The sequence below is a fragment of the Hibiscus syriacus genome, unplaced genomic scaffold (assembly GCF_006381635.1).
Source record: "Hibiscus syriacus cultivar Baekdansim isolate YM2019G1 unplaced genomic scaffold, ASM638163v2 tig00006613_pilon, whole genome shotgun sequence".
NCBI classification, from domain to species: Eukaryota; Viridiplantae; Streptophyta; class Magnoliopsida; order Malvales; family Malvaceae; genus Hibiscus; species Hibiscus syriacus.
In genome coordinates this window covers 181,755-325,933 of record NW_024062103.1, presented here as the reverse complement: position 1 = coordinate 325,933, position 144,179 = coordinate 181,755, and the positions used below count along the sequence as shown (strand labels likewise).

The following is a 144,179-nucleotide window of genomic DNA, read 5'->3' as shown; positions in this document are numbered from 1 at the left end:
CCCACTCGAATATGGCTTCGTTTGGATCGTTTCTGACAATTCTTGCGAATCACTGTGTATTAGAACACCACCGTCGACAAACTCGTATCGCCGACCGAATTTCACTATTCACGAAATTCACTATTCACATGAATAGTGATGAATAGTAACCTCGCAGAAAATTTGACAAAATTCACAACCAAAAGCTCTGATTACCAGTTGTTAGGAAAATAAACCGAGTACAAGTAATTTCCCTATAACCAGATTAGTGAGAATGCGAAATAAAAGCGGAAAAATAATACCCGAAAATTGATAACGGAGTTCAGCCAATTGTGCTTACGTCTCCGGGCTGCTGCAGATCTTTTACTAAGAGAGAAAATTTACATGTGTTTACAAAACACTCACTACTCACAAGAAAGCTCTCTAGTATAGGAAGAAAGAAATGTTTTGGGATGATTTTGAAGCTAAATGGGTAAGGGTATTTATAGTAGAAACTTAGGGACTAATCTTTGAAAATACCCTAAAGTGCAATGACTAAAGTGAATTTACCCATTCCTATTTTCAACAAACATCTACCAAAATTTTACCAAACTTTGAAAAACATTTTTCAAATAAACATTTACCAAACTTTGAAAAAAATATTTTCCAAAGTTGGTTGCCAAACTTTGAAACTTTTAACAAGTTCCTTGGTTTGAATTCTAGCCATATTAATTAGCATTTTTCTCCATCTTTACCTAAGCCTCGTTACAACCAATGAAAGACCCTTTGATTTATGTATCTTGTTCTTATTAGTAGTGGAGATTTGATTTATTTGTAGGCTTATGATAATATCGTGTCGGTTCTGACATTAAGCGTTTCTATACCCCAAACACATTGAGTGATTTGAATGAATCCCAATAATGTGTTGAGTTATAGGCATTGAGATTGATGAATGAATGGATGTTACAATTGCATTTGACTTATTCCAATTGCTGATGTTCAATTGGTTGATTTATTGACTTGAATAATTCTTATGGTATCTACCTTGCTTCCTTGAATGTGAAACTTGACAAATAACGATAAATGGATTTTTTTGGACTTATTTGATTATATCATACTTGAGGACAAACATGAGATAAGTGAGGAGGAATTTAATGAGTGTTTAGAATCGGTAGTATTTGCTCGTAAATTCTTTCATCTTACGGATTTATTATTGTTGATTTGATTGTGTTATTCTTATTTTCGTGCAAGGTCTTACTTTCCAGAATTAGCGATAAAACGGGCGCATTTTGCTTTTTTTTATTATTTGGTCACGGCTGGAGATATGAGCACGACTCTAGGCATGACACGGTCTGACGTGACAGTTTCTAGAAGGTCTAATCAACGACAGTTTCTAGAAGATCAACTCAGCACGCCTTCTGGACGATGGACGAGCAGAGTTGCATTAGAAGACCTGTTTAAAGTTTGAATTTAGGAAAAAAACAATTATCTTTAAGATTATTTTATTTTAATTTCTTTGTTTATCTTTAAGCTTTGAGAGGCTATAAATACCCTCTTGGGGTAAGCATAAACACACAACTCATATTACAATTTTCTTCTTCTTTCTAGTTTTATTAAAGTTTTCTCTTCTATTTATTTTTTTCTCACAAGTTTTCGATTTCTCTTTTTATTTAAAGCTTTGTTTTTAAATATGCTAAGTATAACTTTTTTTATGTTTAACTAAAATTTTCATAAGCCGAGAGATGAAGCGATGACTACATTTCAACAGGAGAATTGAAAAAAACCTTTAATAACTTTGGAATATCTCTCTCAATTTCTGCGCTTATTTTTCAAAATCAAAACAGTTTTCAAAATCAAAGATCGACTTTGATTAAGAGGTTGTTGTCATTAAATGTATGGGAGGAAGATTCGACTTATAGAAAGCACATTCGACTTCCTGGGAATACACTTGGCGAGATAGCTTCGCCAAGATGGAATTGAGATCGGAATTGACGTTTATAGAAGCAACAATCCGAGTCGGTCGCCACGAACTTAAATGTTAATTGATCTACGACAATTGATGTTGATTAGATCAATTTCCGAAGCCGGAATCAAAGATTGTCTTGGGTATTCGGTATACAAAATGGAATCACGGGGATTATCCTTGTAGACAAAGTAACCGACGTAAATTCCGAAAAGAAAATCTAATTCGATGATCTAAAGGAAATTGAGTCAGAGTGAAACTTGAGGATGTTTTTACCATATCCATTTTCAACTTTAAAATATTTTTCTTATTTTTACTTCAAATCGCTTTTATTATTATTTAAATATTTTTTTATCAAAACCCCTTTATTACTACTTTCACGCCTAATTTAACAATTCAAACAAAAATTTAAAAATTTTTAAGTACTTATGGAATCGACTTTTATTTCTATTTACTGTATATTTCTTTATTTATTAATTAAAAAAATATTTTCACATCAAAACAACCGTGGTCAGTTTTTTAGATATGAGACCCATTGAAGTAGTAAAGATGCCCCCATTTATGCAATCTGCCAAAACCCTGAAATAATTAGACAGGAGCTGTAGCCCCTCATAAACCGTGCTCGTCCTCTCTACGTGTCTCCATCAAAACATTCCACTTAATTACTAATTAATTATATATATATATATATATTTGCAACAGATATCGAATTGTCAAGGTTAAAAAAGGGCTGAATTTACGAGATAATGTTGTGAGAAAAAAAAATTTACTAGATAACGCGTTCCAACAATTAATTGTTGAGATAGGGTGTTTGCTACAGTTCGAATGAAGGTCGTCGGGTGGTCTGGGCGACCAATGAAGGTCGCCAGGTGATCCATGGGAGAAACAATCAAACAATAATTGTTTGGGTTAAATACAAATTTGGTCCTCACAACTTTACACTCTCATACGTGTGTTTTAATATTTAGGGGATAATAGCATTTTCGGTCCCCTATGCTTTGTAATCTATTTGTTTAATCATTTAGTGACATTTTTAATGTTTTGTTTCAGGCATGTATATTTTAATAATTATATTTTAGTCACTAGTTGTTTATTCTGTCAAGTTTGTGTATGCTTCATTTTGATCATAATATTTTTAGTTATTTCATTTTAATCACTGATTTCATGTGTTTTATATATTTTCCTTAATTTTTGAAATTGGCCATGAAATTTGTAAACATGTTATTTTAGCCACTGTTTAGTATTTATGTTTAATTATAATTTAGTCATACATGTTTCTTGTTTATCCTATTTTAGTATGTATTTATTTCTCCCTACCAACGATATTATTTCGCAAATTTTTCCAATATAAAATAAAACTAAATAAAACTAAAAAATAGTGAAAATACTCGAAATAAATAAACGTAGAACAAATAAAAATTATTGAATACAAAACAAGATATCCCAATAATCAATTTTAAAATAAATACATACTAAATACAAAACAAGATATCCCAATAATCAATTTTAAAATAAATACATACTAAATTAGGATAAACAAGAAACATGTATGACTAAATTATAATTGTTTGTGACTAAAATAAATACATGTATGAGAGTGTAAAGTTATGAGGATCAAATTTGCAATTAACCCAAACAATTATTGTTTGATTGTTTCTTCCATGGATCACCTGTCGACCTTCATTGGTCGCCCAGAACACCCGACGACCTTCATTGTTGGTCGCCCAGACCACCCGACGACCTTCATTGGTCGCCCAAACCACCCGACGACTTTCATTCGAACTGTAACAAACACCCTATCTCAACAATTAATTGTTCAAACGCGTTATCTCGTAAATTTTTTTTTCTCACAATATTATCTCGTAAATTCAGCTGTTAAAAAAGTGAGGGAAGGCAATGAACAGTGAAGGAACAAGTCCTGGGTGATGGAAGAGTACACTGATAAACAGTAAAGAATTTGGAATTTTCTGCTACAGAAAGTGTGGGAGGAGAATGAGTAGTGCAAACGTCAAATAAAGATTGGGAAAATTCTACAAAAGAAAGAATAAAAAAAGAGTAGTACGAGCTAAGCTTTCCTTTACTCGAGAAACGTACCCTTTGAGATGTTCCTTTCGTTGCAGAGAAAGGGAGAGATAAGCACTTTCAATGAGTGCGTTTTCCGTTTATCTGACTGATGATGACACCACTTTCAGAATATGCATGCATGGGTCATTCCAAAAATGAGACTGCCTTGTGATCAATTTTGTTACCAGATAGTACCGACAGTGCTATCTGAGGGGGGTTCTTTTAGCTTTTAATAAAACATCTTTGCTTTACAAATATGGCAAAACTAAGGAGTTGTTTGTAGGTAGGAACTGGAGATGGAGGCCAACAAGAGTGAAGATCATCACCAGGAGGAAGAAGCTGGAGATAGTGATGACGTTGAGCTTCTCAAGACCAGAATTTCTAGTCATCCTTTGTATGGGAGGCTCGTTCAGAATCACCTCAACTGCTTAAAGGTTCTTTCTCTCCCTCTTCCTTCATGTATATTTTTTCAGCAGGAGACTTATGGTGTTCAGTAGTATCCAGAGTTCAAAAGATTCTAAATGGATTTAGGGTTAACTTATCTGAATTGCTTCAAGGGTTATCTAGCATTGTTAACATTTCGCCACATCCCGTGATAATGATCTTCTCAAAGTACTCATTGTTAACTATATGATAAGATTAGGATTCGGGGTTTCAAACTTTTCTCCAACATTGCTCAAGTATAATTATAGCATGGTAGCTATGTGCATATGGTTTATGTTCTGTTGTATTGACCTATCCAGCTAGTCATTTCTGGTTAAGCTTAGAGCCAAATTTATATTTGCTACACCAACCCATTTCACCAGCATAACATTTTATATCTGCTAGAAAGTATACCATTGAGCCTCAAGCTCTTAGCCAATTGCTTATTATATAGGCCAGTGCATGCTTCTCGTGTTCGGCTTCATTGTTTCATAAAACTGTGTTTAATGGAGGGAAAATTTTAAAGGGTTTTAAGGGAGTAAGAATTAACCATGATGAAACATGGATTAAGGGACACGTGTGGGTTTCATGGACACTCCTCCCTCTGCGTGACCTTCCACTATAAATACTAAAGATCAGTAGCTCGTGAGAGAGTCTTCTTTAGGCGGATTCGTTCTCCTTACCTTCTTCGAACAGTACTGCTCGTTGAACCGCCGTGTAAACCATCATTCTCGTAGGCTATGCTTTAATATACAGTGGCACAGGCGTTAAGACTCCTTTTTCATATAGCAGGTAGCAAGTTGAGAATTTTTTATTTATATATCTTTCACTTTGATTAGGTTGGTGGCATTGACAACAGTGGCACAAGCAGCAAGGGAAATCAAAGGCAGACTGAGCTTTATAATAGTAGCAATAATATCAAGAAGAATCCGTGTTCAAGCAGCATGCACCTAAACCAATCAGACTTAGACCTATTCATGGTACATTCTTTCTTTTATTTCAAAATTCCTCTCATATATACTCATCCATTTGTCATATATTCTTTGTGTATTAGTTCATAATACGTAAAAGTTGGATTTTTTTTCTTTTCTTTTTTGAGGTTTCTATAAATGTTAAACTATGGAATCAAAGGTAGAGGAAGCAGTAAATTTGGATATTGTTAAACGTGCACGTTGGCATGCATGCAGGAAGGATATTGCTGGGCATTGGCCAAGCTAAAGGAAGCCATGGAAGAACCTCAGCTGGAAACGATAGCTTTCATCAATGGCATGCATTCTCAACTCAGGGACCTCACCGAAGCTAATCCCTTCTCCCCTGATGTCTTTCTGGTAATTTATTTTCATCCTTTTCTTGTGTTGTGTCGAAATATTCTAAGGTTTTGGCTTCAAATCTCATCGTGTGAGGGTTTAATCCATATCTATTCCGAATTCGTTTGAGCTTTATTCGAAACTTGTGCTGCAGGAAGCTGAAACCAATAGTTCAAAGTGAGGGATCAACAGAAACGAGAGTCATCGAATGCTGTGGATCATTAGATGCAGAAAAACTTGTGAACAACGTGGTTGATTGGCATTACCAATCAATCCCCCATGCTTCCAAAATCTCTCTAGCATCAATATCGAAGAGTTTGTAACCCAAGTTTATAATATATGATGTAAAATTGTGGTACCTCAGTTATCTCTTCTCTGGATGTATGATATGTTATGTTGCATTCAAAGATATTTAATACTTAAAATATATATACAAATTGAGTATCTTAATGATAAAAAAATTATCGTTATTTGTAAAGATACTAAACTCGAGCACAAGAAATATAAAAAATAAAGTATTCAATGTCAAATAGACTATTCAACTGGCTACCTACGGGACACAACAAATAGTCTTGTTCTTTAGATTTAACGAACCAAGTGGATTGGAAACGACAACATCCTTAAAAATAGTTTAGCAATTGACACGTGACAGGAAGTTGAGACGTCATTGATGAACAAATGAATGATGTGTATGGTTTGCTTGCAACCAAAATTTGATTGGGCAGTTGTTGCAGCTGGTACTCTACTACTAGACAGACGGCTTAGATTAGCTTGGCTTGGCTTGCTCTGGTTCATGCATCCTTCCACCTTTTCATCCACTTACCCTCACTCTTATTAATTATCAAAATATATGTGCTATGACTCATCCTTTCCCTTTATCCTTTTCTCAATATCGAAACTTTCAAGGACTATCCATATTTCATGTGCTAAATTCCACGCTTAGTCCTTGTATTATATGTAAATTACAGATTTAATCTCTGATAATTAATATATTTTGAATTTACTAAATATTTTCCTTTTGATTTATGTATTATATATTACCAAAATATATGTACCATAACTGTCGATTACCAAGTGGTCCAGCGAAATGAGTTGTATATGTGAGCCATATCATTGTAAATGAAATAAAATAAATCGAAAAGATTACTCATATAATAAATTTGTAATACATTGGTTCCAGATCAATCGACCTACAAATCGAATACCGATCACTCAACTAGAATATATATACGTGCCATTACTCATATTTCCCCTTGTATCTTTTTGCAAATGGAAACTCTCAAGAACCGATGATTATCATTTTCATTGTCAACTATTTATTTATTTTTCTTAAACTTAAATTCAAATGGTCCCCCTATTTTTGGGTTACAAAATGGTCCCCTTTTCCGTTTCATTATCATTGATGATATTTCTATTTATCCTTTCTTGGAAAAGGAATCTCCCTCCCACCATCCTTGTGTTTTTGTTTTTACTTTTCAGCAGCCAACGGGTCATGCATTATGACGGGCGCTCTACTCAGCTCTACTCAATGCCTAACACCTTCCACCATAATAACTTCACGTTGGAGATATCTAGAATAGCTCTTTGGTCTAATTATGCTCTTGGTCCTTTCACCCTTTGAATATTTCAAATTTAAGTCCTATTCTTTCTTTCTTTTTAGGGTAAATTACACCAATCATCACTAAACTTTATTCTTTCCTATTTCACTCACTATATTTTAAATCCGTTCATTTTCCTCATTGAATTTAATACAATTATCATTTATGGTCACTCAGCCGTTAAATATTTAACTGTGTTAAAACGACGCAGTTTTATAAAAACAAATTTTTTACCAAAATGACGTCGTTTTGCATCTATGTAACAACTCATTTATAACACCGTTTAGTGATAAAACGACTGAGGGACCAAAAATACAAATTGTGTTAAATTCAATGAGGAAATTGAATGAATATAAAGTAGAGTGAGTGAATGTGTGAGAGAGAGAGTAAATTTCAGTGATGATTGATGTAATTTACTTTCTTTTTAAAGTAGAGTGTCTCTTTAAAAAAAAACCCTGCCAGTATGATATTTCTCCAAAAACGTGACAACGGTCCGTAGTATCAGGAGGAAAGGAGTGTTCATAATATATTTTCAAAAAAAAAATTATAGGTAGTCATACAACGAGGGACGTCTTTTAACCCTATTCTTTTGATTTAATAATTGAATTGCAATTCATAATATTGTCAAAGGATTTATGATCAATTCAAAATGGAAATTGTGGGTTATTTTCTTGTAGAGAAAAATAGGTCAAATTATTGTTTTGGTCCCACTAATATATTCCTGTTTGATCAGTTACGTGGATTTTTGAAGAATAAAAATCTAACCATCAAAACCCTACAAGTGTTATCTCGAGGGTGACAAATAAGAGTACGTGCAGTAGGAGAGAAAGAGGGAGTGAAAGATACATTACAACTTACAAGTTAGTGGGTTATAATTGTCCTGAATTTTTTTCTTTTTGTATTTTTTTTGCATGTATATAATCTAAAATTGGTTTATATAATGTAATTAAATTTACATCTAACAAAATAATATATATATATATATATATATATATATTATTAACTTTCACCTCATAAACTAAGTATTATATGATAAAATCTAATAATACAAAAAGTTTACAAAAACTTTTAAAATATAAATATCTAAAAAAATAGGATATATTTTATAAAAAAAATATATTTGTGAATTTTAAAAAGTTATTTTGTTTGAAATTTTACTTCTAAAATAAGAAACCCTAAAAGTTATAAAAACTCAATTTTTCGTAAAATAATATAATATTTTATTACTTTTAAAAGGTTTTTAGTGTGACACTTTCTAATATTACAATAGTAACATGTCATTATTATTTTTATATAAATGTGTAGTAAGTAGAAGGTAGTATCTTGTTTAAATATAACTCTCAACCTCTCGACATTGAACGCTCACATTCTTAACATTTATGATGTTCGAACTCAAATCCTCAATGAATAATAACAATTTTTTTACCACAGAGACTACTGGGTTCGTGCAGTAACATGTGATAACTTCATAAAATGACTATATTTTGAGTTTTTTTTACTTAAGTTATTGATTGTCTAAAAGCTATTGTCATAAGCATCTTAGTTGCATGTAGTTGTATTTAGGGCATTTCATTGCATATGGTGGAAAGTTTTGTCGCAGCTAGTTTTTCTTGATAAAATTGGTGTTGCTGATAAAAGGGTTGTGTGTTGGTTGTGATTGTGCAGGTGATGGAAAATGATCGAGGAGAGAATTATTTGCCATGACAATTTTAAAGCGAGGGCCAAATGAACTGATGATGATGATCGTGAGGAATTTTTCGTTGGGGCAAGTTTTTTTTTCAAGTCTGGACGTAGTACAAGATAAAGTAGCTGACGTCGTGCGACCAACTGTCCAATGCACCTCACGTGAACCCACTGCCCCTGTTGATAATTTGGGATCACTGTCAACTACCATTATATCACATTTTGGGCATGAATTTAAGGGCATTTGAGGGAATTTAAAGGGCACAAAATCCTAGAAACTCTTCACTATAAATAGAAAACGATGCCCACGATTCCAAGGAGACACTTTTACCTACCCTAAAAGCTTTGGAAAGGCAACCACACCAACTTCTTATCCATTGTTCTCCTCTCTTCCTTTCTTGGTGTCCTCTATAGCCGGCTTCGCTAGAGTAGCTTTTAGGCCCTCAAGAGAGGCTATTCGACTGAAGCGGTCCATGGTGGTGGTCTGAAAGTCACGGTAGCAACCCTTTGTTGGGAGTTTTTCTTCTCTTTGTTTTTCATTTCTTATATTTTTTTAATGAGTTTGTACTTAATGACGATTTGGGATGATTTTAGCCACACCATGAACTGATCTATTTGGTGTTGGATTTGTTGGGATGATGCTTTTATATTGTGTTTAATGGATGATTAAGTATGTTTATGTTTTATGTTGTTTTGTTCAATATTTTAACTTTATGGCGTAACATTGTAAGAGCTTTTGAGAGATTGTCTGATGTCATAACATAAAATTCTTAGTCTTTGTAAGAGCTATTGAGAGATGGTCATTTTTCTAAGAGTAGATACCTAATATCGAGAGAGTTAGGTTAGATCTACGTGAACAAGTGAACTAATTCGGGATAGTGAGGTTATAATCTGCTTTAGAGATAAAGAGAGTTTCAAGCGACGAAAATGGATAACACTCTAAGACCACAGTTTACGCTGAGAGGTATTGCTGTGACAATAGTTTTATCAGTTCTTTATTAGAGATAACCTATGAATACTTCTAGTAAATTTTGTCGGACAACTTAGGCTTAACGTACTTAAATTATCCTAGACATAGAATAATTTATTACTTTAGCAAATTCAACCCAAGTACTTGATAAGAAATTTGTGTATATTTACCCAGATTTACGTGTCATAACACATACAATCAACATGTCATTCGTTTACGAAAATATACTCAAAAGTTAAAAAAGCAAACGTGCAAAAAAGTAAGTTAGGGAAATTATCTACCTTTGATTATTGATAATTTTCAATGTAATTAATCTAAACGGAAAGAATGTACAAAAAAAAAAGGATAAAGAAAAATCCGATTCCAGATTTAGTTATTGTCTATACAAAAAAGCTCAACCACCTAATCCCATATCCCTTAAAAAGTTTAACCGGGTATTAGGATTTACAATCCGTTTGCCGTCGGGTCTGTTCAACTGTCGGCGGTCGGATACTTGATTAAGAACGGATGCTCCGAGAGCTGGGAAGCTGTCCACCTCTTACTAGACTCCTTCTGCAAGCAACACTCCATGAAGTTTCGGAACTCATCGGAAGCACCCGGCGGCAGAGTAGGTGGTTCGCCGAAGCATATCGCGCACATCAACGTAGCCCAGTCGGGTCTTTGACCCGCCGGCAGGAACGGGAAGTGACCCACGTAAAGTTCCATCAAAGTAAGCCCCAAACTCCAGATATCGCCAAGGAACCCATCGTAGTTACCTCCGTTAGCGTCTGGGTCGAACCGCTCCGGACTCATGTAAGCGCATGTTCCGACGTAGGAGTTGCACGATTCCAAAGTCCGGGACATGATCTTGCTGACTCCGAAATCGGCGATCTTGACTTCCATCCTCTTGTTCACCAACAGATTCGAAGGCTTGAGATCTCGGTGAATTATCTTATGGCTATGTAAATAACTCAACCCTTTCAGAATCTGCCTTGTTATATGAGCAAGTTGAGGCTCCGAGAGAGTACCCTCGTTACGAAGAACAGTATCCAAAGTTCCCGCGTCCATGTACTCCATCAAAATCGCAACATCTCCGGAAGGCTTCTCGTACGTTTCGTAGCAGCGAACTATGTGAGGCGAATCCGTCTTCCGCAGAATATCCCTCTCTCTGAAAACCTGTCGACGTGCCGTCAGGTCGCCGTCACCGTAAACAACTTTCAGTGCATAAATCTTGGAAGTCCGTTTGTGTTGGACTTTGTAGACAGTGCCGCCGTTTCCATGGCCGAGTACACCGAGTCTCTTGAGCTCCACTGCAGGGATAGAAACCGAGGAAGCGGCTGTGACGTTTGAGGCGGCAGATGGAGGAAGAGGGAGAGGGAGAGGGAAGCGGGGGCCACAATCGGAAACGTCAGGCAGCGGGAGGCGGAGGTTAATCTGGCGTCGCTCACGAACTACTGCCATGTGAAGGAAAAAAGTAGGTACTTGGGGAGAAAAATAAATGATTTTGAAGGAAAAGGAAGCTTTGGATATATATATATATATATAAGTAAGAAAGTAAAGTGAAAGAGTCGGCTTAGAGAGGAAGGTGAGAGGATGGAGAGGTGAGGTGGGCTCCAATATTTTAAAATTTGATGGATTGTTTGGCGATTATATAACTTATTTGAAATTATATAATTTAATATATTCGTGGGAGCAGAAGGATTTAAATTTTTATATTTACATGATGCTTAAATGTTTAAAATATGGGTCAACTAGTATTTAGTACCTAAGCTATCACCTTTGATTCATTTAAGTATTTAAACTTTTAATTTTTTCAAAATCATATTTAATGTTCGTTTTTATTTCATTTTAGTATCATGATGTTAAAAGCTTAACAGACTGACTGACGGGCCATAGTTCCAGTAGACGAACGATCAGTCTGAATGGTGGATCATGAGAGAATGACGAGTCGACCAACAGAATCAAGTTTTAAGCCCATCAAACGATTGATGATGGAGATCATAGGATGAAGTAGTCGAAGAGTTCATTATCAATTTGGGAAGATTGATATTTTTTTGATGAAATGTAGGTTAAAATTACGTTTAAGGGGTTGAAAGGTGTAGGTTGAAAAAGTCTAGGCTTCATCGGCCAATGAATGCGACGATCGACGACTGTAAACGCAGCGATCGACAAGCTCGTCCGTTAAATTTTTAATGGTTACACACTAAAATGAAATAAAAACTACACATTAGGTATATATTTGAAAAAACTTGAAAGTTTAGATACTAAAACGGACAAAAACTGATAGTTTATGTACTAAATGTGTATGTTTCCCTTAAAATAGTTGTAAAAATATAAACTAATATTTAATTTTTTTTAAATAATATTAAGATAAAAATATTTATACTACAATATTCAAAATAATCTACAAATGAATCAAGTATTAATAATTATATCTAAAAAAATTATAATAATTTAAATTCTTCCCTAAATTATTATCATATGAGTCAATTACTTGTTAAAAAAAACTCAAATAAAACTAATGAATCAAATATTAACTTTCGATTGATAAGAGTTTTTATTCGAAATGGATTTTGTCGGCAACGATTTAATGTAGGAGAGAGAGTTTATTAGGGTTTTCGGTGGATTAGGGTGTATTTAAGTTTTGGATTAGGTTTTTTATTAATCTAGGGTAAGTATAAGGTAATATCTATTCAAAGATAATTCTCAATCGTTTAATGTTTGACATTAAACGTTTACACCTATGACGTTCTTAGTGCTCGAATCTAATACCTCAAGAAATAACAACAATTCTTTTACCACTGAAATTGATCGTTTTAGGTTTAGGTTTATAGAAAGAGAAAATAAAAAGAAAAGTTTGTATAATAAGTGTATTTTCTTTTAAAAATTAAATATATGTTAGAAGAAAATAATAATAAACAAAGTTATCTATCAAACAAACCTAAAATAATAATTAAAAACATGGGTTGCACGAGAATACGTCAATGGATACAGCTTTTATAGTTATAAATCTTGAAAACTACTCTCTAACTTCAAATTATTAATGATTTATAAAATAAATAATATCGTAGCAAATAGATTGATTCAAGTAGTAAGCAATTTTATTATGTTTAATTAGATTTCGAGTTTGAGTTATTGTAAATATAAATTGGGAGACTCACCCATCAAAATTAGATGTACGATCCGAATAGATTAAGATGAAACAAAGCAAAACCTAAGAACCAGAAATACAACAAATAAATAATAATATCGTACCGATGCCAGAACAATTTATTTTTATATATATCCAAAAACTTAAAAGAATATATATTACTTACAAGTGTAGAATGATAACAAATTTGTATAAAAAAAATAGTTAATTGTGCAGGCGTGTGTACTATTGACGGAGTATGAGAATAACAAATTATATATAATGAAGAAAAAAAATCAAAATTTATAAATAATATCAAGCGTAAGGCATTAGTTGATTAGTAGGAATATGAGGCCATAGATTTGCAGATTTGCAATAGCTTTTTAATTAATAATCTAATCAAAGTGCTCAACAGTGAAGATCCTTCGGGGATTCGTTTAAGCATACCAAAGGTATATTCTAAAGGGAAAAATACCTCAAGCTCATTCAACTATGTTCAAATGATTGTTTTACTCACTAAACTATAAAACGTTATAAAAATAATTATTAAATTTATCAATCCATTAACAAATTATCACTATGATAGTATAGCAATTATAGAAGTTTGATAAAATTTAATGATCATTTTGTAATAATTTGATAAAATTTAATGATTATATTATAATATTTTGATAAAATTTAATGATGATTTTATATTTTTTTAAAAATTTATTGAATAAAATAATCATTTAAGCATAGTTAAATAACAATTAGTGTACTTTATCCTATTTTAAATCATTTGGTATTCAATGTTCTCATAAATCAAAGAATGGTAAAGTACACTAGAGGTCACCAAAATTATACTCAAATGATCCTTTTGCTCAATAAATCTTTAGAAATTGTAAAATAATTATTAAATTTATTAAACTATATAAAATAATTATCAAATTTTATCAAAAAATTGATCGTTACATTTATAAAAAAAATATAATTTTTTTGAATTAATCACTGGTATCCGATCTATTGACCGACTAATCCAGATCGGGTATTTTAAAGGCAAGGGCAACCCTCCCAACCCAGTTTGCTCTATTCACAAACGCTAGGATTCGAACCTCTTACCTTACTTAAGAGACCTAGTGCCTCATCCCACTAGACCAACTGGTTGGTGGTTAAAAAAAATATAATTATTATAATATCAAAATGATCATTTCATAATAGGATAAATTACACCAATTATCATTTTCTCTCATATTTCACTCACTGTACTTTAAATTTGTCCAGATTCCTCACTGAATTTAACACGATTAGGATTTTTGGTCGCTCAGTCGTTATTTTTTTCACTAAACAACGTTATAAATGAGTTGTTGTATATATGCATAACGACGTCGTTTTGATGAAAATTTCGTGTTTCTCAAAAAACGTTGTTTCAACGCCGTCAAATATTTAACGACCGAGTAACCGAAAATGCTAAAACTTTTTTAACTTCGCAGCAGCCCCTTATAGAGTTGGTCCTTATGATTTTTGGATTAGATTAAATGTAGATGTGTGATAATGGCTAGATGTGCACATTTGTCGGATTTCAATCCGATCCGGATCGGTTTTTATCCGATCAAGTTTTTTCCCATAGAAAAAAAACCGGTTTATAAAATAACCGGTTCGGTTTCTAACCGGTTTGGAGGGCCGGATATCCTAACCGGTGTAATCGGTTTTGGTTTTAAAAAAACCGGTTTTTTTAAAAAACCGATTATAAAAAAACCGATTTTAATATTCCAGATTGCTCATAGGGAACCGATTCCCCCCCAAGGGGGTATCGATTCCTCACTGAATGGTTTGGCTCCGAGATTTCCAGAATGCTCGGAGGGAACCGATTCCCCCATAGGGGGTACCGATTCCCCCCTATTCAACGGTCGAAATATTTGAATTTTACACTTAGGGAACCGATTCCCTATGAGAGGAAACCGATTCCCTATGAGAGGGTACCGATTCCCCCACGCTCCAAACATTTTTATTAAATGTTTTCACACTTAAACGGCTATATTATCTTCATTAATTATCACTAACGTTCAGAAGTGATTCAAGGTGTATTTAAGCAAGCTTAGAAGCCATTGATAAAAGACAAGAAACATCAAGCAACTAGAATCAAGAGAGAATCAAAGAGAAAGCATCAAACCTCAAGTTCGATAAATTCAAATACTTAATTGAAATACTTAATTAACTCAACATAATTGAAATACTTAAATACTTCCAAGTTTGATAAATTCAAATACTTAAAAACTTTCAAGTTCGATAAATTCAAATACTTAAAAACTTCAAGTTCGATAATTGAAACAAAGTTTACGATAATTGAAATAAAGTTATAAAATAAACTACATTGCCATCTCTTCTTCATCATCTTCACCTTCTTCGTTTGGAGGGGATATTCCAAGTTCGACTTCTTCAATGTGTAAGTTTGCTTCCAAATCGGCATCAATTGCATCTTCTAGGGTGGTGATATGTTGCTTATGAGCCGCTCCATCCAAATAATCCTTTAAACAAATGCATACTTCCACCGACTCGGGACTTAGTCTTGATCTCCGTTGCGATATAACCCTGCCACTAACAAAAAGCGGATTCCGAAGCTACCGTAGAAGCTTGGACGGTTAGTAAATCACGGGCCATGGCGGCTAGAATCGGAAATTGTGCTTCCTTTTCTTTCCACCAAGTCAAAATATCTAAACTTTCAAACTCTTCAAATGTCATTTTTGATAGAAAATCGCATGACATGTAATTTCCCAACTCGCTACTTGGGGTGGTAGTACGTGATCGTTTGGATTGGGAATTTACAAGAGTGTTAAAAAGATTCAAATTTATGTTACTTGGACGTCTATTAGATGATTCCGCATTCATTCTCATTTGATCGTGTATTACACTACTTGATCCGTATTTAGTTAAATAAATTGCAAACATGTCTCGAAAACATTTGTTAAAATAATTTATTTGGTTTTGGACAAAGTTGGGTTCATCATCGGTTAGATTAAAAGCAAACGCAATTTGTTCAATTAGTGTTTCAACCCCACCAACATTTAACGGTGGGTTTAAAGCGGCGGCACAAGTAAAAATGGGGGGAATCTCTTTAAAATATTTTAAAAGTTTTTCCTTCATTGCAAAGCAATTTTCTTGAAAAACTTCGGTTTCAAATTCAAAGTCATTTAGTCGGGTAGCCAACAAAAATATTTGATTAAGAACCAACGGGCTAGTAGGGTAATAAACACCGGATAAAAAAGTTGTTGCATTTTTAAAAACCTCAAGTAAATCGGTTATTTTGGCTATAGTTTCCCAACTCGAATCCGGATAAATGTTTGGGACATGACCCCTCTCGAAAAGTCGATCGTGAAATGTTTGCAATGTTTCCCTTTGCCTTAAGGCAGTATGCATCATCATCCAAGTTGAGTTCCAACGAGTTGGACAATCCAAATTAGGACCCAAAGCTTTTTTATTAACGGACTTACAAAATCGTTTATAATCATTTAGTCTTTTGTTGTTGTTACAAAGAACCGATTTTATCATTGTTTTAAATTCTAATCTAATCGGCTCAATAACCTCTAAACCGGCTTGCACGGATAAATTAATTATGTGTGCAACGCAACGGGTATGAAAAAACGCACCGTCTAAAATCGGTGAAAGTAATATTTTCAATCTTGGAACCGCGTTTGTATTATTCGATGCATTATCAAAAGATATAGAAAAAACTTTATTTTCTAATTTATAAAGACAAATTACCCTTTTTAAAAGTGTAAATAAATTAGCACCGGTAGGCGGCTCACCGAATAATTCAAACGCGATTGTTCTTTTCATCATTTGCCAATTATCTTGATCTAACCAATGTGACGTAACGGCTAAAAAAGAATTTCCGGTATTATGAGGGGAACTCCAAACGTCACATGTAAGCGACACACCATAACGGTGTTCTTGGAATCCTAAAATCATTTTTTCCCTCGCCGTACGCCACATTTTTATAGCATCTCTTCTAAGGGTAGTACGACTTACTTGAGTATAACGTGGTTGCATTAGTTGTTGAATTGTTGTCGTGAAATCTTCATCATCAAAGTGGTCGAACGGTAATGCTTTTGTAATCACGAACTTTGTAAACGCTTCTCGTAATTTTTCGTGAAACCTTGTGGTGTAAGATTCGATTGACTAGGATCCGATCTTGAGCGAAGTGCCTTGCATGATTTTGTCAAATGGTTCTTCAACGTTGTGTTTCCTTCCGATGCAAGAAACTTTAGACAAAGTTTACAACGCGCCCTCCTCGAGCCATTTGACATCTCACATAAATCGTAGTGATCCCAAATGTCTTTGTTTCGAGTGTGTTCGATCACTCTCACGACTTCAAGGTTTCCCCCGACGGAAGATTCAGCCGTGTTACTCATGATGAACAAAAAATTACAAAAATAAAATTTGAGAGATGTTTAAGTGTTGTGTAATAAGATTTGAGAAATTTGTAATCAACCAAATACATCCCCAACCTATTTATACATGTTTAGGGTGATAAAATGGTAATTTTTTAAAGAAAAAACGATCAAAAACGGTCACAAAATCCCCCCCAACGGCTAATTTTTTAAACCCAAACCAATTTTTTTTTTCCGGATAAAAACTGATTTTTTAACCGATTTTTTTCAAACCGATTTTTTATCTGGTAAAAAAATCAGTCTAGATTTTTTTCTCCAAACCGGTTAAAATAACCGATTTAAAAAAAACCGATCCGGTTAAAAAAAACCAGTTTTTCCCAAATCCGGTTTCAGATATTTTTTTCGCAAAATCGGATATTCGAATTTTTTGTGCACCCCTAATAATGGCCATCGTGTTCAACTCCCAATGTAGAGGTTTGAGGTGAAGGTGGGTTCAGTCATTCCGAGTTTTGTGATTTGATTTTAAGAGTGATTTCAAAATCATAGACACCTCCCAATTCCAATTCAAACCATTAACATTTACTTAAGGAAATGTCCTCCAAAACAGATCACGAAGGAACAATACATGACCCCACTTTAGTAATAGGAATAGGATACACTACAAAATCTCCCATCAAACATGATACCAAAGGCCATAATGTATCAACCCAAAAACAGTGTAAACGGCAAGGCCTAAGTTGGTTTCCGCATGTTTCTGCCAGCGCGGATCACTTCATCGACCAACAGCAACTGTGAAGCGATTACAGGCCTGCAATACACGCAACCTCTTATGGTTTTATGTACTAAACGTGCTGACCTAATGAACATCTGATGCAGGAAATCGGTCAAAATGGAAATATACATGCAGAAAGCTTTTACATACCCAGAGTTTATAATTTGGCGTTTAACAGAGTAGTTATCGAATATACCCTCCATTTGGGGGTCCATAGGTTCTCCTGTTTGATGGTTTAGACCCACAACATTGCCTCTGTCATGCTCCCCCTGAATTGACAGTCAAAGACAATGCTCAACTCAACATTTTCTTCTCCTCATAGTTTCCAGATGAGGTCAAACGTAACAGTAAAACAGACAAAATTAGTCGTACCGTAAGACCAATTATGACATCCTGAGTATCGAGTCCAGCATTTTCAGCAAGTGTCTTTGGCACCACAAGAAGGGCATCTGCAAAAGCTTCAACACCTAATTGGGCACGCTGTTCCAAATTTATGAACATTAGAAATATTTCACGTCATTTCACCAATTGTAGATGGGAATATAACAGACTTACCCCTTGAACACTTTTCTTTACTTCATTAATTAGGTATTGTCTAGCTGCAACTTCAAAAGCTCCCGCACCCTGAAGCACAAGTACATCCATATATCATATGTCATAAAAAGTTGCACTGTGTAAAACCCGAACCAAATAATTCTGTCTCAACTTCTGCCTTTATAGTTCATAGTTAAATTACAGGGTTCAAGGGCTGCTTGCACCTGTCATTTTCTTAGACTGACGCTAACTTAAAGACAGACTATGAGCTCCATTTCAAATAAATGCTAAACAAGCAAAACTTACTAAAACAACTGCTTCATCTTCAATGGTATTCTTAACAGCTCTCAGCCCATCACGAACAGCATCCTTAATTTGGGCAATTGTGTGGTCATTTGGCCCTATATTATTAATGATAGCATGAATATTATATAAACTGCAATCTAACTGTTCTATAAGCAGCACTAACTGCATAGATATCAAATTAGTACAAATTAAATGGAAAACAGTTCTACATACCTTTTATCAAAATTGTACATGAATGTGGATGTCTTACATTTTCCACAAATGTATACTTATCTTCCCCAAGGACGTGCTCATAGACAAGACCTGCCCAGCCAAGACAGTCAGGGGTTAAATCATCAACAGAATTTATAGCTTCTCCTCCACAAGCCAAAACAAGCCTTTCCATATTTCTTCTCTTTGCTCTTCTGAGGGCAATGATCTACAAAACCATAAATCAGCAAATTGCAATAAAACACATGAGAGACAAACTTTAATAAAAACCATTAAAAAATAAAAATAGTTATGTATACAACACTTCAATGGAAGAAAAAAAATCATAATCATGTCAGCCTTGTGTCTGATGCTTCTTCTATATTGAAAGAAAATTGATAAATTGCAACACTTGTAAGAAAGCTATACACAACTACCGAAGAGTGAGACATTATGAAAATATATGAAGTTGGAATAGGGATTGAAAGAAAAAAAAATCCATAGCTTACCCCTTCTTGTTGAAGAAGATGCAAAGAGGGGGGATCAATGCCCTTTTGATTGATAACAACGAAGTTGTTTTCAGTGACCGCACAAACCTACGATGGCCAAGAGGAGTAGGAATATCATAAGTGTTTATATATATCTGCTACACCAATGCCACAATTACAATGGGTATACGAGGCATAACAAAAGCTACCTTATTTTTTAGCTCAATAATTTTTTTGACTCTTTCATCAACTGAGCGCCTTTCAGCTGCAACCATTGCCTCTCTCTGCTCAGCATTTGAGTAGAAGAAGCCTGCATTTATTTCACTGAGGGCTAAAAAATTAGTTACATGATATCTATCACAACAACATACATCCACATTGAGGATAATGGAAGGAATGCAGTGGCAGTCGCCAAATGAGAAGCTTAGCACAAGACTCTATTTCCATGAAAGAACATTTAATATCGGTGTTAACCACGGACACATAAAAGGATAATCAGACTAATTTTTCCAAACCAACTAGTTCCCCCTCCCCTTGCACCCCTCACATAGCAAACAAATAAAAAATGGAGCAAAAGGCATGCTTACGTAAGTACCTCTTCTCATACTCCAATGATACATTACATGTCAAGATGTAACAATTTTCTGCTCTTCGCTTCATATCTGGATGCCTAGAACCATGGTCCAATACTAGTCCCTCCACCTAGGGTAACCAGAAAAAGTAAACATACGAAGCTGCATAATATAGAAGCACACCAACACGTGCACACACATACAAAAAACAAAGTAGAAACAAAACAGAAGTATTCAAGCTTCATTAGACAAACAAAATTTGCTTCAATTAAGAGAATGGAAAGTGAGTAACATTTGGGGGGAAGTTAAATCTATCAAAGCTATATTAATAAATGCACAATACCAACAAATTTCATGATTTCTTATCAATATTATCTGTGATCAATTAAAAAAGGAAAAGAGAAGCTTTCTAGGTTCTATTTGATATGGCCAAATTTGCATATGTTCACTGAGGATAACATTATTTCATGAAATTAAAGATCAAAAGTACTTTAACTGTAGCTATTTTTAAGGGAAAATAATAATGCGCCTGACAACTATGGGCTAATTGACAGGTTAGAATCTAGGGAACTACTTTACCCCTCGGCGGGAGGGGGGTTCTCTAGAAAACAAGAAGCCTCATGATTCAAAGGAGTAACATCGATAAAAAAATTTCAAAATTGTCAATAAATGTATGATTAATAAGCAATATGAACTTGGCATCATACTGTAACAGCAACAACCACAAACAACATTGAATACTACAATCTTGAATAGTTTAAACAAGTGCACACGTATTGAGAAAGGTGGCATGAATACAGTGCATGATTAAAAGCACAAAATACAAACATACCAGCCGCGTGTCTACATCAAACTTATGTCGCATGTGCATTATTTCCACCATAAAGAGATCAATAGGCTCATCTGGTTTTCGGATGCCGAGTACCTGTGGAATCAAATAAAAGTTTATTTAACCAAAGTGATAAGAAGAAAAGGTAGAAGAAACAAACGATTCTCTCACTTACAGCATTAACAACTATGTCTGTCAATTGATCAGCCAATCCTTCATACAACTGTGTGAGAATACGAATAGTCAAGCATATAAAGCAGATGTCATCGAAAACGGATAATATAGTAAAGGAATAAAGCAGATGTCATTGAAAACAGATAGTATAGTAAAGGAGGGAGTGTAGAAAATTGGAACATACCTTAGTCCTTAGTGTGGTTCTGGCAACCATTTTCAGGATCTCCTTATCTGGTTCAGAACCCATCACCACAGGAGTCTTAAACTTCTCAAGGAACTGAAGGGTAGCCCTTTTAGCAATTTCAAAGCCATCAACAAGAACACGAGGATGCATCCCTAAACCAAAGCTTTATCATTAAGCGTATAATTGATAAAGAGAAAAGGAAATATATGTATGAATATGTTTGTGTTTGTATGTACATGCAGAAATGTTATGTCAAAATTGTTGATTACAACCATTTGGATTTTCAAATTAAAACTTTCCTTGATCATTTTCAGTGGGCAATATCATGAGCTTGACCTAAAGAATCTTACTAAAGTCTTCTTAAATTTTCCTTACAAAGACAAGCTTGCAGCCAGTAACATGACTGAAACAATTGCTCCAGTTATCCCAATGCCATCCAACTAAAAAAACCCTTAAATCTAATACAAAAGTGCAGAGTTTAGCAGTTCTTTAACATGGATTCAAATCAATCAAACGAGTCCTAACCTTCGTCAATGTAGCGCTCAGATTGCTTCATTAGCTCGCCAATGAAGAGCACAGTAGATGTAGTTCCATCGCCGCTAGTGTCATCTTGTGCAACAGCTGTCCTTGCTATCATAATAGCAGTCGGGTTTTGAATTTGCTGAAACATTTTCTCAATCAAACAACTAAGTAAATCGTACGAAATCAACCATTTCCGTTCTCAAACGTGAAAATTCCACACCTTTCCTAACTATTTAACAATCTTCCACTAATAGCAAAAGAAGCATTCAAAATCTGGTTAAGAGAAGGAAACCTCTTCCTATCAAACAAATAACAAGGCAAAAAGAGAGAGAGACAGGTATAAATTTTGCAGGGAAAAAAGGGAAAAAGGAAAGGACCATTTCTTTCAATAGAGTGTTTCCATCTTTAGTGAGCTTGATATCGCCAGCTCCACCAACAAGCATTTTGATGGTGCCTTTGGGACCCAGATTCGTTTTGAGAACGTCTTGCAACCCCTTAGCGGCGTTGATGTTCATGTGCAGCGCCGCCGATTTGTTGAGAACTTCGGCATTAGGGTTCAACACTCGAAGCGACATCTTCGATTAGCCCTTTCTTTTTCAAATAACAAAGGTGGAATCAAAATGGCGGAGAGAGCGAGTGTTTCTGCTAATGAAGAAATTGAAAGCTCGGAAGGGTTTTAGGGCTTTCTCGAACTTTTCTATAATATAATGTAAATATATATAAATAAAATAAATAAATAAATAAAAATAGAAATTATATGGTCTGACCCAAATTGAGTCCTGGGTCTAATAAACATGTAAAGAAACGCAAGCCCAAAAATAAAATAAACTTGGGTTAATTCCACTAAATGTCCCTAACTATCATTTATATTTTAAATTGATCCCTATACTTCAAATCAAAGTATTAGTATTGTACAAATAGATCCATTTTCAACTCACACATCAATTTAGTTTGAATTTTAAGCACTTTAAAATTTTACCTTTAAAATTTTACTTGAATAATTATATTACGTCCTTAATTTATGATTCTCATTTTAAATTAGTCCTTGAACTTTTAAATATTTCAATTTTATCCTTAACCTATTATTATCATTATAAATTAGTCCTCAAAATTTTTAACATTTCATTTTCATCCCCAAATTGTGATCTTCATTCTAAATTGGTCTCAAACTTTTTGAATATTTCAATTTTATCCTAAATTATACGTATATACTAATCACATCTCTTGTTGATAAAATCATTAGGTCAAGTTATATTATTATATATTTTAAAAAATAAATTTTAGGTTAAACTATTATTGAAATGGATTACATATTTGAATGAATTAAGGGATGAGCATGGAAGTTTTGAAAGTTTAGGGACCAATTTAGAATGAAATTTGTAGTTTGGGGATGAAATTGGAATGTTCAAATGCTTAAGGAGTAATTTAGAATGAGAGTCGTAATTTGAGGATAAAATTAAAATATTAAAAGTTTAAAGATTAATTTAAAATGAGGGTCATAGTTTGGAGACATAACGTACAATTAACTCAAATATGATATTATCATGTGTGTAAGTTAATGCAATTATTGATTGCACATAAACTTTAAATAATATATTTTTATTAATTTGTGCTAGTGGTAATATAAATTGTTCAATTAATTTTTACAAATTATTCGTGTGTCAAATTACTACAATAAAAAAAAAAATCTTTAGTCATTTTTCTATATTTTCTCACTTCGTTTGCGCTAAATTTTTTATATCACTTTCATAATATTAGTCTTGTATTAATCATCAATCATACAATTTTATTTCCTTTCTCTTTTATTATTTATTTTTTCTTTCTTTCTTTTCTTAGAGTTTATCGTATTTTAAAATAAACATAATTGATATTTATTTAATTATCTTAATAAATAATTTCTGCTTTATACTTTAATTTGATTCGCTTATATTGATAGATACTCATAACCACTTTAAACAATTCGTATTTAAATTGTAATGAATCTAATTTATCAATGTTTCATCATATATTTCGAATGTCCAATACAAACCCTAGCTCCAAAAAATGAAACAATCATAGTAGTACCTGATCTCCCTTGAAGCTTTTCGACTATGGCTTTCCAATTATGAGGACCGTAACGTACCACCAACCGGCGAAGTCTTTCATCTTCAGCAGGCCTCCATTGACCTCTGCTGCACATCTGATGAAGATTAATTAAAAGGGAATAGAAGTACTTAGATCAGAGGGTAGAGTGTGAAGGATAACATGACTATAACAGAAAGTAGATGAGATGGTATATGTGTATGTGTATATATATATATATGGAAAGGGAAGGACAGAAAGTAGAAAATGGGCAAGTGTTTTCCGTTAGAGAGTTGGAGCATAGCGGTGATTGATGCCAACGTTTTGGGAAACGAATGCTTTTAACATTAGGGTTTGAGTAAAGAATCAAGTTTTTCACACACAAATGGGAAAAAACAAGGGAAAGAGAGGTTGCTTGGTGGGCTGAATTTCGTTTACCTTTCAACGTCTTCTCAACTTTCTAACCTACAACCCTCTACTTATAACCCACCCATCTACCATTACATGATCTCTACCTTATCACAAATATACCCTTTCCCCTTCGTTTCCAAAACTATTTCATCCAACCTAACAATGGTCAAGTTTGAGTATATTGATTAATCTGGTTAAGTACAAGACAATATATGTTCAAAGATAATTTTTAATCTTTTGACATTGAACGTTCACATCCATGTGCTCGAAACCTAAATATGACATACACTATTTAAATATGTAAGACTAGAGTATAAATGTCATATAATATGTGTATCAAAAGAAATTTCATATAATTATTTAGACACATGTGTGATGGCATTGGCATGCTTTAATAAAAATGAAAAGGAGTTTGATATTGTTTTGGGTTGGGTGTACTTGTAAATTACGTGATGAGGTTGTAAAGTAATGCAATTATATCGGGGGGTTTTAGGTTATGGTTAACCTTTCAAACCTAACTAACATTAACAGCTTAATAGCTTGAAATTGGTACGTGTATGTATGATTAATAAACTAATCTGTTTCTTTTAACAGTCAAACACCTGCTGACCTGCCCCCTTTCGTTCTTACTTGTAAAATGTATTGAACAAAGGTTTTCATAACAAGAATCCCTCTTGTTTAATGGGCCCTAGAAAAGATCTCGCACTGTGCGACTCGAGTCAGTTAGATTGAAACTATAGAACATGTGATTTTTTTTACTCGGCGAAAGGAATTTATTCATTGAAGTCTAAATTAAGAGTCTAGTTAAAAACCTCACATCCACAAATATTTTCCCAACTACAACCAACACCCGACCTTACATCCACCCAACCACACACAGCAAAAAAGCTTCTATCAAATCCGCGCATCCTAAGAACCTCCCAATATCCAAAACAATCTAGAAATAATCCGCTAATCCATTCTTAAAAGGGCAACAGCCCTTCAACTAGCAGAATGTGAGGACATCCCACAACACAAATCTACCTAAAATAGCTGAAATAGCACCCAAAGACGAGTAAAGAACCACCACTCAGCAACCTGTGCCATCACTCTGGAGGAAGCAAAGGTCCTGCAACTTTCTTGATAGAGCTATCAGCCAACCTTTCCCTGTATCCTAACCAAAACGAATCGCCATGACAGGCGAGTTGACCGATGAATCATTTTGCTTGTTGGCCTAGCAATGTGCAAGTTGGAGAAATGTTTTTGCATGTTCAAAATCAATCTTCCATCTTTCGTCACCAACGTCTGCAGCGTAATTTATTTATATTATTTCAACCGAATGTTATTTGATGAAGTAATAGGATTACGTGGATCAACTACCTTGGATCCGATCACCTTAAACTGATCTATAAAGGTAGCATTAGGCGTAGAATTCATATTGTTGCAGGCTATAGACAAACCATAGCTCAGTAGTATCAGCTTATCTGCTAAAATTTTCATACAAATTCTGTGAAAAATATTTTTCATTTTGATCATTGGTGATGGTTATCTCTTTACAAGTTTGTCGAGGGGATACAAGAGCATCGAGCAAAACTGCACTGATAATAGACAGCCGTAAATACGGTGTTCATGATATCGGATAGTTTGAGCAAGTTCGGGTGGATTGTTCCAGCTACGAATACGATGCCTACAGGTGCCCAACACGTTGCCCTTCAGCGACTGGTTGTTGGGGCCGACAGACTTATCTCAATTCTCACATATCAGGGCGGTGGTGAAGCAACTGGACTCGCTTTCGTCGCCAAGAATTCCCATGTCGGTGCCGTTGCCGATTCAGTGGAAGAGGAGAAAATGATGAGGAAGCAATTAACAGGACTAATAAGAGAATGATTCAACAGAAGGTGCCTGAGCAATGGAGGCATTTTGCGGAAAGTAATCCCCGACCGATCCACAAATATTTTCAAGGGTGATACACACATTAATATTTTTATTATTAGGGAGACACAAATAAAATTTCAGGATGCAAATCCATAGTAAAATGAATAAATAATATAAAAAATTTAGATTTCAGGGTGACACGTATCCACTCTAGATATGCTTTGCATCCGCCAATAAGTTAAGGAGAAAATCGCCTCAGTGACCAAAAATGCCTTATAATATACGATTTTAACCAATTTTTTTTAGATTCGCCAAAATGACCAACAAAATCGCAAATTCGCGTTGCGATAGTTGAAAATCGCATTGTGATTTTCTATTTCGCGTTGCGATAGTTGGAAATCGCGTTGCGATTTTCTATTTCGCGTTGCGATAGTTGAAAATCGCGTTGCGATTTTCTATTTCGCGTTGCGATAGTTGGAAATCGCGTTGCGATTTTCTATTTCGCGTTGCGATAGTTGAAAATCGCATTGCGATTTTCTATTTCGCGTTGCGATAGTTGGAAATCGCGTTGCGATTTTCCTTTTCGCGTTGCGATAGTCTACAGTGTCGTTGCGATTTTCCATTTCGCGTTGCGATAGTCTACAGTGTCGTTGCGATAATTTTCTCTAAAAAGATAGTATCCGCGCGGACGTGTCGAAGACACGTATTACCACGACCACGACCACGACCACGACTAGACGAGACGAGACGAGACGAGACGACGAGACGGCGGCGGTGGCGGCGCGCGAGAGTCCCCCTTGTTCTCTTTCACTCAACAAGGAAATGGGAAATCCAAGCCTTAAATACACTTCCATATAGTGTTTCCAATACTATGTGGGATTGAGCATTACTCAACACTTCAAAGAAAATATAGTAATTTTTGTAGCATGTTTCCTACTTAATCCATATCTAAAAATATTAAAACATTTTATCATATTAAAACTATATGTATAAGTTTGAATTGAAATGTAGATATCTACAACTCTTTTAATTCTCTTGATAAAATGATAAAATGTTTTAGATATGTGGATTAAGTGGGAAACATGTTACAAAAATTGCTATATTTTCTTTGAAGTGTTGAGTAATGCTCAATCCCACATAGTATTGGAAACACTATTGGGAAGTGTATTTAAGGCTTGGATTTCCCATTTCCTTGTTGAGTAAAAGAGAACAAGGGGGACTCTCGTGCGCCGTCGCCGCCGCCGTCTCGTCTCGGGTCGTGGTCGTCACGTCCGCGCGGATACTATCTTTTTAGAGAAAATTCTTAAGAAACAAAATCTTTTTTTAATTTACTATAGACTATCGCGACGAATTTGGAAAATCGCAACGACACTGTAGACTATCTGTACACTATCGCAATGCGAGATGGAAAATCGCAATGACACTGTACACTATCGCAACGCGATTTTCAACTATCGCAACGCGAAATGGAAAATCGCAACGATCGCAATGACACTGTACACTATCGCAACGCGATTTTCAACTATCGCAACGCGAAATGGAAAATCGCAACGACACTGTAGACTATCGCAACGCGAAATGGAAAATCGCAACGACACTGTAGACTATCGCAACGACACTGTAGACTATCGCAACGCGATTTTCAACGCGAAATGCAACGCGAATTTGCGATACTGAAAATCGCGTTGCGAATTAGAGATCGCATTGCGATTTTGTTGGTCATTTTGGCAAATCCAAAAAAAATTGGTTAAAATCGTATATTATAAGACATTTTTGGTCACTGAGGCGATCAGTATATTAAGTAGACTACTCGATCTAGATTAATCGATTTGGTATATATATATATATATATATATATATATATATATATATATAAAGAGTACAAATCTATGTATCATTTGCAGCCGTAAATGGACTTGCTGGGGGCAAACGGCATCATGTTTTACTTCTTACATGGTATTAACAATATTGGGCTTCAACCCTCTCAAATCAAACGAGTGGCCAGGTTTTATTGGGTTTCCACCTTCTCAAATCCAAACTGATGAAATGTTTTACATCCTTTGAGCAAAGGCTCAGTTTCCTAGCTGTAATGTTTTAACCTTTTTTTTTGAAGTTTGATTCAACTCAAATTCAGAGATAAGTGATGTCAATGTGATTATTGGCAGCTTCAATTTTAGCGAAGGGGATGAGATTGATCACCTACGTAAAACCATGCATTTTCATTAAGCATATATATGTACGTAAACACGTACCCACCTGAAATATACATGCATCCACCACCGTATATAGTTGCATAAACACGTAAAGTCGCACATTTCAAATTACATACGGGTTGTATGTAAAGGACATAACAGTTGTGAGTAATTTACTCACACGAAAAAGTTTAGTTAATGATCTTAAATTTGGGCATTGAGGTGAAGGGTTTTGATGTCAAAATTACATCTACCTTTCTTAATGAAGACAACCATTTCCAGGCTAAGTAATGAATTTGTGCGATTCAAAAACAGGGCTGAGAATATTTGTGAAGCATTTAACATAACGGATAGACGTTCACGTTGGAGTGGGCAAAGCAATGATACCCAGGTGGGTTAGATCGACCAAACCACCCCGTTGGTCGTTGTAAATACATTAAAATATAATTAGTAATGTTGGATGCAACATTATCATTTGCCTATCTGCCTCTCTTCCCTCATTATTGCTCCATTGCATCAACGGATTTATATTTGACCTTCTCATTTATTAAAGGGTAACTTTTGTCCCTATAATATATACAATTTATCATTTTTGTTTCTATCATATTTTCGCATCAATTTATTCTTCGAAATTGTTCAATTGCATCAATGTTTAAAATATTTAATTACCACTTTTTAGGGTTTTAAGTTAGGATTTAGGATTTAAAATCAAGGGTTTTAAGTTAGGGATAGGTATAGAATGATGCAATTAAACAACTTTGAGGGTTAGATTGATGCGAAAATACAATAGTAGCAAAAATGATAAATTAGGTCTACTACAGGGACAAAGGTGATACTTAAACTTATTTTATATATTATTAGCAGATTTTATGATGGGATATAATTCCGAAATATAAACTTCTTTAAACTAATTATATTTTTTTATTAATTCGGGGTAAGTACAATGTAATATTTGTTCAAAGATAATTTAACCATTTGATATTGAATACTCATTCCATAACATTCTTGGTGCTCGAATTTGAAACCTCAATGAATAATTTAAAAGGATAAACTTATTTAAACTAATTATGTTATTACATTTTGTACTATATGCATAAATTATAAATCTAATTCATGTATTTTAATTTGATTAATCTTAGATCTTCTTTTTTAAATTTGAAATTTTAATTTTGATCTAAATAATATAGGGTAATGTACTTTTTTTATTGAAAATATAGAGCAATATAATTAAATTATATGTAAATGGTTGAATTCCTATAATTTAATTATAAATTCACGATTGAACAAGGATAATGTAAATACTCTCGTGTGGTTTGGCCGGACCACTCGAAAGTATTTACGTTCATTATATATCTTTATTTTTCTTTCGATTCTTTTATTCATCAAATGAGTTATTCCCATAAATTTTTAAAACCGAATCAAAAAAAAAATCAAATAACAAATCTAATCATATACATAAACCTAAAATACTAAAATAGCATCAAAGAAATTACAAACTGCTTCATATAAATTTGTTAGCTCGGGGATGTAAATATTCTCAGCTACTACCTCAACGTATAATATATATTTTGATTTCAACAATCTAGATCTATTATTATTATTGCTCACCGTCCATATTTAATTTTACGTCTGCATCTGCATGAAGCTGACGAGCGAAAGCACACCGACCCATCATATCATTTTCTTTTCTCATTAGAAGAAGCTAGAAGATCATGGTTTCATAGAAAATGATAAGATCTGTTTTGAATTTGAATTGAGAAAGAGAATCCAAGAGTGCCGTGGAGATGATGATAAGAACATGCAAAGATGAATTAATCTAAGTCGGTTTATAGCGATGGTAATGAATTAATTAGGCGTAGTAGAGCTGGACCATCTGCTTCATTAAGGTGTATTTAAAGTGGATGATCATCTCGAAGACACGCTCAGCTTTTTTCGATCATGACTTGCCTTCATGGTTAGGTTAACTATCCACTTTCTTAACCTACATTCTTTATGTTTCTGTATTTTCGTTTCAATTTTGGGGGCCCCTTAGCCCTACTCGTCTTTGAGAAAATGTTTAGGGTTTATCCTTATCGTCTGTATCAATTGATCCATTTCAAAAAGCTTAATTAGGGTTTCGTCAGATCACCGGCGGTGCAACTTGTAATGGAAAAAACAATGGCTGCAGCATGAAATATATGATAATTTATATATTGAATTCATTCTCTGAAAAGGCTCGCAGATTTATCTGTTTCTTCTGGGGTTCTCGAATCAATGAACAATGAAAAATATGGAATTGTTTTAATCATATAATCCGCTTGCATAATTTAGGCAGTGGTGATGACTGATACGGCTACCCCCTCTATTATTAAAATTGAAATTAATGTTGATAATCTCATTTCAACAAGCTCCGTCAGCCAAGTGGGGTTTGTTTGCTCCATTTTCATCTACATCTTCTTCCTTAAGCTACAACTCAAGACCTTTCTTTGGATTGCTTTACTGGTAATAAAACCCTTGAAATAAGCTACTTCTTTCTCTGTCTTCCTTAAACTGCATTGCCTAATTAAATCCATCCAACACTTCCCTTGCAGCAAGTAATTCAAATTTCTTATCGTCTATATTGACTATTTATTACAACATTTTCCCGATCGTTAAATCGCCACGTTGTGTTTTATTTTTTTCTTTGGAAAAATTACCACAAGTGAAAGTCAATGGTTGGTTTAGTTGACTGAGATTTATTAGTCTTAACAAGTATTACGCTTGCGGCATACGGTAGGTTTAGGTATTGGATTGGTTCAGTGGGTTGAAAGTTGAAACTCTTTAAACCATCGACAGACATTAAGGTTCCAGTGTCGTTGGTACTCCATTCAGTGGGTACTACTATTTGTCCTCTCTTAGGATATGTGATGTTCTTATAAATGTGATCTGAATTTTATTTTATTCGATTCGAAAAGTTTATGACGCGATCTATCTGGTGAAAAATCTTTTAAGAGAAATTAGAGACATGTGATGGACGTTGAGATTGTCTGGTTTTGTTAATGTATATACACACATGTATACAAAAGAATTTTTAGGGTGATGCGTTGATTTCATCTCGACCATAATGGTTGTTTCCATTGTGAAGGCTGGTCTCTGTTGTTACACTAAAATATACATTAAACAGACACAGAATTCAGAGTTCAATATTTATTGATTATAATTTTTTTTTTTAAAAAAATACACAATATATCATTAAAGTTCCCATTCATTAATGTACATCCTCATAGTGAATACATATATAATCGTGCTATTGTTTTCTCTCCAAGTGAAAGGTAGAGTGTATTTAATTGTGTAGAATATAATTTAAATGGAGTGTAATGAAAAACAAATAGGACATGTAGGATAAGTGCATAGTCTTGGGAAGTTCAATTTTGCTTCTTTAATATAGGATTAATTGATTCCAAAAACATTTACAACCCAGGGTGGTGTTCTCTAAAGTTATTGAAGTGAATATAAAATGACAAATTAAATTCGATAGTGAAGAGCCTATTTATTTAATTAATTATTACAAACATAAAATGACATTTGTGGCAAAACAAAGTGCACTTGACATTAACTTCTATCTTTATAAAGAATTGTGTCAATGGAGAACTCCTACATGTATAGGACGTTAAACCACTATTAATATCTATGTATAGTTTATATAAACTGAATGACTGAGGTAAGTGTCAAAATTAATAAATTTTGAATATTTTAACTATAATTGTTTTAAATTAATTATATTTTTCTACTAAATTTTATGTAACAACTTAAATGAAAATAATTTAATTGACAAAATTATAAAGAATGGTATTATTATATCTTAAGGTTATATTCAAAAACAATCATTTGTATGTCTCACATAATTTTTCGTATAGATATATCCGCTTATTAGAATTTCTAAAGAATCCATTTTTTTATTGATCACTATATATGAACATGACCTTTGATATATCCACATGATTTATCAAAACATAATCTGAAATATGACTATTAAATCTATATAGCATGTTAACTCACAAATATTCATAATGACTATATGTTTGATATCACCTACTATGGTCATTATTAATACCCTTCAATTTGGCTGAGAGGGGCATGACACACCTTTTAAAGAAACCTTCCTTGTAATGTATGCATGAAAAAAAAATCACCCACGTAAAAAGCGTTTAAGGGTCACATTTGCTCTTTTAGTAGACTTAATTTATTATTTTCGTCATTATCATATTTTGGCATCAATTTAACCATTAAAGTTGTTTAATTGCTTCGTTATATATCTTACTCCTAACTTAAAATCCTAAATTATAAGCTCCAATGTAAGATTTAGGGTTTAGAGATATATAGTTATGATATAGGGTTTAAGATTTATAATTTATGGTTTAAGTTAGAGGTAGGGTATAGAATGATACAATTGAGTAAATTCGAGGACTAAATTGATGCAAAAATACGATTGAGACAAAAATGATAAATTGAGTCTACTACAAAGGTAAAAGTTATCATTTTACCTTATATTTTCACCAGCTGTAATTTTCTACCCAAACTAGAAAGAATAAATTGTCAACAACGGACAAGACCAACTTTATTTTCACCAATAAATATAAATGAAAACATTAATAATTATATACGAAAATATAAAATAATGTAAACTACTAAATAAAAAATAAAAACTTTTGTAAAAAGATAAGGAAAAAAAGTACTACTTTGGTAGTTGATGTTAAGGAATAAAAGATAAAAAAATATATTGGAGATCGTTAAACTAGGCTTGAATAACCTTTTAGTCATTGAGGTTTTGAAAAATTAAAAACTTTCATTAAATTTATCAAAGAATTATAAAATAGTTATTAGATTTTATTATTTTGTTACAAAGTGATCATTAAAATTTATCGATTATTGTAGAATATTTATATATTTATTATAATTAATAATTTGATAAATTTATAATTTAGTTAAAATTATTATTTGGATATAAAAAAGAGATTTATGATGTAGTTGAGCAAAAAGAGAATGATTTGGGCACATGATGTTTTAGTAGATGGTAAGGGGTAGCGCGATTGGGAAAGGGCGGGGGAGGAGCAGAGAATAGCGCCCCTTCCCAAAAGGTGTAAAGCTTTGACTTTGTTCTCAGAGAGACTGTAAAGGTCTCAACTTGGGATTTGGGTCCATCCATTCTCATTACCGTACCAAAACAATTACTTTTCCACAATTCTCCACTACCACCAGCCGCTGGAAAATAAGAGTTCAAATAATAATAAATAAATAAAAAGGTTAGTTTGGTCATTATAGGATTCTAATCATTCATTTTTGCAAAACCTATGTTACACGTTTGAATTTTTAATTAATTAATTATTTTATTAAGGACGTTTACTCTAAATTCGAATTTTTTTTATTAATTATTTATTTTATAGATAGTTCTGAAATTTTATTTGTTTTAATCTTATTTAAGAATTTTATATTATTAATATATGTGTTTATTTTAAAAAATATTTTTAAATATGTCACTGTATTTGCTTAATATATTTTTATCTATATGATAATAGAAAGGTGTTATAAAAATTTTAAATAAAAAATAACGTCTTTAAAAGAAGAATCATATAAATTTTATTACAAAAAACACATGATTTATATGAAAAACACCAATACAAGCCTAATTTGATCTAATAATAATGGCGACATGTATCCGAATTTTATATTTAATCATTCAATAAAAATATTTAAAAGATTATATTTAAACACATGACAAAACTAAATGTGCAATATAATAACGCAAACACATATAATCTAATAAAATATCTTAGAATGAAAACATATTCTTATCCTGCAAAGTATGGAAAAGATGTATTTTATTATTTCAAAAAATAATTTTTTAAATACTGTTATTTAGGTAAATTATCCCGATATACGTGTAAATATTCTCAAAGTTCAATATAATTTTTGGATTGATTTTTAAATTTTAAAACATTTTAATTAAGTATTTAAATACTAAAAGTATATTAATTTTATCAAAATTTAGACTCGTGTACTTTATTGTATTTCTAAAATTTGATCCATGTTGTTCATGCAGTAAATGCATGCATGTCTTACACTTTATAGATGTGTTTGAAAAACGCTTCCCATTACATGTGAGTTCATATTTAAAGTCCAGATTGATACTTAGGCTAACGTAATGATCTAATCACTAAGATATAAATATTTGAAGAATTCAAGTAAAATATATTAAAATTTAGGGACCAATTTGAATTTTGAATAGAGTTTGAGGATTTCTTATGCCATTAACCCCATTACATAGTTGTTGTCTGTGTGAAAGACAACTGTTTTGGAAGTGGAACTTGAAGTTTGAAAAGTATGGAATGCATATGTTAAGGTATTGTTGTTTTGTGGTAATTGATCATTTAAATGTTTATTTTCGTTCTCCCCACCTCAACATTGGAACATGTTGAGTTTGTTGATGGTGATGATGCGATACTTTTTTTTTCATACTAATGAAAACCTAACCAAATTAAAAGTATTAGCGGTGGTTAGATGAATTGTTATTATTTTTAGAGATTATATGTTCGAGCGCCAGTAACTGTATCAGGGTTATTAATCGTCCATTGTCAAATGTTATAAATATTAATAAATTTCGATAAGTTTAATAATCATTTGTAATAGCTTGATAATTTTAATTACCATCTTGTAATCATCTAATAATTTTTTAATGATCATTTTATATTATTTAAAAGTTGACGGGCCAAGAAAGACTATTTTGTAATTGTTCGATTTGTTTGATTACCATTTCATAACGGTTTGATAAATTTTAAAAGACGATTTTATCATTATTTGAAAAATGTAATGACGATTTTATAATATTCGAAAGTTTATTAATGAAAAAATCATTTAAACATAATTGGATGAGTATTAGTGTAGTTTGGCCTTTTATTTTTTATAAAATAATTGGCCCATGTATGTATGATGTATGATGAACGTGTCTGAAAGAGGCAAATGCAAATGGAAATGGTCTTTTAAAACCCTTTACACACAATGACATAATATTGAAGAACAAGACAGAGAGGAAGGGAAGAGAGAGAGAGAGAGAGAGAGATTGATAATCATTCATTTTCATTTATACAAAAGTGAAAGAGCAAATGCATGAAGGTTTTAGAGCTTTAAGGAAGAAGCAGAAGTTGCCGAGTGTTTGGGGGCTTTGGTAGAAGTAAATAAGAGTTATTTGTGTGAGTTGCGAGAGCAGGCCAGGCAAGAGGACTCTCTGATTTGCTGCCTTTTGCCTGCTGTGCTGCTTCTCTCCTCCTACATTTACACCCCCTTAACCAAAACACATTTTCTGCCTAATCTCACTCTCACCCAAATTCATTTTCATTTCACCCGTTTTTCTCCTTCCCAAAGCTTGGTTCAATCCTTTTTTTTTCATTCAAAATCTATTTCTTTGTTCTTGCTCTTTACCTCTCAGTATATTAGCAACAAAAGTTTTTTTTCCTATTGTATTGATGGGTGGTGCTGAAATCAGAATGAGTGATCCTATGGTATAAAAGAGTGTTTTTCTTCTTCTTTTTGCTATTCATTTAAGGTGTTATTGGAAGAGAGACCGACGTGCAGTCCATATATGGATTACGGAAGCGGCGGCGGCGGAGGGAGTGGGTCCGGTGGGGACCACGACCCCTCCGACCCTTCTAGGCGGAAAAAGCCTTACCATCGCCACACTGCACATCAGATTCAGCGGCTTGAATCGTAAGAAAGCTGCCGTGACTTTCTTTGCTGCTTGTTAGTTTGGTTTTGTTTTTTCTTTTGAATAAAGGAATTGGTTTTGTTGGTTAAAACGTGCAGAATATTCAAGGAGTGCCCACACCCAGATGAGAAGCAAAGGTTACAGTTGAGTAGGGAGCTGGGACTGGCACCCAGGCAGATCAAGTTTTGGTTTCAAAACAGAAGGACCCAGATGAAGGTGGATTCAGCAGGGACTTTTGCTCTTTTTCTCTTCCTTCTCCTTCATTCCTTCATTCATTCACGTGTGGTCATGGTGTTTCCTTAGGCACAACACGAAAGAGACGATAACTGTGCTCTTCGTGCTGAGAATGATAAGATCCGATGTGAGAACATAGCCATCCGAGAAGCGCTGAAAAATGTCATCTGCCCTTCCTGCGGTGGCCCTCCTGTCTCCGAGGATTCCTATTTCGATGACCAGAAATTGAGGATGGAAAATGCCCAATTAAAGGAGGAGGTCTTTCCCATGTTTGCCTTTTTCTTTTTTTACTTCTCCATTAATGATAATATGAGATAATTTTTTTTTTTTTAAGTTTTGTTGCACTTTTGCAGCTTGATAGAGTATCTAGCATTGCGGCCAAGTACATAGGGAGGCCAATCTCCCAACTCCCACCCGTACAGCCCATTCATATCTCTTCATTGGATTTCAGGATGGCGAGTTTCGACGGCTATGGTGTTTCGGGTCCATCACTTGATCTAGAACTTCTCCCCGGAAGCTCATCAGCAATGCCAAATTTACCTTTCCAGCCCGTCGTTTTTTCGGACATGGACAAGTCCCTCATGTCCGATATTGCCGCCAGTGCAATGGAAGAAATGCTCAGGCTCTTGCAGAGCAACGAGCCTTTATGGATTAAGTCCAATGATGGCAGAGATGTTCTTAATCTCGAAACCTATGAAAGAATTTTCCCTAGGCCTAATACCCACTTCAAATCTCCCAATGTTAGGATTGAAGCTTCGAGAGACTCTGGCGTTGTAATCATGAATGGTTTAGCTTTGGTTGACATGTTTATGGATTCTGTAAGTTCGCTATGTTGTCCTTTACATTTAATCCCTCCTTTTGGTATTGATCAGAATTCAAAACTTTAACATCGAAAAACGAATACTTCTGCAGAACAAATGGGTGGATCTATTCCCTACCATTATGTTGTTTGCCAAGACAATCGAAGTGATTTCAAATGGGATGTGGGGTACTCACAGTGGTTCTTTGCAATTGGTAATGGTGCTTTGGTTTTTTGTATATTCAGGTCTTGTTCTCTATTTTATTTTGTTCCTATTGCTAATTCTCGTCTTGTTTTGCAGATGTATGAAGAGTTGCAGGTGCTCTCCCCGCTGGTATCCACACGCGAATTTTATATCCTTCGATACTGTCAGCAAATTGAGCAAGGGTTATGGGCTATAGTAAATGTTTCTTATGATTTGCCACAATTTGCTGCTCAATGTCGATCTCATAGGCTTCCTTCTGGGTGCTTGATTCAAGACATGCCTAATGGCTACTCCAAGGTTTGCTCTAATTTATTCTCTGAATCTTTGCATGCTCGGTTCTGCTAGACTTTAATTTCAAACATACATAAAAAATGCTTACAGGTTACATGGTTGGAGCACGTGGAGATTGAAGATAAGACTTCAATTCATAGACTCTACAGGGATCTTGTGCATAGTGGTTTGGCATTTGGTGCGGAACGGTGGCTTGCAACTCTTCAGAGAATGTGCGAGAGGATTGCTTGCCTGATGGTATCAAACACGTCAACCCAGGATCTTGGGGGAGGTAATATTTTCAGTATTTTATATACGGGCTCATCTATTACTTCTCTTGAGCTTTAAATGAAATTTCCAAACGTTTCAGTCATTCCATCTCCTGATGGCAAGAGAAGCATGATGAAGCTTGCTCAAAGAATGGTCACCAATTTTTGCACAAGCATCAGCACATCAAATAGTCATCGGTGGACAACAGTTTCCGGTTTGAATGAAGTTGGTGTCCGGGTAACTGTTCATAAGGGTTCTGATCCTGGACAACCCAACGGTATAGTTCTTAGTGCAGCTACCACCTTCTGGCTTCCTGTCAGTCCACAAAATGTATTTAGTTTCTTCAAGGATGAAAGAACCCGACCTCAGGTATATTCTGATTTAACAATGTCAAGGATATGCATATTATATTTATATTTATTCAACTTAATAGTTTGTTCCTGTTACATTGCTTTCCTTGCCTTTAGTGGGATGTTTTATCCAACGGCAATGCTGTGCAAGAAGTTGCTCATATCGCAAATGGATCGCATCCGGGCAATTGCATATCTGTTTTACGAGTAAGATCCCGGAGACCGAATTTTTTTGCTTAGGGTTATTCACTTAAAAACTTTGGTTTAATAAGAATTTATTGTTGTCTGAATAGGCCTTTAATACAAGTCACAACAACATGCTAATACTTCAAGAGAGCTGCATAGACAGTTCAGGTTCACTAGTAGTTTACTGCCCAGTAGAGTTGCCAGCCATTAATGTGGCAATGAGTGGTGAAGATCCATCATACATCCCATTACTCCCATCCGGTTTCACAATCTCACCGGACGGCCATCCGGACCAAGGGGGGGATGGAGCATCAACGAGCTCCAGCACCGAACACAGAAGCATGGGAAGATCCGGGGGTTCACTAATTACAGTAGCTTTTCAGATCCTAGTGAGCAGCTTGCCATCTGCTAAACTGAACATGGACTCGGTGACAACGGTTAGTAACCTTATCGGCACCACGGTCCAGCACATCAAGGCTGTTTTGAATTGTCCGAGTTCCTGAGAACTTGCATCCTTAAATTCAAAAGAGGAGATAAATTGAATGGGATGTGTTTGAGGTTAGTTGGGGATGTTGAACGCCCCTTCGTACTGGCACTGCACTCTCTCGTCAAGGAGCAGAAGCCTGCTTATTTTCTTGTTGTTGTTGCTGCTGCTGCTGTTGTCCCGTTGTTTGCTCTGCCAATCCATCTACACCACCAACTAATGTTTTGTTTACTTTGGGGGCTTTTCTTTTACAAAGGCATTTTGGGTTTTTTTTTTTTTTTTGCAATTTTACCTTGGATGAAGAGTGGCTGCTAGTTTCTAGTATTAAAAGAGAAGTCAAGAACGCACCATATCCTTATTATTTGCTATCATTGCTGGCTGCTGGACCTCACCTCACTTGTATGGTTCGGGTATTGACTTCTGTTCATCAACTTGGCAGCTTTCAAATTTATCCTTTATGAATTATTGATTTAACCAATCGACAAGGATATACATTTTGGGGGGCATGCGGGTCCAAATCGGCTGACAATTGCTGTCCCGTGCCGTGCGTATGCAATGCTGTTTGCAAAACGTAACCAAGTTCACTAGTATGGATAAAATGTAGGAAAAAACCCTCAACTTTATTGTTTTATATAGACAAGTCCTTAGATTTTTTTCATAACTGAGTAAACACAATTCTAATTTACGTAAATGACAAGAGTAATCATTTATGATATTCATTGTTACAATTTAGTCACAAATTGTTGTTTTATATTACTTAGGTCATGAGAACATGAGAAAAGTTCGACGTCTAATCATTAAATCAAGTTAAAAAAATATTATACTGTCGATAAAAATGATATTCAAGTTAAATTATGATTAAAATTAATTATAATTATTTTATGAAAATATATAAAATATGATAAGAATGTATTTATATCATAGGTAAACTACACAAATGGTCTCCCGATTATAGGGCACTGCATTATTAAGACCCTCAACTATTAAAAGTTATAAAATGATAATCTAACTATAGAGTGTCGTTTTATTGAGTTCCTTTCTTTGATATTAAAAGTTACAAAATGGTCACCCGACTACACATTATATTCCAAACTTCTCATTTTTCGTTAAAAAATTAGTGGTTGTCAAAGTGGGACGTTAACATGATGATTAGGATGTGATAATTATATGAGATTTTGAGATCATATTTTTTTCATATCACAATTAGTAGGTTAACATTCACCTCATAATATCGTTAAGCTTTTAACGAAAAATGACGAGTTTGAAACATAATGAATAATCGGGTGATCTTTTTGTAACTTTTAATAGTCAAAGGACTTAATAAAACAACACTCTATAGTTGAAGGATTATTTTGTAACTTTTAATAATCGATAGACTTAATAAAGTAGTATCCTATAGTCGAGAGATCATTTGTGTACTTTACCCTTATATCATTTACTAAAATAAATTATTCTCCGGTCGTAGACCTTATACAACTGTTGAGTTGAGACGATATGGGATGAGGAGTGGCTATCGTTTTCTTTCTGGGAACCACTAATCTATATAACCATAGCTTCCTTATGTAGAGGATCCACCCCAAGGAATAAGAAAACTTTTTATCTACAAGATTCAAATTCGATAATTTTTATAAGGACTAACGGCTCAAAAAAATGGTGGTGACACCGAGTTTTGATGATGAAGAAATGCAGAAAACAAACCTCTAAATGTCCATCATTATTCACCTTTTTGCCTTGAACACACAACTTGTCTATTCACAATTCACAGCTTATAATAATGTATGTAAACAAATCTTATACATGATCAATGTATAAGATTTATAGCAAAACTTATACAAGATCAATGTATTTGAAGAATTTTCCATATACATGTCTGCCTTATTAGCAGACTTTGCTCTTTTTCTGGATCGTGCTGGGAATCTGCAACCATCGAAGATGACATTTCAACCTCTAAAAAGTTTGATGTTTTATTTCACGTTAGATCTTACTGAAACAGAAGTAACTATACTATGTATGAACCCTGCTACAGTCCTGGTGCTCGAACCCGTGACCTCTAGGAACAACAACGATTCCTTTAACCGATAGAGGTAAATTGGTTCGTTTTTATGGTTGAGAAAGTCAGCTACAATTCAAAGTAGAGTTTATTTGGGTTAATGAGGAGGAGGATGCTGAGGTATGAATGACTGGGGTTTTGGCTGTTATTGTCAACCTATCTTTTCCTAGTGTTTGGTCCTTGTCCTTTTTGAGGAATACAAATTTCTTTTTTTTATTTTTTTTTTGAGGGGGGCAGGAAACGGCCATGTTTAATGCTTGGTATCAAGTGTTGCATCTGATGGCGAAGTTATCATTGTCACAAGCCAACTTACTGCTTCTTCCAAGGACTTGTGACACTCATCAACCAAAAGTATCACAAGGTAAGTAGTTTTGAAGGGGGGAATAGAAAATTCCGATGCTGATTGTTCTTTCTGGACTTTTGATACTCGTCTGAATGTTGCTGTATCAATCCACGGATGAAGTTAGTACCTACCCTAATGCTTTAAGGGCTATTTTGTATATATAATATACAAATACAGGGGTGGGTTTGATCCTTGATGAGGGAAATACAGAGGTATGGTTGCAGCTCATCCTTTGTCTAGGTAATTGATATAGTAATTTTCTTACCAACATGATTTCATTTGGAACTGATATAGTAATTTTCTTTGGGGGACCATATCCGAGAAAATAACAAGACAATGTTGCGGAAGACGGCTATCGGATAGAGCAAAATCGCAACTGATAATTTGAGAAAATAAAAATGAAGATAAAAGAGACACAAAATTTACGTGGAAAACCCCTAAAAATTTAGGGTAAAAACCACGGGCAACGGTAGAAGAATTTCACTATGAGAAAATAGGAATTACAACCTCTCTCGATCTACCAAGGAAAAAACAATGATAATTCTATCTTGATAAAAAGGAGAAAAACAACTCTCAAGAAACTCTCTAAATTCTCTCTAGTATTGGAAGAAAGCTAGAATGCTTTGGGATGGTTTTGAAGCTAAATGAGCTAGGGTATTTATAGTTGAAGCTTTAAGGACTAATTTGTAAATACTCTAAATTTTAGTGACTAGAGTTTGTAATTTGCCCATATAAAAATCAACAATTTCTACACCTAATTTTCGGTGCCTACAATTGTTGACAAAATTCAATATTTTTTTCTCTTCAAACCATGCACTTTCGGTGCATTGATTTTCAACAATCTACCACTTGAAGATTTGATTGGAACAATCATATCTTCACATCATTCTTTATACCATGTACCATCATGTTGCTTACGTCTCTGACAGGCCACAAGAGGATCGACACCAAGTAAATTTATCAGTATTGATCGCCTTCGTCATGAAATCTGCTATGTTGTCTTTGGTATGGATCTTCTGTATATCTACCGTCACTTCTTCCACCTTTTCACGAATGAAATGGTATTGAACTCGTATGTGCTTTGTCCTTGAATGAAATGCTGGATTCCTTGCTAGATGCAAGGCGCTTTGACTGTCACAAAATAGAGAGACATACTCTTGATTGTGCCCAAGCTCCTCTAATAGCATCTTCAACCAAATTACTTCTTTACTGGCTTGTGTAGCTGCTACATATTCTGCTTCTGTTGTTGACGTAGCCACAACTGACTGCAATTTTGAAACCCAGCTTACAGCTCCACCAGCAACTTTGAACACATATCCTGTAGTAGATTTTCTTTTATCCAAATCCCCTGCATAGTCAGAATCTACATACCCATTGATTAGTAAGTTTGATCTTCCGTAACATAATGCAACATTTGAGGTCCCTTTTATGTATCTTAGGATTCTCTTTACAATATTCCATTTCTCTTTGTCTGGATTCGTCATGTACCGACTAACCACTCCCACTGCTTGTGCAATGTCTGGTCTTGTGCATATCATAGCGAACATTAAACTTCCCACTGCTGATGCATACGGTACTCGAGACATCTCCATCCTTTCTTCTTCACTGCTAGGACTCATACTGGAGGATAATTTGAAGTTAATAGGAAGAGGGGTAGAAATTGGCTTACAATCTTGCATGCTAAATCGTGACAAGATTTTCTTCAAGTAATTCTTTTGTGAAAGCCAAATCTTCCTATTACTTCTGTCTCGGTGAATTTGCATCCCTATAATCTTGTTTGCTGATCCCAAGTCCTTCATTTCAAATTCCCTAGCCAGTTGTGTCTTCAATTCTTCAATATGATCTTTGTTGGGTCCTACAACCAACATGTCATCCACATACAACAACAATATAACAAAATCGTTATCACCAGACCTCTTGAAATAATCACAAGGGTCTACATTAAGTCTGTTGTATCCAAGGCACATAATGAAGGAATCAAATCTCTTATACCAATACCTCGGCGCCTGCTTTAGACCGTACAAAGATTTGTTCAACCTGCAAACCAAGTTCTTCTTTTCGTCTTCTTCAAAACCTTCAGGCTGGAGCATATAAATCTCTTCTTATAGATTTCCATGAAGAAAAGCTGTTTTAACATCTAGCTGTTCCAAATGTAAATTCAATGTAGCACACATTGCCAAGACTACTCGAACTGTTGTTAGTCGAACCACAGGAGAAAAAATTTCATTGAAATCAATACCTTCTTTCTGAGCATATCCTTTGACCACCAGTCTTGCACGATACCTCTCCACTTGATCGTCACTATTTCGCTTGATTTTGAAAACCCATTTGTTACCAATTGGCTTCCTTCCTTGTGGTAGTGGCACAAGGTCCCATGTATTATTTTTATGAAGGGCTTCGATTTCTTCTTGCATCGTCATCATCCACAGTGAAGCATCTGAGCTGTTTATTGCCTCCTGGTATGTTGATGGCTCACCGTCCTCTGTTAAAAGGCAGTATGCAATATTACCTTCTATAACATAATCTGAGTGCCAATTGGGACGTCTTCTCACACGATCTGATTGACGAGTTGTTGGAGCTTCAGAACTCTCTGGTTCTTGTTCATCATGTGCTGGTTCTGCTTCAGAAGAATCTCCTTCTTCAAACTCTTTTTCCACATGTATATGAGTAGTCTCTGACTTTTCAGCGCTATCATCGTCTTCTTTTCTTTGTAGTTTATCTTCTACAAAGATAACATCCCTGCTAATGATCACTTTGCGGGCAGTGGGATCCCACAAGCGATACCCCTGTACTCCATCAGCATACCCCAAGAATTTGCATTTCCTGGATTTTGGATCCAACTTTGAAATTTCTTGGGCGTTGTACATCACGTACACAATACTTCCAAATACATGGAGGTTTGAATAATCAACTGGTTTACCAGTCCACATCTCCATTGGTGTCTTCAGCTCTATTGCAATTGATGGAGCTCGATTCACCAAATAATAGGCGGTATTGACTGCTTCTGCCCAGAATGATTTTTCTAGGCCTGCGTCCCTCAACATTGCTCTTGTTCTTTCTAACAAGGTTTTGATCATCCGCTCTGCCACTCCATTTTGTTGAGGAGTGTTCGCCACTGTGAACTGTCTTTTGATGCATTCTTTCTTGCAAAAGTCATCAAATTCTTCGCTTGTGTATTCTCCTCCATTATCTGTTCTGAAACACTTGATCTTATTTCCAGAATCAAGTTCCACCCGTGCTTTGAAGTTTTTGAAAGTTGAAAACACGTATGACTTCTTCTTAATAGGGTGCACCCAACATCTCCTGGAGTAGTCAGCAATAAATGAGACAAAGTATTTTGCTCCGCCTAGGGATGTAACTGGTGCTTGCTATACGTCAGAGTGAACCAATTCTAGAACACTTTTGCCTCTAGAATTTGACTTGTTGAATTTCAACCGGTGCTGCTTACTTGTTATACAATGCTCACACAAAAGAAGTGATACCTTTGTTAAGCCGGGAAGTAACTTTTGCTCCACAAGGAATTTCATTCCTTGTTCTGACATGTGTCCAAGTTTCTGATGCCATAGCATTGTAGAATCTGAACTACATGAGGCAATAGAGGCTTCTGATTCTAGCAAAGTCTCTCCCTTCAACATGTACAAGTTTGCTGCTATCTTTTCGCCTTTCAGCACCACAAGCGCTCCACGGAACACCTTCATGATTCATTTCCGTGTTTCAATCTTGCTTGCATTATTATCCAACAATCCGTAGGATAATAAATTTTTCTTTAGGCCTTTCACGTGCCGCACATCTCGAACAACTTTAATTGTTCCATCATACATCTTCAATTTGATGGTTACCACTCCAACGATCTCTAAGGCATGATCATTGCAACTATACACAGATCCTCCTGAGACAGGTTCATAATGATGGAACCATTCTCTTCTTGAGGTCATGTGATATGTCGTTCCCGAATCAATAAGCCATATATCTGCAAATCTTTTTCTGCCTTCCACGGTGGTTGACGCTTCACAGCATAGAGCATCTCCATCATCTGAAGTGTTTGCGGTATTGCCTTGTGGATTGGAGTTTTTATTTAGACTCCAACAATCATTCATCAAGTGACCCTTCTTTCCACAGTTGTAGCACTTTAAATTCTTCTTGCTCCTCGACTTCGATCTACCATGTTTGTGACTGCTGCTTTGGCCACGTTCTGTTGATCTCCCTCTCATCGTTATCAATGCCTCTGCTTGTTGCAGATTTACTTGTCTGTCTTCCTTTTTCTTGCGCCGATTTTTTTCTTGGAGAACAGCAGTTGCAACGTCATCGAAGACTAGACTGGTGACATTACTGTTTGTCAAGTTGATGATGAGTTGATCATACGAATCGGGTAGACTTTGAAGTATAAGTTCATCACGTTCTTGTTCTCCTATTTTACAGCTTAAGGATGTAAGCTGAGAAAATAAGGTGTTCAGTGTATTTAAGTGCTCCGTCACTGAAGTAGATTCTGGCATACGGAGAGTGTACAATTTCCTCTTAAGGAAAATTTTATTGTGCAGCTATGTGGCCTCGTACAATTTGATGAGATGATCCCATATCTCCTTAGCTGTCTTCTTCTCCTCGATGCTTGACAATACTTCATCTACTAATGCTAGATGAAAGTTTGTCATAGCATTCCCGTCCATATCGTTCCATTTGATGTCATCTGCGAAATCCACCGGCCTTTCATTGATAGCCGCTAGACACCCGTCTTTCCTTAAGATGTCCTCCATCTTTAATTTTCACAATGAGAAATTTCTCCCATTGAATTTTTCAATATCAAATTTCGTTGCCATAGCTTCTTCTACGGATAGCTCCCACTATTTCACTATCGTGAATAGTTCTTTGGAACCTTCAAAGAATGGGTAATAACTTCTTATTTTCTTATGTTGGAGGATCCACCTTTTGGTGGCAACCACAAAGACAATAAGCATATATTACACACTCTAATCTAGCTCGGATACCAATTGTTGCGGAAGACGACTATCGGATAAAGCAAAATCGCAACTGATAATTTGAGAAAATAAAAATGAAGATAAAAGAGACACAAAATTTACGTGGAAAACCCCTAAAATTTTAGGGTAAAAACCACGGGCAACGGTAGAAGAATTTCACTATGAGAAAATAGGAATTACAACCTCTCTCGATCTACCAATGAGAAAACAATGATAATTCTCTCTTGATAAAAAGGAGAAAACAACTCTCAAGAAACTATCTAAATTCTCTCTAGTATTGGAAGAAAGCTAGAATGCTTTGGGATGGTTTTGAAGCTAAATGAGCTAGAGTATTTATAGTTGAAGCTTTAAGGACTAATTTGTAAATATCCTAAATTTTAGTGACTAGAGTTTGTAATTTGCCCATATAAAAAATCAACAATTTCTACACCTAATTTTCGGTGCCTACAATTGTTGATAAAATTCAATATATTTTTTTCTTCAAACCATGCACTTTCAGTGCATTGATTTTCAACAGACAAGAGGATAGAAAGGCCCATGTTGAGTAATTGGTAACGAGGATTTGATTTTAGACTCAATTAAATTAGGCCCAAAGCAAGCGCTATAGGGTGGGTGATTAGAGAGCCACAGCCACCCTCTCGGATTCCATTCCCCCTAGATGTGAAAATATCAAAAATCATGGCTCACGACAAGTTCAATATACCAACCCACCATTAAAGTTTATCACTTTCTATTAAAATAATAGACACACAAAACTAACTTTTAGGTTCGAGCACCAGAAATATAAGTATAAATATTTAATATTAAATGATTTGAGAATTATCTTTAAAAGAAATATTATCTTATACTTACTTATATTAATAAATATATATATATATATATATTTCATTATCAAGTAATATTTATTCTTCATATTTCAAATGCATTGACTGCTTTGGAAAGAAATAAAAAAGTTGAATTCTCATGAACTTGAAGGAATATGGGGCGACGTGGTGGATAAATGGATTGTTGGTGTATATTTGAGCTGAACCACCACCTACCACTCCCAATGCACCCCCACAACTTGTGGCTCTCAATCTCTTTGCCCTTTCCTAGTTTATCTCTTATTATAACTATTACTTGAAAATTTAAATATCATGTTCTAGGCACCTCAAAATTTAATAAATTTAGCATTTTGATTTTATTTTATAATAATTTAATGAAATATATTGGTTTATATTAATTTAATAAATTTTAATTTTTTATAATTTTTTAAAATTTAATAATTAAAATAAATTTTTAAACACAATACATTAAATTAAAGATTAAATAAAATAGTAGTACATTTTACAAATAAAAAAATTTACTTGGGCGACATTGGCTGTAGTTGGTACGCGTGGCGTTTAAGGAAAAGAAGAGCTGATGTGGCAAAAAAGCGCAAAAGATGTAAGGTGGTCCCCATACCTGAGCTTTTGTGTCACGCACGGCTGCACCCGCCGTCCGCCACCACTTCGGCCAGCCGACTTTCTGTCTCTAATAAGGTTATGCTTTTTTTTAGAGTTATTTTATTTCACTTTCCACACATTCCCCAGGCAAATGCAAACCACGCTCCTTCAATATTGGAGCAGAGAGGAAGCGTGAAACGAAACGCGCGTGGGAATGAAAAGTTGAAAAATATCTGTAATGGGGAATTATCCCTCCACGGTTCAATATCTTCCACAAAATAAAAGGGAGAAGAAAACTCATTGAAATAAAAGAATGTGCAAACGCCGAAAGACGACGCGTGGCCAAGGACCAGAGCGTTCTCAGCCACAAGACTCCAAGCCCCTTCTCGAGTTTTCCACGGAAAACAAAATCTGACGTGTTATCCTTCACTGTGCTTTTTATACATAATAATATGATTATAATTATTATATGCATCCTCGCGGCTTCCTCTTCTTTTCTCGATTCGACATCCAAATCTAACATCGATTCATCTTCGTTTCTCAGCAACTGATCAGTACAGTACGACTGTTTGAGTTTCCTGCTGATTTTTAATAATTATCATCGGATTTTTCCTTTGGTTGCCGGATCTCTGTTTCCTAGATTTCTCGTTTTAACTGGTAAGTTTGAAGCTGATCTGCATTGTTTTGTTGATAATATTACTGTTTCACTTAATATGCGTGTGGACCTGAATCTGCTTGTTTCAGAGATGATTTTTCTCTTTAGCTTTTTTCTATTCTTTTGCAATCGGAAAGAAGTCTTATCTGCCTGTTGAATTAGTTCTAATAATTAAATTATGTGTATACGAACAAAGTACATAGATACACTGAGAGTGATTTTGGTTTAGGTGGAGTTGCAGGAGTATTCTAGGCTCTGCAAGATTTGAAGCAAAATCCGTTGCTCCCGATGGCAACCGAGGTGCATACACAGTTCAATATTTGTATGCTTATTATGCCTATAGTAGAAATGATAATGCTTCGATGGACATGCTGTGAGATTTTCTGAAAAATTGAGGGAGGGAAGACTACGGTGGTTTGGGCATGTTCTTAGGCGACTACTGTCGGATACGGTCAGGAGGGTAGAGTCGATTACAGTTGACGGTGCCAGAAGGAGAGGACGACCAAGGCGGAAGTGGAAAGACTGTTTGAGATCTGATTTGATGGATTTAGCCCTTACCGAGGACATGACCTCTGATAGGAAAGTATGGAGACTAAAGACTAGGGTAGTCGAGTAGTGTGGGTCACATCTCTAGGGTGTATCATCTCTGTCTTCTTTTAATGCCTTTGTAGTAATTTTCATGAATTCTACTTTTTATACGTTTCTGTTATTGGTATTTATGAAGGTTTAGAACTGAGCTTGCTATCGTGGACTTCTGTGTAATATTCTCTTTACTTTTAAATTTAGTCGGGTCTTACGTTTCTATCTATATGCAGAGATTTTTTCGCAGGGATTTATTTGCAGGGATTACTTCCCATTTTAAACGCGCATATAATATTAATGATATTTATGACTGCATATGAATACTGTTCAACTACGTATTTATGTATTTATTTATACATGCTTTGCATTTTATCTATATTTTCAATTTTCTGACTGCCGGATGTCTTCCACGGAAGCTACTCTCAACCTGACGTTGGGGGCAGCCTACTACCCTACCTCCCCTTACCCCATTGCATATGGGAATTGGGTTTTGTTGTTGTTGTGTTGTTATTATGCCTGTAGTGTTATTATGCATTCTACTTTATTAATTTAGAAGGTTGGATTCAAGAAAAAGAAGAAATTATAATGAAAGCTGTCAATTTCCTGCGTGTACGCATAATTTGAGTCAAATGCTTCTATGCAAAATTACTGTTTATTTGATTGCTATTACTATGTTCGCTGGACCTTGAAAAAATGTTCCTTTTATGGATTACTGCAATTTATGGAAAACATTTTTTTTATTAATTTCCCTCTGGCTATTCCAATTCGACTGTTTCAATGCGCTTATATATGCGTGGACCTGATTCAGCTTTAATGGGAAGGTTTAGCATTAGTTTGTGGTGGCGTAAGGCTTGTTTTTGGAATGGAAAGTTCTTATATCATAATCCTTATAATGTGAAGTGTGTTTCCTAATTGTTTAACTGTTGTTGCAAATTTCATATAGGACCAAATTGAAGGCACGGAATCACCTAATGCTCTTAAATCCGGCTTATGCTGTTCCATTGGCAGCCAACAATCTGAGTCATTCTCCCTATTGCAGGAGTTATACGCATTTAAGCATGACCAAACACCCAAGGTTCCATTCTTCACGTTGCCCAAGTCTTTCCTTTCCTTTCCTTTCTCTAATAGTCTCCAGCAAGTAATTGTTAATCTTTTCTTGATATGCTCAAAATTTCCCGTAAAATAGGTCCGGAAGCCCTACACTATAACTAAGCAAAGGGAAAAATGGACTGAGGAAGAGCATCAGAAGTTTCTTGAAGCTTTAAGGCTGTATGGTCGTGGCTGGCGCCAAATAGAAGGTAAGTACACATTGGAGATTTTTGCATTCACTCTTTTGCCAGTTATGGTGTGAACAGATCAAGTTACACTTGTTTTCATGCAGAGCATGTAGGCACAAAAACGGCTGTTCAAATTCGAAGTCATGCTCAAAAGTTTTTCTCTAAGGTTTATTGCCTTAAGTTCAATGTAAAATTTTCTTGATTGAAAAATGATTGTATCTTTTGTGAACATGCCATGTGTAGACATTTTTATATAGTTTTCTTTAATCGGCATCTCATATTTGCGTGTTTGTGGTTTTAGGTTGCTCGAGAATCAAAAGGTGGCTTTGAGAGTTCCACTAAATCAATTGAGATACCGCCGCCTCGTCCAAAAAGAAAGCCAATGCATCCGTATCCCCGCAAATCTGTTGTTCCACTCAAAGGAATATCTCCATCATCTCAACCAGAGTGGTCTCTATCCCCCAATCACTTGGTTCCAGAACAGGATAACAAGTCACCCTCATCAGTTTTGTCTGCATTTGTTTTCGATGCAATGGGGTCTTCTGCCTCGGAGCAACCAAATAGATGTTCTTCCCCAATTTCTTGTACCACTGCTAATATACAGTCCCTCGATGCATCTCCTGTTGAAAAAGAAAATGACTATGTGACATCTACAGAGAAAGATAATGAATCTCTGGCCTCTGTTAAAGTATCAGGACATTCAACTGAGGAGGTCGTTTTATCTTTGGTAAAATCTCTGAACTGTTCATTGTAGAAAACGACTATTACGGACCTAGAATTTGGAATATGATTTTCTTTCTTCTTGTAATTACTCAGAAATCCAATGAAAATTCTGAGGAACCTGTCTGTGCCAAAGGAAATGCAGCAGCAGTAGATTTGCCTTTCACTAGTATTAAGCTTCTTGGGATAACAGTTGAGGTGAAAGATTCTGGTAAACCTTCCACATCTAATAACGGTGTAGAGGGTACTGATGTGGTCGGTGAGAGACTTGTTCAGGCATTACCATCATGTTTGGACTTGCATTTATCACACGGGCCAGTCATCGACGATTGGGGCAGGGTACCTTCCAAATCAAGTTTATCCCCTTGTATTGAAATCCACTCAGATAAAAATGACCGTGTAGAATACACCAGTAATGCTCCTGTGCCGTGGTGGGCTCTTTACCAAGGTCTACCCATTCATTACATCACTTCATTGAATCAAACACGTAAAGACTATTGTTCCAAAGAAGGGGCGAAAGAGAAGGAAACTCTGAATGAAAGATCTTCCACAGGTTCAAATACCGACTCAGCTAGGGAAACTGGAGATAGGGAGAAGAATTCAGATTCTGTTGATTTTCATTGCCAAAAGTCTCCTGAGGTTAAATTGACTCCCCAGAAATGTAGTAAGGGGTTTGTGCCATACAAAAGATGTTAGCAGAAAGAGATATGCCAGTGTCCGAAGGACGGGACAGAGCGCAAAAAGGCCGAGTTTGCTCATAGTTGCCAACCCCTTTGTGCACATAATGCAATCTTAAGTCAATTTAGTTAGTAAGAGGATGAAAAATAATCACTTCAAGTGCTGATTTAGATAAATCATAGGTAGTTTTGTCCTGTTTGTAGCATATGATTCTATGTATCAACTACCTTCAGATGGCTTGGGTTGGTAGGTCGACGCTCAAGAAGCAGACTGGATTAATGGCAGTTATAACATCTGTGGTCCAATGTGTTCATAGCTCCAGAGTTGGCATGGCCTTAGCATTATGGGGGGTTCATTTGTGTTAAGAGTTGGTGTATACCCTAGATGTTTCATGTCAAGCATCAAGTTGAAGATATGTATGTACATATATGTATGAGTTGGATGCTAACATTTTTTGCTGCAATGTTTGCTATCTTAATTTCCCCCTTGTTCGACTGAACAGTTTGTTTACCCTTCTAAAACAAAAACATTGACCGGTTTTGTATGTGTCTATCGTATTTCATGAATCATGACACAAGAAATAATCAATTGTTATTACGGTTCAAGTAATCAATTTCAAACTTGAATTTGATTGGTGTATGATCCACTAACAGTAGATGCAAATTTATGCCTTCAGGAGGCCTTTCTAACAATTATGCTGTACGATTAGTGTTGATACACGGACTGGGGTTGGAGGATGTCGGCGGTTCACACCGTTAAAATGCTTAGCACCTTAGCTTTTAAGAAGCATTTAGCACCTTAGCTTTTAAGAAGCATTTTGCCCAACATCTGATAGATACAAAACATTATAGTTTCATGACTACACGCTTCAAGGCAACAAAAACATTTATAAAAACATTTCCCGACCCTCTGCTAACTGGCCTTTTTGCAATTTTTACAGTCAACTAGACCATAGAGAAAATTACAAAAAAGAAAAAGGAAAAAAAAAGTATCAAATCCTCCCTTAATACCAATCTCGGATTTGATCATGGAAAACCACCATCTTCTTTCCCTTATAGTAGAAAAAAAAAAAGCACCCTGACCTTTACAACTGGAGAAAAATGGATTCAAAGATATTCGTTACTACTTACTAGGAGTGAGCGATAAAAAAAGAGTGACAACGCAAACGGGAAAGTAAACAAATCACACAGCGCGTACAAATATGGCAGAATAAGAACAACATTCGGTTACAAATATGGGATTTGCACTCAGCTACCTCTGTTTGAACCCTTTTTAACTCCAACTGTCATCGCACCACCCGTACAAATATGGGATTTGCACTCAGCTACCTCTGTTGTTCCAAAATTGTAGTTTCCAACTCTAAACTGCATTAATTCCTCGCCTAACACTGTACTCGGATCAAACAACTCCAATCCTAAATGAAATTAGCCTTCTTTAGAAACCTGATTGTTCTGCAGTAATATGGCCATATTGATTCCAAAAAGTCCAGGTACTTCTCCATCAACCGCTCTTGAAAATCATTCACCTGTTTTCTCCATACCTCTTTGTAGTCCAAGTTCTTCATGTCTTCCACAGGTTGCCACACAAGAGCTCTTACATCTTCCTTCAGCTTTCCACGTGCGATATAATTGGAAGCCAGGAGATAGTAAGTAGGTAATTTCCTAATTAGTTGAACCATCTGCTTGGAGCAGAAAACGTACAGCGTGCACAAGCCTCTAAGCATCTTGATGTAAAGAGCAACAATCAGGGGCCCAAACACCCATAGCGGAGTCAACTCCTTTGAAACTTCGACCCCATATATCAAATTGACACCAAGGTACCATGGAACACTGCACATGTGGCAGACCAACTGTTAGTGATGTATGTAGGTATAGTTACCGCATTTTCATCCCCAGATCAAGTTAATTACTATTCATGTTATGGAATGATAGGACAACTCAAAATAATTGACAAAAGATATTAATAAGAGAATGAAAACCAAGTCACAATTTTTACCAAATCATCCCAGGCCAAGAATGAGGAGTACTAGGATTGATTGACAAGAACAAAATAAGAATCAGGGAATCGGTTAACTTGACAATGGTTTATCAGATGCTTACCAGAAGTCCTTACGGTTTGTCAAGATGTGAACTTTATGGTTTTCACTCTTCACTCTTTTTAGTAGACACAGCCATTTGATATCACAAACATAATGCCACACGGTAATAAATCATATACACTGCTAGAAAATAATTCTGGGGACGGAATGGGGGCGGAAAGGGAGATAGCACATTTATTATACTTACAATATTAATAAGGGTATTTTGATTGCAGCATTCATGTCCCAGAAATAGCACCAAACAATCTTTAGAATCTCGCCTTTTCTATTACTTTGGGTGCCAACTTGAGTTTCTAATACATCTTTAGGAGGTGCTTCTCCCAAAGCATCATCCACCACTTGACTTGGGGACTGTGATCGCAACATAATTATCCATTTCTTGAATAATTTATGAATAGCAGGTGATCCCACAACGTTCTCACCAGTTTCCGAGGCATAGGCAACTGGACCATTATGAGCCTTGGAAGATTCTATCGTGGCCGCTTCACCATCTTTTGGAACATAAGAAACTTTAATAGAACTCTTTGGAACATTCCCCTGATGTTTTCTGTCTCCTGATTCATCACTCAGAACACTGCCTTTGAAGGCAGAAATTCTAATATTTTTGGAGTCCAATCCAAGAGTATGAGCCCCTGTACTGCTAAAATAAGCATATCTTAATTTAAATGCTCAAGATGCATACAGCTAAAAAGGAAGCATTTGAATAAAATGAAAGGAAAATAGGATTGTGAAAGATAATATAAGAAAAATAATAAATGGAAAGAAGAAAAGAAAGAGAGTTCACTTCATCCCTTTTCCACAGCAACAATAAATGCATAAAAAATGCAGATGAGAACAAAATATTTTGGTTTTAAAATAAAGAAATATTTAATTAGAGAGAATAGTAGTAGAATGGCACCAATGCACCTTCTCCGTTTTCATATCATGCAAAAGTGTTCTTGTTATCCTTGCGTGTAAAGGAAAATAAATAAGAATTCTGAGGCAAGAATTTGCTCATCCAAGAAGAGAGAACGCATCAATGACAAAAAGACATGATTAGCATAGACCTGTTTTTATAGAGTCAGAGATAGCATCACTGCTCTACTCAGGCAATGTTATTATGTTAGCACCATTACGTCATTAACCCCCGGCAATCAGAAGCAATGAACAACTTTCCATTTACAATGTTGCACCACATCACACAAAATTCAGAATGAAATATAAAAACACCAAGAGTACATGCTACAGTTTCAAGTTTCAACATATTCGAATTCAATTTACCACTTCTTCACTAACTTGTTCCTTCACATCTTTTTCTTGCAAAAAGATAGAAAAAAGAAAGAAAGAAAGAAAAGGCCTCTTTTTTTATTTCAGTTTAGAGAGATCTCATTGCCTATTTTCTTTACAATCATTGGTAATCTGTTGATTCCCTACCTCCTTTCACTAACTTGTACCTTCACTTCTAAATTTAATTTTTAAAAAATGGGAAAACTGGGGAAAGGAAAAAACGTAGTAAGACCAAACATTTTGGATTTTTCTTACGATAAATTCCATATGCTAAATTAAAAGCATTAGTCAAAGACCTTTCAGATCACCACTTCCATATGCACCACGCAAATTGATCAAACCAACCATTATACTAAGAGACAAGCTACCAGAATGGAATGTGTTGCTTACCATAAACAAGTAGAGTGCCTCAGTGATGTGCCCTTCTTTCTTCTCCCAAGCATATGAAGTGTAGCTACAGGTATCCTTAATGTCAATCCTTTCCTACATGATAAAGGCCTTGAACGAAATGCTACATAAGAACCCTGCAGTACAATAAAAATGGCCTTGAAGGAAGGCTACATATGAACCTTAAAATGCAAAAAAAATGGCCAATATACTTTACATTCAGATAAATACCAAAAAAAAGCTCTGCTCCCTATATTTTTAGATGCGATAACAAATGACTCTCTTCCTCAATAAACAAAATTTCTCAAAGCAAAGCAAACAAGAGCTGACAAAATGGAATTTTGCATCTCATGGGATTCGACAAACAGCACCTGGATGGACCTATCTGTCCTGGATGCAAGGTGAGAATTTTTTAATTCGGCCATCACACTCTTGGTTTTTAAAGAACTTTACTTGAAGGCCCTGATTCATACACTCCTAGTCTATTAGTATTAGTAACAAAATTTCTTATACCTGCAATTGATGGATCACCAATGCCATAGTCACAACTTTCGCCTCAAGCGCCCAAACATTTATTCAACAAGGCCTAAACAAATGAAATGAACATATCATCAAACGAGGAAAGAAGCATTCAACTATATGTAAGCAAGAAATTCCAACAAACAATGATATGAAAGAAATATCAACAAGAACCAAATAAGAGACCCTCGCTGAAAACCTGATAGAACAATACCAGCCATAGAGTGAATCATTACAGGAACAAATTTCACCTTGTCTTAATTGTAGCAATAAAAAATATTGAGCAAAGATTTATAATACAGATAAACAACTGATATTTATACAAAAGTCGGATGAGAATGCGAAGAAGAAATGAGAGCTCAGTTAAGTTGGCGAAACTGAAAGAGAAATCTATCAACTTTAACTTTGTTTTCGGGGAAAAAAACTGAACTGAAAATTTTTGCCATTTTAAAAGTATCAACACATGTTGACATTAACTTCTCTCTATTTCTCAGCATCCAAACAGGCAGGGACCATATATTTTAGATTTTTTCTATGTATTTTCTATTAAAAATCTGTTTTCGCCTGAAATTTTGTAAGTTCAAGTTCGCTAAATTCCTGCGTCCATCCCTGTGCAAACAGGGGCTGAGGCTAATAACTTTAAATTACACCAATTTCTACACGAATAACTAAAATTCCACGTTCTTTTATGGGAATTAAAATACAAGTCGAATTCAATCCATTATTTTTTTGCTTTTATTGATTCCAGTTTTCCAATTTGAGCAAAAAACAAAACTTCAGGAAGAAAAAAACCCTAAATGCATTCAAACTAGCTTAAAAAAATTAAAACTGAAACAAAGAAGAAGAAGAAGAGACTTACCGTTAGACGATGTGATATCTTCAGCTCCTATCCTCTCCTCAAAACAGCTTCAAAAATGAATTTGCTTTCTTCTGCTATTTCGAAAAATATTAATGAAGAGATAAAATGATATATATATATATTACCTACAGCATTCAAATCCCATGGTGACACCCGGTTTGTTGTCTCGTCTCGACAAGAAGATGGGCTTAGTTCCACTTGACGCCTAACTCAAATGTGAACGGGTCAACCCGCTTGAGTCCAGGTCCTTGTGATATTGGTGAATGTTAAGCCCAAACCAAGTGTGTACTCATCGAGTTGGTGTGGTCTTGTCCAGCTTTTGATTTCATGTGCTTTTTGGAAAACGAAATATAAAAAATAAAATTTTACCATTACATTATGGTTATCTTATAATTTTAAAAGGATTAATCCTTGCATAAACTTAATATTTTGAAGTTTACAGGAACTAGTGTAAAAGATGTAAAGTGGAATGGGGGCAGAGGCAGAGGCAGAGGCAGACGAAGATTAAAGTGGTTTTATTGTACCCATGTTTTACATTATCAAATTTCAACTTTGTTGAGCATAAAGACGGTGTCACATGGTCCAAGTCAGATGGATGATCCATCAGCATCTCCAACCTCCGTTACTTGCTACCCACTCAGCTAACATTTTCGATAGCGATGTCACTCCCTTCAAGCTTTGGGACAATAGTATGACGTGTTAGAGTTTCATTATTGCACTCTCATTTCAAAAAATATGTCATTCAATATAAAATGAACCTTCCTTTTAGGCTTAATAGCACCCAAACTACATCGTTTTCTCATTAGGTGTTCGGATCGTCAACGATATTAATTTTTCCGTTCAGTGACACGTGTCACAATATGATAAATTTAAAATTTTTATTTAAAATTAAAATTATATATTTTTAGAAAAAATAACACAAAATTTGAAATAAACCCAAAAATTTGAAAACCTTCATTTCAACATCTAAAACTAAGTCGATCGTTGCCCTTTGCCGTTAACGAAGCTCCCGACGACCAAAACCCCTATGAAATCGTGACCGATCGACGACGAATCGAAGTTTTTTATCCCGCAAACCCTAGGCTGAAAATTGTGATTCCGATGACCAATCGACGACAACTATGGCGATGTATGACTAGGAGGATGGTAGAGACTACGTTGGCGGTTGTGGTTGTGGTTGTGGCTAGAAAGGGCGGTGACGGCATGTTAAGGTTAGTATTTAGGGATTTTAGGGATTTGGGGGTTATTTTATAATTTAAGAGAAATTAAGGTTTTTTTTATAAATATAATAATATTTTTAATATTTTTCTAAAAAAATAAGTTTCAAACTCACCATATTATGACATATGTCACTTAACGGGTGAAATTAACGTCGTTGATGGTCCGAGCACCTAAATGGGTAACGTTTGTAACTTTAGACTCGTGGATGAGTAAAAAAATAGTTTAGTCACCTATTTGAGAAAAAAAGTATAGTTTGAACACTTATTTTAGTATTAATCCTTCTTTTTATTCAGTTAAGTTAAATTGGTTCTTGAACTTTTTTTGTGTTAAAATGACTCCTAACCTTGTCAACTTTAATCAAACTAATCCCTATTTTTCAGGAGGTCAAATTGACCTCTAAACCTGTCTAGTTTAGTTGAAGTATTTATAGAAATTTATCAAGTTATTGGGTTAATTTGAACAAAAATAAAAGGTGAATGCCTAAATGTGGTGAATTTTCTACCCGCATTTTCATTGTGGGTGGGAAACATGCATCGCCATCGATCCAACCAGCACATTGCTATCTTTTGGACTTTACTGGATTGGTGGCATGTGGTGTTAAAAGTATTAAAAGAATTGAAAACGCCATTTCCGTATTTGTGCGTTCATCATTCTTATATATAAACCATATTAAAATCCACTCTGATTTTAATTACTCTTTATACCATATCTCTATACTGATCAAGACTTGGACCCTGACGATTTAGCTGCATATTCATGTTTATACTAATTGAATGCTTAAAAGAAATACATGCATGAAATTGGCAGGTAGATGGAGAAGGGTTAATAAATGATAATCCTAGCTAATTCCCATGCCTGGTGGCGGCCAGTTGCATTTACTTGAGGGTGACTTGCATAGCATAGCAGTGGCCCAACATTCCTCAACAGCTAGCTACCTTTAATTCGCTTCAGAGGTGGGTGGCCATTTCTGAAAAGAAGAGAAGGATAAATCAATGGAATTAAAAGTGGCAAGCAAGCACCCCTAACCCAGGCCAATGCCCCATATCTTTTTGCCCCCTCCAAAGCATTATAATTTCTAGATTAATCCATCATTCTTTCCCTCTAATTCTCTACTGTCTTGCCTTCACCATCACTAGTCTCATGGTTTTGAGTATTTGGGGACCAAACTTCAAGCTGAAGGAACAGATGTTGTGCTGGTGCTTGACTGAAATGCCTAAGGCCCCACTGCCCTATTAACCTCTGCATACCTTTGAGTGATTTTGCTGCTAATGTAGTAATATTGTGGATCTGTTGAGGTTGTTGTCTTGTCTTTTACTTCTTTGTCAATAAATTTTAGGTAGTTGCTGCACTTTCCTATAAAAGTGATCACAAATTCTACAAACTTCGGTCCAAAATGATAAGGAGTTATGAGATGACTGTAATTTCCCAGCCATTTAAAGTGCGATTCTCGACTAGGAAATTTGTTGATGCCTGCGAATACCAGACCAGGATACTGCCAGTACCATGCATTAAGTGGCTCATCAGATCAGCCAACTACCAGCTTCAAACTCCATTAAGCATAGCCCAGTATGGTGAATGAATTTTTTTTGTTCCGTTTACAAAGTATGCGTATTTGAGACATATCTATATACGATACTCACACGAATTTAAGTAATCGTTTAGATTTTGGAAAGCAAGAAAGAGGGTCCTAAGTTTTATCCTCATGATGATTTGCTTGACATGATGATCACAAATACCCCACAAAAATGTACAGTTGTTTCTCTACATATTCTTCCACTCCAAACTTCAAGAATGTAGCACCACGGTAACTGTACAAGTGTGGTGTCATTCTTTTCTTTTTCCAGTACAAACTATGCCTATAGGCTATACATAACATAAAAACGAGCCTGGATACAATGAAATATACTATATTGACAGCACAAAATCATTGTTTTTTTATATATAAAACTGAGAACCGTTTGCCTAAGTGCACAGCACGGCCCGTTAAAGTTAAAACTTGGAAAGTACAGGACCAGCTCTGATTGAGACAAAGAGCTGGTGGTGCTTCAAGTTTCCTGGTGTGTTAGTGTACTGTGTGTACCCTCAGAACTCAAAATCCCGAGGCACTTTCTTAGAAACTCTCCGTTTTGTTTATATGTTGAACAATGGAAGAGCACTGGAAATGAAAGTGGAGCAGTAAGGCCTGAGAAGAAGGGGGTTTCTTGCGGTTTTGTAAGGATATGAAGAGAGAGATTGATTTACCATTCCAGGGTTAATTTTTTGGAATAGTCAACCATGTTGTTTTTTGAGCACAACATGACAACGCCAATGCATACAAACTGAATCCTTACTTTCAGAGCAAACAGCACAAAAACTTTCCACTATATGACTCCTTTTGTTTTCCACAATTCTACTTTCTCAATGATTCCCATTTTTGTTGTTTTCCTTCTTGTTGTTTATTCTTCCTCTCTTGGTCCTGTCCTACCTTTTCCATCGCTACCAGATTCCGGTAACCGGCAACTGGCGAACCACACTTTAAACACTGATAAAGACATTCAGAAGCTAAGGAGAGTCGATGCTTATCTCAAGAAAATAAACAAGCCTCCTGTCAAGACCATTCAGGCATCTTCTTTGAAATTTTCAGCCGGTCTTTGATTCGTCAGCCTGATGATTATATGATTTTGGTTTCTTCGTTTGTTGCTGCAGAGTCCAGATGGTGATATCATAGATTGCGTTCCATCTCACCGTCAACCTGCTTTTGATCACCCCGAGCTTCGAGGGCATAAGCTATTGGTAAAATTTCTGCTTTAGATAGGGACATGAATGCATTAAGTTTCAAGACATTATAGTTTAGTCATTAGTGTCGGTGAGAATGAAGCAAACACTAATGGAATCCTCATTTCGACAGGATCCACCGGCGATGCCGAGAGGTCATAACTCTACGGAAGCAGGCTCTGAGAGCTTCCAGCTTTGGACAGACACAGGTGAATCCTGCCCCAAAGGGACTGTTCCAATCAGAAGGACAACTGAGAAAGACATTCTGAGAGCAAGTTCTGTTAGAAGATATGGAAGAAGAAGAAGATATGTGTGGAGAGACTCCACAGACAGCGGTCATGAGGTTGGTACCATCAACCTTAAATTACTTGGAGCAATAGAAACACCTAAAGAACTTGACAACGAGATTGATCTCAGAAAAACATATTCTCTTGCATTCTGTCCAAGTGTTCTCTGTGAAGCTATGATTTTGTTTTAGTAACCCCGGATTCAGATGAGTAGAGCAGAAGTAGTATAGACAGTTCACTTTTTGTTCTTCTCTCATTGCAGCATGCGGTTGTGTTTGAGAATGGAAATCAATATTATGGAGCGAAGGCAAGCTTAAACATATGGGCCCCTCATGTGGCAAACCCATACGAGTTTAGCTTGTCACAGATATGGGTCATCTCTGGTTCTTTTGGCAATGATCTGAATACCATTGAAGCTGGTTGGCAGGCATGTCCCTAAACTTTTAGAACAAAGATTCAAGAAGCTTTGAATCGAGAAACCATTGGTAAAATATCTGCTTGCTGAAATAAGTTGCATATTCATGTTTCTTCAGGTTAGCCCTGAGCTATATGGAGATAATCGCCCAAGGTTCTTCACATACTGGACAGTGAGTATAATGTCTAGCAATCTTCTTGTCTTTTCAAGTTTGTGAACAATATTCAAAATCGGAAATGGGGAATCAACTGCTAATAAACTTTGAATTTACAGAGTGATGCATACCACACCACAGGATGCTACAACTTGCTTTGCCCTGGATTTGTCCAAATCAACAACAAAATTGCTATTGGAGCAGCTATATCTCCAAGGTCCTCCTACAATGGAAGACAGTTCGATATTGGCTTAATGGTTTGGAAGGTGAGTGCTTCCCTCCATTCAACAAAACCAAGTTATGAACATAACTATCTTACGACATCCAACATATAAAAAAGCTGTTGTTTTGTAGGATCCAAAACACGGACATTGGTGGTTAGAATTTGGATCGGGATTACTGGTGGGATACTGGCCTACATTTCTTTTCAACCACTTGAGAAGCCATGCAAACATGGTACAGTTCGGAGGAGAAATTGTGAACACCAGATCCTCAGGGTTTCACACATCAACACAAATGGGAAGTGGCCGTTTCGCACGAGAAGGCTTTGGGAAGGCAGCTTATTTCAGGAACTTGCAGACGGTAGATTGGGATAATAATTTGGTTCCTTTGAAAAGCCTTCGAATATTGGCTGATCATTCAAATTGTTATGACATCAGACAAGGAAGAAACAATGCTTGGGGTACTTACTTTTACTATGGTGGCCCTGGAAGGAATGTAAGATGTCCTTGACTGTTTGAACTTTGAACCCTTTATTTTCCTTTTTACCCCAATTTTTCTCTCTGGGTATTTAGTTTTCATCCCAGCTTGATTCTTAGATTTTTTTTTCTCTATCAATCATTGTATATTTCTGATCCCCTGGAAGATTGATTTGCCCTCCCAGCTGGGGATTATATATATGTAAACAATTCATCTAGGTCAAGTTTCCTGCTGTAATGCATACACTTCCATTCCACAAGCTTTGCTTGAATGCTTCCATACCTGTATTTGTTGCAAGATTGCATTGACAGAGGCCTTCCAGACTCATAACACCATACTAGAACAGGGTTATTATATTTCTGAAAAACAAGTCCGTAGGAATTTGCACTTACCACCCAGGAAAGATTGTAGCCATTGAACCAATTGTGGTTTATTGATATTGTGTCTCCCAGAGCGACTTTGTATTGTGAGTTCAAAAGAGACGCACCATTCATCACTGGAAAGAAAGCTAAACATCTATATAATGCTTGCAACTAAAGCTTTTGGAAAACTACAGCAACGCCGGAGCTTTGGAACATATCATTGCAACACCTCTTTATTTGTTAGAAACACCATGGGGAAAAAATTATAGACCATCCAACGAACGCAAGTCAGACCTTAATTGATTCTGATTAATTGAGGCTTCTTATTTAAAGGGCCATACGCCATTGAGGTAAGGGATCTCTCAGAGACTCTTTACTCTTGTTCTGCGTCTATAGCACCTTAACCGACTTCAGCATAAGTGTGAAGCAAGACAAACTCAATCAACTCAGCTGGTTATTGTCTTTCTCTAGGATTCCAACAACAACAATAAATGCCAAAGATATAGTTGTTATAATTCTAAAACTAACTAAATGTCCTTTCACCAAGTCCAAAAGAAAGCTAGAATGCTTAAATCTCCAAACATACACCTATCTGATGCTATATTGAGCAAGAAGTTGTCCATGCCTGTCAAAAAGAAGATTAAGTTGCTGAGGAGGCAGAAAAGGCCACTTTTTCTTCCCCCACATATTAGCTGACCAGCTAGCTATATGATCTGAAAAAATCAGCAAGAAGAGGTGTCCATGATCCTATAATCTAAAGATTGAAATAGTTAGATAGTTTTCTTTACGCTAAATATTCATGGATATGTTATGACCCTAGGAGATTAGAGAAGAAAATTAGACGAAGAATGGACAGAATTGAGATTAAAGAAGAGAAGAAAAGGGATTCAAGAAAGATGAGAATTCTTTCATTCATTTCATAAGGAGAAGATGACTACAAGCAGGTATTTTATTTAGTTACAAAATAGTATGGGAATCTAATTAGTGCCAGCTGGCATTTTTACTAACTGAATACTAACATAATGGTTTTGTTTCATTTCTTCTCTTCAGCAGATATTGGACCATCTCGCTTGGGCTGCTCCAACCTTCCTCTGATCCGTCTGGCATGCTCTATCTCATCGGGTAAAATAATCACCTGACTGCCTCGTGCTTTAATTCCCAAATTACATTTTCCAATCCCTAACCCTCGTGCATCCATTCCCAATTCCTCTCCTCTCTCGTTCATTCCCAAATCCTCCTCTCCTCGCCGTTCTTCTTCTTCTCCGACCATAACAATACCCGCCCCACGAGAAGATCCTTGTCCCCAAGGATCGAAGCTAGGAAACTGTCCTTTTAGAACCAAATAGTCTTCCCACGTGTCGTTCGACTCATCCAAATTTTCCCATCGAACCAAAAGCTTAGTTACTGGTTTACTGTTTCTGTTCACTATTCGTCTGGCCAAAATCTTCAAAGGTTGAATTCTAAACTGTCCATCTTTATCTACTGCAGGATGAGCCGTTGCAGCACTGGAGGAATCCCCGATGTATTTCTTCAAAAGGCTGACATGGAAGACGGGGTGGAGGCTCGATGAATCTGGTAAGTTTAATCTATAGGTTACTGTTCCTATTTTTTCCAGAATTCGATAAGGCCCATAAAATTTTGCTGCTAACTTCATGTTCTTTCGCAGGGCGATGGACATCTGCCTGTAGGTAGAGATGAACATTTGTCGGATTTCAAACCGATCCGGATCGGTTTTTATCCGATCCGGTTTTTTCTCATAGAAAAAAAACCGGTTTATAAAATAACCGGTTCGGTTTTTAACACGTTTGGAGGGCCGGATATCCTAACCGGTGTAACCGGTTTCGGTTTTAAAAAAAACCGGTTTTTTTAAAAAACCGGTTATAAAAAACCGATTTTAATATTCCAGATTACTCATAGGGAACCGATTCCCCCCCAAGGGGGTACCGATTCCTCACTGAATGGTTTGGCTCCGAGATTTCCAGAATGCTCGGAGGGAACCGATTCTCCCATAGGGGGTACCGATTCCCCCCTATTCAACGGTCGAAATATTTGAATTTTACACTTAGGGAACCGATTCCCTATGAGGGTACCGATTCCCCCACGCTCCAAGCATTTTTATTAAATGTTTTCACACTTAAACGGCTATATTATCTTCATTAATTATCACTAAAGTTCAGAAGTGATTCAAAGTGTATTTAAGCAAGCTTAGAAGCCATTGATCAAAGACAAGAAACATCAAGCAACTAGAATCAAGAGAGAATCAAAGAGAAAGCATCAAACCTCAAGTTCGATAAATTTAAATACTTAATTGAAATACTTAATTAACTCAACATAATTGAAATACTTAAATACTTCCAAGTTTGATAAATTCAAATACTTAAAAACTTCCAAGTTCGATAAATTCAAATACTTAAAAACTTCAAGTTCGATAATTGAAACAAAGTTTACGATAATTGAAATAAAGTTATAAAATAAACTACATTGCCATCTCTTCTTCATCATCTTCGCCTTCTTCGTTTGGAGGGGATATTCCAAGTTCGACTTCTTCAATGTGTAAGTTTGCTTCCAAATCGGCATCAATTGCATCTTCTAGGGTGGTGATATGTTGCTTACGAGCCGCTCCATCCAAATAATCCTTTAAACAAATGCATACTTCCACCGACTCGGGACTTAGTCTTGATCTCCGTTGCGATATACCCTGCCACTAACAGAAAAAGCGGATTCCGAAGCTACCGTAGAAGCTTGGACGGTTAGTAAATCACGGGCCATGGCGGCTAGAATCGGAAATTGTGCTTCCTTTTCTTTCCACCAAGCCAAAATATCCAAACTTTCAAACTCTTCAAATGTCATTTTTGATAGAAAATCGCATGACATATAATTTCCCAACTCGCTACTTGGGGTGGTAGTACGTGATCGTTTGGATTGGGAATTTACAAGAGTGTTAAAAAGATTCAAATTTATGTTACTTGGACGTCTACTAGATGATTCCGCATTCATTCTCATTTGATCGTGTATTACACTACTTGATCCGTATTTATTTAAATAAATTGCAAACATGTCTCGAAAACATTTGTTAAAATAATTTATTTGGTTTTGGACAAAGTTGGGTTCATCATCGGTTAGATTAAAAGCAAACGCAATTTGTTCAATTAGTGTTTCAACCCCACCAACATTTAACGTTGGGTTTAAAGCGGCGGCACAAGTAAAAATGGGGGGAATCTCCTTAAAATATTTTAAAAGTTTTTCCTTCATTGCAAAGCCAATTTCTTGAAAAACTTCGGTTTCAAATTCAAAGTCATTTAGTCGGGTAGCCAACAAAAATATTTGATTAAGAACCAACGGGCTAGTAGGGTAATAAACACCGGATAAAAAAGTTGTTGCATTTTTAAAAACCTCAAGCAAATCGGTTATTTTGGCTATAGTTTCCCAACTCGAATCCGGATAAATGTTTGGGACATGACCCCACTCGAAAAGCCGATCGTGAAATGTTTACAATGTTTCCCTTTGCCTTAAGGTAGTATGCATCATCATCCAAGTTGAGTTCCAACGAGTTGGACAATCCAAATTAGGACCCAAAGCTTTTTTATTAACGGACTTACAAAATCGTTTATAATCATTTAGTCTTTTGTTGTTGTTACAAAGAACCGATTTTATCATTGTTTTGAATTCTAATCTAATCGGCTCAATAACCTCCAAACCGGCTTGCACGGATAAATTAATTATGTGTGCAACGCAACGGGTATGAAAAAACGCACCGTCTAAAATCGGTGAAAGTAATATTTTCAATCTTGGAACCGCGTTTGTATTATTCGATGCATTATCAAAGGATATAGAAAAAACTTTATTTTCTAATTTATAAAGACAAATTACCCTTTTTAAAAGTGTAAATAAATTAACACCGGTATGCGGCTCACCGAATAATTCAAACGCGATTGTTCTTTTCATCATTTGCCAATTATCTTGATCTAACCAATGTGACGTAACGGCTAAAAAAGAATTTCCGGTATTATGAGGGGAACTCCAAACGTCACATGTAAGCGACACACCATAACGGTGTTCTTGGAATCCTAAAATCATTTTTTCCCTCGCCGTACGCCACATTTTTATAGCATATCTTCTAAGGGTAGTACGACTTACTTGAGTATAACGTGGTTGCATTAGTTGTTGAATTGTTGTCGTGAAATCTTCATCATCAAAGTGGTCGAACGGCAATGCTTTTGTAATCACGAACTTTGTAAACGCTTCTCGTAATTTTTCGTTGTCGTAAACAAAAACACCACCTTGCGGTGTAAGATTCGATTGACTAGGATCCGATCTTGAGCGAAGTGCCTTGCATGATTTTGTCAAATGGTTCTTCAACGTTGTGTTTCCTTCCGATGCAAGAAACTTTAGACAAAGTTTACAACGCGCCCTCCTCAAGCCATTTGACATCTCACATAAATCGTAGTGATCCCAAATGTCTTTGTTTCGAGTGTATTCGATCACTCTCACGACTTCAAGGTTTCCCCCGACGGAAGATTCAGCCGTGTTACTCATGATGAACAAAAAATTACAAAAGTAAGATTTGAGAGATGTTTAAGTGTTGTGTAATAAGATTTGAGGAATTTGTAATCAACCAAATACATCCCCAACCTATTTATACATGTTTAGGGCGGTAAAATGGTAATTTTTTAAAGAAAAAAACGGTCACAAAACCCCCTCAACGGCTATATTAACGGCTAGTTTTTTAAACCCATACCGGTTTTTTTTCGGATAAAAACCGGTTTTTTAACCGGTTTTTTTTCCGGTAAAAAAACCGGTCTAGGTTTTTTTCTCCAAACCGGTTAAAATAACCGGTTTAAAAAAATCCGATCCGGTTAAAAAAACCGGTTTTTCCCAAAACCGGTTTCGGATATTTTTTTCGGATATTCGGATATTCGGATTTTTTGTGCACCCCTACCTGTAGGGCTGCAATTTTAGGTATACTTCTTCTCCAATTTGAAACTGTCGTTTACTTCAATTTTTGTCGGTATGTTGTTTAATTTTGTTCTGCAACATATATGAGACCTTATGCACTGTGAATTCTAAACACCATAGCAGAGTAGGTGGTTTATCATAATTCACATTCACTTCATACAACACTTCATCATTGTTTTGTGAAACTTTTGCTCTTCCCTATATATTTTGGCCTCTCATTTATTCGTTTCAAAGTAACAAGTTGCCCAACTCGAAGACCATCAAAATGAATAAGTAGAAATCCAATAGTTAGGCATGGATCATGAATTGGCAGCTCAATATACCCAAACTTATACCCCACATATTTCTTATATTTGCCCCAAACCCATTGTTGGGTTTCAACTTTTGGAATCACTTCAATAACATTTAGTACATCACCTTCTATTTTCTTTCCGATAAGAGCAAGCATCTCTACCATTTGAAGTTTTAGAAAAAAAAATCAAATGGTTAAGACAATCTAAGTTCTCCAGCAACTGAATCTGATCGAACCGATGTGTACCCAAATATCAAACGGCTGTTATAATCTGCATCAGTAACCTCATAAGTTTTAGCATTAACCACATTGATGAGAATGATTGTTTTGTCAATAATTTCTCTATACCAACTAAGGAGAGTTGATCCTTCATAGCCACTAGAATATTCTTCCTCCCTAGAGTATATCTTTGAATCCAGAATAGTCCAACGTAATACACCCTCATATTCCATCAGATGAGTACACATAATTTTCTTATCTGCCACCAACCCACTTAACATGGTATTTGTACTATACCGTGTATAGTTTCCAACACTACAAATTACCCTCTCCTTCAGATGAACCTTGCTCTGAAATCGACCTCTTTCTTCCTTTACTACCATACATGTTACATCATCATCAACTGGTTTGACAGATTGTAATAACTCAACAACAACAACATGTTATAGTCCTGTTTTTTCAATGGATTCTGTTAGCACAATACCATCCTGCTTTGCAACAGTATAACTTTTTTATGCACCTGTTGAACTATTCTCAAATTTTGGAGATTGAACATAACTTCTTGACCTTGTGAAAACATCTTCACTCCTTGCTTTGCTCCGGCATTGTCCTTTTTCTTTAGTTTTCATGCCACAATATACAGTATTATAAACAGGTCTGACAAATTTTGAATCCAATAACTCATGAACATCAAGCTGTTGTCTTGATTTGCAGATGGATTGTGTTTAGCAACAGTAGAAGTGTTGCATGCACCTGAAAGCCCACTCATAGACATGGAAGGTTGAGCAGAACTTCTTGATCTAGTAACTCGACCAGAGACAACCTGTTCATTCCTTTCCTTGCTTCTGCAGTCCACACTTTTACCCTTTTCCACCTCATAACTCACAACATTATTCTTCTTTGCAACAAAAGAATTGTTGCTTGTACCCAACGGCCCACTTTCAGATTTGGAAGGATGGATATAACTTCTCATTCTTCCAAATTTATTGGCAACAATATACCTATATCCACCTAAATCAATTACCACGATCTGTTCACGCCCAACAAACATATAAATAACAAGAAAACCTTTTCTCTTAAATGTTTGGATTATGCATGGATGAAATTTAATTTGTTGTTCCCCCTGACCTTTAGCACTACTTAGTTTCTTCCTAGTCCCATTGACTTTCAAGCTGCACCATGCATGAAAACAATCTATGCCAAAACAGAGACTACCCAGTACATTCTTGGAGTCATGAAATAATTTTAGGAGACCACTGAAAATGCTCGATATCCCAACTTCAACAGAATAGAAAGCATAATTTGCAACCTTTGATTCACACTCCAATTTTTAACCAAATAAATTGTACTCCGTCCCATCCACAAAAGTCTAAACATATAAGGATCAAGGGTCGAAATATGTTCATTGGCATTCATAAACATCATGAAATAAATTTCTCTAAGCATGGATTGAACTAGAGAATTCAGCTTATTTGTGTTACCAGTTGTTTGACACTGTAGAAAATGAACCACGTTTGCCTTTGAAGGAGAATCAATTAATTGTTTTTGTGAGTTTATAACCATTTAAATCTCGCCCTCCAAGAGTCCAGATAAATCCACGACAAATGGTTGAAAGGTAGCAACTTGAACCGACATAGGCAATTCTTGATTTTCTTGCAAAATCAGTTTGGTGTATCCAACCAGACTGACGTTCTGCTGCAGTCGTGAATTAGCTTTCATGGTGTTGGTGATAGATGGAAATACAACACTAGCTACACTTGCTGACATTTTATCGAACATTTGAGAAACATTATATGTGCCTTCTATTGCCACCGATAACACCCTTTTAGGAGTGAGGAAAATGGGTTTAGACTCACCCATCGAAAGTTGACCCATTCCTTTCTCCCCATGAATTTGTTGTTCTTGTAGTTGAGTAAAGCAGTCCCCATGAATTTGCTTTTGCTCACTCTTTTTATCATTCAGAATCTATAAGATCTGTTGCACATATCTTTGATTTGTTTCCAGTTTAGATTCCAACGTACTCAATCAGCTTTCCTGCTTTTCCACCATTTAGGAGTAGTTTCATCCTGTGATTGCTTCATCAAAGCTGTTAAATCTTCAAGTTATTTTCGTATTGCATAAAGATCAGGATTTTATGGCATTGTTTGGTTTCTTTTTGGCATACCCAGGCGTTGATTGCCAGGAGTGATGGCTCTGAATACCAATTGTTATGACCCTAGGAGATTAGAGAAGAAAATTAGACAAAGAATAGACATAATTGAGATTAAAGAAGAGAAGAAAAGGGATTCAAGAAAGCTGAGAATTCATTCATTCATTTCATAAGGAGAAGATGACTACAAGCATGTATTTTATTTAGTTACAAAATAGTATGGGAATCTAATTAGTGCCAGCTGACATTTTTACTAACTGAATACTAACAGAATGGTTTTGTTTCATTTCTTCTCTTCAGCAGATATTGGACCATCTCGCTTGGGCTGCTCCAACCTTCCTCTGATCCGTCTGGCCTGCTCTATCTCATCGGGTAAAATAATCACCTGACTGCCTCGTGTTTTAATTCCCAAATTACATTTTCCAATCCCTAACTCTCGTGCATCCATTCCCAATTCCTCTCCTCTCTCGTTCATTCCCAAATCCTCCTCTCCTCGCCGTTCTTCTTCTTCTCCGACCATAACAGGATACAAAATGGTCACTAAGCATCTTCACTTGCAAGGTATATATCTAAAGTTCAGTAACATATCCAACTACAGAAGATATTGTTGTATCTATACTCAAACCTTTAGCTCCCATATACACAAAGCGGTAGTCGGAGCAACTTATATCATTATTCACTTTATCAGTGTCGACTGTCGAGACCGCCATGCATGCATGCGATGATTGTCAAGATAAAGATTCGGACAATCATGAAATTTACACAATCTGTGAATTAAGATATGGATTTTAATTGAGTGATAACTTTGGGTGTAGTTTACGTGAACAAGAAAACCTCAAAAAGTAGCTGGATTTAAGCTAACTAAATACCATTGCTGTCTTTGCATCTTGTCAACTGTATGCTTTGTATTAGGGGTGAGCGTTCGATCGAGTCAAGTTTATAAAATTTGAGTTGAAGTATAGTCAAGTCAAATTTCCGAGTTTTCATTTAAATTTAATTATAAATACTTACAATATTATGACATTATGATATTTTATAACCATAAACAATATATATATTTTTTGTATTTTTCTTATATGATTCACATATACCATACAAAGTTGAGGGACTCGACTCAAATTTCGACTCAAACTTGAAAATCAATCTAATAATTACTAAAAATTTCGAGTTATTCGGATTATATTTTACAACTCGATTTGAACTTAAATTTTTTTCGAGTCGAGTCGAATTTATGAACCTATAACTTGAACTCAATTCGAGTCGGGTTTTTTTCAAGTTAAGTCGAATAAAAAAAATCGATTTTTCGAATCGATTCGAATTTTGCTTAGCCTTACTTTGTATTGGGCTGACCAACCATTATGCTTTCGATAGTAGCATAATTTGAGCCCATCCCACCGCATTGTTGTTTTCCCCTTTGAATTAATCTTATTCCGGTAAGTTTTGGCATGAATTAACTTATTCAATGGTTATAGAAATTGTTGTTGATTTTAAAGATAAAAATTCGATTGAGCGTTCATAAGTAATAGATGAAGAAAACGCCAGTCTCATCAATCACCTTCTGGTATATACTAATACTACATACTGACAGAATCAATATTGATAATTAATCCATATCTACCTAATGATCGGCCTGAGCGCATGTGGTGGACCTTTTTACCTCAAATCTCCTCCCAAAAAGAAAACACAGCATCCTGACTAGCTATCATGCCTATCAGACGGGGGGAAATCTTTCAAGCACTTAGCTTCGATAAATTATACTACCACACGATCTATTACTTTATTTGGAATTTAACAAAAAGAAGGGCATGCATTGTGTTCTTAGGAAATAATAAAGTAATCTGGTGAGAAAGAAGCAACTGAGATTAAGATGAGGCTTGGAGTAGCATTGATGATGATGGAGATAGTAGTTTGTCTGTTTGAGGGAACAGAATTACAGGCAATGGTGGTCCATAAATATTTGTCAGGTGGATATGTTTGTTAACAACATAAATTTTTTAAATGAGATTAATATAAATAAAATTTTAAGGTCTGTAAAATAAATATTTAATTAATGAAAACTTAAATTTTAAAATTAACACGAAATATTTTGAAGTACGCATCATCAATAAAGTAAATAATTAATAAAAAAATTCAGATTTCATTCTTCACCCTAACCAAGCTAAATCGCAGGTCGGAGCTCTTCTTGTAGAATCTCTTTTAACAATGTGGCCCCATCTTTAGGGCGATGGACAACAAAATTCCTAGACCTTGGAATATCCATTTTATTATATTTTAGAGTGATAAAATAATTAATTTAATCAGTATCATCATATTTTAAAAATATTAAATTTCATATCCTTCAATTTTTTTATAATTTGAGAAGATTAAGATAATGGACTATCTCATATATTTTAATCAATAAAAATTAAACTATACAATAAATTATTCAACAATGTATAATTTATGTAAATTCCACTATACAAAGATTCCTTTCATTTTTCATTTAAGTATCATTCACTTCGCCCCCTTTCAATTCAAATCAGGCGCTCTCTTTCGCTAATGGATAGCGAAGCAGAGCAATCTACAAGGACGAAAATGGAGTCTCTGAGAAGGATCTGTGACAGAGAGTTTTCGATCCAACAGCAGAAGATAGATTCGTTTACGGCCTCAGTTCCTTCTTCTCTTAATTCCATCGAGACCCTAGCAATTGATACTGCCAAAATCATGGTCAGCAACCTTACTTCCTTTAGTTCTAGGGTTCCTACACTCTCTCTCTTTCACGCATATACTTAAATATGTGTGAAGTTATTGTTCTGAACTTCTGATATTGAATTCCGGGATTTTCTTGTTATGCTATGTTATACAGCTATACTCGCAAAAAGGAAAGCCAATTTAAGAGAAGCCGAGGATGAGCTTGTCAAGGTTTCAGCTGGTAATTGCTCCCTTCTGTTTTGAACTTTCTTTTTAGCTTTTTGGGGTTTGAATTTTAGCAATTTGTTATGAAATGGAAAGAACAAGTTGTGCGAGTTTGTAACTGTTCTTTTACAATGCTGCTCTATAGTCAAGGCCTGTATAGATGCAAAGAAGATGGCAATGAGGGACTCAATATCTGCTACTAAAACTAGAGTGGAAGAACTTAAAAGAACTGTTCAATTTCAAATGACTAGGAGAGACGAGTATGGAGCAATTGTATCTCAACAATCTCTAGGTAATTATATTTACACTTGTGTCACGGGTGGAATTTATGGTTCATGTATGGCTCGAATGAGATGTCATTTATGTTATTCATGTACCATAGTTTTGCATTTCTTTTACAGTGTAAATTTAAATTTTAGAACTTCCGGTAATGCACATAGTCATTGTTATTTTTTTCGGTGGTTATGTGGGACTAGAGGTTTGAGAATATTGTTTGGGGCGACTTCTTATATCATGGATATTGAATTCATACATTGTGATATTGATGAAGCAAGTTAATAAAAGTTGCTTTGGACATATTGCCATGCCGATTGTACTGTCCCCATTCCTTGCTGAACTTGCTTGTTTTCCTTTTCTTTTAACAGAAGTTTGAACCTGCGCACTTGTACTGTCTGTATCTATCTACCATTTCTCGTGCCATGTAGTGGGTAGTTTGAGTCTTTATTACTATGGTTGGTGAGGAATTGTTAAGGTGTCAGGAGGTCTGCTTAAGCAGTTATTTTGGATCACCATGCAACTTATATGCTCCAAGCAAAGGAGTTATAATAAAACTTATTCTTTGCGCCTAATTTGCTGGACTGTATGTATTTTTCCTGTTTTCTGCTATTTGCTGAACAATTTTGGGGATTGTCATTTCCTCTTTTTGGTATCGTAATTTCTATGTAAATTTATTAATTATTTTCACAACATCATTTCACAAGGATCTCTTCTAAGTTGCTGTTTATTCTACGCATTCTTTATTTTTCCCTATTTGGTTTTATCCATATCTTTGTCAAAAACTGAAGAGGAGGTAGAACATGAAAGAGAGGAAAATGGAGAAATTCTAGAAGCTATTTCCTGGTACAATCGGGTTCTTGGTTTTCAGATAGAAGGTGGTCATGGTAAGTGAGATAGATTGCATGAGAATTTAAGCCCCCTTGCTGTCCCTTCTATTTCTTATTGGCTCTTTTGTTTACCCAGGGGCGAAATTTACGTTTGATGATATTAACTTAAAAAATCCAAAGCAAGAATATTCTTTTGCCATTCTTCATGCAAATTATGCCTACTCCTGTACGTAATTTCCTTCTCCAGTATTAGCTACATTCTAAAATGGTATATATTCTAACATATTTATTTCTTCCCCGTGATCTAAAGTATTGGACTGCAACCCACACTTGAATGGAATTAAAGAGTTGATTAATGAGTTGAACAGCACAAATGACTTATTGGGTTTTGTTAGAATCATGAGAGAAAAGTTTCAAGCAGCAGCAGCACTTGGTATGATTTCATTGTATTCTTTTCATCCCGCATGCTGGATGCTTAAATTTGGCATTCCTCAGTTTGAAGGATTTGATTCCATCAGTTGACAACTTTTATTTAAAAACCTATTATTTTGATTCTTCCCATGTGGTTCCTCCAACATGAGTTTGGACTCAATTGTTTTTAGTGAAGTTCTTCCATCATTTATGACTTATCAGGATTGCAGCTCCAATCCACAAGTTCTCATGACTGTTCCACAATCTCTATGTCTGATCCTGCTTTATCAGTTTCAATTGATAGAAGTGAATCTTCTGCCAAGAAAAATGAGCACCACATCCCACTTTGAGATGTAAATAGGCAATTTAAGAAAGTCAGCCATGGAAGTAAATCTCCAGCAAAGGTAAATGAAAATCAAATTATTGATGGAGTATTCAATAAACATCTCAAGGAAGTAGTCAAATCAGATATCTTATCATCGGTTGTTCATCACTCCCCTCGGCTTAAGGAACTGGCAAAACCAGATCTTTTATCACTGGTTGCTTGTCAGTCCCCTCGGCTTAAGGTATTATATCCCAACTTGAATTTTTCTGCCTATCTTGGACTGTATACAGAAAGTAGCACACACACATGTATATATGTGTGTGTATACTTCATCCACTTTATGGGTAGAATGTTGGTGTTTTTTAACAGATATCTGGCGATAGTAGCCAAAAAGAAAGGGATGGAGATTGAGCGTTTAGCTCTCGAGCCTGGCCTGGCTTGGCTTGTTTCCAGGCCTTGCAAATAATCTGCTAGTATACCTACCGGATTTTAATGCTTGGTAGTTTGAAGTCTCACATTCTGTTTTCATGGAACTTCGGTCTTGGCCTCTTGGGAAAATGTTTTCCCCTTGGTTTGCATCCTTCTAAGTTGGAGATGCATATTTATTTGTAGAACGACCCGAGTTTCTTTTTGTAATAACTCTCATGCTCTCTTAGCTCCTCTAGGAAAGAAGCAAGTTCATGAACTATGAAGATTAGGTATTTGTACTATATAACCTTAGGATCTCGGGGCAAGGTGTTTTACGAGTGATGAATTTGTATGACTTATTTATTATGCTATTTGTTCAACTACAAGATTCATAGTGAAATTTTTTTCTAATTTGAGATATTGGAATATATGACAGGCCAAGAAGTGAAGCTAGAGTGGAGGCTGCTTCGTTGCATCAAATTTCCAATTTTGTGCTGATTTTAAGGTATGAGCTGATGTTCTAGTTTTGTCTAGCTTGTGATGCAGTAACATGCAGGGTGTGGAAACTATCGACATATGTATCATAGAAATTAGTCAGGACCGATTGAAGTGCGTTTTGAAACACATCCCGTATGACATAATTATGTTCGTATGATTACTTCATCATAGAAATGTGGCTACTGAAGGTGACTAGTTGGGCTGATGGTTTAAATGATGTAGCGTTGTTAGGTTTTGGTACTTTCATTGTGTCTTTTTATAATATCGTTTCTCGGATTGAATTAACTACAAAAAGTAAAAGAGGGGATTTTAAAATTAATGAAAGGAAATAAATAATAAATATTGAATAAAAAATAATAAGAAAATAAATAAAGTAAAAGAATTTAATAGATGATATAACCTTAGGTTTTATTTAGCCTCAATTTCGATCGATCATCAAAATAAAATTTTCCCTTCGTGATGTACGCCGGTTACAGTCAACATGACCTAACCCTCGCAGCTAACCAAATCTTCTCTCTAGCTAACCAAATTTTCTAAGTTTATCTTTGAAATCTGGTCTTTTTTGGTCTAGCCATGTCCATCACCTTTAGATCCAAAATAGATTTAATTTATGAAAAAGCTTGACTCAAGTTATAACATTTCACCAATAATTGAACTCGATCTTGATTCTCTTTAATGAATCGCCGCTAAGTTTATTCACAGAAAGTCGGATTATGACCAACCAATCCGACTTATAAACTTCAAGCAAAACAGTCTTTAAATCAACGTGCACATTTTGAGTTGAAGATATAATAACTTTCAAGGGATAGTCGATTGTCACTTCTAGTTTCCATATAATCGAAGAATACAATATGAATGTATGAAGATGATAATTGGAGGTCAAACTTTTTGGTTTTTGGATTAATTAATCCAATAATCTCTGTTTAAAATAAACACAAAATAAAAATAAATAAGTAATATCCAATCGATAAATAAGAGATAAATAATAATAATAATAATATACAATATTAAACACTTATAATTGTTCAAATACCTTATGAGTGTTCATCTTATGTTTGCTACATTTGCTTTCAAGTACTTAGGATGCAATTAATCGGTTGCTGCAGTTTTTGCTTTTTCAAGAATAATTTTTGGGACAAATTTAGATTTTTTTATTTTTGATATAACCCTGAAATATTTGATTCATTCATCAATTAATTTAGATTGAATATAAAAAAATCTAATTATAACAGCAGTTATTTGAACTTGTTTTTTTCTTATTTTTATTAAGATTTGGTTCTCCAACTTAAAAAAGATTAACATCGACAAATCAAATTATAGCATTAAATATTCGACAATTATTCATGGCACTTTATTAAAGCATACAAGCGTACGCATCAACCACTTAGCGAGCAATTTAGTCGATAGTAATACGCATAAAACGAAGCCACACAAAGCAAAGAAACGGTTTCCCCATTCTCAAGGTTTCCCATTTTTTTTTAAATATAAAAATAATAAAATAAAAAAGTGAAAGAGTTTGCGTATCGACCGTTGCAGTAACCTGTACAATTCCAAACTAGTAACAAATGTGAGCTGAATTAAATAACTCCGTGGTTTTTTAAATTTATTTTTAGTTAAAAAATTTATTTTAACCGTCAAATGAATGAAAAAAAGAATTTGATTAGAATAGTAGTTTCAAATCAACTAAAAAATTAGAATTTATAATTTTTTCATTTTTAACTTTACTGACTCCACTCAATTATCATTTTATTTTAATAATTTAATATTAACATCCTTAAAAAATAATTTACTACTTAATAATTCATTTTAATTATTAAAAAGTTCATGGTTTATATATTAAAATAGTAACAGTGAGTTATTATAAAATATATTTTCAGAATAATTAATTAGTTATTTTAAAATAATTTTTATATTTTTATTATAGTTTGAGTGATATATTTTATATATCATAATATTAATAAGTGTAAATATAATTTAAATTCTATATTTTTAATTTACAACATAACGTCTATAATAAAAATTTTATTTTTTCAAACTTATATTTTAACAACAAATCTCAAATGATTACATTTGAAATTGTACTCTTAAATAACACCTATAAAATTTCTTTTTTACTTTATTTTTAAAAATCATTTTTCAAAAACTCTGTCAAACTGAGACTAAATCTTTACGTTTGCAAAATATCAAGCTAATAAGCCCAGGTACAATCTCAAATATAAAAAAAATAAATTAGCCTTAACCAAAAGCTTTGTTTATATAATATTTGAATTAAAAAATATTATTTTAATTTTAAAATATAATTAAAAATTTTGAGAATAAAAGAATCAATGTAAATTTAATTTTTATAAAACAATTATCTCTAACTTATAATTAAGAATTAAAATAGATGATTTAATTATAAACGACCAATTAATTTAAATAATTGTTTTATCAATTTGTGATTATTACACCATAGTATCTGTTTGAAAGTACTCAAACATCCCTACAAATAAAGTGCGGGAACTTGAGAATTCTAAAGTAACAACCTCCTTCTAACACATTTTATATTTATTTGATTAATTTTTTTTGATATTTTAAATATAATAAATTGAGTTAAAATAGTTATCTTATTAATAAGTCTATGTAATATCTAATTTTAAATAATTGGTATATAAAATATTTTTAATTAATAAATAGATTTTAGGGTATAATTTAGAAGTAAAAAATACAATGTAACCGATTTAAGTGGTTGTTTTAAATAGTTTTAATTAAAAATAAAATAAATATACGACAAAAACTACTGGTATCTTTTTTCACCAGTTGTTTTAGTAATTATTATTTACCTTTATAATATATTTGTAGGTGTCCCGATTTCCACCATAAAAGGTGGCTCTCACTCTCAGCCTCTCCCATGTATGTTTACGAAGCGACTCTTTTTCTCTGCATAGTAGTGACAGGTGATTGGAGGACTGGTATTCGTACGTCTTTTCCCCTATTTGTTTGTTTGCTTCTTAGTTTGTTGTATATTTAAAAATGGTTTCTATAATGTATCTTTTAAACATTATCAGTCGATTAGAGGTTTCCCGGCGGCGGTTTTCAGTCGAAACTCGTACGCCCTTCGGTATTTCTTCTTTCCCGTTGATGGATCTACTCTATTTGGCTTGGTTTCTGTCGATTTTTGTCTCATTTTCTACTGATCTTACTTCACCCGTTTGTATTTTGTCTAGAATTTCTTAGATCTCCGTTTTCTGCTTCGTCTCATCTAGGATTTGACGCGATCTTACGGTTTTTTATGCTATTTTTGCTATGTATATGTTAGTGTTTCTGTTTTTTTTAGTTTCACTGTCATTAGTTATGTATGTGTATTTTCCCTCTTTGGAATTATAGTGACACGATGTCTATTTCAGTTGTATTTTTTTGGTTGAAAAAGGGGTTTTAGGTTTTCATCGAGGATCAAGACTCTTTTGTTTTGTAAACACGCTGTTGTAGCATTTGCTCTCGCCTCTCCATCATCTGCTTTTGTATGTGAATCTCATTGTTCTCTTTTATCTTCTGTTACAGTTTTATCATCATGGCTAGGAAGAAGAGAACTGATACTCACCCTGGGGAAGGTGAGGGCTCTCAGTCCCATGACACTGGTGGTGGCAGCGGTCATGGTCCCCAACGTCCTCAACAACAAGGACAAGGTGGACGTGGAGGTTATACGGGGGGAAGAGGTTGGGTTCCACAGTCCCAACAAGGTGGTCGTGGGTTAGGCGAGGGCTCTCAGTCCCATGACACTGGTGGTGGCAGTGGTTATGGTATACAACGTCCTCAACAACAAGGACAAGGTGGAGGTTACCCTGGGGGAAGAGGTTGGGGCCCACATTCCCAACAAGGAGGTAGTGGGGGAGGTTATGGAATGGGTGATCGAGGTCGTGGAATGTCACAACCTCCTGAATACCAACTAGGTAGAGGAAGGGGTGAGTATGTTGGAGGACCTACTGATCCCCACCAAGCTAGAGGAAGGGGATATCGTGGTGGATATACTGGTGGGCGAGGCAGTGGTGGCGGTGGAGGAGGACCTTACCCTGGTGGACCATCTCGCCCATCTGTTCCCGAGCTGCACCAAGCAACCCAACCTTCTCAAGTTGAGGTAACCCCCCGGCCTTATCCATCTGAGTCAGGTCCATCATCCAGGCCACCTGAGCAGGCACCATTGGTAGAACATCTTCAGCAGCTTTCCATCCAGCAAGAAGCCAGCCAAGAAATTCAACCAGTTGCTCCATCAAGCAAGTCAATGAGATTTCCTCTCAGACCTGGAAAAAGTTCCACTGGCATAAAGTGTATAGTCAAGGCTAATCATTTCTTTGCTGAATTGCCTGATAAAGATTTGCACCAATATGATGTGAGTTTTTTATCATTAGTGTTTTTGTGTCTTGTTTGTTTTTTTCATTCTGCAGATTCTTGATTGCCATTGTCTATGGAAATAGGTTACCATCACGCCGGGGGTAGCATCACGAGGAGTGAACCGTGCTGTCATGGCGCAGCTAGTGAAGTTATACCAAGAATCTCATCTTGGAAGACGCTTTCCTGCTTATGATGGCGGGAAGAGTCTATACACTGCCGGGCCTCTCCCTTTTGTCTCCAAAGAGTTTAAGATTACCCTTGTTGATGATGATGATGGTTCTGGAGTGCAAAGGTTGTTGCCTACTGTCTTATTTTTATCCAACATTAATTTGTCATTGTGATACTTCTCTTTGAAGGGGAGGAATTGCCATGGTTGCATTTCGTTTCAGAAACCATTTTCCATTGAATTTTCATTTCAAGAATGAAAACATGTTTGGTGACTGAAATTGAAAGCGTGGTCCAGAAAATAAAAATGATTTTTTTCCAAATATAAAACAAGAAAAGAAATGTTTTCAAATGAGAAGGTTCACCAAACATGTTTTCTAGAAAAAGAAATCAATAATGCTTTTCAGAAAATGAGACCGGCAAAATCTGGTTCCTAGATGCAGCGCAAGCGAATAGTTTTAATCTTCCTCTCTTCATTTTGATTGGTGCAGGGGAATATAGAAAGAAAATGTTTGAATGGGATTGGACATTGCTTTTTTCAACTTCTGTATTCCGTTAACTTTTTTCATTATTGATTCCTGATGCAGAAGAGAGCGTGATTTTAAAGTAGTTATCAAATTTGCTGCACGAGCTGATCTACATCATCTTGGCCTCTTTTTGCAAGGGAAGCAAGCTGATGCACCTCGGGAAGCCCTTCAGGTTCTTGACATTGTATTTCGTGAACTACCCACTACTAGGTACTACTTTTCGTTTATTTTTGGATAGATGTTTACTGCACTGCTTCTACCTTACAATTTTGATTTGAATTTAGTGGTTAATAATAATTACAGATACTGTCCTGTTGCCCGTTCATTTTACTCTGCTGACCTAGGGACAAAGCAACGCTTGGGTGAGGGATTAGAAAGTTGGCGTGGTTTTTACCAAAGCATTCGTCCTACATAGATGGGACTGTCATTAAATATTGGTACTATTTTCCTATGGTCTATTTCTCATGTCTAGGTGGTTTATGAATGTTACATTTTGCATGCATTTTATCTATGTGACTTAACCTAACACGCTCTTATGTGGACAATTATCTTCTGGACAGATGTGTCTTCAACTGCGTTCATTGAGCCATTGCCTGTTATTGATTTTGTAGCACAATTGCTAAACCGTGATATTTCTAGACCATTATCTGATTCTGATCGTATGAAGGTTAGATTTTATCAACTTTTCTTATTGGAAATATAATTACCTATACTTTCTTATTCTTTGTTTATTTTTTGATAAGAATTTCATGCCTCATTAAAAACCCCTTCTTGATTAATGGATCTTTTAGGAAAGCTCCTTAATCAACAAAAAAGGAAAAAAGTGCTTTAGGATTTTATTAATCAAGGCAAAGTACATAAAATACAACCAGAAGACAAACTAACAGAACCTTAAAAATTATAGAACATAAAATCAAAACCACCAATACAACCAAACCATCCTTAAACAACAAAACTAGCTCAGCCCCAACAACCTCAATAGGCCACCATAACCCTATTGAAAAACCTCTAAAGCAACAAAAATTAATCATCCAATCCCCTGTTTAGCTAGAGTATCAGCCTCACAATTGCAGCTCCACGGTATGTGTCTAACAATAATCTCCCTCTCCGAGATTAGGGAAATAATTTTTTGAATCATCGAACTAAAAAAATGAGGATATGTAGACAGCAGCAAAATCCAATCCACTACTGATTTGCAATCACTCTATATAATTAACCTTCCCTTCATCGCCCACTCCGACGAGAGAAAAAAGCCAATGCCTTTCTCAATGGCTTTCAGCTCAGCGAGTGGAGGAGGACCTGGACCAACAACATTCGAGAAAGACCCTAGAGTTTTACTTTCCGAATCTCTTAAAATTCCCCCATTTCCCCCCAACAGCCCGTCTCCACTGACTGCCCCATCTACGTTAACTTTAAAAAAATGTAGTGGAGGAGGAAGCCAGCCCTGAACCTTCATCCTTTTAGGGAGCCTAGTATGATGCTTGTCTGCAAGAGTAAGGTCCCCCACAAGGGAGTCTACTTGAATAATGACGTTCGGGTGCTTAGCCAGAAACCATTTAGCCTATCTAAATCTGCAAATGAAGAAAAGAGTAGGGCTGTCCAGTTTCCACTCCTCAAAAACCACCGAGTTTCTAGCCTCCCATAATGACCATAGAACAACACCCGATATAAAACTCCATATTAGAGATTTTGGCCTCATGTCAGACCAAGAACACAGCAAAGAGAATGGATCTTTAGGCAAGACTGACGAGATTTCCCATAACCTCAAAAAATTGCTCCATAGGTCCCACGCAACCAAGCACGAGATGAACAAATGCTGAATTGTTTCATCCTGCTTGGCACAAAACGGATAAGAGACCTCCTCCAATGTAACCCCTCTTCTTCTCAACTCCGTTCTAACCGCCAATCTTTGATGAGAGATCTGCCACAGAAAAGTTTCGACTCTTGGAGGAGCCAAACTTGACCAAACGATCCTTTTCCAATTGATCAAACCCCCTGAATTTGTAGAAAGAGTCAACCTACATGCTTTAGCGGTGAACAATCCATCTCCCTTCCCCGACCACGCCAGAAAATCATCCACCGAATCAAACAGACCAATATTCTCCAATAATGACATCAATTGAATCCAGTAATCCAGCTCCCAATCACATAGATTCCTTCTCGTTTGAATGTTCCAAACCCATCTATTACTCAGGAGACAACCAAACTCTGAAACTTTACCCCACTTGTTATTAGAAAGGACATATATCCTTGGAAATTGTTCTTTAAAGAATCCTCGTTTATCCAAACATCGTGCCAGAATATGATAGACTTTCCATTTGCCTACTTGAATCTTCGAGTGAGATCGCAAACCTTGTCCAATTGCGTCATCTTCCAAGTAGTTTTTTGTAATACCCTTCCAGATCCAAGAGTCCGAAGGAGAGACTACCTTGTTGATGTCTAGAGATAGGTTACTCACATTATGTTTACTGCAAATTAGATTCTTCCAAAGTGTGTCTTTTTCATTTGCGAACTTCCATACCCATTTACCTAGAAGCACTCTGTTAGCAAAATTCAGATCCAAGATTCCCAAACCTCCCTCCTCGAAGGGTTGACAAACCCTTTTCCAATTCACCCATTGAATTCGTCTTTTTGAAGAACCTTCCCCCACAGAAAGTTGGCCATAAGATAATTTAACTTCCTATAAACCTTACTCGGGTTCAGAGAGGAAGAATATCGGCAAAGAGGACAATACTGATTTTATCAACACCAATCTGCCCGCCATAGACAGTGTGGAAGCTTTCCAACCGGACAATTTTATGTTGAAACTTTGAATGATCGGCTCCCAAAGAGCCTCTGAATTTCTCTTTGCACCTAATGGTAAACTTAAATACATTGTGGGCAGAACACCCACGACGCAACCTGCCATCGTAGCCCATTCATTTAATACATCGTCTTCCACATTAATTCCATACAAATTACTCTTCGACAAATTCAAGTGGAGTCCAGTCATTAGGCTAAAGATCCTCAAGACTCTCTTAATATTGAGAATATAGGTAGGTGAATCACGGCAAAACAAAATCAGATCGTCAGCAAACTGTAAGTGGGTTAAGTTAAATGGATCCGATCTTTCAAAAGCAAAACCCTGAAAGAGTCCCAAATCCGCCGCTTTCATTAGCATACGATTTAGAAGTTCCCCCACTAAATTAAACAAGAGAGGAGATAAACTACAACCTTGTCTCAACCCTTTACCCATCTAGAACTCCTCAGTAGGAGAGCCATTCACTAACACCGAGATAGACGTCGTGGAGAGGCAACAATTTATCCAGGAAACCCATCTCTCCCCAAAGCCCATGACTCTCATTAATCTAAAGATAATTGGCCATGCAACCGAGTCATACGCCCTCTGAAAATCAGCTTTGAAAACTACCCCTTTCAGCCCTTGCTTCCTCCAATAGTCTATGCCTTCGTTTGCAAGAAAAGCACAATCTAAAAGTTGTCTCCTTGGAATAAATGCAAACTGTGAAGGGCTCACAATATCTTTAATCACTGAAACTAGTCTCCTCGCTAAAACTTTGGAGATGATTTTATAAAGATTGCCAACGAGACTTATAGGTCTATAATCTTCAATAAATTCCGGATTGATTTTTTTTGGGATCAGAGAAATAAACGCATGATTGACCCCATGATCCCATTTTCTCCCACAATAAAAATCCTCCATAAACTTCATTAATTGCCCCTTCAGAGTTGGCCAAAATTTCTTGAAAAAACCCATCGTAAAACCGTCGGGACCTGGAGCTTTAGAGCTGTCCGAAGAGAAAATGGCCTCCCTTACTTCCTCCTCTGAAAACCTAACCTCCAGGCTATTCCTTTGATCTACTATCAATTCTGCAAAATTTAAATTCAAGTTCCACCTCTAAAAAATCTTTAGAATTTTAGACTTTCTTAAAGAACTGGGAGACAAACTTTAATCTGCTCTGGATCTAACATCACCTCCCCATCCACTTTCAAGGCCGAAATGGTGTTGAATCTGTTTTTGTTTACAACACATAGGTGGAAGAGCCTAGTGTTTCTGTTACCATCTTTGATCCATTTCACCCTCGACTTTTGGAACCAAATTCTTTCTTCAATCTTGTGCATTTTATTTTTCCATAGCTCTTTTCTGGATGACAGTAGCTGTTCCCATTCCAAAGTAGAAAGCCCACTGCATTGTGCCTTAATTTCCAAATCATTTATATTGCTCTCCAACCCTGTGATAGCTTCTGAAATCCCCTGTTTGTTTCTGATTGGCCATTCCTTGATACGTTTTTAGTACCTTGTAATAGACTGTAAATTCCTCTTCCCCCTCTATCTTTAACCCAATCTGTCATTACATTTTGAACCATATCTACGAAACCATCTTCTTCCAGCATATAGTTAAAAAACCGAAAAGGTTTAGGGCCCCGGTTTTTCCCATCTTCTACCAATAGTATCGGATTGTGATAAGAGAGTGATTTAGGAAGCAATTTCTGAACAGACTTCGGAAAACAACTTAAGAAGCTGCTACTCAATAAGAAGCGATCTAGCCTTACCCAAGTAGTAATCTCTCTATTATTACCCCAAGTGAAAGTGTCACCTACCAAAGGAAGATCTATTAAATTAGATTGTTGCAGGAAATTCCTTAGCAGACCCACTGAATGCCAATTTTGTGAGGCACCAATCTTCTCCTCTTGGTCGAGATAAGCATTAAAATCTCCCTTGATGCAAACTGGCAGATTAACAGAATGAACATAACTCAATAGTTGCCTGAAAAACTCCTCCTTTTCTTCCTCTACAGAAGGACCGTACACATTAATAATAACACACTCCACATTAGATACCTTGAACTTCCCTGTTAACACCTGAAATCTACTTTGAGTATACACCCTGCTGACCTCATAAGCATCCTCATTCCACAAACACAACAATCTACCGACTGTCCCCTCCGCTGGTTGGAAACTTTCTCCCTTCAGCAGCTTTCCTCCTAATTTCCTTCTAAGCCCCTTCTGGCTTTTATTCAGTTTTGTCTCCTGTAAAAGCAATATGACCGGTTTGTTCTTTTTACAAGTCTCGACACCCCTCTAATTTTTTCCTTTCTTCCTAAGCCCCTAACATTCCACGAAATAATATTGCAATCCAACATATACACTTAAAACCCAAACCTACGAGAAGCAGAAACTGTCTATACTAACCAGCTTCACTTACCACCCCTGAACCTTCCTCCATCTTTTTAATTTTATCAATAAAAACCTCCCGCCCTTCCTTGAAAGAAATGCCTAAGCTCTGACAGACTTCCCATGTAGTCAATGCTTCCTCAAGAACTTTAGAGAAGGAACAAGAGTAAACTGTTGATACTTCTGCATTGACCAGAGCTTCTGAGATTAAACCTCTTCCCTTCTTTCTGTATTTTCCCCGATTCCTTGAAGCAATAAAAGGATCTGCCACCCCACTTTCTGGAGAAATGTTGCTACTAATAGGAACCATAAAAGTGTTCTAAACAGGAGCAGAACCGATGGTTTCCTTGTCCTGACCCCTTTCCCCTGAAGCTGTTGAAAATTGCTTATAATTATGAAATACCAACCTGTTCTGAATGGGTTTATGACTATTTTCTGAACATAACCAAACTCGTCTTGTTTTTGACCTTCTGTACACCCTTCAACCCTTCAATCCTTCCGAAGTTTTCCTTATTGACAAGCCTTTAGATACTTGATATCCCAATCTCCATCTCCTAAAACTCTTCACCTTTGTTTTGTTGTTGTCCTTCTTAGACTTAATCCCTTTGTCACCCATATCAAAAACCTCAATTTCCTGAATGCCTTCATTCTCCTCCTCTACCATGTTACGACTATTCTCCTCAAATGCTTTAGAAAATGTTTGGTCCTGATAATGACTTTTAAGCTCGACCCCATTTAGATTCTCAGCATGATCAGCAGGGATTTTTTTTAAGGCAGGAGAAAAAGACTCCCTAACCAACCTCTCATAATCCAAAGGACGTCGCTGGGCCAGTGAAACATACCCATACTGCAGATCATATTCTGCTTGTGATGAATTTTTACAAACACACTTCTTCCCATTTCTAAATGGTCTTGGAGTAACCTGCTGAGGCCCAAACTCCTCTAATCTACCCATTTTAGAATTAATCCCACAGACTTTGTCATCTTTATCTTGCCCCGAGGCGCCACCTTCCATGCTGAACACCCTTTTTCTCTCAACAAAAAAACTCCCAACACTTTCTGCTGACTTTTAGCCTCACCTAGTATTGTCCCCTCAGCACAATGGTCAGCCCCTAAAATATTATTTATTTCCACGTTAATTTTCAAATTTCCATCGATCAGCGTGTCATCCCCATGAGAAGCACCTTGAGCCCATGCTTCTTGTCTATTCAAAGAGTCTGACATCGTCTGAAAATTCAACTGCCCTTGCAGACCTTCTCTATCATCCCCTTTACTCCCTTCTGATGAAGTCTCTTCCCCCGGATCAACTAGTCCTTCCACAGAGCCATCTTCTTCAAACCCATCTTCAAGCTCAGGAAAGAACTCTTCACAGCCTTCCACCTTAATCTTAATAATAAAAGATCTTCCATATGTATTAATGACTTCCTGGGGCGGAATATCGAACGGGCTCTCCACTCTTAACAGCATATGTGCCACCCTGCAGTACACTCTTTGAGCATTTTGATCCTGAATCTTCACTAACTTGCCCCATCTCGCTGCCAAACTAGAAAAGAATTAAACTGACCAGCAATTTAAAGGAACACCCATCATGGATACTGCACAGTAAGGTAAAGGAACACCCTTCTCCTCCATGGTAGGCTCTAGCCTTTCAAACCAGAAAGACAATGCCTCCCATTTGTCCTCCACCGCTGCAACTTTCTCCTCCACGGACTTGAATACAATCAGACATGCATTTTTCGCAAAGCTCCACGTTACCACCTTGACATTAAAACCCTCGGTCCTTAAAACTCTTTGCACAAACTCAACTTCGAAAATCTGCTTGCATATACCAGTTAGGGATGATCTTAGCCAAGACCTTTCTTCCGTTGGAATATGAACTTCCAAAGGATTCTTAACCACCCCTTTATCTCCACGGCTACTCATTTGTTGGCCCTCAATATTATTGCTTCCCACTACCGAATCCTCATAAGATCTTCCATCATGAAACTTATTCAGCAATTCCCTCCTCCTCGCGTCAACTTGGACAATTGATCTCTTCCCACTCGGCTCCACTACGATAGCGACTCCAGACCCCGCTCCAGTAAAACGCTCTCGGCCCTGCGGAAAACTTCTCTTCTGATATTTCGCAATCGACACCGATATTCTCCTTCCATCCACCACAACGTTATTCATCCTATCCTTTGCGTTAAATAGATCCTCCTTACTAGCAAAATGCACAAAAGCGAACGTATTGTCCTTGTACTTTGGTCTCCTATTAACGAACGGAATGAACACCTTAATCACCTTGCCGAAATAACTAAAACGCTCCCATAAAACGTTTCTATGCACTCTCCTACTAAGATTATCTATGAAAGCTACCCATGCTCCTTCTCTAGGCAATACTCTACCTCTTCCTGAAGAACCAAAACCAAGCTCCACGTTCACTCTCTCACTAGCTTTCTCACTCATTTCTTCCTTATTATTTTTATTTTATTTTATGGTTTTCAAAATTTGGTGGAATGGCCCTTATTCTTTGTTTATTGTTTCTTCTTGGTTAACAAGCTGATTTTCTGACAACTATTATTTTGTAGTACTTTACTTTTGTTATCTTTATTGTTTTTTGTTTCTTTTTGGTAAACCATCATTCCATGTTCATCGAATAATTTGTATAAATAGATAAAAAAGGCTCTTAGAGGAGTCAAAGTAGAGGTTACACACCGGGGCAACATGCGGAGGAAATATCGTATATCTGGTTTAACATCACAAGCAACTAGAGAGCTGACGTGAGTATACTATTATACTATGATATACTATTGATTTGAATTTTTTTTGTGATTGGTTCTCTGGTCACTTGTGATATGGTTTGATTCCTAATTCTCTAGGTGGTGGTATTGTTTATAGTTTTCCTGTAGATGAAAGAGGTACAATGAAATCTGTTGTGGAGTACTTTCGTGAAACTTATGGTTTTGTCATTCAACATACCCAATGGCCACGTCTGCAAGTCGGGAACCAACGGAGACCAAATTATTTACCGATGGAGGTAAATCATGCACCACATTTCTTTAGATTGCACATGTAATTGATATATAGATATGCATGCTAATGACTTGTCATTCACATTGGTATGCAAAATTGTAGCGGGTCAGAGGTACTCCAAGAGATTGAATGAGAGACAGATTACTGCTTTGCAAAAGGTCACCTGCCAGCATCCTCGTGATAGGGAATATGATTTTATGAAGGTATGCCATTTTTGCCTTCATCTTTTGTGTTTCTGAATTCTTTTGCATTGTCTCCTAAGTCCCACTAGTTTTTTTGTTTTGCATTTGATGGATTGATTTCACATATTAGTCTTCTCAACTTTTGTATAGAAGCTGTATAATATGTTTAGTTCCCCCCCCCCCTTTATCTGTTGGTTGCATGTGAACAAATTACTTTGCATGAATGCTATGTAAGATGTTTCTCTTTTTTATTCTTTATCTGTGGTTTGAACGTCAACAAAATGCTTGTAAAGATAATGTTAATTGTGCCTGCCAAACTGTTCTTTAGGATAAAAATTCAGTGAATTAAGTATGTTGGACTAATTCTCAGGTGAGTTGATGGTTTCTAACTGTTGGACTAATTTCTTTTGTTCCTTGTTTAGACGGTGGAACACAATGCTTATCATGAAGATCCTTATGCAAAGGAATTTGGTATTAAAATCAGTGAGAAGCTTGCATCAGTTGAAGCGCATATTCTGCCTGCGCCACGGGTAATTTATCAATAATTATATACTTTCTTCTGCAACTTTGTGACTCCTTCAAGATTTTGATTTTTTATTGTAATTTCTGTTCTCCATGTAGCTTAAATATCATGATACGGGTAGAGAAAAGGATTGCCTGCCTCAGGTTGGGCAATGGAATATGATGAATAAGGTACCTCTTACAGAAGTGATAGTACATTTTGTTCTTGAATTTGTGGTCTCACTATGTAATGTATTTTAATCAAACTATTTTTGCATACACCCAAATTATTGGAATAGATAAGTATTTTGGTTATCTATGTGAAAAGAGATGGAAATCTTAAATGTAAAATGGAAGTTGGTTTAATTGCATGTACAGAGTTTTAGAATTGTGATTTAGGCACATAAGAGTGTGTGTAAATATGAAACCTAACCCTGCATTAAAGAAACGGTTACCGGAAGATAGCGATGCAAATTTAGGTTAACATGAGAGATTGAGGGAAGGTAGAAAGATTCATTCACCAGAAAAGAAGTGTGATTTTTGTCGGAATAGATTCACTGAACATTGTTTAATTTAAATTCCTATAACATTTTTAACTCGCTGAAAGAAGAGACCAAGTAGGAAACTAAGGGTATTTTCGTGTTGTGCAAAGCATTGAGTGAACTATATGAACTAAATTTGTTAATTTTAGGTTTTTACAATCTGCCAAGTTGTACTATAGCAGTTAGTTCAAAGAGATTTAATTTTATGTCTGACTCGTATATTTTGATGATTTTGATATTTTGTTGTTGGGGTGTGGTGGGTTTAAGATATAGCCAGAAGCCTGCCATAAAATTTTATAATTTATAATGGCTATACGGTGAATGTTATCTATCAAGTTTGTAATCTATTTTTTGGTCTTTTCACAATCTGTTGTGATGTCATGCCTTTTTGATTTTGTTTTCCTTCCAACTAAACGTTCTTTGAGCTGGACACATTTGAGTGCAGTGTGTAATGGCAGGTGACTTATGTTCATATGTTGTGAGTCTAATGGTTGAATGTCAAATCTTTTGCATTCTCAGATTTGTAATTGTCTTTTTGCAGAAAATGGTAAATGGTGGGACTGTAAACAACTGGACCTGCATAAGTTTCTCCCGAAAAGTACAGGATAGTGTGGCACGAGGGTTTTGCTCTGAACTTGCACAAATGTGTTATCTCTGGCATGGTAAGGGGGTCTCAGTTATCTGAGATACTGTCTTCTAGATCTTGGTGCATTGCTGTTGAATGATTTTTATTTTGGAAGAATTCTTGATAACATTAATGTTTGCGTCATTCGCAGGCCTTCTCTCCTGAACCAGTGCTTCCTGCTATTAGTGCTCGTCCTGAGCAGGTTGAGAAGGTCTTGAAAACAAGATATCATGATGCCATGATTAAACTCCGGCCCCAGAACAAAGAGTTAGACCTGCTCATTGTTATCCTTCCTGATAATAATGGTTCTCTTTATGGTCAGATTTTCTAGTCCTTAATTTCTTGTTTCTTTTAAGAAAGTCCAATACCTTTCTCTGAAGCTCTCTATTTACCTTGCAGGTGATTTGAAAAGGATTTGTGAGACTGATCTTGGTATTGTTTCTCAGTGCTGTTTGACTAAACATGTATTTAAAGGGAGTAAACAATATTTGGCCAATGTTGCCTTGAAGATCAATGTCAAGGTTGGTGGGAGGAATACAGTTCTTGTTGATGCAATATCTCGAAGAATTCCTCTTGTCAGTGACCTTCCGACTATAATTTTTGGTGCTGATGTTACCCATCCTCATCCTGGGGAGGATTCAAGCCCTTCTATTGCAGCTGTATACCTTTTTATCTGCTTTTGATGCTTGTGTTTTATTGTCTGATTGCCATGTGTGAAATTCTAATTATAAATGTAAAACATTCAGGTTGTTGCCTCCCAAGATTGGCCGGAAGTTACGAAGTATGCTGGTCTGGTTTGTGCTCAAGCTCATCGTCAGGAGCTCATTCAAGATTTATACAAGACGTGGCAGGATCCTGTGAGGGGGACTGTTTCTGGTGGCATGATCATGTATGGTTTCTGATATGAATTTTGCTTTTTCATAGATTTCAACTGCTGTTTAATTTCCCCCCTTTTTGTTCTTTGGTAATACAGGGAGCTCCTAATATCTTTCCAAAAGGCCACTGGACAGAGGCCAAAGCGCATCATATTCTACAGGTATGATCAAGCTGCTCTTGCTATTGTTCTCTCCTGCCCCCTTTTCTCTTGTTTTTTTTTGCATTTATTTATTTTTTATTTTCTATGTGCAGGAACAGGGTTAGTGAAGGTCAGTTTTATCAAGTTTTGCTATATGAACTTGATGCTATTCGTAAGGTAAGCCCCTTCTGTTGACTACTTTACAACCAGAAATTTGCCAATCAATTGTATTGTCAAAGCTTTGCATTGCATTGACAATTCACGTGCGTTCTATTCATTTAATCTCAGGCGTGTGCCACTTTGGAGCCAAATTATCAGCCTCCTGTTACATTTGTTGTGGTACAAAAACGACACAACACAAGGTTATTTGCCAACAACCATCATGATAAACGTTCTGTTGACAGGAGTGGGAATATTTTGCCTGGTAAGTAGTATTCTCTCATAATATATTACAATTTCATAAACGAGGCATAACCATTATTTTGTCCTGTATGTATTTCCTGGCACAGTCGTTGACTCCAAAATATGCCATCCAACGGAGTTTGACTTCTACTTATGCAGTCATGCTGGAATTCAGGTTTGATTTGCTTCATTTCTACACTCAAATGTTTATCTCTGTGTTTTCTTTTATAGCTTCATCCTTGGTAAAACAGGGAACAAGCCGTCCTGCTCATTACCATGTGCTATGGGATGAGAACAAGTTTACAGCTGATGCATTACAATCTCTTACGAACAATCTCTGCTATACGTATGTTCTATCCCTGACCTTCATGATTTCAGTTTTGTTTGCTTAGGCGAATGATTAATTATTTTTTTACTTGTTGCAGATATGCAAGGTGCACACGTTCAGTGTCAATCGGTTAGTTCTTGTTTGGTTTCTTCCAAATACAAAATGCGTGTTTGAGTCCTGTAAACTAGTTTTTGCACCCCCTCCTCCCCCTATTTCTTTCGGTGATTAATGACCTAGAAACCAATAAATGTGCAGTTCCGAAATAGGCGCACAAGGGGAGCTGGTGCTGCTGTGAGACCTCTGCCTGCCCTGAAGGAAAAAGTCAAGAAGGTTATGTTTTATTGTTAGGGGGTTTCAGCTATATATTATATTATATTATTTTTCCAGGGATTGTGAACAGTATACTCTGTTGGGTTCTGCATGTGAACTAAAACATTTATGTTAATTTGGAGACTTCGCTACTATTGTTAATTTTAATAGTTTATTTATTTAAACTTATATAAAATTAGAATAAATTTATTTATTTTAATTTTGAGTTGATTCGATTCATGCGAATAGTATAATAAATTCGAAACTGAATTGTAAATTAAAAAATCTAAACCGAACTGAATCGCATAGTTTGGATCGATTTTCTATATTTGGATCCATTTCATTCCTCAGAGATTAACAGTGACGTAGCCATTAAGCCAGCTGTGGATCCAACATTGTTATTTCAAGTACGAGTGTAGTTTTTATGGTAATATGTATTACCATGTGTGACTCGGATTAATTATTCATATCCACTTTTTGCGTTGATAAAATAGAGTTTGTTGTCACATGAAGACGATGATTTTAAATGTGCTTAATATTCTCTAGGACGACAATCAAATAGTTGCACTAACTATTGAGTTTGATCACGCGTACTTTGTACATAGCAGAGAAACTAGGCATGGTAGAAAAACAAGCTATTTCCAGAAGCACAAGCAATTAAGTAGGCGTGAGGATGCCATGCAAGATGCTGAAGCTTAGAATTCCTGTTCAACGGAAATCCATCACCAAGGTTTGTCCTTTCGTGCCCTGTTTAATAAGGGTAACAATCATAATTAGGATGTAGCTGAATGGAAGGCCGATTAGAATGTACAAGAAGCATTTGAAAGGTTGACAGGCATGTGATCAGCATTTATGCGCTACCAAGTTATTCGAGACTTCATACCTTGCCTGTGAAATCCGCGGGCAAGGATACTCAGAGATGATCTTCTTGCCCTTCGGAGTGGCTTCCTACTTTTGTTTATTAAAAGAGAATTTAAGAGCAACTGTAACAGCACATGGAAACACTCAAAGGAAGAAACGAATCGGCCCACCTGTTTGGGTCTTTGCTAGCTTCAATTGTAGCCCCCTCTTCACTCCCAACGCCATGGGAGAAGATACGTAAGAGATTGCCGAGTCAAAAGAAAAAGATATTCATGTTAGGTCAGTGAAGGCCGGAGTCTTTCGGTAAAAACATCCGAGTCAGATGACTAAACACGTGGGCATAAAGTAGCAGGAGAACCTATAAGATCCAGTTGCAAAATGAAGTCCATCTCCACTGACGCAGCACTCAAATTTATCAAATATGGAGTCATTAGTATACAAATCGCACAACTGCATCACAAATTGCATGCTATCAATAATAAAAACAAGTCGGAAATGTGACATGAGAAAAAAGTAGAGATAAGATGGGGACAACTTGTACAGCACAGCTCTAGACAAGAAGTAGCCACGAGGAAAAGAACTTAATGTCAACCATTTAACATCTCTTGCCACTCAGCTAAACCGGCTTCTTACCGAACAATACTATCAAGATAAGCAAATATGCCAATGTACAGGAAAAACTAACACGACTTATAACAAAAAGATTGAACCCTGAGCATAGAAGTTAATTTATCTGTTAAAATGGGATAGGTGTGTTTTGCTCTTTGCACTTAGCAAAGTATGAATGCTTTGTGAAGATACCATCATCAAGAAAAGCAAGTAGGCTAGTCTGTCAATGAACAGAAAATACATGATAATGGAAAAAATGGAAGCACGCGGTGCATGGAAGTTAAATAGTCTATTAAAATGATATTGCAAGTTTTCTGTTTTCTTTGGATGTATAATACAAATCATTCATGCAAAAGGGGGAAAAAAAGAGATTACAAGCTCCAGAAAGACCTATAATACAAGACACTAGTACTCATCTATCATGAATGAGTTTCCACGTGAGTTATCTTAATATAAAGTTGCACTGGAAGGATATGCACTTACATTTGGGCGCAAGTGTTCGTGAATCTTGAATGTTGCAACTGGTGAAGAATCCATGCGCACATCCCATAGCTGAAACATAAAATGAAAATCGTCAGTTAATAGAAGACATAAGCACATTATTTGCATTCAGAAGAATAAGCAAACATATTGGGGGGGGGGGATATAATGTAAAATCAAAGAAAACACTACTTTGAATTTGGATGAAATTACCTATAAAATCACATTTCATACTTCATGAGTAATTCTCAGTCTAGGTTAGGTACCTTAAGGTTCATATAGTCACGGCTTAAGATGTGCCGTCCATCAACTGAAAACTTTATATCAGATATGGAAGCAACAATCTCAGTAAGGAATGAAGGAGACCCGTGACTTTGTTCATCCCGAAATCTGTGTAATACAAACCAAAGATAGTATTTGAAACCTCCATTCCTTGTTTGATGGTAACATAAGTCAATGGTCGTGATAACTAAAGAACTGCAAGGAAGAAAGAGGACCCACAACTCACATCATTGCATTGAAATCACATAATGCTGATTGTCTCATGTCAACTAGACGAATAAAACCTCTTGAGCTGCTATATGAAAGTAGGTTACAATGAGTTGGATGGAATTCAGCTGACGTTATGACCTCTGAACAAAAGTAAACAAGATTGAGAAGAAACGGGTTAAAAACAGCCAGATAAAAAAGGGTCTTAGTCATAAGTCAAAGCATAGCTAAGAATGTCATAATATAGGAAGGCTGTCTTGTCAAAAGGAAATGAAAATGATTTGACATCAATTGCATTGGAATAACAGATAAGGGAGCTTCACAACTAGGCAAGACCTTAACTATGATTCAACCAGGGAATGAGAAACATAAAGTAATCCGTCATACCGGTTACCTCCGCTCACTATATCTAACTCATTCATAACAAAAGTAAATCCAGTACTTCTAGCTACAAAATGCAGAGAGAAACAATGAAAAAATTGGAATTAAAAAAAAAATAAAGACACCAAACAACATTCTTTGGAATAAAAAAGCACAACAATAACACCCATTACCAGTAAGATCCTCCATATTTGATGGCTTCATGTCAACGATATTAAACGATTGATCGGTGACTTCAAGGTTCCACAAATTTACCCTAAGATCATCTGCAGATATAAAGGTCTCACCATCGCTGCAAAAGGGTTATCTGGTTATGAACCAATATTCTCCCTTAGATGCAGCAAAAAGATCTAAACTTTTAATTATATACTTCGTTGAATGCCTTCCATCATGTAGAACCCAAAACACAGTTCTGTCTGAGTTCTGGAACACGTTTGTATGCAATAATTCTAAATATAAAAGAAAAAGGAAAATGTTATATTTCTGTTGAAAAAGGAAACACCAAAAAGCACATGTACCTGTTATTCGAAATTGAATTGATATTAAAATCATGAGCATTAGCATACACCCTTCTACATCTTGCATAAGCAGTGTCTTCATAGTTGGCAATCTAGTAACATAATAAGGCAGTAAATAACTTGCATACCAAACAAACAAAAACGATACCTCTAAATGATCTCTGACCTAGTCCACTCAATACTCATCATATACACCTTATAATGCAAATCATGAGATGGGAAAATATTGTTTGCCACATTCTCTTCCCCTTCTAGGTTATTGCCATTAGCAACAGATGGTATGTCTTGCTCATTCAAAAAACTCCTTTCACCCAGAAGAACATTTTCTGTTGAGACAAATTGACAAGGAAAATCCATTTCCCTGGCTTTCTTCACCTTTCGACCCTTTACCTGACAAGAAAAATTCGTTTAAATTTTGCAATGTATATCTTATGTAAAGCAAAATGGAAGAGGAAGTTATCAGAAGTCATAGGAACACACACCTTCCACAGTTTAATTGTCTTATCGTTGGTTGAAAGGATAAAGAGTGATCCATTGAGACTTGTACACCATTTTAGTTTGTTAATCTTCTCTTCAATCTCCAGACTCTTCAAATAGTCGAACTATAAAAAGGGACATGGCATCAAGAACCAATACAAATGGATACAATATGATAACATGACAGTGTTTCAGGTGTAAGTAAGCATACCTCAGGTTCACGACTCTGAAATTCAGTTTTATATTGATATTCAGGATGGCTTAGAGAGACATAATCCAACTGTTCCAGTTGATTTCGGGAATAGTGCCTCTCTGCAGTCTATGAAGCAATTGTAAAAGAAGATCATAAAACAACCAATACAGCAGCAATGCATGCCTATAACATTACAGACATTAAACATATTACAAGGACAAATAAGGATCCTATTTTCTTCTTTTGGATAACACGTCTCCGTTTGATTTATTACTTCGGCTAATTGCTTTGAGGTACTTACATTTATACACTCCCAAAAGTTCTTAAAAGCAAAAGAGCACCAATTTTTTTTTAAATAAGCAAATGGATAAAGTAAAATCATGCGTTTTCTTGGTCAGAGAAAGAAAACTCTTCTTTACTGAAGTAGATATTCACTTTTTGCTCTTATCTTTCTGCATTAGAAAGCGAAAAAGTGTAACAATGAAAACAAATATAAGCTGAGGTTATTGTATTGAAGATAAAGTTGCAATACAACTGAGAAATTCACACATCTTTTCCATCCTTTGCCTCGAATATCACAATCCGACCGCCTCGATCTCCAACAGCAACGTAATTACCACTCTTGTCAAATTCAACCGCCGATATTATATCAGCTGAAAAAGAAAAGAAAGACACATCTACTCTTCATTTCGTTTCAAACAGGTAAACTTTAAATTTGAAAAAAAATAATAATGAAGATTGCTCATAAGGAGCAGCCGAGCAGTGGCCATGCAAGCAAACAAAACACCATTCGATGGAGAGAGAGAGAGAAGAAGAAGAAGAATAGAAAGCGCAAACCGTCTTGAATTTCGTCATCGGGGCTTCTTTCGCCGAAGACTTGAGAGAAGTCCAGTCCAGAGGAGAAACGCGAGTGATAGGGTGGCGCGTGGTTGAATTCATGCTAGCTTCGTTCCTCAGTCATTAAATGTCCATCCGAAGAAGAATTATTGAGAAAAGAGGAGCTTACGTGTTGATTCTCTGTCGTCGAACTCAAATCCTACGTGTTCTGTTCCCATAAAAACTTTGCCATTTAGTTTTCTCAGCACAATACGTGGTGTGGAGTCTCAGCGGCCCGGGGTCACAACACTTGTTTGTTTGGACTTATATTTTTATCCAAACTCTACGTACGAATTTATTAATGAAAAAATTGATATTTATCGATGTATTAATTTAAGTAATAAATAAGTTGATATCGTTTAAGTAAAATTTTAAGTTTGAGTCTTTATGTATATATAAAGTCTTTATTGTAAGACTCGTTTATCAAAATTAGATAGACGAATCGAGTCATTCTAGATTAATTAAAGTGAAACCTTAAAACTGGAGGACAAACTAAAAAGAAAACATTAATATCTATATTTTAATCTATTTATGAATTAATTCAAAATTATATATTATAAAAATTTATTTCAAAACAATTATTTTTGTTTTCAATATATTATAAAAATAGTAATTTTTTTATTAAAAAAAGGACAAAGAAAATGCAACAACCCAAAACATAAATGAAATATACAGACATTGATGAAAGCCATACATTCGAGCATGTAATGCATTTTAAAGAAAACCTCCCGCTCAAAACGGATCGGTATGAAAATTATAGGAGTTGAAAAGAAAAAAAGAAGAAGAAGAGAATTCCAGGTTGCTGCAGTTTCCGACAACCGCCACAAAGAAAATGCCAGGGCCAGGACCTCACCTCATGTATGCAATGAGCTCTGGCATAGCTCTGACGCACCTCACCAAGGGGCGTTTCACGACGCACCACACCCTCATCTACGCTCTCAACGCCTTCTTCGGCCCAGACATGGGCTCCTTCTCCGAATGGCTGAGCTCCACTTTCTTCGACGACAATTCCGTCGTCTCGTCTTTAGCCGATGAAATCCATCACCCTTTTTATTACGTGGTGATCCTAGGTTTCCCTTTGTGCGTTTTCTACTCTTGGCTATCAAACGAATTGGTGGGAACAAGGCTACTTGATTATGGTTATGGGGTGAGCTTACTTTTTAAATATATAACGCCAATGGTGATCAACCCATGCATATGATTTGGTTGCTAATGTTGCAGGTGCCACTTTCAAGGTTGCAGGCCTTATTCTTGATAGCAGCTGGTTCATTGTCACACTTTTTCCTCGACCACTTATTTGAGGTAAAAGTTCATTTTTCTTTCCACCCCCAAGGGTGAGGGAAAGCTGTTGTTTCATTTCATCCTCTACCTATATTCATGGATTCGAGGGGCTTTGTTTTACGTAAGTTTGATGGGGGAATATGTATTATGTACAGGAAGATGGTCACACAAAAATGTATACTTGGATAATGAGCACCGGTTGGTGGATAAACCGAGCACCTGTCAACCCAGATGCTGTCATAATAGTCGGCTTCTTATGCGTTTGTTTGATCGGCGGCTTCATCTACATCAACAGGTGCTTATTTCTTCATACTGCTATACATCTCAGCATCCATTATATATATGTATCTCTAACATATAAAATCATTTTGCAGTTCAAAGTTAAGAAAGTCAACAGCGAGAAAACAAACATGTGAATCAATGAAATTGATGGTGATTATAGGAAGCCTCTACTGCTTATGGTGTGCAAGCCAAATATACTGGATGAGCCCTCGTCGGCCGCCGGTTGGCGAAGAAGCTGATCTTGGAGTTCTCGTATTTATGGCCATCTACTTTCTTCTTCCTCACTGGCTCTGTATTTTATCCATGGACCCTATTCCTCTCCGCACGCAACGCTTCCCTGTATGGTTTGCGACAAGGTCATCAGAATTTGGATGGGATTAATTATTTCACTCGGCTTCTTGTACTATATTACTCACATTTCATATCTTCTGTACGTTGATTTCCAAGGAAAAAGCTGAAAAGCATGTAAAATGTTAATAGATTTAAGGTGACACGATGACGTTTTTCACCCTCCATTTTTAATTATAGGTAATTATTCTAATGCTCCGTGAATTTTCTAGTTTTTGTTAATTTGACAGTACAATAGGCGTGTTTGACAAATATAAGATAAATGCGTATGCAATGTTGTCATTTTGGCGTGATGAAGTTGCAAATTGTCGAAGTTTGTTGCATTTATTTACTTTCTAGTCCTATATGGGGAACAAATTAATTGACATGCAACCTCTCATCTCAGCATGGCCTGAGAATTTTGTATAGTGGCAGATCCATAAATATTTTTCAGGCTGGGCATATATGTATTAACAACAACAAAATTTCTTAACGGGTGGGCACAAATGAATTTTCAAGGTGGGCACATTCAGTATAATGAAGAAATAAGATAAATAAATTCGGATTCCAGAATGACCATTGATTATGCGCCATATTTTCTCCCTTGAGAAAGATCATATCAAATTTTTTTTAAAACTTTTACAAGTACTAAATTTGAAAATTCCAAGGTAAGGAAGTTTAGGAAAAACATAAATTTATGGTAAAAATATATCCTAAACTATGACACTTTTTTAAAATTAGTCCCCGATTTTTTTTAATATTCTAATGTCATCCTCAAATTTATCCAAATATATAATTAGTTTCAACCGTAACTTAACCTAATTTTTTTTCAAGCATACAATATATAAATTGGCCTAACAATTTTATTAACAAGGGATGTGATTAGTATATACATATAATTTAGATGGAATTAGAATGCTAAAAAAGTTTAGGGTTCAATTTAGAATGAATGTTGTAGTTTAGGAATGAAATAGAGATAATCAAAAGTTTGAGGACCAGTTAGATGATAATCATAGTTTAAAGATGAAATTAAAATATTTAAAAATTTAAAGAGCAATTTAAAATAAGGGTCTATGATCATTTCTATATATGTTTATAAGCTGAGTCGGTGCAATCTTTACCTATAAATTAGGTGATGTTTAAATTCGTGTTATTAATTAGGAATAAATGGATTTAATTTTAAAATCAAATTTAGATAAATTAAAAAACTTATCGATGACCCAACTATTCTCTAAGAATCAATTGATCACATGAACCCATCCATCCGGAAGTTCTGCACAACCAATGATGATTTATTACTCTTTAATGGTGGAGCCACAACTAATGATGGCCTTTTTAAATTCTTTCTAATGTTCAACCAATTATTGCTTCTTTTTTTCCTTTCTAACGATGCCATTTTTTTTAATAATTATTAATATTTACTTTATTAAAAATTTAATTATAACTAAATATTATAAAATCTTAACATAAGATGGTTTTTTTTAATTTAATTTAATTTAGTCTATTTATATTAGAATTTAAATTATTAATTTTATTTAAAATATTTAACACCATTTCATTAAATTAACTAATAATTAAGTTATATTTTAATAAAACGAATATATAAAATATTAAAATTATTATTTCTATATTATTAGCACATTTATCAAAAATCAAAGGAGCAAATTGAATTGTTTAATTGAGATTATCATTATTATATTGTTTTAAAATATTTAGATTACAAATTATTTTTTGATTTAAATGTTTTAAGATCTTAGGTGTTTAAGAAATTGTATCAAATATATATGTAGGACAAAATATATATATATATAATTTAGTATATCATTATTGTAATAATATTTTAAAAATTAATGAGTTTTTTTATGTATAGGTATTTTTATATGTATATAGTTAAACGACTTACTTATGTCATTTGTTATAATACACGCGAAACTCATCACATATAAGTGATTAGTTTTATATAATTTTGATTTATTTCATACGATTAGCTCTATTTTTCAAATATATTTTATAGAACTCGTCATCTCTATATTAGGAAGTTCACGTGTAGTGTAGCAAATGACTTAAATTTTAAAATAAATTTGAAATCACCCTATTTTGCTAATTAATTATTTTCTCTGCCTTTGCTTAATTTTACCTGTAGATTACTTTAGATTATATACATGCTTGTATAATTTTCATCATAAAAAATATCAGATGTTGAGAAAATACATTTGATGATTGATCAAATTGTTCATCTATATTTGTTTAAATTATGAGTTCTAAATCTATAAGGAACATTTCCTTTCTTTTTCTATAGTTATTTTCCCTTTTTCTCTTAAGCAGAATTATAATTAGATTTAAAATTTATTAAAAAGATATATGTTAATAATTTATCAAACCTACATTCTATGAAGAATTTAATAAAACAAAATTTTCCTAATAATTTTCAAAACACATTAATTTGGATTTTGGTTTATCAAATGAAAAAAAAAATCTTTTCAATTGAGAGAAAAACGAAGGCGATAAAATCCAACAGCATCGCTGACGAAAGTGGCAAAATTATCAATGTCGTGTTCTCGTGTCTGCTCCGGCCAATCCTCCTTGCATCTTTTTTTCTTCCTAACCTAGTAAGAATAATGGGTAAAAAATGCAAATGGTCACTCGATTATAGGATACTACTTTATTAAGTCTATTGACTATTAAAAATTATAAAATAATTCTTCGACTATACTATAAGGTATTGTTTTGTTGAGTCCCTCAACTATTAAAAGTTACAAAATGGTCACTTAATTATTCATTGTGCTCCAAAAGACGAATTTTGAGTTGAACGTTAACTTGTTGATTGTGATATGATAAAGTTTTGATTATAAAATCTCAAATGATTATCATATTCCAGTCTTCATATTAACATCAATCTTAAACAACCACCATTTTTTTAACAGAAAAGAACAAATCTGAAACATAATGAATATTCGTGTGATTATTTTATAACTTTTAATAGTCGAGAGATACAACAAAACAACACTCTACAGTTGAATGATATTTTATAAATTTTAATAGTCAAGAGACTTAATAAAATAATATCCTATAGTCGGAGTACCATTTATGTTCTTTATCCAATAATAATTCATGAGATTATAAAAATATAAAAAGTCAAAACCCAACCCCAAAGAATTATCTTATTTTTATCCTTTAAAAAACCCATATGTATGAAGAACAGATCGTTCTTTCATTGATGTGGTTCATCGATCAACATCACCAATTATATAATATAATATAATAAGGTATTCGAGTAGTAATTTCTGAAACTTTGACGATTGATAATTTAATTATTAAAATTTCTATTTTGAAGAGATAATTTTATAAGGGTAAAGTATATAAATAGTCATTCGACTATAGAGTGTTGTTTTATCGAGTCCTACGACTATTAAAAGTTATAAAATGTTTCTCTAACTATAAGACATTGTTTTTAAGTCCCCTGACTATTAAAAGTTACAAAATGGTCACCCAACTATTCATTGTGTTCTAAACTTGTCCATTTTCGATAAAAAATTGATGGCAATTTGAGTTGGATGTTAACCTGCTAACTGAGACATAATATAATATGATCCGAGAATCTAAAACGGTTATCATATCTCAATCAATATATTAACGTCTAGCTCAAACTATCATAAATTGTTTAACAAAAAAGGACAAATTTGTAACACAATGAATAATCAGGTGACCATTTTATAAGTTTTAATAGTAAGGAGAATTAAAAAAAGCAATGTCCTATAGTCAAAATACTATTTTGTAACTTTTAATAGTCGGAAGATTCAATAAAATAACATCTTATAGTAGGAGACCATCTATGTAATTTACCCATTTTATAATTAAAATTTTAATATTTTTAAGAAATGTGTAGGTAGAATCTTGTAAAAATTAGTATATTTTTATATGAAAATGAATTATATATATATATTTTTAAAAATCCTCTCATTGTGGGTCTCTAAATCTATAAGATTACTTACAAGTTAATGGATGCATCAAATGAATAGTATTGTCACTTGTGGCCGTTTTCATTTGAAGTAGGTGCTTTAGTTTCTCTGCCCATCGTTTTTCAGTAAAAAAAGAAGCTTTTTTTGTGAGAACATAAACAAGAGAAAGAAGAGTTGAGATATTATCCCTTGCGGCCATGGCAGCTCTTAGAATCTCCTCACTGCTTACTCGTTCACTCTCTGCTTCATCCTCTGTATCTTCTTCTCTGCTTTCATCTATAGGTGCTCGCTCTTGTCTTTAACCTTTATTTTTCTTCCTTCTACCCTTTTGTTTATTTGATTTGGTTCAAGTTTTGTTTTTTCTTTATTGCTTTAAAGTTTTTGTTTCATAAGCTTAGATATTCTCTTGAATGCCTCTTGGTTTTCGATTTAATATAGTAGTTTCTGACTTTCTGTTTGGTTGATGAGAAATTGAACAATAGAAAGGAAAATGCTGGTTGTTTTCGTCTCCTTGTGTTTTAGCCTTGTTGTGTGTGTTGTGGGAAAAGGTTCAAGCTCTGTCCTTGTATTAAATGCAATCATCTGAGAAAAATAGAGTAAGGGAACATAGCTTTTCACAAGTACCATGCTTATTGCTTCCTTTCAGCAATAAATACATTTGGTCTACTTTTCTCATCTTTCTAGCCGAGTTACAAAAGTTACCGACTCACTTTTTTTTAATTAATTTCCCCATTTTCTTCTCAGAAATTTGTATGTAGCGATAAATCTTCTTCCCCCCTTTTTTTTCCAGGGAAAATCACTGGCAGGAATGCAAGTGTGAGTAGGTTTAGCAATGCTGCGGCTCTGGATGATCTGGTCGTTCCTCCTGTTCAAATATCTTACACTCAGCATTTAATTGATGGCAAATTTGTAGATGCTGCATCAGGTAAAGAGATTTTTTAGCTTTAGTTTGCTTTTGTGCAACGAAACTGATGTTATTTGATGACATTGATCGAACAGGGAAAACATTCCCTACCTATGACCCTCGTACCGGAGAAGTGATTGCACGTGTTGCTGAAGGTGACGCCGAAGATATTAACCGAGCAGTAGCCGCTGCTTGCAAGGCGTTCAAGGGACCGTGGCCAAAAATGACTCCCTATGTAAGGATTTCAATTCGGGGTTGGCTTTACTATATGAAAAGATATCTGATTTGTTGATGTTTTCATTTCAGGAACGGTCACGGATTCTTTTGCGGTTTGCCGATTTGGTCGAGAAACATAGTGAGGAGCTCGCGGCATTGGAGACATGGAATAATGGAAAGCCTCACGAGCAGGCTGCTAAATCTGAATTGCCGTTGCTCGTACGGCTTTTTCACTACTATGCAGGTTGGACAGATAAGATCCATGGGCTAACAGTTCCGGCTGATGGACCTCACCACGTTCAGACATTGCATGAGCCAATAGGTGTTGCAGGACAGATTATTCCATGGAACTTTCCTCTTCTCATGTTTGCTTGGAAGGTTGGCCCTGCATTGGCATGTGGCAATACCATTGTCTTAAAGACTGCTGAGCAAACTCCTTTGACTGCTCTCTATGCGGCTAAGCTGTTCCAAGAGGTACTCAAAATAACGATCAGAAAGTAGATTTTGTTTGGAATTATGACCAGGAGTCGGGTAAAAATGTATGAACACCCCACGGTTTCTTGCTGGTTATGAAACTAGTCTTAAAACTCTTGGACAGAGATCATGCAAATGCTGAATGTGTTTTGAGATGTTTACGTTAAATTTATCTTAATCACTTCCACTTCAATATTGATCACCAAAATCATCATCTTGAAACCTACCCTGAATTCTTTATGATAGGCTGGTCTCCCTCCAGGTGTCTTGAATGTAGTTTCTGGCTATGGTCCTACAGCTGGTGCTACTCTTGCCAGCCACATGGATGTAGACAAGGTCTCAAAATTCCAGTCTTCGAATCTTCTGTTTTCAATATCATTTCTTAAGTACGTGATAATATAGCAGCATTTACTCTTAAGACTTAACCTTTATTCATAGAGGAACAGAAATGGCTAGCTACATAATGATGCCAGATTGCTACGGTCAAAATCATTCTACTCTTCATTGGCTTGTCTGGTCCTCGTTAAAATGCACACCTTAATTCTGTTTTTCAGTTATGCCTATGGTTCATGCCAAAAAAAGATTACGTATAAGGAATGCGAAGATGTCAAAGCAACAAGCTTCATTGGGCTATGGCTGAATGGTAACTGAATTGAGAGTTCAGACTGTTCTGTTTGAGGGAGTGACTAAAATAAATAGCCAAGCAAGAAGATGGATCTCTCACTTGTTCTGTAAAGAAAAAAACTACGATTTGACTCGGAAAAATAGCTTGCCTGCATTTAGAGTTCAATGTTCCCCTGGTCAATATCGAGTTCCATGGGTTGATGGGTTTGTACCCCATAAAACTATGAAGTTGCATTCTGTATGTGTAGACACCCGTTTTTGTCCGGGTCTTTTTTATTTTTGTTTATATTTTTTCTATTATTATTATTATAATTATTATTACTATTATTTTATTATTCTTATTATTAAATTACAAGTTACATTTTTGCAGGCCAATTATTGAGGCCCAGTACATCACAGACCCGATCCAGCAACCCTTCAACCTGAAGCCTGAAATTCGGACCCAAATCAGCCTAACTAAACCCTAAGTAGATTAGGGTTTCTACCCTAATCCCCTAATCATTCAACAGCCGCCGCGCGCCTGACCGTTTAGCTTCCCAGCCGAGCTTCACCCTCGCCCCCGCCGCCATTGGAGCCGATTAGAACACGTCCATCGAACAGTGATCACCTACAGTGACCGAGACTCCATCAGTCAGAACGAAAGCAGAATAAACCCAATAGAAAAATGAAAAGAAATCCATGTGATATCCCAATGCAATCTAACATGTCAATAACATCTATCAGCAACAAACAATCACAAAAAAAACACAGAGGCGACATAAAGCAGAGTAGAGAGAAATATTGGGGATTCATTCGGGGATTACATTCGAATGGGGGAGGGGGTGACAAAAAAAAAAAAAAAAAGCCAAGAGTTACATAGCCAAAGGAGAGAAAGAGAGAACCCTTACCTCGGTCGAAGGAAGCCATCGAGAACACCAAAGGTCGTCGGTGTCTTATTACTTCGAAAGGTAAACTTGTAGATCTGGGGGCCTAGAGTGGGTTTTAGACTAAGATGGTTGGGGATTTGGGTTGAGGAGAACGAGGGGGATTTTTTGAGATAGGTTGTTCCCTCCGGCCACCGTGCGTCGCCGTGGACTCCGCCGGCGGCAGCGGTTGGCACCTTCTCCGATGAGAGAGTTGGGAGAGTTCTCTCCAACTCTCTCTCTGGTTTTTGGTTGAAATGAAGAAATGAGGGAATATGAGAGATGAGCTCGGTTTTGGGGGGGTATGCCGAGCAAAACGCAGTCGTTTTGCCCCAATATCATCTGATTTTTTGAGTTACGGGATAACTACACTTTTAGTCCCTTGGGTTTTGTAATCCTATATTGAGGCATTTAATGAAGTTCCATTCCTTTGATTTTGAGCACTTACATTTCAGAGTTTATATTTAAGTCCCTAGTTCGTTTATTTTACCATATTTGTTTTTGTTTGATATTGGTCACCATATTTTAATTATTCTATTTTTATCACTGATTTAATGTTATGATATTTTCCCTGCTATTCGAGTGGCCATGATATTTATGTTTCTTACATTTAGTCACTGATCCTGTTATGTTTTATGTTCGAATTTGGAAGCAATATTTGTAAATCAATCACTTTAGTCACTAATTTACATTTTGATTATTTATGATTCAGCCTTCTTGTTTTTGTTTATTACTGTTTAGACCTTCAAATGTCTATTTTTATTATTTTAGTCCTATTATTACATGTTATATTATTATACTCATATTTTACTTTGGCCACAATGTTTGTATTAGTTTCATTTTAGTCACTGATTTTGTATGTTGTATATTTTGGCTGATGTTCGAATTTGACTCTAAGATTTGTAAATCTGTTCATTTTAGTCACTAGTTTGCATTCTGTTTAATTACTATTTTAGTCCCTACATTTCTGTTTTTTGCCATTTTAGTCTTTTAATTTTCTATTTTGCTGTTTTAGCCCTTTAATTTGTTATTACCATGTTAGTCATTGTAATTATTAAATACTTACTTTTTGACCATTATATTTTGGGTTGTAACATTCATTTGTATTTATTTCAATATGTATGTGCATATTTCGTGTTATGTAGTCATTTGTATCAAATGTAAATAAATATGCCTAACTCTATTTGTTGTAAATATTTTATTGTGCATTTTTTAATCATATTTATTTCCATTTCCTTAAGTATTAATGTTATCCGAATATTTCAAGAATGTATTTGTAGAACGGGTGTGGAGAGTATCACTTGACCGAAGTAGTACAATCTGATACAACGTTCAAACGAAATAAGACTTGAAATAAATTTAATTTATTTTACTGATTAAATCTCTTATGATTCAATGTGTTTTTATATGGCAATTTAATTTATGTAGAGGTCGATAGTTAATTTATATTCGTTTCAATTTTTTTAATCAATGTTGATGGAATATTCTTTTACTGATAAGAAATAGTCGAGTTAGCTTTCTCGATGGAGGATTACTAATTTCGAGATTTCTTTTCGGGTTAAAGAATTTTCTATAATTAATTAGTTCGAAGTGAATAAATCAATGTTCAATAAACGGATCACATTTTAACTTTATATTCTACTCATAAATTCCACCATTTACGACAAGGTGTAAGCGACACAGTACCAATTTTGGGCGTTGTAGGGGTGTTTATCCTTCCCCACACGTAACCGACTCCCGAATCCATTTTAATTGAATCTTCGGTAAACGCAGACTATTTTTGTCTTAAAAATGATTTTTCTTAAAATTGTTTTAAAAGACGTTTTTAGGTATTCGGCATACCTAACCCAAAGGTAGATGGTGACTCTATTCAATTTAATTCAAATTAATTTCAAATCACCAATTTTCAAATAAAAGTCATAATCGTTTTTTAAAATAATATTTAATTGTTTTACTTAAAAAATGGTTATGACAGCTTGGCAACTCTGCTGGGGACTTTTTTTTTAGAGAGTCAGGCTGTATGTCGTTTACATATTGTCATCTTGGTGGAAATTATGATTTCTAGTTTTAGTTAATTTATGATCCGTTTATTGAAATTTTTAATTGCTTCGTTTTTTTGTCGTACTAACATTTTATTTTTGGCTTTCAGCTTTGTCAGGATTTTATCATTTTTCCTTGTTTTGTTTTCCTTTTGAGTCGAAGGTAAGTATGTTCCTCCTCACACACATCACTCGCATTGGCATAACATAAGCTCTAGACACGAGCTTCGATCCAAATTAGTTGGGGTGAATGCTTTACTCTCGTAAGAATTTATTCTTCGTATGAGTTTTAGCAAATAACCCATGGGATACATACCTTATACCTTCGTAGGAATTTATTCCTCGTATGGGTATAAGGCAGTGAATCCCCTCGAATTGAACTCGGTCCGTTTGAAACCTGTAATGGGTAAGGATTGAGGGTCTGGCAGCCCAAGGGGGCACCGACATCAAGGACAATTCGAGTCCCTTTTTTCCGTTAGAGCCAAAACCAAGCATATAGTGAACCGTCGAACGATCACCCTAGGTATAGTCATACCGAACCTTTGTCTGTCAGTAGGTACCCAAACTAGGTGTACACAAAGGAGGAGTGTTTCTAAACCCTTATCTTTTGTTTTAATTTCGTAGAATTTGTTTTCTTTTTGAATAAAAGCATGCGAACTAGATACCATGCGGTTAGGACCAATTTTTTGAAATTATTCATTTTGGGTAGATAACATGTACGGGTAGGACTATTATCTATTTAAAGCATGCTCGGGTAGATATCATGATGGGTAGGTGTTGTATTCATCTTTTAATAACACTTTTATCTATATCGATTGTCTTACCTGTACTAACTAATTTCTTTTATTTTCTTTGTGTGCACTAACTTATTTATTTTCTGTTGTTTTTGTTTTTTTCATTCTTCTTTACATTGCATCATCATAACATAATGCGAAAATGTTGATCAGTAAGGGGATATTCGAGAGAAAATTTTCACAAGAAGAGATAAAAGTTTTCAACCAAGCAGTCGCGTACACAGACATGCACCGAAGGCTAAAAAGAAATGCACAGAGTACGAGAAGGAGACTTGCTCAAGACGATCGTGCAACGTTCGAGAATAAAATGATGAGCCACTGATCCGATGAGTGATCCAGCAGTCGATTTTTATCTACGATCGTTTCATCGCTATTTATCAAGGAGCGGCACAATGACTTCAGCATCGCCGGGTCATTAAAAGAGTCTGTTTACAAAACGCTTGAGGGGCATCATTTTCAAGGATGAAGATCCAAGATGAAGCAGCGACCCATTTCAGATTCAACATCTAAGAGAAGTCAAGTCTGTAAAGTGGACTGTCTTGTAATGTGAAAACTTTTATTTCTGGTGAAAATTGTTCTAAAATATTCATTGTCGGGATCAACATTTCTGCATTTGCATTTTCATCGTTGCATTTTGCATAACATTCATTTAAGCATGTTTACATGCATTAATCATACCTTGCTGGAAACTTTGAGGAAGCACTTCTAACTGTGCAATTGCATTCACACAATACTGAGAATGGATGCAAAATTTGAGGAATTAAAGAAAGAGCTGAACGAGAGTTTGCAAAAGATGCAAGTTGAGTGGGAGGTTAAAATGGAGCAGATGCAAAAGACCACCGTGGATCGTATCTTGCAAAACCAAAAAGACCTAGTTGACCAAATGGTAGCAAAGATGGCTGAGCTCAACCAAGAAAAAGGCAAAGAAAAGATTTCATTGACCCGTGAAACAGTTAAATGTGTGGAAGCACAGGCTAGTTCGCAACCAATTATCTCGCCCAACAGGATTCCTAGTCACCTAGCGACGAGAAGAGCCAAGAACGAGATCCTAGATAATTTGAAACAGTGGTGCAGAGAGACATTCCATGGAATGAGAGGACAAACCTCTCACAACGGGATGGATGCAACAGAACTAGTACTAGTTCCCGACTTGGTGCTCCCGCCCAAATTCAAGATGCCCGAGTTTGAAAAGTACAGGGGAACCAGTTGCCCCAATGCCCACCTCACGATGTTTATTCGAAGGATGACTGGATACACTAAAAATGATCGGATGTTGATGCACTGCTTCCAAAACAGTCTGACTGGACCTGCTTCTAGGTGGTATAACCAACTGAGTCGTGCTCAAGTCCGCTCTTGGAAAGATTTGGCTAGTACCTTTCTGAACCAATACAAGCACATAAATGATATGATCCCTGATCGAATAATGCTGCAGAATATGGAGATGAGGAGTGATGAGAGTTTCCGACAATATGCTCAACGATGGAGGGATGTCGCATCTCAAGTGCATCCACCAATGACTGAAAGAGAGTTCATCACTCTATTCATAGATACATTACAGTCTCCTTATATTGATTACATGATAGGGGTTGCCACTAAGAGTTTCTCTGACATCGTCATGTGTGGAGAAATGATTGAAAGGGCTATCAAGAATGGCCAGATATGTGGTACTAGCCATAGTGACATTGAGGAAAGAGCTGAGGTCAGTCTAGTGGATTTAGCTAGTCTGGGGACCGTGTCTCATAATGTTTTTCGTAAAAAGACATGCATCAATCCAATTCCGATGACATATGAGGAATTGCTCCCAGCTCTAATTGAGAACAACCTGGTGATTCTAGTTTAATCCAAACCAAGAACTGACCCATATCCTGAAGGCCATGATATTAATGCCATATGCAGCTATCACATTGGGATCTCAGGGCATACCACTGAGAATTGTAGGGCATTAAAGTGCAAGGTCCAAGATCTGATCGATTCAGGGACATTAACGTTCAATGTGTAATGGGGCATTCTGATCGGAAGTCGGTCGGGGCATCCATCAGGAGATTTTGTTGCATTCTCATGCATGCCATCTTGTTTGAATTTGTTTTTCTTTTGTTTTTCTTATGTTTAAATTTTTGTAAGTCACTTGACGTTCGAACATTGTAAATAAAATACTTCCTTTAAAAAAAATGATAATGAGCAAATTTTAATCTCGAATTCTTTGAATATCATTTTAATTAAAAGCATTTTAATAATTGAGGTTGTAAATCTTTGACAAATGACAAGATTGAACCCTGCAAAACAATGACCCCTTGATCCTAATCCAGAGGTACACCAGAATACATACCATTTTCTTGCAGGGACCGAGCTAGTTTTCTGTTCACATAAAGAGTCAATCAAAGGGTTTGGCATTCAGGTATGTGTTAGGAGCGGATAAAATTGGGCAACTAGCACATGAGATTGCAAAACTAATTGGTTATTATTTCTGTTTATGACGTTCAATGATGATCATAATCTTCTCAGATGGAATGGTCAAGTAGATGAATCTAGTTTAGGTCAGTTGCTTGGGAATTGAACTCTAACGATGAGATTTTCTGACCTTCAACAAACACCGAGACTATAACAGGTTCTCCTCAGCGAGCTTAAGAAATGGAATACGTAAACAAACAAACAAAAACATATATATGTATACAATAAAGCTGAGCTATTCTGCTAAAGCAATTGGTAATAGAGGAAACTCGAAAGCCCTGGCTTTATGAATAGAGTACATTCAAACCATGACATTGATCGGGTATTTGGCAATCCGGTGTATGCTCCACTGTGGTTGTCAAGTCGAAGACTTTGTGACGACATGAATCCTTCAGCTAGCCTGATAAAGGCAATTATAAAATATATATACAATAAAGCTGAATTCAGCTAGCCAAACAATGGCAAATTAAATCAAATTCACTAATATAAGGAGTTTCGGTGAATATGGACTATGGGAGTTGAGGAACACCTGTTATAGTCGAACTCACACGAACACTCAGAAATCTCATTTTTAGACCGATATTTTTGCACTACCTTGACTAGGTGAACCTACGAAGCCTGAACAAATGGAAGATTTCAGAGAACTGAAACAAAAGTGTTCTAAAGAGTTTAGCAAGTGACTATGCTAGTTGCGTCATTTTGTCCGCCCCCGATTAAAATGCCAAATCACGAAAAAGACATGTCACGATCTTCACGATGACCGAATCAATGAAACAAACCTTAGAATTTAGGTAGCCTACCTCAAAATCAACCTGTCGATCTTGATATTTGTCAAAGATTTGTAACTATCAATGATTAAAATAGTATTTGATTCTTTTGATATCCAATGAATTCATGTTTTATGATTTGCTTCAATTGTGAAAATTAGGAGGTAATATTTTTCAAAATTTTGAAAAAAAAAAAAATCAAATAAATTTCATATTGACATCTATCATAACATCCAAGATAGTTAGTCAAAAATGCATCATTCTGATCTTTTCAGGAAATAAGAGCTCGGAAATAACCAGATGTTTTCAACTTGAAAGAACAATGCAATCCACATATTTGGCTTCCTGAAGTCAACAATCAGATCCTCTGAAGACGTTTCCTCAACCTACAGGAACAAGAAGACTATCTATCATCTTTGAGGTTTTTTATTGAAGTAAAATTCAGTCTCTTGAGACATTTTTACTTTGAGATCCAAATTTTGAATTTGTTTCACATTAAACAAAGTTGATCTCATTTGAGATCGTATCTATTTCAAAACAAATTTCGTCTCGCTTGAGACATTTTTCCACAAATTTTGAGAATTTTAAAACAAATTGTGTTTCGCTTGAGACATTTTTCCTTTGAGATACAAATTTTGAATTTGATTCACTAAAAACAAAATTAATCTCACCTTAGATTCTTGTTTCTTTCAAAACAAATTTCGTCTCGCTTGAGACCTTTTCCCTTTGAGATCCAAATTTCGAATTTGTTTCACATTAAACAAAGTTGATCTCACTTGAGATCGTTTCCTCAAAAACAAACTTTGTCTCGCTTGAGACAATTTCACTAAAAACAAATTTTGTCTCATTTGAGACTATATCTTAAAGCAAATTTTGTCTCGCTTGAGACATCATTTTCTCTCATAATACAAATTTCAAGGTTGTTGTATTTAAAGCAAAATTAATATCACTTGAGATTTTCAAAGCTGATTTGTCTCGCAAGAGACATTTCCCCTCTTAACAAATCCTGAAATTGTTTCATTTGAAACAAAATAAACACTTTTGAAAACCACCCTTGAGATCATTTCCATATAAACAAAATTGACAATATTTGAATCTTTTAAAACGATTTTTTTTTTGTCTCTCTTGAGACAGTTTCTCTTGAAAAAAATCTTTGAGTTTGTTCCTTTAGAATAAAAATCTTGGAGTTTGTTCCTTTTGAATAAATATCTTTGAGTTGTTTCTTTTGAAAAATCTTTGAGTCTATTTATTTTGAAACAAAGTTTTGTCTCTCTTGAGACAGTTTCTCTTGAAAAAATCTTTGAGTTTGTTCCTTTGAATAAAAATCTTGGAGTCTGTTCCTTTTGAATAAATATCTTTGAGTTGTTTCTTTTGAAAATCTTTGAGTCTATTTATTTTGAAACAAAGTTTTGTCTCTCTTGAGACAATTTCGTGAAAAATCTTTGAGTCTGAAACAAAGTTTTGTCTCTCTTGAGACAATTTTGAAAAGAAAAAAATCTTTGAGATTGTTTCTTTTGAAAAAAATCTTTGAGTTTGTTTCTTTGGAAACAAAATTTTGTCTCTCTTAAGATAATTTCTTTTAAAACAAAAATCTTTGAGTTTGTTTCTTTGGAAACAAAATTTTGTCTCTCTTAAGATAATTTCTTTTGAAAAAAATCTTTGAATCTATTTCTCTTAAAATGAATTTTGTATCTCTTGAGACAGTTTCTCTTGAATTAAATCTTTGAATATGTTCATTTTGAAAATCTTTGAGTTTGTTTCTCTTAACAAAATCATCTTTGAGTCTATTTCTTTAAAAACAAATGTTGTCTCTCTTGAGACAGTTTCTAATGAAAAACTAACTTTTGAGATTGTTTCATTTGAAACAAATTTGGTCTCACTTAAGATGTGATTCATCTTTGAGTATGTTTCTTTTGAAACAAAATTTTATCTCTTAAAGACAATTTCTTTTGAAAAAAATCTTTGAGTTTGTTTCCTTTGAAACAAAATTTTGTCTCTCGAGACAACTTCTTTTGAAAATACCAATCTTTGAGATCGTTTAGACCATTTATTTTAAAACTACCCACCTTTGAGATTGTTTTTATTAAAACAAATTTTGACTCCCTTGAGGCAGTTTCTCTAGAAATACAAAATCTTTGAGTTTGTTTCAATTGAAATAAAACCATTTTTGAGTCGTTTCACTTGAAACATTTTCTCTTGAAACATTTTCTCTTAAAACAAGATCATCTTTGAGTTTGTTTCTCTGGAAACAATGTTTTATCCCTTAAAACAATTTCTTTTGAAAAAAATCATTGAATCTCTTTCTTTGGAAACAAAATTTTGTGTCTCTCGAGACAGTTTCTTTGAGAAAAATCTTCGAGTTTGTTTATTTGGAAAACAAAATTTACCATCTTTGAATTTGTTTCCCTTGAAACAAAACAAACATCTTTGAGATCAATTCCCTTTAAACGAATTTTGTCTCATTTGAGACAGTTTCCCTTTAAACGTCATCTTTGAGTCGTTTCCCTTAAAACGAATTTGGTCTCTTTTGAGACAGTTGCTTTTAAAAATATCATCTTTGAGTTTATTTTTCTTGAAACAAATCTTTGGGTTTGTTTCTTTTTAAACAAATCTTTAATTTGGTTTCTCTTGAAACCATAACTCCTAAAGATGGCCAGTCGTCCTCATCATGTAGGAACCGTGTCATCCCCAGACCAGATCTCTTCATCACGTATGAGCCGTGTCAACCATAGATAACCAGCCGTCCTCATCACGTAGGAACCGTGTTATCACCTTTAGATGGCCAGAACTCTTCATCACGTATGAGCCGTGTCATTCCCCAGACCAGATCTCTTCATCACGTAGGAGCTGTGTCAACTGTAGATAACCAGCCGTCCTCATCACGTAGGAACCGTGTTATCACCTTAAGATGGCCAAGAACTCTTCATCACGTATGAGCAGTGTCAACCCTTGACCAGATTTCCTCATCACGTAGGAACCATGTCACCCTTAGACGACCCGAACTCTTCATCACGTATGAGCAGTGTCGTCCCCAACAACCAACATTATCCAATTTCTAGGTTTGAAAGGGAGAGAACCAGACAAAAACGTGATGTCTTTTCATCTTTGCCCTATTCTTGTTAACACAAGAATGTGCAGGGGCAGCTGTAGACACCCGTTTTTGTCCGGGTCTTTTTTATTTTTGTTTATATTTTTTCTATTATTATTATAATTATTATTACTATTATTTTATTATTCTTATTATTAAATTACAAGTTACATTTTTGCAGGCCAATTATTGAGGCCCAGTACATCACAGACCTGATCCAGCAACCCTTCAACCTGAAGCCCGAAATTCGGACCCAAATCAGCCTAACTAAACCCTAAGTAGATTAGGGTTTCTACCCTAATCCCCTAATCATTCAACAGCCGCCGCGCGCCTGACCGTTTAGCTTCCCAGCCGAGCTTCACCCTCGCCCCCGCCACCATTGGAGCCGATTAGAACACGTCCATCGAACAGTGATCACCTACAGTGACCGAGACTCCATCAGTCAGAATGAAAGCAGAATAAACCCAATAGAAAAATGAAAAGAAATCCATGTGATATCCCAATGCAATCTAACATGTCAATAACATCTATCAGCAACAAACAATCACAAAAAAAACACAGAGGCGACATAAAGCAGAGTAGAGAGAAATATTGGGGATTCATTCGGGGATTACATTCGAATGGGGGAGGGGGTGACAAAAAAAAAAAAAGCCAAGAGTTACATAGCCAAAGGAGAGAAAGAGAGAACCCTTACCTCGGTCGGAGGAAGCCATCGAGAACACCAAAGGTCGTCGGTGTCTTATTACTTCGAAAGGTAAACTTGTAGATCTGGGGGCCTAGAGTGGGTTTTAGACTAAGATGGTTGGGGATTTGGGTTGAGGAGAACGAGGGGGATTTTTTGAGATAGGTTGTTCCCTCCGGCCACCGTGCGTCGCCGTGGACTCCGCCGGCGGCAACGGTTGGCACCTTCTCCGATGAGAGAGTTGGGAGAGTTCTCTCCAACTCTCTCTCTCTGGTTTTTGGTTGAAATGAAGAAATGAGGGAATATGAGAGATGAGCTCGGTTTTGGGGGGGTATGCCGAGCAAAACGCAGTCGTTTTGCCCCAATATCATCTGATTTTTCGAGTTACGGGATAACTACACTTTTAGTCCCTTGGGTTTTGTAATCCTATATTGAGGCATTTAATGAAGTTCCATTCCTTTGATTTTGAGCACTTACATTTCAGAGTTTATATTTAAAGTCCCTAGTTCGTTTATTTTACCATATTTGTTTTTGTTTGATATTGGTCACCATATTTTTAATTATTCTATTTTTATCACTGATTTAATGTTATGAATATTTTCCCTGCTATTCGAGTGGCCATGATATTTATGTTTCTTACATTTTAGTCACTGATCCTGTGTTATGTTTTTATGTTCGAATTTGGAAGCAATATTTGTAAATCAATCACTTTAGTCACTAATTTACATTTTGATTATTTATGATTCAGCCTTCTTGTTTTTGTTTATTACTGTTTAGACCTTCAAATGTCTATTTTTATTATTTTAGTCCTATTATTACATGTTATATTATTATACTCATATTTTACTTTGGCCACAATGTTTGTATTAGTTTCATTTTAGTCACTGATTTTGTATGTTGTATATTTTTGGCTGATGTTCGAATTTGACTCTAAGATTTGTAAATCTGTTCATTTTAGTCACTAGTTTGCATTCTGTTTAATTACTATTTTAGTCCCTACATTTCTGTTTTTTTTGCCATTTTAGTCTTTTAATTTTCTATTTTGCTGTTTTAGCCCTTTAATTTGTTATTACCATGTTAGTCATTGTAATTATTAAATACTTACTTTTTGACCATTATATTTTGGGTTGTAATATTCATTTGTATTTATTTCAATATGTATGTGCATATTTCGTGTTATGTAGTCATTTGTATCAAATGTAAATAAATATGCCTAACTCTATTGTTGTAAATATTTTATTGTGCATTTTTAATCATATTTATTTCCATTTCCTTAAGTATTAATGTTATCCGAATATTTCAAGAATGTATTTGTAGAACGGGTGTGGAGAGTATCACTTGACCGAAGTAGTACAATCTGATACAACGTTCAAACGAAATAAGACTTGAAATAAATTTAATTTATTTTACTGATTAAATCTCTTATGATTCAATGTGTTTTTATATGGCAATTTAATTTATGTAGAGGTCGATAGTTAATTTATATTCGTTTCAATTTTTTAATCAATGTTGATGGAATATTCTTTTACTGATAAGAAATAGTCGAGTTAGCTTTCTCGATGGAGGATTACTAATTTCGAGATTTCTTTTCGGGTTAAAGAATTTTCTATAATTAATTAGTTCGAAGTGAATAAATCAATGTTCAATAAACGGATCACATTTTAACTTTATATTCTACTCATAAATTCCACCATTTACGACAAGGTGTAAGCGACACAGTACCAATTTTGGGCGTTGTAGGGGTGTTTATCCTTCCCCACACGTAACCGACTCCCGAATCCATTTTAATTGAATCTTCGGTAAACGCAGACTATTTTTGTCTTAAAAATGATTTTTCTTAAAATTGTTTTAAAAGACGTTTTTAGGTATTCGGCCTACCTAACCCAAAGGTCGATGGTGACTCTATTCAATTTAATTCAAATTAATTTCAAATCACCAATTTTCAAATAAAAGTCATAATCGTTTTTTAAAATAATATTTAATTGTTTTACTTAAAAAATGGTTATGACAGTATGTACTTCGAAATACCAATGTATCCATTAAAACTTTGTCTGCAGGTTGCATTTACAGGATCAACTGATACTGGTAAGGTTGTGCTTGAATTGGCTGCAAGAAGCAATCTTAAGCCAGTAACGTTAGAGCTCGGAGGAAAATCACCATTCATAGTATGCGAAGATGCTGATGTTGACCAAGCTGTGGAGCTTGCCCATTCTGCCTTGTTCTTTAATCAGGTTTTATTGGCTATGAAATTTAGGATGTTTGACACACCTTAGAGAGTTCTGTAATGTTTTTTCTCTTCAGGGGCAATGCTGCTGCGCTGGGTCTCGCACTTACGTTCACGAACGTATATACGAGGAGTTCATAGGGAAAGCAAAGGCACGTGCACTGAGACGTATTGTTGGTGATCCCTTCAAGAATGGTGTTGAGCAAGGTCCTCAGGTAATATACCTAACCCCCTCTTTCTTCTTCCCTTGATCGATATTTAACAAAACATATGAAGCACTTGAGCGGATGTCTCTCTATTCATCTCACAAAAATATCAGATTGACACGGAGCAGTTCGAGAAAGTTCTAAGGTACATAAGATCAGGAAAGGAAAGCAAGGCAACCCTTGAATGTGGAGGTGACAGACTTGGAACAAAAGGATACTTTATCCAGCCAACTGTTTTCTCAAATGTTACGGTAATAACCATCATTCGTCGGAAATAATTTGATATTTAACATATCGCCTAACATCATCATTGCATTGTTATCAACTAGGATGATATGCTGATAGCATAGGATGAAATCTTCGGGCCAGTGCAATCTATCCTTAAGTTCAAGTAAGTATTGATTGGCCTCGGCTCTAAATAGATGAAATATTTTGCAGCTCATATGAATCATGCTTCATTCGTGCCAGGGATATTGATGAAGTGCTCAGAAGGGCGAACACAACCCGATACGGTCTAGCAGCAGGAGTGTTCACCCAAAATATAGATACAGCAAACACGTTGACGAGGGCGTTGAGGGTGGGGACAGTTTGGATTAATTGCTTCGATGTGTTTGATGCTGCAATTCCTTTCGGTGGGTACAAGATGAGTGGCATTGGAAGGGAGAAAGGGATATACAGTCTTCATAACTATTTGCAGGTGAAGGCTGTGGTTACTCCTTTGAAGAACCCCGCATGGTTGTAATTTTCCCTTTGCCTTGTTTCGTTTGGAACATAATAAAAGCTGTATTAGCACACACCTGTGACTGTTCCAGTTATGCTACCAAGTGTTACAGGATCAAACAAAATCATTGTCTTCTCTTTTATTGCTCAAAGGTTGCGTTGTCAATAATTGGATCCCCAAGCCATTATGTTCATTGTCTTCCTTTTTATTTGTTTTCACTATAACTTGTTTTTGATCAACCTTTTTATTTGTTTTCTGATATCATTGAAAATTTTGTTATCAATATATAGGCTCTTTAAAATTTTGCTTGATTTGTGGTCGTTAAGAAAATTTTGTTGTTCGATTAGTTGCTTGTTAAAATTTTACTTGACTCGTGCTTATTAAGAAAATTTATTGCTCGACTAGTTGGTCATTAAGTTCATTGAATTTTTTATTTTATTTTTTAACTATAAGTAGAATATATTAATACTATATAAAACTTAATATAAATATAAATTAATAAATTTAACAAAAAAATATCAAAAAAGTGTATAAAACGAATTCAAAGTCTAAACACCAAAATAACAATGCACCTCGTTGGGCATTCATTCTGGAAAAAGTATCAACACAAACTTAAAAAGTGTCGATACATTATTTAGACCTATTTTCTCATAAAATCAGTATATTTATACCGGGTGCATTGTAAATTTACCTATCACATTATAATTATCAGTTTCGATGATTTTGGGATCGATACTGTTAATAAATGTATTGACACTTTATGTGTGCACCTCGTTTGGGCATTCATTCCGGAAAATAAGTATCGACACAAATTCCACAAGTGTCGATACTTGATGTTCACCTGTTTTCTAATTAACCGATATATTTATACCGGTTACATTGTTAATTTACCTATTACATTATAATTATTGGTTTTGATTTTTTTGGGTCGATACTTGTAGAAAATGTATCGACACATATTTAAGTAGTTATTGTATATACCTAAATATGTACTGCGAATTTAATGTTGTACCCACTCTTCAACTACCACTACCAATACCACATCCTGCTTCGATTGAAACATGTTCAATGAACCTTTGCTTACATCTCCATCAACTTCGGGACCACTGAACTTGCATAACAACCTTTTTGCCATGGATCATACTGATGCAAACAATGTTAAACCAACTGGGGAATGCCATGAAGTACATAATGTTGATGAATCTGACAGATTAGTTGGTCAACTCTTCTCTTCACGTGATCAAGCTTGGTACTTTTACAAGAGATTCGCACGGGAACATGAGTTTAGTGCACGTAAGGGAACAACACGGCTTGACGTGGAAGGGAATGTGAAGACACAAGAATTTTGTTGTTCCAAATAAGGGTTTCGAGTATCAAAAGTCAATACTGTTGATCGTCAACGTGCTCATACGCCAGTCACAAGAACAAGATGTAAGGCTAGAGTCGTAGTTACAACAGCAAATACAAACGATCACTAGGTTATAAGTAAGTCTTATCAGAAACATAATCATGCATTGTGCACACCTACTATGACACCATTTATGCGTTCTAATAGAGCTGTAAGTAAGGCTGATATCGATGAGGCAACAACATTGAAAGAGGTCAGTGTTGGCACGTCACAAGTAATGAACTATTTTACGCAGCAGGCAGGGGGCTATCATAATGTTAGATTTACACATAAAGACCTCTACAATGCACTTCAAAGAGGTAAAGCAAAGGAAATCGTCGATGGGGATGTGAATGCGCTTATTGCCTACTTTGATTATAAGAAACATGATGATCCTGGGGTTTTTTTGACATACTCGGTAGACGAATCAGGGGCATTGCATAATCTTATTTGGTCGGATTCTACATCTAGATCGTATTACACATGCTTCGGTGATGTAATTGCGTTCGACACAACGTACAAAGATAATTTGTATGGTCGACCAATTATGCCTATTGTCGGTGTCAATCTTCACCATAACACAATTGTGTTTGCCACTGCCATAATCGCTGACGAGACGTCTCAATCTTTCGAGTGGGTGCTACAGAATTTTTTAGAAGCCATGATGAATAAATCACCTATTTCAGTTGTCACCGATGGGGATAGGGCAATGCAGAGGGCTATCAAATCTGTTATCCCTTATGCTAAGCACATATTATGTTCTTGGCATCTTTCTCGCAATTCACAAGCTAACATTGGTGACCCAAAATTTACAGTATCATTCTCAAAATGCATGGCTTCCTGGTGGACAACCGAGGAATTTGATATTCAATGGCGTTCGGTTGTTTCGGAATTCAACGTCAAAAACATCCATGGGTGATTGAGAAGGGAAATACTCGGCACTTATGGGCACAAGCATATTTAACCGGTCATTTCTTTGCCATTATTTGCTCAACACAAAGGTGCGAGTCTATGAATGCTTCACTAGCGATTGCACTGAAACACAAGAAGACATATTTAGATGTTGTTCGTGCAATTGAAGATGGAATTAGTAGAATGCGTATGAACGAGTTGAAAGCGGATTACTTAAGTTCCCAGACGAAGCCCTTCCAGATCACAAAACTGGTTGACCTTGAAAGCCATGCTACTGAGATTTTTACCCATGAATCTTTTCATGCGTTCCAAGATGAACTTCTACGGGAGATATTGTACCGGATTGAGGAAGAGATTCAGTCCTTATCAGATGAATGTCAGTATTATATTTTGTCAAAGTACAAAGAAAAAAAATAGGACATTTGAAATTAGTTTTGATTCTCGTACGGAAACCCTAATTTGCTAATGCAAAAAATTCGAGACCGTTGGACTTCCGTGTCGCCATCAACTTCACATTTTGAAGCACTTGGATTACACATATTTGCCCGGGAATTTGATTCAAAGTAGGTGGACTAAGGATGCGAAGGCTTCTGCACCCAGTTATGTTGACTTGAATGTGCCTCCAGAAGTGATGCAAATGGAAATGTTCGCTGCTCTACATTCAACGTCAAGTAGGTTATGCTACATTGCACCAAAGACAGACGGGTCTTTCAAAACCGCAAGAGATGAGATGAAAAGACTAATAGAAGAATTTGAAAACTCATTTAGTTTGAATGATTCAGTCAACCAGATCAGTGTAGTAAACAACGTTCATGACCCTCAACGAAAACAACGCAATCGAAAAGAAGTACCGAAGAATAAGGTCGAGAAGAAAATTAGGCGATGTGTGTACTGCAACGATGAGGGACATAACAAACTAACATGTCCTCAAGTCAAGCTCAGTTTGAATACAAGCACACAACCTACATCAACTGATTTTTTCGAAGACAGAATGGAATAGCCATTCAGTCCCGCACGTATTGACAACGATCTCCATATGTCATAAGTATCAACATGACTCCTATTGTGTATAAGAAACATGTACAATAACCTATTGCTAACTTTTCTCATCTCATACATAATTACATCACATAAAAAATTATAAATCGTATGTAACTTATACAAAATTAACCCTACATTAACAAAATTTACTCTCTTAGTCTATTTCATCCGCATCATCATATAAATGCCAAACAATCTGTAGACTATAGTCTCCCGCAATCATGGCCGAAATTAGTTCTGTAACTTGGATTATCCAGGTTAATCATGTTGACTACATAGACAATAAAACCTGGGGGTCCAAATGGTAAGCTAGGAATTGGTAAGACAAGCTTTCTTTGAGGGTTTAAGGTTTAGAGTCCTCCAACGTAAGGAGTGCATGATTGAACATTACGTATAATAATTGTATTCAATTGTTGAAGAATTATTTTTAATTTTATATAAGGATAGTTGTTGTAATATACGTTCATGTTTCAGGACCAAGTAGTTAGATGCGTACAGTAGCCTATATCCTCGAGGCAGAGCACAAGAAATCTGGCACTTAAGATTTACCAAGAGCGGTAGCTTTTGCTCTGAATGAAGACCGAACCTAGAATCAACTTTGCAATTATGCCTATCATGCTGAAGAGAACCTGCCGAAAAATAAGATTTGCACACAATTATAAGCAATTTAAACCCTAAACCCTACTCCTCATATAGAAAATTATACAACAAAGATGTCAGGATTTCCCATAACATGATTGACATCTATGTTGTATAATTTTTCATGTGAGTAGTTGGGTTTAGGGTTTAAAATACTTGCAGTTGTGTGCAAATCCTATTATTTAACAGGTTCTCTTCAGCATGATAGGCATAATTGTAAAGTTGATTCTAGGTTCGGTCTTCATGCAGAGCAAAAGCTACCACTCTTGGTAAATCTTTAAGTGAAGATTTCTTGTGCTCTGCCCTGAGGATATAGGCTACTGCACGCATCTAACTACTTGATCCCGAAACGTGAACGTATATCACAACAACTATCCTTATATAAAATTAAAAACAATTCTTCAACAACTGAATACAACTATTATATGTAATGTTCAATCATACACTCCTTACGTTGGAGGGCTCTAAACCCTACTCTTAAAGGAAGCTTGCCTTACCAATTCCTAGCTTACTATTTGGACCCTGCAAGGGGTTTTATTGGCTATGCTGTCAACATGATTATGAGCTTCCTTTATCCTTTCGTATTCAGTCAGACTGTAGAGATTTGAATCAATTAAATTGGATTAAATACTTTAATCCAATTATCATTTCAAGAACAATTACATGAATACATTGATACTTACTGGTCGCTTTTGATTTTCTTCAATATTGATACGTTAGGGCTCCATTTGAAGGTCATCATCTTCGCGAACAAAGGTTGAACTTGCAACCTATAACCATTCACAAACAACAAACTTTAAAACCTAACCCCCATTTTCGAAGACTTTCTAAAAAATTAGGGTTTCGATAACATACCTATCGAACACAAGAAGGGAAAAAAAATGTCCAATTTGGAAATCAATACCATAATATCGATAAATTTACATGAATAAATGATCGTAACTGTTATGAACGCTGGTATTCGTCAGAGAGAGGAAGAAAAGAGAATTACCTTTAGGGTTTATCGCTAGGGGTTTGCTATGTTACATATATATAATAATGAAGGAAGAAAAACCGCGTTATTTAAAAGTATCGACACAAATTAAAAAGTGTCGATACATTTTGTAGACTTATTCCCTCATAAAATCGGTATATTTATACCGGTTATATTACAAAATTACCTATTACATTATAATTATGGGTTTCGATATTTTTGGGATTGACACTTTTTTAAAATGTATCGACACTTTATGCGTTCAACCTTTTTGGCATCCATTCTGGACAAAAAGTATCGACACAAAATTAAAAAGCGTCGATACTTTTTGTAGACATATTCTCTCATAAAACTGGTATATTTATACCGGTTATATTACAAAATTACCTATTACATTATAATTATGGGTTTCGATGTTTTTGGGATCGAGACTTTTTGAAAATGTATCGACACTTTATGCGTTTAACCTTTTTGCCATCCATTATGGACAAAAAGTATCGACATAAAATTAAAAAGTGTCGATACTTTTTGTAGACCTATTCTCTCATAAACCGATATATTTATACCGGTTATATTACAAAATTACCTATTACATTATAATTATGGGTTTCGATGTTTTTGGGATCGACACATTTTGAAAATGTATCGACACTTTATGCGTTCAACCTTTTTGCCATCCATTCTGGACAGAAAGTATCGACACAAAATTAAAAAGTGTCGATACATGTTGTAGACCTATTCTCTCATAAAACCGGTATATTTATACCGGTTATATTACAAAATTACATATTACATTATAATTATGGGTTTCGATATTTTTGGGATTGATACTTTTTGAAAATGTATCGACACTTTATGCGTTCAACCTTTTTGCCATCCATTCTGTACAAAATGTATCAACACTTTATGGGAAACTTTAAGTTCGGATACATTATAGAAAACGATTATAAATATACTGATATTTCTAAGTATGAAAACTTTGTTGTGGAGATTATAGAAAACGATTCTTTAATAATGTGTTTCGATACATTTGCACGCAGATGTAAAACACATTAATAACTAGCATTGATATTTCAACAATCCTCAAATGTATCTGTATACAGAGAAGCAAATATGGAATAATCAATGATAACATGCATATTAGATAAGTACTCACATGGAAGAGATATATAGATTGTTTTGTTATGCACAGCCCATCCAATCAGAATGAAAATATACACTTAATATAATCAAACCAAAAGATACATACACAACAATGTTCAAATAATGTACCCACAACGAAATTAATTCGATGAAAAAGGGTTATTTCTAACGAAGTCCGAAACATTAGGCGCCTTCAACAAATTTTCCAAATACTCTCGTATGTTTCCGCCTTTTTCTGAGGACATACATAAAAAATTTCAATTATCAAACTAATGAGGTGCAATTTTACTAACAATAAACTAAATTCGCATAAGCATGAATAAATTTGTGTCATACCTAGAGCATTGCCGTTCGAATGGGAAGCAGAATCAAATGGATGTGGACATATGTAATTGTATTTCTATATAAACACATAAATTGTTAATCAATAAATGTATGAACACCTGTTTAACTGGAAAAATATATTGCATAAATGTAACTTACCGGATTATACATCATTTTTTCCGCTGAATCATCGACCAAAAGTGTATTTAGCTCGTTAAAATCAGGACACAAATTCCAAACATCATTGAGATCTTTACAGTAGGTAACATTATCGTATATTTTGCATTTTGCTTGATCCTGTTCAAAAACAGTCGATTATAAATATGTAGGAATCATAGACAAATAAAAGTCGACAAACTGTAATGACATTCATCTTACCCAAGCGAATAGAAAATGCTCAGAAAATAAAGGTAGTTTCTTAAGTACATGGTCGACGTTATGCCTGAGATTGTAATCAAGTTTGAATGTTAACATTCAATTGTATATTAACGATTTTGGCTACAGTAATTCAATTGCTCAACAATTCTAACCTCATCTTGGAAGACCAAATGACAACAACAACATTTCTACACAAAAATGCATAAATTCATATAATCCTATTCTGAGGACAACATCTACAATATAAAGAAAATGAGATTAAAGTTCTACGCTTATATGTTAAAATAATGGATACAAAAGAACAAAATTAAACCTGCAGGCTGTCTTGGGATGTAGGCAAGGACACCATTGAGATAAAAAATTACAAGTTTTCTTGAAGGCGGTGTTGTATACACGATATACTTATTTGGATCATCATCATCATCGTCATCTTCATCGTCATCTTCATCTTCATTGACCGCTTGGTTGTCCACATCTGTTAAAAGAAATTAAAATACATTTCAGAACGTGTAAATGTTTAGAAACATAAATATTGAATTACCTAACTCGTTTGATGTCGTTGACTTAATTCGTCACCACTCACAAGGGAATCAATATAATCCCGAAAATTGACCATGTATTCCATCACCGTCTTAATTGTGACATCCTCTCCAACTGAAGCTTCTTCCATCATTGCGTCTCTAATTGGTTGGTCGTCTTCATGGCCAATGGGGTCTATTTCCTCCCTATCTTGATCTAATCTGACCTCCTTGATACGCTTTCAACCGAGTTTTTCAACAAAATCATATCCCGCTTTTTTAATAAATAACATGTCAATCTTGCAGGTTAATCGAACAGGTGTATCATGCGAAAAATCAACTTCTTTCTTATCCAACAGATGGGTGATGACACATCCATATGGTAGTGAAGTTGAAATTGTTGCTCCCTTTGTGACCATATATACAATTCTATTAAATATCAGTTTAACAATGTTTGGAGCCATTTTGGATTTGGATTTATACTTTTCTATCCACCAATAATCGCTGTCTCGAAGCGTTGAATGTTTCCCCCCAGTAGGACGGATATACCAAGTGAGCATTTTGTGAAACACTCTCGACTCTACATCTAGGTGAATTGGGCTATTTCTAGAAACCCGTTGTATTGTAGTATCTAAATTATTTTCATCTGAATCCCTTTTATTCTCGACACCTAGACCCTCTACAATAGTTTCCGAAGATATATATATATATATATATCCTTCCCCATGACATGGGTATTAATTCCTATTATATTAGTCTTATTAGGCTCGTGCATTAAGGAAACATTGTTGTAGAAGACTCTAACTAGGTTGGGGTAATATTTTGGTTCTACTCCAAGGAATTCAAGCCAACCCCAAGATGTAAATGTGAATTTAAAACTAAATGCATATTTATCATCAAACAATAAACCCATGTCAATGACACATTCGGGACGAATCTTCCTTACTTTAAAACTCGTCTGCCATCTTTGTTTCTCCATATCGGATCTAAATTTCATAGTTTCGAAGGATCTGATTTCCTCAGAAGAATCGTTTGTTTGAGAAGGAGGTTGTGGTTGAGAAAACCTGGGTTGAGAAGAGCTTTGAGAAAGATCGCGCTTCTAACGCTGACGTTTTGGAGCCATTTTGGGTGTGGATGCTATTACATTGGAACACAAACACATTCAAGAAAAGAAACTCCAATCTAGAAATCAATCAAACCCATAAAATATCGATAAATTTACCTGAATATCTGATCGTCACTGTTATGATAACGCTAGTATTCGTCGGAGAGGAAGAATTCATTTTTTTCTTTAGGTTTAGGGTTTATCGATTTGGAGTTTGTATCGATTATAATCTATAAATAATGAAGGGGGTATCGACACAAATTTAAAAATTATCGATACTTTATGATGACATATTTTCTCATAAAACCGATATAGTTATACCTGTTATATTAAAAAATTACCTATTACATTATAATTATGATTTCGATGTTTTTGGGATCAACAGTTTTTAAAAATTTATCGACACTTTATGGGTGCACCCTTTTTGGGCTTTGATTCTGGACCAAAAGTATCGACACGATCTCCACAAGTGTCGATACATGTTGTAGACCTATTATCTCATAAAATCGGTATATTTATACCGATTACATTGAAAAATTACCTATTACATTATAATTATGGGTTTCGATGTTTCTGGGATCGATACTTTTTATAAATTTATCGACACTTTATGAGTGTACCCTTTTTGGGCATTTATTATGGACAAAAAGTATCGACACAACATTAAAAAGTGTCGATACATTATGTAGACCTATTCTCACATAAAACTGGTATATTTATCGATAAATATACAAACACATTCAGGAAAAAAACTCCAATCTAGAAATCAATCAAACCTATAAAATATCGATAAATTTATCTGAATATCTGATCGTCACTATTATGATAACGCTAGTATTCGTCGGAGAGGAAGAGTTCTCTTCTGCCTTTAGGTTTAGGGTTTGTCGATTTGGAGTTTGTATCGATTATAATCTATAAATAATGAAGGGGGAAAACACGCGATATTTAAAATGGTATCGACACAAATTTAAAAATTATCGATACTTTATGATGACCTATTTTCTCATAAAATTGGTATAGTTATACCGGTTATATTAAAAAATTACCTATTACATTATAATTATGGATTTCGATGTTTTTGGGATCAACACTTTCTAAAAATTTATCGACACTTTATGGGTGCACCCTTTTTGGGCTTTGATTCTGGACCAAAAGTATCGACACGATCTCCACAAGTGTCGATACATGTTGTAGACCTATTATCTCATAAAACCGATATATTTATATTGGTTACATTGAAAAATTACCTATTACATTATAATTATGGGTTTCGATGTTTATGGGATCGATACTTTTTATAAATTTATCGACACTTTATGGGTGCACCCTTTTTGGACATTTATTCTGGACAAAAAATATCGACACAACATTAAAAAGTGTCAATATATTATGTAGACCTATCTTACATAAATCCGGTATATTTATACCTGTTATATTACAAAATTACCTATTACATTATAATTATGGGTTTTGATGTTTTTGGGATCGACACTTTTTGAAAATGTATTGACACTGTATGCGTTCAACCTTTTTGCCATCCATTATGGACAAAAAGTATCGACACAAAATTAAAAAGTGTTGATACATGTTATAGACCTATTCTCTCATAAAACCGGTATATTTATACCGGTTACATTGAAAAATTACCTATTACATTATAATTATGGGTTTTGATGTTTCTGGGATCGATACTTTTATAAATGTATCGATACTTTATGGGTGCATCCTTTGGGGCATTCTTCTTGACAAATAGTATCGACACAAATTCAACAAGTGTCGATACATGTTATAGACCTATTCTCTCATAAAACCAGTATATTTTCACCGGTTATATTGAAAAATTACCTATTACATTATAATTATGGGTTTCGATGTTTCTGGGATCGATACTTTTTATAAATGTATCGACACTTTATGGGTGCACCCTTTGGGGCATTCATTCTATACAAATAGTATCAACACAAATTCAACAAGTGTCGATACATGTTGTAGACCTATTCTCTCATAAAACTGGTATATCTATACCGATTATATTACAAAATTACCTATTACATTATAATTATTGGTTTCGATGTTTTTGGGATCGATACATTTTATAAATGTATCGACACATATGCTTACTTATTTTTTGGAAACTTTACGTTTGGGAACCATACTTGACAAAATGTTGGAAACAAATCTTTGTGTTTATTAATTTTTCATTAAAAAGTTATTGAAATTTGTAGTTATTGTACATACTCTCAATATGGAATGGCCATTCAGTCCCGCACATGATGACAATTATGATGACATTTGGAATAATACAGACAACGATCTCCATATATCCTAAGTATCAACATGACTCATACTGTGTATAAGAATATGTACAACAACATACTGCTAACGTTTCTCATCTCATGCATAATTACATTCACATACAAAATTATAAATCATATACAAAATTAACCCTACATTTACATCATCGCATCCTTTTGTTTTTCTTGTGTCTCATGACAACTATTGTTATCTTCTGTCTTAGTTGATTTTGATTGTGGCTTACGAGATCGTTTAATATTCACGTTCGATCCCTGTCCGCTCTTTGTGAGTACTAAAATATGATGCGAATATGTGTGCAAGTATACACAATCGAACAATTAATAAACTGATAAGTCGAGTATAGTCTCCACAGGGAATTAGGGAAATCAAATAGGTTTGTCAAGGCACTTTACTTTGTCACCTAAGTAAAGTTAGTTATGGTATGTACAAACGAGAATGTAGTGGCAAAATGGAATGGATGTGGTGGTAAAGGAATAATGATGGTGTGGTAGCAGATGGATATGTAGTGGCAATATAAATTGTGATGTATGCAAACAGATGAAAATGTCAAGGCAAAATAAAGTGCAAATACTAGATTTAATATATGTAGGACTTTAGCTTTCTCACAAGACAAGCAACAATGGAAATGAGTGGAAGGAGTCACAAGGAAAATCTAAGTCTATGTCTCTGAATGGTGTTTCTTCTAAGCTTACCCTGCCCGACAGAGTCTACTGAAATGCCCTATGCTATCTCTAGTAAGGGACTCAACAGATTAAAGATGCCCTGGCATAACCGATTGGCGTAAGCCCTTGTAGTGACCCTATTGGTTCAGTTAATAGGATATGTCTCGGCAATACCTTTTTGCGGCAGCATTAACATCTAACCTATCATTTATACACAACTCCTTTTAGTCGAATGAAATCCTATCCTTATCTCTAAGGTGGATTAGGCCTAGTTACTATCTAGAACCCTTTGTTTGTGTAGTTCCTCCCTAGCTTCTCTCAAAGACTAAAGATATTTTGCCAAGGCATTATCTCGAACCCTAAGCACCTTCTAAGGAAAGGCTACTCTCGTAGCTCCTACAACCTTAAAGCATTAAGTCTCACAAACAAAACAGAATAAAGCATAAAACAACAACCATTCATTAAAATAAAAACTTAAACATCCAAGTGAACTCCCACCAAATAGGATTAGTTCATGGTGGGGTTCGAAATCAACAAGCACAAAGCAAGATTCATTCGTTCCTTACAACCCAACAACAAAATATAAAAGCAAAGGACTAAGGGGAGAAGAGAAAGCCTTCGACGTTCACTGCCCAATGCTTCCCTCGGCCACCAAGATCTGCTCCTAGAGAACTGGCTCCTCTCAGATGCTCAGAACGCCACTCCCTTCGGCTTTTCAAGGAGAAATGCCACGGCAAGTGGGATTGACGGAGAAAGATGAGACATTCTCTCTCTAACTTTTTAAGCTCAAAACAGTGGGGAACTAAAGTCTTCTTCATTGTGGCTTCATACTCTATTTATTGGGGAAAATTAACCCTAGAACTTGGTGTTAACTATCCTAGGAAACCCCAAAAACCATGGTAAAGTGCTTAGGAGTCGGGCAGAGCATAGCAGTGATCCAGTCTGGGTTGCTGGTCGAGACCCGACATAACCCGTTGCAGGCACCCAAGGATAGATAAGATCTGCAGGGTCAGACGACGTCATCAGCAGGACCGGCAGTTGCAACGCCGATCCCTCCAGGCGTATCTTCGAGGTGGATTTCTTGGGCAGAGGGCACGGAGAGTTGGGGACAGCTGGCTAGAAAATATATTCTTTCACATTTTTCGTTCTCAAAATGCCAGTCGAACACGACATTTTCATTTAGCTCAACAATCTCCTTATGTCACGACATTTCTTTCCTTTTCTCATTGCTTTCAATTCCTGCACATCATCAAAAAAGCACCTTTCCCATAAAGTAGCACTAGTGACAAATTAAATTGTCGCGGCAAACCGAATTCCACCACATGTAACTAAATGCTTCTAAATGCATCTACATGGTCCTAAATGAGCTCTTAAACATTCAATAACTTAAGTGAAAATGTTCCAAAATGTGACATTTTTACAGAGTTATCACACCCCCAAACTTAAGCTATTGCTTGTCCTCAAGCAATGGATAGTATTAAGCAAAATAAAAATACCATGTCAATTTTAGAAGTAGAATAGTTATATGAGATAAAATTTCAGCCCTCAACATTTAGCTTCAACATGCTTGACTAGTTTGAGAAATCAAGTACTGTCCCCTAGGGCAAGATTTTTTGTGTGAGTGAGTGCGTGTTTGTATCTAATCCATGCTTAACAAACTTAAAAATTTTCTAAGCAAGATTTCTTAATTTTCCATGACATTTAGAAATTTTTTACTCCCACCTTGCTTTCTTTTCTTTAATTCTGCTACGAGGGGAGTCAGCTCATCACTTTACCATCCCACACTCTAGGTGAAATGAAGCATACCTTCTACCCCCGAGCTAGTCAGGTAGAGTCATCCCGTGACTACTTTCATTCAATCATATGCCCTGGCATAGCGGAGTGTCCCTCTACAGATATGTCGAGGCATTTATTCACAACTTCATTTTTTTTCATTTTTTTCAAATTATTTTTCATTTTTTAGTGGGGTTTTCATCATTCAAAATTTTATGCCACGACATTTTAAGAATTCTCTTATAAAAATTTTCTAAGTTTCTCAAGCATGTAAAACATACAATCGTGTGTTCAAGAATTTCAAAGAAGCAAGTCCTAAAGTTAGTTCTATCATCCTCAACCAGTCATGTACATTCTATCATAGCCATCAAGATTCATCATCATCGGGCATCCTTAACTAATTCCAAAAAACTATTCAAACCTTTACTTATGTCATGGCATAATTATTTTACTACTACTATCATGCAATGATGCGAGAACCCAACTTCCCCCAAACCTGAGAGAAGCATTATCCCCAATGCTTATTAAATCTAAGGAAAATGAAAACTACATGCTATAAATGCAATGCAATGCAAGGTACCTTGTCTTTAAGTGGGTGGCGGTGCAGCGTTCGCGCGACGAATGCTCTTTCTCAGTTTGGTAGGGTTGGAGTGTTCAGAGTCGAATGCTGGTACGTTTGAAGGTTGTGTGGACCTTAACCTTGCAAAGAAAAACAAAATAGTCAATTAAAAGGAAGCTGAATAAAAACAATAACAAAATAAACATTTATTTATGCGCAAGAGTAAATCCCAAATGTAACGGCATCCTCAAGATACTTAGCTAATTTTGACATCGTGTAAGAGAAGTGTAGATTTGTTGCGCTCGACCGGAGCACCAGTGTAGACCAAAATACCCCACACATATAATAGTTATGCCTTCAAAATAGTTTGCCCTGGCATTTCGTGTCGTTCACATCTGATTTGTAGGACCTTTGCAGTAGTCATCTTTTCTTCAAAGTGCTCTTTTCCTGAAGATGAATAGTAGTGGAATGAGATCTCTTTTTGCTCCTTTTTGTTGTGGCAACTTGAAATCATTTGGGCAGCAAATTCATTGGAGAGGTCGAGGTCATCCCTATGACAGTAGCCACCATCGTGTATGACCTTGTTCTTTCCTAGGCTGTTTAAGTAAGGAAGCAAAATGACACTAACGAGAAAATTGACAATGTCAACATACAAAAAAATTGCCGCGGAAAATAATAATTTCTCATTAGGGAATTTTTCCTTAATCTTCATTTCATTCCTTAGTTCTTTCACAATTTCTAGCCTAGAAAAATGAGCAGCTACTTGGGGTTTAGGATGAGTAAATTCAGTAGGATTCAAAGGTTCAAATTTCATACCCGGTCTAGCTATGGGTGAGCTAGACTTACTCATCTCCTTTGGAATATCCTCGAGCTCCTCTTCGTCTTCTTCATCAAGATTGAAGTGATTATCACTGCATAAAAATTTGTTGCTGCAAAATTCTATAGCTTTCCTTTGGTTATCAACTCCTACTGATGGGGGTTTTTCTTTTACCGTGGCAAAAATTTTATTGTCTTCATTGGCTGCACACTTTTTAACCCTTATCATTGCTTTCTAATAAATGTAAATCTTCTTGCACCTTCGGATCTTCGTGCACAATCTCATAACGGGTTCTCCGAGTATCTCTCCCCCAAACTTAACATCTTCGTAGCCACTCCTTAAGGTGAATGTACCACAATGCTCCCTGTCTTGAGCCTTAGTGACTTCAATATCACTAAGTAGACTGTCATATGGAAAAAAATGTAATGCCGTGGCAATTTGGCCAACCTGACCCTCCAAGGCCTTTAAAGACTAGATGTGACTTTGAAGCAAAGCTTCTTGGCTTTTTATAGAGGTCGCATGGTCATGCAGCATGGACTTCGTTGTTGCGATAAAATCTTGCATTGTGGCCTCCGAAGAGCTTGTGTCAGACGAAGATGGTACTCCCTCGTTATAATTATGCCATGGCATATTCATTTGAAAACCCTAGGAGTCACTGAAGTTTTGCTGTCTAGCGGGCTGACTAGAGTTGTTGGTTCCTTGATTTCCCCACAAAAAGTTTGGATGTTGACGCCATCCAGGATTATATGTGTTAGAATAGGGGTTGTTGTTGCCTCGATTATAGTTGCCCACATAGTTAATGGATTTTTGATTGATCGGGCACTCACTCTCATTGTGATTGCTGTGGTATAATAAACAAGTTGAATGAGCTGCCTTCACTTCTCTCACCTCACTTGGCCTTTGTAAGTTCTTCAACATGTTGGTGATAACAACAAGTTGGGCGAAAACCGAATCTTTAGAATCTAGCTCGAAAGCTCCATGAGATTTTCGCCCAACTCCAAGCCTTGTAAATGGAAACTGATAATCATTAGTGGCAATATTATCTAGTATGTAAAATGCCTTTGCTGGTGATTTGTCAAGTAACATCCCATTTGCCGAGGCATCTAGCATCATCCTCGTGGGTGCGTTAACTCCATTGTAGAACATCATAACTTGAGTCCAGTCGTGGAATCCATGATTGAGGTACTTGCGAAGTAAACTTTTGTATCGATCCCAACACTCATACATAGACTCTTCATCCCCTTGGTGAAAAGATGCTATGACATTTATAAGATGGTTGTTCATATCGGGTTGATTATGTCATAGCAAATTTTTTTTGCACAAGTCAGCCCAAGACCTTATCGAGTCGGAAGGTAATTCATTGAGCCATGCCCTGGCGTGATCTTTCAAAGAATATGGAAATAACTTCAATTTCAGTACATCTTCATGCACACCTTGTTGTCGAAAGCAGTCACAAACCTCCAAAAATGGCCGAACATGTTGCCTTGCATCCTCATGAGGAGCACCACCAAATTGTCTAATAAAGTCCAACATGTTGAACATAACCGGTTTAAGCTCGACGTGGGCTGCCTGAAGCATGGGTGCCACAATTCCAGGATGTAGGTCATCCATGATAGGGTTTAAATGATCTCGAATAGTACGAGGCCTAGCTCCATTCCCAGCATTTAGAATTACCTCGACATTCTGATATTCCTCTTGACCAATTCCTTGATTTCTGATCTGATACATGTTTGCTTGAGCACATTGAGTACGTAAAATAAAAACTTGAAAATACAAGAAAAATAACAAGTAAAACTATACAAAAATAATGAACAAGTAAAATAAAAATGCTTTGACAAAACAAATTAACTTCCAGTTGCCAATTCCCCGGTAACGGCGCCAAAAACTTGTCCGCTCTTTGTGAGTACTAAAATATGATGCGGATATGTGTGCAAGTATACACAATCGAACAAGTAATAAAGTGATAAGTCGAGTATTATCTCCACAGGGAATTGGGGAAATCAAATAGGTTTGTCAAGGCACTTTACTTTGTCACCTAAGTAAAGTTAGTTATGGTATGTACAAATGAGAATGCAGTGGCAAAATGGAATGGATGTGGTGGTAAAGGAATAATGATGGTGTGGTAGCAGATGGATATGTAGTGGCAATATAAATTGTGATGTATGCAAACAGATGAAAATGTCAAGGCAAAATAAAATGCAAATACTAGATTTAATATATGTAGGACTTTAGCTTTCTCACAAGACAAGCAGCAATGGAAATGAGTGGAATGAGTCACATGGAAAATCTAAGTCTATGTCTCTGAATGGTGTTTCTTCTAAGCTTACCTTGCCCGACAGAGTCTACTGAAATGCCCTATGCTATTTCTAGTAAGGGACTCGATAGATTAAAGATGCCCTGACATAACCGATTGGCGTAAGCCCTTGCAGTGACCCTATTGGTTCAGTTAATAGGATATGTCTCGGCAATACCTTTTTGCGGCAGCATTAACATCTAACATATCGTTTATACACAACTCCTTTTAGTCGAATGAAATCCTATCCTTATCTCTAAGGTGGATTAGGCCTAGTTACTATCTAGAACCCCTTGTTTGTGTAGTTCCTCCCTATCTTCTCTCAAAGACTAAAGATATTTTGCCAAGGCATTATCTCGAACCCTAAGCACCTTCTAAGGAAAGGCTACTCTCGTAGCTCCTACAATCTTAAAGCATTAAGTCTCACAAACAAAACAGAATAAAGCATAAAACAACAACCATTCATTAAAATAAAAACTTAAACATCCAAGTGAACTCCCACCAAATAGGATTAGTTCATGGTGGGGTTCGAAATCAACAAGCACAAAGCAAGATTCATTCATTCCTTACAACCCAACAACAAAATATAAAAGCAAAGGACTAAGGGGAGAAGAGAAAGCCTTCGACGTGCATTGCCCAATGCTTCCCTTGACCACTAAGATCTGCTCCTAGCGAACTGGCTCCTCTCGGATGCTCAGAACGCCACTCCCTTCGGCTTGTCAAGGAGAAATACCACGGTAAGTGGGATTGATGGAGAAAGATGAGACCTTCTCTCTCTAACTTTTTAAGCTCAAAACAGTGGGGAACTAAAGTCTTCTTCATTATGGCTTCATCCTCTATTTATAGGGGAAAATTAACCTTAGGACTTGGTGTTAACTATCCTAGAAAACCCCAAAAACCATGGTAAAGTACTTGGGAGTCGGGCAGAGCATAGCAGTGATCCAGTCTGGGTTGCTGGCTGAGACCCGACATAATCCCGTTGCAGGCGCCCAAGGACAAATAATATCTGCAGGGTCAGACGGCGTCATCAGCAGGACCGGCGGTTGCAACGCCAATCCCTCCAAGCGTATCTTCGAGGTGGATTTCTTGGGCAGAGGGCACGGAGAGTTGGGGACAGCTGGCTAGAAAATATATTCTTTCACTTTTTTCGTTCTCGAAATGCCAGTCGAACACAACATTTTCATTTAGCTCAACAATTTCCTTATGTCACGACATTTTCTTTCCTTTTCTCATCGCTTTCAATTCCTGCACATCATCAAACAAGCACCTTTCCCATAAAGTAGCACTGATGACAAATTAAAATGCCGCGGCAAACTGAATTCTACCACATGCAACTAAATGCTTCTAAATGCATCTACATGGTCCTAAATGAGCTCTTAAACATTCAATAACTTAAGTGAAAATGTTCCAAAATGTGACATTTTTACAGAGTTATCAATCCCACTCTCCAACAACCTATATTTAAATTGTCAGAACGTTAAGTATTGTAAACCACAACATTCAATATACGACTTTTAACAATTTAACTGCAAACGAATTTTTAATTCCACTTACAAAATCACCAGTTGCCCCTGTAGAACTGATCGATTCCATCCACATCATCATATACATGCCACAATCATATATGTTACAAAATTTGAAAACCACACATGTCAATTATGAAACCTGCATAAATTAAGCTTTCTATTTATGATAACATCTCATACCCATTCAATTGTTCATTCTTCTTATGCTCCACAAATTTGAAATTTTTCAAGGGGAACTTTCCTAGAGATCCACATTCTTCTACCCAATTGCGTTTCTTATTATAACTATCTAATATTTTTATCTGTATTAAAAAATATGAAGTTATGATCCAAACAAATTATGCATTTTAATTTACATAATGTCCTTTCATACATACCAATCTCTTAGCATCATTCACTCTCTGTTTAGCTGCTTCAGATGTAAATAGACTATCATATATTGTTGCAACATGATCTACCATATCCAACACCAACATATACCAATGTGAATTAAGGTAGTTTATTGTGATCATGACCTGCAACAAAATTTCACACCCAATTTGACAAAATTCAACAATCTATATCCGAAAACATCATTTGCAATTCGTATGGTGTATTACATTCTCACAGTCGGTGAATTTCACATAGTTACCCAATATGGGACCCCAAAAGGTAGCAATACACTCAACACTTACTTTGCTGTTGGCATGCCTGTTGCTACAATTACGCGACAATCATTATTAATTTACCGTCTATAACACTACTTTTCAACATTAATTAATTTAACTCACCGCTAAGTGGTATAGAAGGTAGCCAATCATCCGGAGTGACTTTTTCGAATCGTAGCATACTGTCCAGGCAAGAAAATCAATAACCTAACAAAATTAATTACACAATCAGAACATATTCATTAGGTTTTAACATTTTGTACTTTCTACTTACCGCATCGCCAACCCATTCTGTAGGTTTCAACGTTGCAACGTCGGATACATTAACGAATTGATTTCCCATTGAGATTACATAATATCTGTATGAATCATTAGGATTAATATCTTGTCATGAAATATTTAAATATCACTCACAAAGTAATATATTTCACTTACCCCGATTCTAACCCACTATTCCATAAATAATCACAAATTGCAGCTTCGATGTCATCAATTCCACTTGGAATATCCGTTTTTTAACCTACAATTTTGCATACAAATTTTTGTCACAACAACATGATAAAGATCAAAATAAGTTTTCTTTTATTCAACTTACGTCCTACTTCTTCTTCTGGGGTGCAAGACAATCCGAATCCAAATATGCATATATAACATTATCCGATGTATAGATCACATCGACATCCTTCCTCCTCATTTCTTCCATCTTTTCTTCTTCATATTTTTTAAGTTAATCGTATTTTTGCTCTACATAGCTCTTCATCTCTTTTATTTCACCCTTTAATTTTCCCCATTCATCCAAGTATTCATCAACCACCCCCTTCACCCCCGTAAGTTCACTCCTCAATTTCACAACCTCCTTCACCACTCCATCAATTTTTTCACCCGTCACCATCTTAAGTTCACCTCTCAACTCCTCAACTTCTTTCACCACTTCACCCCTCAACACCTTAACTTCTTTCACCACTTCACCCCTCAACACCTCAACTTCTTTCACCACTCCATCTATTTTTCCTTTCACTTCCTCCTTATGCCTATCAAGTGTCTCTTGGACTCTCTCAAGTTTCTCTTCGACTCTTGATTATCTTTTCATGATATCAAATTGGATTTTTTGATATCAGCTAATTCAGACATCAAAATGTCGAATTTAATCTATTTTTCCTTAACGTCATCCCCCTCACCGTCATCCCCCAATACAACCATCTCTTCTTCCTTCTCCTCTGCCTCCACTGTCTCCACTACCTCCTTGCCAATAACCTTCTAAATTATATTACAATATTAAGACATTGATTATATTCTTAATATTATTTAATTACATTTATTACCCTTTCTTGCATCCTCAGTCTATCCAACTTCAACTTCGCCATCACTCTAACCACCTCTTCCTTCCCCCATGGACGGATGCGTGCCACTCTAGTTCTTTCGTAAGCCGGTACTACCTCACAGCCCGACCAAAAATCGAACAGTGCAACCTGCATTTATAATAAAGTTTATAATTTTATATAATAACTATACTATCATTTTATATAAAAACAAAAACGTTTTTCAACTCATTTACCTTTAAGATTTTTATGCACCCTTTGAGGTATCTCTGGTTGCCCTTTTTAAAGGTGATTATTGATTCAATCAATCTCGAATGGATATATTCAGCCCAATTGAATTCACCATTCAAGCCTTCATCACAAATGAGCTTCATATAGTCCTTGTTCGTTGACGTATCACCCGTTGGACAAAGAAAGATCCCGATAAGGTACAATAGAACTCGGGCCTTCAGCTCATCCCCACCGTAAGATCCACTTTTGATTTTCTCTTCAAGTTCAGTATATGCCACCTTCTGCTTCAAACCATATTTGGAGGCAAGTGCTTTCCAATTCTTACTCTTAGAGACTTCTACAACACTTTTGCCTTCATTTCCTACCCTCAAGACGGCTGCAGCACATGGGATCCCGAGAGGAAATGAAAATTCACCATATTTAGCAATACATTGTTTGACATTAAATTGCACCATCAAGGATCGACACAATTCCCTCCGAATAGGTCGATCCCTTACTCATACCAACGATCCAAACCCCATTTCTTCCAGCACATTCAACTGACCCTTCTCCTTAAGGTGTTTAATTAATGAATTCACCCTTTTAATGCTGCACCTTGTCGACACTTCCTACATTTTTTAACAATATATAATGTTATAGTTCTTATATATTTTTTATCAACATATTTACAAGTTTAATGAATACCTTCTTTTCATGTTCTTTCCTCCATTCTTTGTATTCTTCACTATCCATCTTTGACTGTGCGATGTAAGGTTCCTTCTCAGCATCACTCATCGAATTCCATTTCTCCAACACATTATTTCTCACCTAATATTAAGCATAAATGATTTTTAATCAATACATTAACGCTAAATAATACTCAATGTCAATTTCAATTTACATATCGAACCGATGTGTTCGCCACATTCCTTCATCCTTTTGCATTCAGTCATATTGTTAGCATTTAAAATTTGTCATCGTTTAAAGTTCTTAAATACTTTAATCCAATTACCATTTCAACAATAATAACAAAATACATTGATACTTACTAGAAGTACATATGTCCACCCTTTGGTTGCTTTCGAGTCTCGGCCTCAATTTCAAAGTCATCTGCGTCACCAACAATATTTACACCCATTGACTCCATTTTTCCTTCATATATCAGTTTACGCAAATCAAATACTTGTTACATACACTTTATTCAATATACAAATATAGATAACTACTCTTGTAGTAAAACAATTTTCTTCAAAAGAATTTGAATGACCACTACAAAATGTGTCGGCACATTTAGACAACATAAAATATCATTTTCTACCTATAATATTATATACATGCATCCATATTTATTTTCTACCTATAATATTATATAATCGGTCCCAAATCCTCCTTGGCTTCAATTCGAAATCCCCAAACCAAACCTAAAAACCCTAATCCCTATTTCTTTCAAACGAATGAGAACACTCAATACTCCAAGTATCGGCATATTTATAGAACATATAATATCATTTTCTACCTATAATATTTAATAAAAGTATCAATATTTATATTTTACCTAGAATATCACTTTCTACCTGTAATCGGTCTCAAATGTTTCTTTACTCCAAAACCCCAAACAACATATAAAAACCCTATTTTCGATTACTGTAATAATAAAAAACTAGGGGTTCAACAACATACTTTTTGATTCGACTGCAGCAACGAACAAACAAACTTCGCTTTAGAAACGCCTTCTGAAATGCAGCAACAATTACGTTTCGATTTCAAAAACTCGTCCGTTCTATCTATTTTTCAGAGGATATTTAACTATGCCCTTTATATTTTCACCGGATATGTTATTTATATTTAATCGATACAACTACAAAAGTGTCGATACTTTTATGTCACGTGTCGATACTTTCGATAGTATAATTACCTATTTCTTTAAAAGTATCGATAATTTATTACGCGTACTTATTAAAGTATCGACACTTTTTTATAAGTATCGACACTTTATAGGCGCTAAAACTGCTTCTCTTTTAAATTCACAAAGTGTCGATACTTATAGTAAAGTATCGATACTTTCAATATATCCGGTCGCTCTATACCGGGTTTGTCATATTTTTACCTGTTATATCGTTGTGGATCGATACATTGTTATAAAATATCGACACTTTATAGGCGCTAAAACTGCTTCTCTTTTAAATCAACAAAGTGTCGATACTTATATTAAAGTATCGACACTTTCAATATATCCGGTAGCTCGTTACCAGTTTTGTCTTTTCGATACCGGTTTTGTCATATTTTTACCTGTTATATCGTTGTGGATCCATACATATTTATAAAGTATCGACACTTTATAGGCGCTAAAACTGCTTCTCTTTTAAATTCACAATGTGTCGATACTTTTATTAAATTATCGACACTTTTAATATATCCGGTAGCGCTTTATCGATTTTGTCCTTTCGTGACCGGTTTTGTCATATTTTTTCCTGTTATATTGATGTGGATCGATACATTTTTATAAAGTATCGACATAAACCGAAATCTAAGTTTTCAGATTGCCAATTTTTTTAATATTTCTTCATGATTTAGACTACTACATTATTATTACTCACTATTTCCGGTAGGACTAAACCGAATTTGTTAAATATCTTTTAATGTATCTGGTAACGCCGTATATTAACCGTATATTAGGCCGCCTTTCCTGAGACATTCCTGAATCTTTCAAATATCGATATCTTATAGAATTATAAACATACGTGTTTAAACCCTTGAATTTTAGTTAAGTTTTCTAGCAATAAGATTTAAATAATTTTGATGTACATATTTGATTTATGTATTTTTTTGAAAATAGAATTATAATATATTCATTAATCAAATAAAACAATATCAATAAATGTCTTGTCACATGCATACAAGACTAATATATTCAAGTCTATCATAAGCAAAATATATCGGTGATCGACCATTGATACTCTGATGAGTGAGAACTTGAACAATTGAGCCAATGACAGATAGAGAAGGATCACTCCAACTTCCCAAAGCATCATACATAGAGGAGAAAAACTTGAAGAATATCCAAAGTGAACGAATGAAAAATGAATCATCCTTTATCTACAGTCTTGTCTGACATAAATGTCCGAGAACCAACATGATGTCATATGCAAGCAAACAAATAAAGGAACCGGACATAAAAAAAGCAACCATGAAATCCCGAAGAACCATATACAAAGAAAAAACCAAAGGAAGAAACTTGCACCAAGAGTCCAAAAACACCGATAACCAATAATACCCTTTACTAGAAAAAAGACAAGATAAAACATTATTTTAACTACGTAAAAGTTAAAAAATTCCAACAACAATAAAGTAAAAATTGCAGGAAAGTAGTCGGAGGAGAGACCACCACTACCATTGATGGAAAACTTGTGATAACCTCTTAGAAGATTTGTAAGTGCAGCAGAGAAAAGATATAGGACTGGTTTCTATAATTTTTTTAAATATGTTCTACGTCACATTTGGATTGATATTTAATTTTTAAATTGATTTTGTTAATATAGTATTAGTATTTAAATGATTCAATTGTTTTTTGGGGATGAATTTAGAAGTTGGTCAATATTTTTGTGACGTGTTGTGAATGAATCATTCCTTCGATTTTCAAG

At 35.5% G+C, this 144,179-nt stretch overlaps 9 protein-coding genes and 3 pseudogenes across 11 annotated transcripts; 8 read left to right on the top strand and 4 right to left on the bottom strand.

Moving 5' to 3' along the window:
• The first annotated feature begins 4,204 nt into the window (after positions 1–4,204).
• Positions 4,205–5,896, top strand: LOC120200872 (homeobox protein knotted-1-like 2). Its single transcript, XM_039201608.1, has 4 exons — positions 4,205–4,419; positions 5,248–5,388; positions 5,596–5,736; positions 5,870–5,896. The coding sequence occupies exons 1-4, from the start codon at positions 4,282–4,284 to the stop codon at positions 5,894–5,896; spliced, it is 447 nt and encodes a 148-aa protein (XP_039057539.1). The 5' UTR covers positions 4,205–4,281.
• A 4,416-nt stretch (positions 5,897–10,312) lies between these two features.
• LOC120200903 (mitogen-activated protein kinase kinase 9-like) lies at positions 10,313–11,472 on the bottom strand. The gene has a single exon (XM_039201633.1). It carries the CDS (start codon positions 11,404–11,406, stop codon positions 10,438–10,440), a length of 969 nt encoding a protein of 322 aa, XP_039057564.1. The 5' UTR covers positions 11,407–11,472; the 3' UTR covers positions 10,313–10,437.
• A 6,527-nt stretch (positions 11,473–17,999) lies between these two features.
• Positions 18,000–22,703, bottom strand: LOC120200899 (T-complex protein 1 subunit zeta 1-like). The gene is made up of 14 exons (XM_039201628.1): positions 22,390–22,703; positions 22,016–22,151; positions 21,491–21,642; positions 21,308–21,355; positions 21,136–21,228; positions 20,327–20,433; positions 19,941–20,055; positions 19,753–19,839; positions 19,268–19,472; positions 19,055–19,149; positions 18,770–18,838; positions 18,587–18,694; positions 18,365–18,483; positions 18,000–18,250 (listed from the first exon to the last, which is right to left on the bottom strand). The coding sequence occupies exons 1-14, from the start codon at positions 22,585–22,587 to the stop codon at positions 18,175–18,177; spliced, it is 1,608 nt and encodes a 535-aa protein (XP_039057559.1). The 5' UTR covers positions 22,588–22,703; the 3' UTR covers positions 18,000–18,174.
• A 13,232-nt stretch (positions 22,704–35,935) lies between these two features.
• On the top strand, positions 35,936–39,611 carry LOC120200897 (homeobox-leucine zipper protein HDG11-like). Its single transcript, XM_039201627.1, has 10 exons — positions 35,936–36,249; positions 36,346–36,463; positions 36,551–36,739; positions 36,835–37,299; positions 37,394–37,495; positions 37,582–37,782; positions 37,867–38,047; positions 38,126–38,394; positions 38,493–38,582; positions 38,669–39,611. The coding sequence occupies exons 1-10, from the start codon at positions 36,125–36,127 to the stop codon at positions 39,062–39,064; spliced, it is 2,136 nt and encodes a 711-aa protein (XP_039057558.1). The 5' UTR covers positions 35,936–36,124; the 3' UTR covers positions 39,065–39,611.
• An 8,734-nt stretch (positions 39,612–48,345) lies between these two features.
• Positions 48,346–52,248, top strand: LOC120200900 (protein REVEILLE 1-like). Its single transcript, XM_039201629.1, has 7 exons — positions 48,346–48,492; positions 48,720–48,790; positions 50,016–50,147; positions 50,259–50,370; positions 50,454–50,515; positions 50,651–51,076; positions 51,166–52,248. The coding sequence occupies exons 2-7, from the start codon at positions 48,779–48,781 to the stop codon at positions 51,763–51,765; spliced, it is 1,344 nt and encodes a 447-aa protein (XP_039057560.1). The 5' UTR covers positions 48,346–48,492; positions 48,720–48,778; the 3' UTR covers positions 51,766–52,248.
• Positions 52,249–52,915: 667 nt separating this feature from the next.
• LOC120200902 lies at positions 52,916–62,410 on the bottom strand. Of its 2 annotated transcripts, none has more exons than XM_039201631.1 (6): positions 62,398–62,410; positions 56,877–56,950; positions 56,012–56,084; positions 55,502–55,656; positions 54,033–54,482; positions 52,916–53,576 (listed from the first exon to the last, which is right to left on the bottom strand). In XM_039201631.1, exons 3-6 carry the CDS (start codon positions 56,036–56,038, stop codon positions 53,162–53,164), a joined length of 1,047 nt encoding a protein of 348 aa, XP_039057562.1. In that variant the 5' UTR covers positions 56,039–56,084; positions 56,877–56,950; positions 62,398–62,410; the 3' UTR covers positions 52,916–53,161. The 2 variants fall into 2 exon arrangements, with proteins under 2 accessions (XP_039057562.1, XP_039057563.1); XM_039201632.1 differs by having other exon boundaries at positions 54,033–54,485; positions 55,502–55,635.
• LOC120200901 lies at positions 60,071–62,620 on the top strand. Its single transcript, XM_039201630.1, has 7 exons — positions 60,071–60,698; positions 60,783–60,869; positions 60,985–61,194; positions 61,401–61,565; positions 61,672–61,725; positions 61,827–61,973; positions 62,062–62,620. Exons 1-7 carry the CDS (start codon positions 60,462–60,464, stop codon positions 62,437–62,439), a joined length of 1,278 nt encoding a protein of 425 aa, XP_039057561.1. The 5' UTR covers positions 60,071–60,461; the 3' UTR covers positions 62,440–62,620.
• A 10,247-nt stretch (positions 62,621–72,867) lies between these two features.
• LOC120200896 lies at positions 72,868–76,241 on the top strand (annotated as a pseudogene).
• Positions 76,242–78,893: 2,652 nt separating this feature from the next.
• On the top strand, positions 78,894–93,079 carry LOC120200895 (annotated as a pseudogene).
• Positions 93,080–93,787: 708 nt separating this feature from the next.
• On the bottom strand, positions 93,788–98,121 carry LOC120200893 (annotated as a pseudogene).
• Positions 98,122–98,890: 769 nt separating this feature from the next.
• LOC120200870 lies at positions 98,891–100,002 on the top strand. Its single transcript, XM_039201607.1, has 4 exons — positions 98,891–99,205; positions 99,280–99,360; positions 99,495–99,634; positions 99,714–100,002. Exons 1-4 carry the CDS (start codon positions 98,891–98,893, stop codon positions 100,000–100,002), a joined length of 825 nt encoding a protein of 274 aa, XP_039057538.1.
• Positions 100,003–104,863: 4,861 nt separating this feature from the next.
• Positions 104,864–120,042, top strand: LOC120200894 (benzaldehyde dehydrogenase, mitochondrial-like). 2 transcript variants are annotated; one of them, XM_039201626.1, is made up of 8 exons: positions 104,864–105,046; positions 105,118–105,501; positions 105,748–105,837; positions 118,903–119,076; positions 119,147–119,284; positions 119,389–119,526; positions 119,605–119,666; positions 119,744–120,042. In XM_039201626.1, the coding sequence occupies exons 1-7, from the start codon at positions 104,879–104,881 to the stop codon at positions 119,623–119,625; spliced, it is 1,113 nt and encodes a 370-aa protein (XP_039057557.1). In that variant the 5' UTR covers positions 104,864–104,878; the 3' UTR covers positions 119,626–119,666; positions 119,744–120,042. The 2 variants fall into 2 exon arrangements, with proteins under 2 accessions (XP_039057557.1, XP_039057556.1); XM_039201625.1 differs by having other exon boundaries at positions 119,605–120,042.
• Positions 120,043–144,179: the final 24,137 nt, after the last annotated feature.

What these genes read in the sequence shown, in the direction of transcription:
- LOC120200894 (XM_039201626.1), top strand. Translation starts at nt 104,879, where the DNA reads ATGTTATTTGATGACATTGATCGAACAGGGAAAACATTCCCTACCTAT. An exon ending in GCCACATGGATGTAGACAAG is followed by an intron (nt 105,838 to 118,902) that starts GTCTCAAAATTC and finishes CTTTGTCTGCAG; the next exon opens with GTTGCATTTACAGGATCAAC. An exon ending in GTGTTGAGCAAGGTCCTCAG is followed by an intron (nt 119,285 to 119,388) that starts GTAATATACCTA and finishes CAAAAATATCAG; the next exon opens with ATTGACACGGAGCAGTTCGA.
- LOC120200897 (XM_039201627.1), top strand. Translation starts at nt 36,125, where the DNA reads ATGGATTACGGAAGCGGCGGCGGCGGAGGGAGTGGGTCCGGTGGGGAC. An exon ending in CAGATTCAGCGGCTTGAATC is followed by an intron (nt 36,250 to 36,345) that starts GTAAGAAAGCTG and finishes TAAAACGTGCAG; the next exon opens with AATATTCAAGGAGTGCCCAC. An exon ending in ACAGTGGTTCTTTGCAATTG is followed by an intron (nt 37,496 to 37,581) that starts GTAATGGTGCTT and finishes CTTGTTTTGCAG; the next exon opens with ATGTATGAAGAGTTGCAGGT.
- LOC120200901 (XM_039201630.1), top strand. Translation starts at nt 60,462, where the DNA reads ATGACTCCTTTTGTTTTCCACAATTCTACTTTCTCAATGATTCCCATT. An exon ending in GGTTCTTCACATACTGGACA is followed by an intron (nt 61,726 to 61,826) that starts GTGAGTATAATG and finishes TTGAATTTACAG; the next exon opens with AGTGATGCATACCACACCAC. An exon ending in TTGGCTTAATGGTTTGGAAG is followed by an intron (nt 61,974 to 62,061) that starts GTGAGTGCTTCC and finishes GTTGTTTTGTAG; the next exon opens with GATCCAAAACACGGACATTG.
- LOC120200902 (XM_039201631.1), bottom strand. Translation starts at nt 56,038, where the DNA reads ATGGCATTGGTGATCCATCAATTGCAG. An exon ending in TGGTGATCCATCAATTGCAG is followed by an intron (nt 55,657 to 56,011) that starts GTATAAGAAATT and finishes CCTTCCTTCAAG; the next exon opens with GCCATTTTTATTGTACTGCA. An exon ending in AAAATACCCTTATTAATATT is followed by an intron (nt 53,577 to 54,032) that starts GTAAGTATAATA and finishes CCACATGTGCAG; the next exon opens with TGTTCCATGGTACCTTGGTG.
- LOC120200870 (XM_039201607.1), top strand. Translation starts at nt 98,891, where the DNA reads ATGCCAGGGCCAGGACCTCACCTCATGTATGCAATGAGCTCTGGCATA. An exon ending in TACTTGATTATGGTTATGGG is followed by an intron (nt 99,206 to 99,279) that starts GTGAGCTTACTT and finishes CTAATGTTGCAG; the next exon opens with GTGCCACTTTCAAGGTTGCA. An exon ending in TCCTCGACCACTTATTTGAG is followed by an intron (nt 99,361 to 99,494) that starts GTAAAAGTTCAT and finishes TATTATGTACAG; the next exon opens with GAAGATGGTCACACAAAAAT.
- LOC120200903 (XM_039201633.1), bottom strand. Translation starts at nt 11,406, where the DNA reads ATGGCAGTAGTTCGTGAGCGACGCCAGATTAACCTCCGCCTCCCGCTG.
- LOC120200872 (XM_039201608.1), top strand. Translation starts at nt 4,282, where the DNA reads ATGGAGGCCAACAAGAGTGAAGATCATCACCAGGAGGAAGAAGCTGGA. An exon ending in CAGACTTAGACCTATTCATG is followed by an intron (nt 5,389 to 5,595) that starts GTACATTCTTTC and finishes GCATGCATGCAG; the next exon opens with GAAGGATATTGCTGGGCATT. An exon ending in TCTCCCCTGATGTCTTTCTG is followed by an intron (nt 5,737 to 5,869) that starts GTAATTTATTTT and finishes CTTGTGCTGCAG; the next exon opens with GAAGCTGAAACCAATAGTTC.
- LOC120200899 (XM_039201628.1), bottom strand. Translation starts at nt 22,587, where the DNA reads ATGTCGCTTCGAGTGTTGAACCCTAATGCCGAAGTTCTCAACAAATCG. An exon ending in ACACTCTATTGAAAGAAATG is followed by an intron (nt 22,152 to 22,389) that starts GTCCTTTCCTTT and finishes AAAATGTTTCAG; the next exon opens with CAAATTCAAAACCCGACTGC. An exon ending in TTGATGTAGACACGCGGCTG is followed by an intron (nt 20,434 to 21,135) that starts GTATGTTTGTAT and finishes TGGTTACCCTAG; the next exon opens with GTGGAGGGACTAGTATTGGA.
- LOC120200900 (XM_039201629.1), top strand. An exon ending in CTCAAAAGTTTTTCTCTAAG is followed by an intron (nt 50,516 to 50,650) that starts GTTTATTGCCTT and finishes TTGTGGTTTTAG; the next exon opens with GTTGCTCGAGAATCAAAAGG. An exon ending in AGGAGGTCGTTTTATCTTTG is followed by an intron (nt 51,077 to 51,165) that starts GTAAAATCTCTG and finishes GTAATTACTCAG; the next exon opens with AAATCCAATGAAAATTCTGA.